Source organism: Oryza sativa, chromosome 7 (assembly GCF_034140825.1).
Source record: "Oryza sativa Japonica Group chromosome 7, ASM3414082v1".
Classification (NCBI taxonomy): Eukaryota; Viridiplantae; Streptophyta; class Magnoliopsida; order Poales; family Poaceae; genus Oryza; species Oryza sativa.
Window position 1 is genome coordinate 24,407,665 of NC_089041.1, and position 139,799 is coordinate 24,547,463.

The 139,799-nt window shown below is 44.3% G+C and overlaps 13 protein-coding genes, 4 long non-coding RNA genes, 2 other non-coding genes and 1 pseudogene across 23 annotated transcripts in view; 9 read left to right on the forward strand and 11 right to left on the reverse strand.

Moving 5' to 3' along the window:
- LOC107276974 (vesicle transport protein GOT1) overlaps positions 1-132 on the forward strand; it is a 2,579-nt gene extending 2,447 nt beyond the window's left edge. Inside the window, exon 7 of the mRNA XM_015790198.3 lies at positions 1-132. This exon is cut by the window's left edge and continues 358 nt beyond it. The gene's annotated coding sequence lies outside the window, so the exon portion shown is untranslated.
- A 23,445-nt stretch (positions 133-23,577) lies between these two features.
- Positions 23,578-29,666, forward strand: LOC9268029 (uncharacterized). 2 transcript variants are annotated; one of them, XM_066312233.1, is made up of 5 exons: positions 23,578-23,744; positions 28,477-28,508; positions 28,623-28,954; positions 29,041-29,122; positions 29,214-29,666. In XM_066312233.1, exons 1-5 carry the CDS (start codon positions 23,696-23,698, stop codon positions 29,250-29,252), a joined length of 534 nt encoding a protein of 177 aa, XP_066168330.1. In that variant the 5' UTR covers positions 23,578-23,695; the 3' UTR covers positions 29,253-29,666. The 2 variants fall into 2 exon arrangements, with proteins under 2 accessions (XP_066168330.1, XP_015646328.1); XM_015790842.3 differs by lacking the exon at positions 23,578-23,744 and adding an exon at positions 27,859-27,971.
- Positions 29,667-32,424: 2,758 nt separating this feature from the next.
- On the reverse strand, positions 32,425-35,134 carry LOC107281672 (uncharacterized; annotated as a pseudogene).
- Positions 35,135-40,526: 5,392 nt separating this feature from the next.
- Positions 40,527-41,238, reverse strand: LOC107281695 (uncharacterized). Its single transcript, XR_010742440.1, has 3 exons — positions 41,085-41,238; positions 40,841-40,930; positions 40,527-40,680 (listed from the first exon to the last, which is right to left on the reverse strand). It is a non-coding gene; the product is annotated as an uncharacterized protein (transcript).
- Positions 41,239-43,366: 2,128 nt separating this feature from the next.
- Positions 43,367-44,394, reverse strand: LOC107276935 (uncharacterized). Its single transcript, XR_010742343.1, has 3 exons — positions 44,187-44,394; positions 44,030-44,070; positions 43,367-43,938 (listed from the first exon to the last, which is right to left on the reverse strand). It is a non-coding gene; the product is annotated as an uncharacterized lncRNA (long non-coding RNA).
- A 70-nt stretch (positions 44,395-44,464) lies between these two features.
- Positions 44,465-46,925, forward strand: LOC107281641 (uncharacterized). Its single transcript, XM_066312711.1, has 4 exons — positions 44,465-44,476; positions 45,687-46,124; positions 46,237-46,334; positions 46,732-46,925. The coding sequence occupies exons 1-4, from the start codon at positions 44,465-44,467 to the stop codon at positions 46,799-46,801; spliced, it is 618 nt and encodes a 205-aa protein (XP_066168808.1). The 3' UTR covers positions 46,802-46,925.
- A 1,172-nt stretch (positions 46,926-48,097) lies between these two features.
- On the forward strand, positions 48,098-50,280 carry LOC136357219 (uncharacterized). Its single transcript, XR_010742411.1, has 3 exons — positions 48,098-48,215; positions 48,478-48,551; positions 49,940-50,280. It is a non-coding gene; the product is annotated as an uncharacterized lncRNA (long non-coding RNA).
- A 692-nt stretch (positions 50,281-50,972) lies between these two features.
- Positions 50,973-52,250, reverse strand: LOC107277972 (uncharacterized). The gene is made up of 4 exons (XM_015790859.3): positions 52,116-52,250; positions 51,993-52,030; positions 51,465-51,912; positions 50,973-51,366 (listed from the first exon to the last, which is right to left on the reverse strand). The coding sequence occupies exons 1-3, from the start codon at positions 52,117-52,119 to the stop codon at positions 51,643-51,645; spliced, it is 312 nt and encodes a 103-aa protein (XP_015646345.1). The 5' UTR covers positions 52,120-52,250; the 3' UTR covers positions 50,973-51,366; positions 51,465-51,642.
- A 5,197-nt stretch (positions 52,251-57,447) lies between these two features.
- On the reverse strand, positions 57,448-60,745 carry LOC112936031 (uncharacterized). Its single transcript, XM_015789462.3, has 2 exons — positions 59,202-60,745; positions 57,448-57,890 (listed from the first exon to the last, which is right to left on the reverse strand). Exons 1-2 carry the CDS (start codon positions 59,865-59,867, stop codon positions 57,804-57,806), a joined length of 753 nt encoding a protein of 250 aa, XP_015644948.1. The 5' UTR covers positions 59,868-60,745; the 3' UTR covers positions 57,448-57,803.
- Positions 60,549-60,745, reverse strand: LOC4343789 (U2 spliceosomal RNA). Its single transcript, XR_003243639.1, has one exon. It is a non-coding gene; the product is annotated as a U2 spliceosomal RNA (transcript).
- Positions 60,746-61,008: 263 nt separating this feature from the next.
- Positions 61,009-64,095, forward strand: LOC4343790 (uncharacterized). The gene is made up of 5 exons (XM_015789728.2): positions 61,009-61,302; positions 61,426-61,527; positions 62,116-62,223; positions 63,700-63,754; positions 63,848-64,095. Exons 1-5 carry the CDS (start codon positions 61,163-61,165, stop codon positions 63,890-63,892), a joined length of 450 nt encoding a protein of 149 aa, XP_015645214.1. The 5' UTR covers positions 61,009-61,162; the 3' UTR covers positions 63,893-64,095.
- A 2,569-nt stretch (positions 64,096-66,664) lies between these two features.
- On the forward strand, positions 66,665-68,376 carry LOC107278152 (uncharacterized). Its single transcript, XM_015790249.3, has one exon. It carries the CDS (start codon positions 66,964-66,966, stop codon positions 67,960-67,962), a length of 999 nt encoding a protein of 332 aa, XP_015645735.1. The 5' UTR covers positions 66,665-66,963; the 3' UTR covers positions 67,963-68,376.
- A 1,439-nt stretch (positions 68,377-69,815) lies between these two features.
- Positions 69,816-74,794, reverse strand: LOC9267772 (probable protein S-acyltransferase 22). Of its 2 annotated transcripts, none has more exons than XM_015789467.3 (9): positions 74,521-74,794; positions 74,301-74,414; positions 72,618-73,001; positions 72,458-72,526; positions 72,302-72,373; positions 71,927-72,055; positions 71,729-71,809; positions 71,274-71,456; positions 69,816-70,910 (listed from the first exon to the last, which is right to left on the reverse strand). In XM_015789467.3, the coding sequence occupies exons 1-9, from the start codon at positions 74,560-74,562 to the stop codon at positions 70,131-70,133; spliced, it is 1,854 nt and encodes a 617-aa protein (XP_015644953.1). In that variant the 5' UTR covers positions 74,563-74,794; the 3' UTR covers positions 69,816-70,130. The 2 variants fall into 2 exon arrangements, with proteins under 2 accessions (XP_015644953.1, XP_066168331.1); XM_066312234.1 differs by having other exon boundaries at positions 71,927-72,084.
- A 4,555-nt stretch (positions 74,795-79,349) lies between these two features.
- On the forward strand, positions 79,350-85,079 carry LOC136357244 (uncharacterized). Its single transcript, XR_010742442.1, has 2 exons — positions 79,350-79,846; positions 84,600-85,079. It is a non-coding gene; the product is annotated as an uncharacterized lncRNA (long non-coding RNA).
- LOC4343793 (formin-like protein 5) lies at positions 83,387-94,130 on the reverse strand. The gene is made up of 18 exons (NM_001422251.1): positions 93,656-94,130; positions 92,293-92,993; positions 92,001-92,219; positions 89,219-91,902; positions 88,829-88,955; positions 88,544-88,615; positions 88,366-88,464; positions 88,252-88,293; positions 87,047-87,178; positions 86,862-86,943; positions 86,032-86,126; positions 85,566-85,637; positions 85,350-85,466; positions 84,827-84,895; positions 84,670-84,736; positions 84,200-84,339; positions 83,861-84,114; positions 83,387-83,773 (listed from the first exon to the last, which is right to left on the reverse strand). Exons 1-17 carry the CDS (start codon positions 93,726-93,728, stop codon positions 84,022-84,024), a joined length of 4,884 nt encoding a protein of 1,627 aa, NP_001409180.1. The 5' UTR covers positions 93,729-94,130; the 3' UTR covers positions 83,387-83,773; positions 83,861-84,021.
- On the forward strand, positions 93,701-94,746 carry LOC136357243 (uncharacterized). Its single transcript, XR_010742441.1, has 2 exons — positions 93,701-94,140; positions 94,267-94,746. It is a non-coding gene; the product is annotated as an uncharacterized lncRNA (long non-coding RNA).
- A 14,960-nt stretch (positions 94,747-109,706) lies between these two features.
- Positions 109,707-115,774, reverse strand: LOC4343794 (protein IMPAIRED IN BABA-INDUCED STERILITY 1). 2 transcript variants are annotated; one of them, XM_015791674.3, is made up of 10 exons: positions 115,648-115,774; positions 114,825-115,382; positions 113,899-114,183; positions 113,478-113,795; positions 112,777-113,004; positions 112,118-112,215; positions 111,794-111,899; positions 111,128-111,670; positions 110,915-111,047; positions 109,707-110,267 (listed from the first exon to the last, which is right to left on the reverse strand). In XM_015791674.3, the coding sequence occupies exons 2-10, from the start codon at positions 115,224-115,226 to the stop codon at positions 110,257-110,259; spliced, it is 2,124 nt and encodes a 707-aa protein (XP_015647160.1). In that variant the 5' UTR covers positions 115,227-115,382; positions 115,648-115,774; the 3' UTR covers positions 109,707-110,256. The 2 variants fall into 2 exon arrangements, with proteins under 2 accessions (XP_015647160.1, XP_066168332.1); XM_066312235.1 differs by lacking the exon at positions 109,707-110,267 and having other exon boundaries at positions 110,751-111,047.
- A 9,433-nt stretch (positions 115,775-125,207) lies between these two features.
- On the forward strand, positions 125,208-125,852 carry LOC136357453 (uncharacterized). The gene has a single exon (XM_066312712.1). It carries the CDS (start codon positions 125,208-125,210, stop codon positions 125,850-125,852), a length of 645 nt encoding a protein of 214 aa, XP_066168809.1.
- Positions 125,853-128,954: 3,102 nt separating this feature from the next.
- Positions 128,955-132,384, reverse strand: LOC4343795 (probable WRKY transcription factor 3). Its single transcript, XM_015791464.3, has 4 exons — positions 132,030-132,384; positions 130,746-131,467; positions 130,513-130,635; positions 128,955-129,395 (listed from the first exon to the last, which is right to left on the reverse strand). The coding sequence occupies exons 1-4, from the start codon at positions 132,258-132,260 to the stop codon at positions 129,173-129,175; spliced, it is 1,299 nt and encodes a 432-aa protein (XP_015646950.3). The 5' UTR covers positions 132,261-132,384; the 3' UTR covers positions 128,955-129,172.
- Positions 132,385-134,725: 2,341 nt separating this feature from the next.
- LOC4343796 (eukaryotic translation initiation factor 5A) lies at positions 134,726-137,927 on the reverse strand. Of its 2 annotated transcripts, none has more exons than XM_015791466.3 (6): positions 137,848-137,927; positions 137,560-137,703; positions 136,449-136,571; positions 136,255-136,311; positions 136,088-136,162; positions 134,726-135,181 (listed from the first exon to the last, which is right to left on the reverse strand). In XM_015791466.3, the coding sequence occupies exons 2-6, from the start codon at positions 137,683-137,685 to the stop codon at positions 135,080-135,082; spliced, it is 483 nt and encodes a 160-aa protein (XP_015646952.1). In that variant the 5' UTR covers positions 137,686-137,703; positions 137,848-137,927; the 3' UTR covers positions 134,726-135,079. The 2 variants fall into 2 exon arrangements, with proteins under 2 accessions (XP_015646952.1, XP_066168333.1); XM_066312236.1 differs by having other exon boundaries at positions 137,817-137,927.
- Positions 137,928-139,799: the final 1,872 nt, after the last annotated feature.

Here is a 139,799-nt window from a genome sequence, read left to right on the forward strand (position 1 = left end):
ATATTACTGAGTAGCAAAAGCTTTCAGTTCCGGTGCTACGTATGACGTTCATGTTTTTACCTTATGACGTTCATATTTTTACTGTTCATGTTTTTACCAAATGACTTTTAGTAGAATCATATTTTTACCATATGACTTTCAGTAGAATCAATCTGACTTACCGTTCATTTTTTTACTGTATGACGTTCTAGAATCCTTCGAGTTTCTATTTTTCTACGCAAATAATTCGATCTTTTCTGCATGAATCTTTTGTCGCACAGAACAACTATAATAGTATAATTGAGAAACAATAGAGTGAAATATCACAAAATGAACAAGGTAAACTAAGAAATCAAAAATCAACTAATCCATCAGCACCACAACGTATATAGGATAATAGGATACTGACATCAGTGGAAAGCAGAATGTATCAGTTTCAGAAAGACCTGAGTTCCTACGTGTTCAGGCTTCTGAATGCTAAACCAATCTTCCTCGACCAGTTCCTTGGCCATACCGTGCTAAAAAATGATTCCCTTGGCCATACCAATTTGCTCCTTATTACACCAATATCAACTATAGTTGGTAAAGAAGAGTAAAATGCCACAAAATGAACAAGGTAAACTACGAAACCAAAGTCAGCTAAACCATCAGCGTCGCTGGGGAATTTGAATGACGCATACAGAATTGAGGAAAAAAAATATTAAAATATACCTTTCTCCTATGATTTTATAGGAATATACTTATTTTTGAAGGTGATTATTTTGCATCCTAATAGTAATATATAGAGAAAAACGTGCATTGCACGTATATGTACTAGTATACTCATGATTTTACAGCCTGACTTGAAAACCGTGCCATGAACCAAAAATAACTAGCAAACAACAGTGCAACACATGTTGACACGAGATAGATTATCACTTTCAACCACATATGACTCGTTCTTCCAGCACACGTCGCGCCTATGGCTTCTCCTGCAAACATAAAAGGAACATAGACGAGTAGGAAATACCACCACTCCTACAAACAGACAAAAAAAAATAATGTCATGAAGTTTGGCCACGCATAAATTAGATAACCTTTGTGTATTTGTAATTTGTAAATTAAAGATTCGGAAAATTTATTTTATTTATTTTGTAAAGGATGTGCAGTAATGGCGTTTATTATACTGTAAAGGTTCATAAATTTCATTTATTTATCGTATATTTTGTATAACAAGACCACAAATCGAAGTGATTAACTTTTCCATATTATTAGTTAGCAGAAGTGCTAAACAAAGATTAATTAGTGATTAATCTTTCATTAATTACTATCTCAACAACAATTTAAAGGACGTACCTTGGGCTTATAAAAGGACTTTTTAACGCAAGCAATCCTCGCCACCTTGAATTGCTGCTCATCGGCGAAGTAGGCCGCCGTGTCGACGTTGAACCAGAAGTTGTCCACTCTACCCTGTCTAGTTATCATGGACGGTGATGATGGCAGCTCAGCGAGGATATCGGCGCCGTTGATGCAGTGCCCCTTGATGACGACGACGAGAGGACAGGGGGCTCTGCACACGTGACAGCGCCTGTCCTCGCTGACGAAGCGGACCTGGACAATGCATCTCGCGCAAACACAGCGGTGGCCGCATGGCCCGATCGCCACCCACTCTAATGGCTCCACACACACCGCGCAGCAGTTGGTAGTAGTAGCAGCAGTGCCGCCGCGGGCTACGTCTTGGAGCTCGATGTCGACGACGACATGGCACACTGCCTTGGTGCTCATAGTATTGGGTGGTTGTTTCACGTGGTATATGTTGGATCGAACACAAGTAACCAAGTCTATGAGAGAGATGTTGAATGGTAGATTACATCAGCGGAAGTCAAATAATTGAATCTTAATAGATCAAAACACACCCCAACCTTAAAAACCAATGGAACACACGTAATCCAGTCTATCTGTGGAGATTATGGGTACCCCATACCCACACGGCATGGTTATCCGACTAGTTATAGGGGATAACTTATATATATGAAATATGTAACAGATCATGACTTGGGTATTACGTTTCCTTGTATATTACGGAACGGCCTAAAGTCCTGGTTTGATAAGATTGTAAAGTAGAGTTAGGAAACCGATACCGTATTGGATAAGGTTTCTATCTTGTAATCCTGCCCCCCATTCTATATAAGGTGGGCAGGAGGCCCTCTAGAGGGCATGAGACAACCTGATCGTCAGATCTATACTACACCCGGCGGATTCAAATCCCCAAACAGGAGTAGGGTATTACCTCTCATTGAGAGGGCCTGAACCTGTCTAAATCCTTTGTCTCTGCATCCATCCACTTTAGGTCTCGTACGCTACCCCCTTTTATTATTGCCGAATTCATGTTTCGACAGTTGGCGCGCCAGGTAGGGGTTGCGTCGAGTTTCCTATCAACGAGCGCGATGGAATCAATTTCATGAGTCGCCGACTTCGCTTTCGCTTTGGGAGTTTTCACTTCCTTTCCGTCGACCACTTCTTCAAGCTCCTCTTCTCTGACTTGATCCAAATCAGTCAGGGGGAAACTCAATCTGATTTTTATCATTATTTATCATATTGATTTTTAATCTCAGATTAATTTCTTGCTATTTTTTGTTGTTGTTCGCATATAACTACGCGGCACTATTGAGGCGATTGATGCTGGTCATGGACTCGAGGCGTCTCAGCTTTCCGGTCGATCGGCCGCGAGTCCACTCCGCCGGCTTGTCCTCGCCACCGCCATTGCTGATAGCAACAACGACTTCACCGCCGGCCTACCTCCGTCGCCGCCGACTGGTGTCATCGCCTATACGGTTGGTCGGTCACACCACCGTTCATGGGCGTCCATGTCTTCACCGACCGGCTGGCCTTCGCCGCCGCCGACTGGTGTTTCCGCCTGCACGGCTGGCCTATTATGCCGCCGCTGTTGGGCGTCTACGACTTCACCACCGGCCTGCCTCCGTCGCCGCCGACTGGTGTCCTCGCCTATACGGTCGGTTGGTCACACTACCGTTGATGGGCATCGTCATCTACACCGCCGGCCTGCCTCCGTCGCCGCCGACTGGTGTCCCCGCCTATACGGTCGGTTGGTCACACCACCGTTGATGGGCATCGTCATCTACACCGCCGGCCTGCCTCCGTCGCCGCCGAGTGGTGCCTCCGCCTACACAGCTGGCCTATTATGCCGCCGCTGTTGGGCGTCTACGACTTCACCGCCGGCCTGCCTCCATCGCCGCCGAGTGGTGCCTCCGCCTACACGGCTGGCCTATTATGCCGCCGCTGTTGGGCGTCTACGACTTCACCGCCGGCCTGCCTCCGTCGCCGCCGAGTGGTGCCTCCGCCTACACGGCTGGCCTATTATGCCGCCGCTGTTGGGCGTCTACGACTTCACCGCCGGCCTGCCTCCGTCGCCGCCGAGTGGTGCCTCCGCCTACACGGCTGGCCTATTATGCCGCCGTTGTTGGATGTCTACATCCTCACCGTTGGCTCACCTTCGCTGCCGTCGACTGGTGTTTCCGCTTACACGGCTGACCTATTATGCCGCCATTAGTGGGCATCTTCGCTTTCACCGTCGACCGCCTTCGTCGCCGCCGACTGGTGTCTTCATTGTTATTGATGGACGACTTTGTTCCCACATTGGCCACTTCCGCCATCACCAAGGGGAATATTACAAAGCTAAGTCATCATTTATTTTATTCTTTATATGATATTTTTCCTTTTCCTCTGCCTCACTACACCAATTGGTCTTCCATTGAGTAGTGAGTCGGGGGCTACAGATGTTATATCATATTTTTTATAATATTTATCTTGATTGCTTGCGACATAATCTGAGTACAAAAGTACCTATCGAGTTATGGAGTTCTATCTTCCTATGCTTTCCGTTTGGTTTGCCAATGGATGGTTGCCTTTGGGCCGATTCCTAGCACCCGGGGGCTCGTTGGATGGACCGAGTAACGCAAGGTGCTAAGTATTATTCGGAATAAATCAAAAGCATAGAGATGAGATAAATTTATTTTCTGCTCTTAATAATTGCAAAAGTACCCGAGTAGTAAACTCCGATCCGTGAAACTTTGTTCCATTAATGACGAACTCATGTCACTCATATGCATGTTTGGGAAGTGCTTAGGCCGACTCCCAGTGCTTGGTGGCTATGACTAGTTGGGCAGAGCGTTTAAACGTAATGAGTCAACTGCTCGGGGAAATCAAAATTGACAAGAGGAGAAATACATATTTATAAATATTTTAAAATACTTGATTTTTTCTCGAGTATTATATTTATATCAGATACTACTCATCCTATATGTTTGTTCTGCAGGATCCAGATCCAGATATGCATAAAAGGGATTCATGGCTTTAAGCTTATCTCTTACGCTCTAGGAATGGATCAGTCAGAACATCACCACCGGCCGCCTCGTCCGCCGCCGACTGGTGTTTTCGCCTGCACGGTTGGCCTATTATGCCGCCGTTGTTGGGCGTCTACGTCTTCACCGACCGGCCGCCTCGTCCGCCGCCGACTGGTGTTTTCGCCTGCACGGCTGGCCTTTATGCCGCTGTTGTTGGGCGTCTACGTCTTCACCGACCGGCTTGCCTTCGCCGCCGCCGACTGGTGTTTCCGCCTGCACGGCTGGCCTTTATGCCGCCGTTGTTGGGCGTCTACGTCTTCACCGACCGGCTTGCCTTCGCCGCCACCGACTGGTGTTTCCGCCTGCACGGCTGGCCTTTATGCCGCCGTTGTTGGGCGTCTACGTCTTCACCGACCGGCCGCCTCGTCCGCCGCCGACTGGTGTTTCCGCCTGCACGGCTGGCCTATTATGCCGCCGTTGTTGGGCGTCTACGTCTTCACCGACCGGCCGCCTCGTCCGCCGCCGACTGGTGTTTTCGCCTGCACGGCTGGCCTTTATGCCGCTGTTGTTGGGCGTCTACGTCTTCACCGACCGGCTTGCCTTTGCCGCCGCCGACTGGTGTTTCCGCCTGCACGGCTGGCCTTTATGACCGCTGTTGTTGGGCGTCCACGTCTTCACCGACCGGCTTGCCTTCGCCGCCGCCGACTGGTGTTTCCGCCAGCACGGCTGGCCTATTATGCCGCCGTTGTTGGGCGTCTACGTCTTCACCGACCGGCCGCCTCGTCCGCCGCCGACTGGTGTTTCCGCCTGCACGGCTGGCCTATTATGCCGCCGTTGTTGGGCGTCTACGTCTTCACCGACCGGCTTGCCTTCGCCGCCTCCGACTGGTGTTTCCGCCTGCACGGCTGGCCTATTATGCTGCCGTTGGTGGGCGTCTACGTCTTCACCGACCGGCCACCGCATCCGCCGCTGACTGGTGTCACCGCCTGCACGGCTGGCCTGTTATAACGCCAACTGATGCTATCTTCTTCACGGCTGGCTACATCGCTGTCACTACTAATAGGCATCAGTATCTTCAACACAAGCTGCCTACGTTTGCCATGGCTGCCGACTGGTTTCTTCACTTCCATGGCTACATGATTCTACCAGTGTTGATTAGCCTTATCTTCTTCACCGCCGGTCATCTCGTCTGCTGTTGACTAGTGCCCTCGCCTCTACGTCTGGTTTATACAGCTACCACTACTGATGGACATCATCGTTTTCTGCCGCCGACTCGTGTTATGCCGCCGTCGACTGGTGCTTTTATCTTCACAACTGCGTCTTCACTACCAGTTTGCTTCTGTTGCCGCCGACTCGTGTTCACTTCATCACGGCGATGCAACTTTGTCATCATGGTAGAGCGACTTCATATTTATTATCTTCGGCACCGGCAAACTCTATTGCTGCTACTTCGCAAGTTTTACTACTTCACCAACCACGACGTCTTTGTGAACCTCGACATCTCGGCATGCAATGCCATGTTATTTTACTACAACAAGTGGCTCTCCAATATTCAGGATTTCTACTTGGACATCTTCAACACATACCTTCAATCAAGTAATGACTATTCGACGACAAGAAGCTACAGTTCTCGACTCTATGTTCAGTTGTTTCCCAACTAATCAAAGAGTCGGGGGCTACACAAATACAAGGCTCAAAATTTGACAAATTTTATGTCAAGCTGAAGAAATCAATTCATCAACCAACGAGTCAACTCCAGGAGTCATTATCTTCATCTTTGCTTCGGAACAGACATTCTACTTCAACAACTTCAAATATTTCGGTTTAGACGAGTTGGGCAATAACATCAACTCTCCTCCAATTATTTGTCTTCACGGTTGGCCTACTACGCAACTGCCGATAGAGGATCTCATCGTTATCATCGGCTGCTACATCGCTATTGACTGGATCACCGACATCGTCATCTTCATCAACATCTTGTCAAGCCTCATCAACATAGCATACTCTGCTGCCGTTGATGGGAAACTTCGTCATCATAGTCGGCTATCTCTGTTGCCGCTAATCATCATTACCGTCGGATGCGTTTGTCGCCGCCGATTATTTTCTTCATCTTCATGATTGGTGGATTTCGCCATCACCGTTGATGCGCGTCTACGTCTTCATCGTCGGTTTGCTTTTGTCACCACCGACTGTTCTTTCGTTGTTGTTGGGCGCCTACATCTTCACTGCTAGCTGACCTGACTGTTGCCGACTGGTTTCTTCGCCTCCATGGTTATGCAACTTCATTACATTTGATTGGTGGCATCTTTACTACCACTGACATCTTCCGTTACTTCTGATGAGCAATTTCGTCTTCATGTTGGTCATTTCATCTCCATGCCGACTGCGTCAGCTATTGCCAATAGACAATTTTGACTATGACAGAAGGACAAGCTATATGCTCAGGGGCTCATCAACTCAAGCGTGAGGATTATATCTCCAATTTGGACTTGTTCCGGATACATTCCACATGGATTCATAGTCATGAGTCTATTTTCTATGCTCAAAGGCTGGACCAATTATTATTCCCCGTAAGGGCTATCAACCGAATACTTGCGCCAGTCGGGATTCAATTATTATATTTATTTTGGAGTATCCCATAAGGGATAATCATTCAGATCAGAAGCTATTCATATGAGCTACACTTGGTCTATATTACCCGGAAGATTTATTACTTGGGAGCATGTTACATGCGTCATCCTTTAAAGGGTGTCGAAGGCATATTTTTTGGCCTAGGCCTAATATGTCTGCAGCCCATATTTTCAGGTGTGGCCTGTCACGTTCTTTTAGGGACTTAGGCACTTTTTGCTTAGGCCAAAGTGCGCGTGATCAAGTGCCCAATACCTTAAAATCCTTTTATACCGCAGTTACTCAACTTTTTAGGAGTTGGTACAATGCATCTTAAAAGGTGTCAAACAGTAAAGCTTTATATAGCTGTCCCGCTGACTTTTTTATATAAGTCAAGGTGCTGTTTGGGTTTTTAAGCAATTGATTGGATACAATATCATTGCTTTTTGCCACGTAAGTGTGTATTTTTATTGACCAATATTATGGCTTAGGCTGATTATATATTATGGTCATTTTCCAGGCGGTTGGTAAATCCTTTATGAGTTTATTTACTCGGATTTTACACCACATATGCCATATATTTCCGGGTGTGGTGAAACCATGTGTCTTTTAGGGACTTAAGCACATCTGTTAAAGCAGTGTGCGCATGGCGTATGCCCAATACTTTGGAAATTTCTTTATTCACAGCATTCAAGCTTCTTTATAGTTGTTTTGCTATGTGAACTTTCAAAAATGTTGTCAACTTTAGGTTGTACGCATTATATTTTGCCAAGCAGTCGGTATATCACTTGGATCATATTATTCGGGGATTCACACCGCATATGCTATATGTTGATATCAAGTCACTTGGTTGATTACAATTATCAAAACCACTCGGTTGGTTAGATTATTTATTCCTTGACTATATGTTTGGTTGGTTCAATTAACCACATAGTCGGGGGCTACACCTATTAGGTGCATCTATTCGATGCACCTGACTTTATTTTTCAGCCCTCCACAGTCTTCAAATTTGGTAAAAGTACCCGGGAGACCATGGCGAAGATGATTGAAGCACTCGGCTTTGGAGTAATCTAGTTCGAGAGAAGATTATATTTTCGACTGTGAAGGTCTCAGGGGCTACTGTGGAGATTATGGGTACCCCATACCCACACGGCATGGTTATCCGACTAGTTATAGGGGATAACTTATATATATGAAATATGTAACAGATCATGACTTGGGTATTACGTTTCCTTGTATATTACGGAACGGCCTAAAGTCCTGGTTTGATAAGATTGTAAAGTAGAGTTAGGAAACCGATACCGTATTGGATAAGGTTTCTATCTTGTAATCCTGCCCCCCATTCTATATAAGGTGGGCAGGAGGCCCTCTAGAGGGCATGAGACAACCTGATCGTCAGATCTATACTACACCCGGCGGATTCAAATCCCCAAACAGGAGTAGGGTATTACCTCTCATTGAGAGGGCCTGAACCTGTCTAAATCCTTTGTCTCTGCATCCATCCACTTTAGGTCTCGTACGCTACCCCCTTTTATTATTGCCGAATTCATGTTTCGACACTATCCGACCTACTAGAGTCGTTCTGACCGAGCCTAGCCGGTCTGACTGCAGGTCACTCGGCAGTGACCGTTAGCCCTAAAAACAGCCTGATAATGCTTCTGTAAAAACTTGATTTCTCTTAAACCAACCGTTGGATCGAATTGCAAACTTGACAGAATAAACTAGACAAACCAAGGAACAATTCCACCGGAGGGATTTGCAAAGTAATAAACGGTTTAAGAGAAAACATCCTCGAAAGTCAGCTGTCTCGGAATTTTAGCAAATCTAAACTAAACCTAAAACTTAAACAAATTCAAATCTAACAAGAATCAATCACCAAAACTTTCCAAATCTGATCTATAAAGTATTAGAAAGATTTTGAATAGATTAACTTGAACAAAATCGTAGCAAAACGAACAATCACAAGCTAATGCCAAAACCAAACATAAACGTAAAACTTACAAAACTGGAATAGATCGTCTATGCCTTGATGATTAAATATGATATTTATTGTTCAAGTATATTGTTCACAAGGTGCAGCCACAACACCTCTTACAAGTTTCTCATGAAACCCTCTCTAATCTTTCAAACTTGGCTTACCCTCAAGGCATAGCCTCTCTCTCTATTTATACCGACAACATCCTACACAAAATAGGAATATAATTCCTAGTTCCACTTAGACTCTAACCTCAATTACCAAATCACCTAAAACCTGCGGCCACACCTGCCGCTATAGATGGCCATATGGCCCGAGGCCCACGGCCCGGCACGAAGCCCGCAATTTTGGCCCGGCCCAAGCACGGCTCGGCCCGACTAGGGTCGTGCCCGTGCCGGCCCGGCCCGACAGCCGGGCCGTGCCTGGGCTGCACCCTCGGCACGGTGGGCCGGCCCGGCACGGCCCGATCAAATAAAAAAAATATAGGGACAAAAAATAGACTTATATAATCGTATAAGGCATGGCCCAAGAAAATAGGTATACAAAATAGACTTATTTTCCAGCCATTTAAACACAACCCACAGAGTTGAGGGACCAAAAATAGACTTATTTCCAGCCATTTAAACACAGCCCACAGAGTTGAGGGATCAAAAATAGACTTATTTCCAGCCATTTAAACACAGCCCACAGAGTTGAGGGACCAAATATAAACTCTTTCTGTGAGGCAGCACAATAGCCCATCGTGCCTTCGGGCCGGCCCGGCACGGCCCGACTAGTATTGGGCCGTGCCTGGGCCGTGTATGCCGCCCGTGGGCTGGCACGGCACGGCCCGGTGCATCGGTCGGGCCGTGCCGGCCCGACAAGCCTCGGCCCAGGCACGGCCGGGCTTGGGCCGTGCCGTGCCGGGCGGCCCAGATGGCCATCTATACCTGCCGCAGAAAACCAGTCGGATTCCCACCAAATCTGACCTTGTCACGACATCAGTCTAGCCGAGCCTGCTTCACCTCGTCTACTGCCGCCGCTGCACATGTAGGCCATCCTCCTGACGACCTGCTCCTGAGCCGACTCGGCTTGCCACATCCACCGAGCCAACACACATGTATCAACAGACATGCATGAATACCACACGTATATGCAGACACACTACGCACACATGCCCATACTGCATGATACAGACATACAGTACCATCGCTACAGTACATCGAGTACTGTAGCACCATATCCTCCTCACCAATTTCTCAACCAATTTCCTTCGCGAACACCGCGCACACCTCGTGAAGCCCATTACGAAGATCTCTCCCACACGGTATCCATCCACCGTATGTCATCTCGTATCCAACTTCGTCACCCGGCATCCTTGACCGTCTGGATCTCAACTCCTCCCTGAGTCTAGTCCCGATCCCCACCGTTGACCGAATTTGACCTCCAAGAATCCTAACTCTAGTCACATTCTCACATGGTATCCCGACCACACTAGACCTCTACTCCTCCCCAAGCATAGTCCCTGTCCTCACCATGCATTGACCAAAGCTAACCTCAAGTCACCTGCACACAATCAGACAAAACAACCGTTCTTGAGTACATATATCACAACCTGACCCACATTAGTCAAATATACTCACACCAACATCTATATATCTTTTCAAAACCAATTCATCGAATAAATCATTTTTCAAAGCCAATTATTTATCACATAATATTAATAATATTAATCATGACAATGATTTTACAGCATAGCTAGAGATCGGTTGGATGACTGTGCTAGAGTAACAGATTAATCTAGAGGCAGTAAAGAGATGGAAAAAACCATTTGAGTTTGACTTAAAAGAACCATATTCATACACTCCGTAGTATATACAGAAGCAGTATATAGAGTACGGTTGTATTGTATGCCGTCAAGTTTCAAGAAAAGAGCATGGTTGCCTTACGTGTGCTGTGTACACATACGTACATCTCGGACGCCGGATTGAAGTCGTGAAGACGTGTCACGTGTCCGTGAACGCGCCGCCGCAGTGTCGTCCTGCTCGGCTGCTCCTCTCTTCATCACGGCCACGCGGACGACATCGACGGGCGCAATACCGTGAGATATTGAACTATATGCCACTTTTAGACGTGGCAATTAACTATTTGCCACTGAACCCACATGTCATAGACACATATGGACCCACATGTCATTGAGATAGGTGTGGCAAATAGTTAATTGTCAAATCTATAAGTAGCAAATAGTTAAAAGCCCCAATACCGTCAGAGGGCTTCGGAAGGACCGCCCGGCACCCGTCCGCCTCCTCTACCTCCTCTGGCTTTGGGCCACAGCCGTGGCGCAAATATTGTGGAAGTGGTCAACCGCAACCTCGATCGTCTACCCCTGTGTTAGAGCAGGTATAATAACTGGCGATAGGGGTTCCACTTAAAATTTTTCGGTGACGTGGAGTGGAGGAGAGAGTAGGGGGAGAGAGAGAACGAATTTGTCGCCCGGCTCTACGCATGACCCGAGGTCGTGGGCCTGCATACCCACTTCGCACGCGTCCGTCGGGACGGCGCCCTCGTCACCACGGTCGTTGCCTGCGTCCGCCACCATCGTCCTCTGGCGCCGCCGCCGTCACTTGCGGCCACCGCCGTCGTCCGCCTACGTCGACCAACTGCCCTCGTCCGGCTCGACTGGCATCGTCGCGTCGTCATCCTCATCCCCCTGTGGCTGCCGCCTGCCACCGTCGCCCTCATCCCCCTGTGGCCCTCGCCGTCGTGCCGTCGCTTGCATCCTCAGTCGTGGCTCTCGTCCACCGCAGTCGCAGCCATCATCGCCACCCACGTCCGCGCAGTTGTGGCTCTCGTCCACCCCGGCCATCCCCGTCGCCATTGCTTGCATCCTCGGCCGTGGCTCTCGTCCACCGCGGCCGCAGCCATCTCGTCGCCTGCAACCGCCGCAGCTGTGGCCGTTGTCCACCCCGGCCACTGCCGTTGCGCCGTCACCATCACTTGCGTCCACCTCGGTCATGGCCCTCGCCCCTGCGGCCGCCGTTGCCGTAGCTCTCGTCCCGCCGCCATCGACGTTGCTGCTGCTCTCATCCCGTCGCCGCCACTGCTCTCATCCCGCATCCGTCGCACAACCTAGCTGTCTTTGTCTCCCGCGTTATCTACAGGGTCATCAGCCCACCAGCTTCGTCCCGTTCCTCTCAGGCGTATCCTCACAGCCGCCGTCGTTCGGCCCAACTGTTGACGTCTCCCGTGTCCGCCGTATGGATGCCCTCGTTCTACACAGCCACTAGCGTCTCCTGTACGACCGTATGCCCATCTCCATCTCCCTCACCCGATGGGAAGACAAACACAGGAACGGACGGATGGGGTAGGAGGAAGAAGAGAATGAGATAAGAGAAGATGGTGGGTCCCCCGAAGATAGTAAAATAATTGTGTTACAGTGTTTCTATTGTAGATATTAGCTATACTACTTACTATAGATGACATGGTTATTTTTTTTGGAGCTGGCAGCGGGTTGTATTATAAACCTTGCTCTTAAGAGGCAATATATCCTATGCACACATGCTCTCACATGTACACACATGCACACCAACTAACAAATGTCACTAAAAAATCTAGAAAAATTCATACATGTATTTTCAATAGTATTATACTTAGGGTTAAAATCTTAACTTCAAATTCATTATATTTTATCCATAACGAAAAAAAAAATCTGACAGTTTTAAGGTTATAATTTTGTCAGAATTTTATTTTTTTGTTACTCTTTATGTAGAATGAATTTGAAGATGTGACTTTGCACATAGATGTAATACTATTAGAAGTACATGTATGAATTTTTTTAGATTTTTTTATGATAATTTTTAGTTGGTGTACACGGTGTGTACACGCAAAGGCCTGTGTGCATAGGATACGCTCCCGTGTTGGGATCCTGCAATGGGCCTGCCTAGCTAAGTGCATATGAGCTAGTTTAACCACTCTTCAAGCCCAGCCCAAGAAAGCACTCTTAGTTAATGTCAAGGAAGATTGGCCAACATCAATATATATACAGCTGTAGAGGATGAGGAGGACATCGAAGAAACATGCAACGGCGGCGGCTGGCCTCGGCGGCTAGACGAACGGTGGCGGTAGCTTGGTTCGGTCAAACCTCGTCGATCTCTCTATCCTTCCTCTTCTCCTCTATCATAGAAACTTCTAGTACTTGTCTCCTTAGCAGCTTCTTCTTCTTCTTCTTCTTCTTCTTCTTCTTCTTCTTCTTCTTCTTCTTCTTCAATTCCACCATCAAACACTGAGAGTTGAGTGAATATTGTTGTGATTCGAATTAGGGATTCGGGTTGCTAACAATCTGGTATCAGAGCTGTCGATTCGTGGGATTTCTAGCATGGAGTCGATGGGGGAGTATTGCAGCAACGCCCCATGCAAGTGGTTGCCAGATTTGGGCAAGGGTGGTGCTCATGGCACCAATGCCCACAACATGTTCGATGGAATGCCTAGCCAACCTGAGATGTCCAAGGAAGATCAGAGGATATCTGACCCTATTCCCATTAATTCCACCATGAACAAAGAGGAAAAATGGCTAGACGATGCTCTAGATTGGATATTGGAGAAGTTTGAATAAATGGAGGCCAAGTGCATGCAAGAGGAAAAGATCAATCAGATATTTCAAAAGTTGGAGGAGATCGAGGTTCGTAGGAGCAAGGCTTTCGAGGAAATGATTGTAGCTATCAGGGCAACCACCGCTATCATCAAGGGTGCATCATCTCCAACACCCATGGCACCACCTCCTCCAGCGCCCACCAACTGTTTGATGGAATGACCCAACAACAACATCAGTTGGGTGGCAACGAATTCAAGTCTCATTGGTGAGGTGCTTTATCTGACAGCTACCTGGGAGCTAGGAGACAGAAAGGACATGGACCAAGCTCCCTACATTGTCACCAAGGACCTCCCCAAGGTCACGCCCACCAAGTGTTCAACGCTATGTTCTAGCTCCGACATCAAGCCTGATCTTATCGTGGATGTGGTGCTTACGTGTGCCACCACTGCTGTAGCCTCCAGGGAGTTTGTATTGGCTGATGGTACCATCGATACCATCAACATTAGCACCCCAGTTGTTCCAAAGAGATGCACACCAAGTGTTCGACGTTGGGCCTTGACATCAAGGGAGACTCTAACCAAGTTGTGCTCGCGTTCCAGACCATGATGGGTATATCTAAGGTTGTTCCATCATCTGTTCAGCCAGTGGAGAATTTCTCATCAAGAACAGTCACCGACATAAAGCTGGATACACCAATGCTCAACACGTGTTCGTTGAAATGCCCCAGTAGTGATAAGAGGCCGCTGATAGAGCATACTGAGAGAAATCCATGGCCACCTCCTTGGTCAGCTGGAGTGACTAGAAGGTGGAGGTGTGGCATGTACCTTGGTCCGTATTCAATTTCTTTTGGAAAAGAGTATATTTTTTGAAAGAAATTTGAAAAGAGTATATTGGAAACCACCATGGCCTCCACCTAATAGGAATGATATTATGCACCTCCTGACTAATTCACACACATTTGTAAATTAGAGAAGGCAAATTTGGCTAAATTTAAAGCAAGGGAATGTGAAATATTATTAGTGACTGAGCTGTCTTAATCTGATGAGCCTATTCAAGTTGGGTGCTGGGAACATTTTGCATGCGCTGCAAATTTCAGTTGGCAAGGTACCAACTAACTACAATGCAAGGCAATTACATGATCTTGTCAGTTATCCTCTCAAGACAAGGTTTTCTGTAGTGACAAGAATTGAATGCCAAACACACTGCACATTGGGACTAGCAAATGGTAAGATTAAACATGAGTGTTTTTGTGATGATGAGAGATGGCTTCATATTTTGGTACTCCTACCATTGATTATGGCTACATGGAAGGTTGACAACAGTGCAATTCTAACTAGAAATGTTGTCCGGATGGCTTTTCCTTTTGTGCAACTCCAAACAAGGCAAGGAAAGATGGAGGATGATGTCAATATGGACATAAATTCTTCAACTCAAGCTGTCAATTCTCTGTTCTGTTGCAAATCATCTATTAGGAGTTCCTCAACTTGTTCTTCCATGGTACAAATTCATGCCAGTAAATTGAAACCCTGTGATACACTCACTACAAGGTTTTCGGGCTAATGCCACAAAATTTTGGGCAACAACGTGGTTTTCGTTGCAATACATAGGGGTTATTGCTACCGAAGTCTAATTTGGTTGCGATAGGGGGGCATATTACCACTAATTGCGTAGTGTTGCGATTGTAATTTGTTTTTGTTGCAATAAGTAGGAAGTATCGCAACGAATAAATTTGCGTTGTAAGTAGGGTGACAATATTGCCGCGCTTTTTGTTATCGTTGCAATAGTTATCCATGCCGCAACGAATTTGGAGCGTTGTTATTAGAGTCATGTATATAGCAACACGAAACTACATTTTGCAAATGAGTCAGTAGGTATTGCAACGTAAACCTGAATCGTTGCAAATTAGAATATAGGTATTGCAACGCAAACCTAAATCATTGCAATCATTCTTAGATATTGCAACAAACACCGGAAATCGTTGCAACTAACAAGGTTCTCTCGCAAAAATATTTTGTCATTGCTATAGTTTAACGAATCGTTGCAATAAGTGAGATTGGTGGTGCCACCTGCAGATTGTTCATGGGCCTTTGTATTGTTAAACTTTAAGTTGTTTACATCATTGTGGCTCGGGTCGGGGTCATGAATTACGTAATTAAGTCGACCCGGCCAACTAGATGGGTTGAATCGTGTAAAAAAACAGGTACGATTAACCCTACCCTTAGTAGTCGATAGATAGATAACCATGATCATAGACTAGCTGGCGCCGACGACCCTATTATATCTTACACAATCGCCGGCGACGCTGAAGCACTCGACGCTGGCGAGACCACACCCTGTCCCTATCTCCCAACTCGATATCTCGACGCCGTCCGAATCGATCCCTATATTTATATATATTCAGGTACCTCTTCGATCACGAGTGCAATGAAAACTGTTGATTCTTTATTTTCTATATATCTATGTAATTAAAATGAGTTAGCAAAGAATTTTTTTAGATTAATGGAAGAAGCTTGGAAAGAATTATACCCAGGGTGCAAGGAGGCTACCAAGGTATCTTTCATTGTCAGGCTATTTCAGATTAAGTGCATGTATAGTATCAGCAACAATGCCATGGAGCAAATACTTCACTTATTCTGTCTTTTGCTCCCTGAGGGACATTGTGTCCCAAATACTTTGGATAAAGTTCGTAAGGTACTCCAAGATCTTAGGTTGGACTACCAAAAGATTCATGCTTGTGTCAATGATTGTGTGTTACTTCGTGGAGAGTATGATAAGATGAACACATGTCCCACATGTGGGGAGAGTAGGTGGAAAAATATAGATTCAGGAGAACTCGGGGAAGGGAGTGGCATTGGAGGAGCAAAGAAAAAGGCCTTCGTCCTCGTAAAATACTTAGGTATTTTCCACTTATTCCTCGACTTCAAAGATTATATATGAATGAGACCACATCGACCTATATGCGTTGGCACAAGGAAGAATTGGTTGATGATGGGAAAGTGCGGCACCCAGCAAACTCATTGGCATGGAAGCACGTAGATGAAAAGTTCAGGGATCGGTTTGCATCTGATCCATGCAATGTTAGGCTTGGACTTGCATCAGACGGCTTCAATCCATTTGGGATGTTGAATGTGACTTACACTACATGGTCGGTGATCCTAATTCCTTATAATCTGCCTCCTTGGTTGTGCTTGAAACAATCTTATTGGATGATGTCGATGCTGGTACCTGGGCCTAGATCTCCAGGGATGAACATTGACGTATATTTGCAGCCGCTGATCGATGAGCTTAAACAGTTGTGGACTGAAGGAGTTGAAACATGGGATGCCAAGGTGAAAAAGAATTTTACGCTACGTGCAAATCTGCTCTAGACAATAAACGGTTTTCCTGTGTATGCCATGTTATCAGGTTGGAGCACAAAAGGCAAGTTTGCGTGTCCTTATTGTCACAATGATACTGAATACTTGTGGTTAAAATACGGCAAGAAGCACTCTATATAGGCCATCGCCGCTTTTTGGCTTCATACCACAGGTGGCGAAAGAACAAGGTTAGCTTCAATAACAAGGTTGAAATGAGGGGGCCTCCAGTGGCACTCAATGGTGACGAAGTATTGAAGCAGTACGAGAGTTTTGAGCAAGTCAAATTTGGCATGACGTCAAGGAAGAGGAAGCAACGAGATGAAGATACTAGATGGCACAACAGGAGGAAGAAGAGTATTTTTTTTTATCTTCCATACTGGGAATCATTGCTTATACGGCATAATCTAGATGTGATGCATACTGAGAAGAACATATGTGAGAGCTTGCTAGGTACTTTACTTGATTTAACAGGTAAATCTAAGGATAGTGAGAAGGCTCGACTTGATTTGCAAGAATTGGGTATTAGGAAGGATCAAAATTTATTGGTCCATATAGGAAAATACACTTTGCCGGCAGCCTTGTACACGTTAAGTCCAAGTCAAAAGGAAATTCTGTGCAGATTTCTACAACATGTCAAGATGCCAGATGGTTATGCCTCAAATATCAGGAGATGTGTTGATGAAAATGGTTGGAAGGTTAGTGGACTTAAAAGTCATGACTACCATGTTTTATTACAAAAATTTTTACCATTGGTGGTACGCCATATTTTGCCTGAAGATGTTGTGATCCCATTAATCGAGCTCAGCAGGTTTTTTAACGAACTATGTTCAAAGGAGCTTGAGGTGACTGAAATTGAAAAACTATGCAATTCGATTGGAGAGACCCTTTGTCGGCTTGAGATGATATTCCCTCCATCATTTTTTGATATTATGATGCACTTACCAGTTCATATTGCTTTGGAGGCTAGAATTGGAGGCCCTGTTTGTTATAGATGGATGTATCCCATTGAGAGGTACCTATGTACCCTTAAAGGCTATGTGAGGAACAAAGCGTGTCCAGAAGGATCAATAGCAAAGGGATATATATCGGAGGAGTGCCTTACTTTCTGTGCTCGGTTCTTCAAAGATGTTAGTACAAAGGTGAATAGGCCAGAACGTCAAGAAAATAGCCAAGTCAGTGCACCACCTGCTGGCCTAAGTATTTTTGGGAGCATGCAGTACAGTAAGAACAAATTTCATATCGAGACTGCATCTTATTCAGACTTGCATAGGATGAGGCACTACATAATATCCAAATGTGATGAGGCCATGCCATGGGTAAAGTAAGATATATTTATGTCTGTTATGAGTGCAGAGTGACTAAGGAACTCATCATTCTGCTAATATTTTCAATGTTGTTGCAGTGAGCATATGGAGAAATTGAAAAAAAACCCAACAGGGGTAATGTTGATAAAAGGCACAAGGAACAATTTGTATCATGGTTTGAGCATAAAGTGAGTGTTTTTTTATTAATTTCATCAAACTAATTGAAAATGTGACTGATCATATGATCGAAATTTTTCTGAGTGCAGATGAACATTCTTCATGCAGATGGAAAAACAGATGAAGATGTATATTCTCTATCTCGTGGTCCAGATCATCGAGTTCATGTAGCTAACAGGTGCTCCATCAATGGATTTCTCTTCCGCACAACCAATGTAGAGAAAAACCTAACCACACAGAACAGTGGTGTTGTTGTTCAGGGCGAAGGCATGGACTGGTACGGAGTGATTAAAAAAATCATCGCCCTTGATTTCCCCAACGACAAAGAAGTCTTGTTGTTTGAGTGCGACTGGTTTGATGTTCCGGGAGCAACCACGAACAAATCCAGAGGGTACAGTAAAGATCAATATGGGATTATTGATATTGACACCACTCGGTTTCGCTTTAAAGACGAGCCTTACATACTGGCGTCACAAGCTCAACAGGTGTGTTATGTGAAATGCGCAAAGAAAAATAATTGGTGCAGTGTTCTTAGAATGAAACCTCGGAACCTGTTTGCCATGCCTGAAAGGGAAGACGGTGATAATAATGTTGACCATGCTGATGTTGACTCACTTGTTGTAGGAGTGGAGCAGATGAATGTACAACACCGACATGACGATTTCACAAACTGGAGAAGGTCTGACATTGAAGGTGTTGGTGACATGGAGCCGGGGGTATCGTGACTAGAGGCTTGGGTAGCCGCGGTCACCCACGTGGCCTGACCCCCTCGGGGGGGTCGGGCCCGAGGGTGACGTGGCCACCCCTCCCTCTGTCTCCCCGAGGGGTCGGGCCGCTCCCGTTTCGGCCCCGAGGGCTGGGGCGCCCCGACCCCCTGTGGTTTTGGCGCCACGTGTGTGGGTTAGGTGAGCACAGTGGGGCTCACCTAACCGCATTTATAGCAGGTTGGACGAGCGCACCACGCCGCATTCAATGCGGCGCAGCGCACGCTTATCCGGTCCGTGACCAGTCGCGGTGTGTGACCGGTCACAGACCGGTTAGATCGCGGGTTAGGTGGCAACAGGCGGCCTGTCACACGCCTCGCCCCGTCCCGTCGGAATGATGAGAGCTTCCTGACTCTCGTCCCTAGCCGGAGCCGGCGTGCTAACTCCTGGAGTTGGTATGTCAGTCCCGGTCAGATCCATTCCAGGCTTCAGCGCAAGTATGGCAAGGAAGTCGCTGGCCATTAAATGAAGGTTGAAATGGGCGTCCACCGGAAAAGCAGGCGAGCGGGGCAGGAGGCGCGGGCTCTGCTTGTCAGAAGTCACTTCCGGCTGTAGACTAGCCCTCATTGTAAAAAGCATGTTTCCCTTCTTAGGCAGCTAGAGGCCCCTATGGTGACCCCTGACAGATAAAAAGGAGGCCCAGGCCTAAAAGGAGGAAAGAAAAAAGGGCTCTAGAGCCTGAACTCTCGCTCGCTCTCGAGCTCTCTGTATTCCCTCACGCACAGATCCACCAGAACACAGGAGTAGGGTGTTACGCTTCTCAGCGGCCCGAACCTGTCTACGTCGCCCGTGTCTTGTGCACTTCCTCTCTCGCAGACGTTCCTCAGATCGAGGGCGAAGAACCTCACTTAGCGCCTCCGGCCGAACCGGCAAAGGGGGGCCTACGCGGTCTCCCGGTGAGGAGCCCCACGCTCCGTCAGAAGGTATTAGTGGTGATGCTACTGTAATTGAGGAGGTGCGTGCTACATCCATGCCTGAACCTGATGACGATGACATACCTGACGAAGATGATGAATCGGACGACACCTACATTGCTGACGGACTCCAAGACACAATGTATGTATAACATGTGGGACCATATAGTAATAGTGTAGTATATATTTATAGATAATTATTGTATAAATTGGCTATTAAATCAACTATAGATAATTTGAAGCTAATAGTTGGCTATACTATATTAAACTTGCTCTCATGGCTTCACACATCGGCACGGCAGTCGTGGACGTCAAGAAAAAAGTTGGAGCTCGCACACGCGCAGCCGTTAATTTCATTAAATCTAATGGACAAGGATACTAGTTCTTACTATTAGGACTCTAGGAAGCGAGAGAGAATTATAATACCTTTGCCAAGGACAATGAGGGGAATCAATTGCATGCTACTTCATCTGTCTCATTTTAAGTGTAGTTGTAGACTTTAGTGTCCAACGTTTGACATTTAAAATTTTTCTGTTATTACTATTTTTGTTGTTTTTAGATGATAAACATAAGTAGTACTTTATGCATGATTTTTTAAAAAAACATTACACATTTTTTTCAAATAAGACAGATAGTCAAACATTTGACACTGAAACCCATAACAACACTTAAAATGGATGGAGGGAGTAGCAAGGAAAGTAAGGAAACAATCCTCATGGTTTCAATAATTCCTATAGTTCAACAAATATTTTAACTCATCACTCATTCAGTCATTATTTCATTCCTCATGGAGATCATCTCAAGAATAACTCGCTTAGGTCCAATGTTGGAGATCGGCCCCTCCAATCCTCTATCATTCCCCAGTCCAAATCCCCTCTCCAAATCATGCCTTTATCCACCAAACTCTATTCTCATCTGTCCCCTCAATGCCGCCTCTTCCTCGCCCCGTCGGCCTCCTCCCCACCCACTAGCCAGCCTGCCCAAAGAAGAGTGAGAGACAGGAGGGAGATAGGAGGGGAAAGAGAGAGTGATGACGTGGTCACCCTGACATGTGGAACCCATGTGGTTTCCATGCTGACTTAACTGCCACATTGAACAAAACCATCTAAGGACCTCCCATTTTTGTTAGTTGAAGGATGACATATATCCGTGGTTTCGGTATGATTTTGTAATCCGATGACAAGGTAAGGGACCTCATATATACTTTTTCTCTCGGTGCATCCTGCGCGGCTGCACCCACGTGCTACCTCTGCTTTCCGGCCTAGCCCGTAAACCTAAAGGGCCGCCTCTACTCCCATTGGATATAGGGCGGGCCAAGAGCGAGAGTGTACGAGTACGAGAAGTAGAGTTTTCCACTTCTCCTTTTCCCTTGTACTCCCTCCGTCCCAAAATAAGTGCAGTTTTACACTATCACATTCAACGTTTGACCATTCATCTTATTTAATTTTTTTTATGATTACTATTTTTATTGCTATTAGATGATAAAACGTGAATAGTACTTTATGTGTGACTAAATATTTTCAAAATTTTCATAAATTTTTTAAATAAGACGGACGATCAAACGTTGGGCACGAATATCTACGGCTGCACTTATTTTTGGGAAGGAGGTAGTACGAGAGGAAAGCAAAAGCACAGAACTGGGCAACATATACTACTACGGGACAAACTTGCAATTGACCAGTTCTCATTCACGAGGACAGACAAGAGATAGAGCGCGCGCGCGCAAAGAACATATAGATGCAGATTATTTTTCCCTTAGTTTTTAGTTAGCTAAATTTTTAAAGTGTTAAACAGTATGTTTCGTGTGTATATATATATATATATATATATATATAGTTTTAAAATAGTAAATAAATCAATTTCAAAATATGTAATAATTAAAACTTAATTAATTATACGTTAATGAATACGAACTGGCCATATCATAGTAGAGTGATAGCAACATATTCCAACATCCAGGTGTGAAAAAAAAATCCAATGTCGGCACCTAATACTACCAGTAAGCGAGTTTAAGTTAACTACTGGAGTACTTAGTACTAATCCTACATAGGACTATAGGAGTGCCTGTAATTATTACTAGGACGAGTATTGAGGAGAATATCAAGTGGTTTCTGTGTGTTTTGTTTTCAAAGGGGAATAAAGTTATTCTTCTTTTAAAGTTGATCTTGTACTTTCTAAAAGCTGAATCCAAAAGATAGTTGATGAGATCGAGTAGCAGCGAGCCAACCCTGACTAGTAACTCCGGAGAGGAAGGCCAAGAATCCAATCATGTGTCTCGTCTCGTCTCACTCTCGCCTCCAATCATGTTTGGTTATAAAACTGGCCCCAAAATCACATTGGAAACCAAACGCGGAAGAAAATACCATAGGAGATCCAAACACGATGACGACACCGAGGCACGATATTTAATAACGGAGTTCAGCCGAGGCCTACATCTCCGGGGCACTGATTACGGGCGCTCCTCCCCGATCCAGCATATACAGCGTATCAGAGTTACAACGACTCACGGCCGGTCGCCGCCGGCAGCCGCTACCTCTCGCTATGCTAAGTCGCCATGCGGTTACAACAGGCACGCCCCTCTATTTATGAGAGATCCTAGGACAGAGTCCGACTCTTACTCTAGTCCTATACCTAGTACAACTCCAAGTCCTAAACTGTAACCGACTACGTACACATATTCGACACAAACTCTAACAAACTCCACCTTGGCGAATATGCCACGCCAACATGAATCTGTTACTTGCTCGAACCTCCGTGCACCAGAACTTGAGTTGATCCTTTTTCGCCGCTCACGCCGAGCCGCCCCGACAAGTCTTCACCAGACTCACCGTAACAAGAGACTCCCACTATCCCTGTAATTTCTTCCTCTTGACTCCACCTGCAATAGTGCTCCACCTTCTCTCATATCACCACAGTCGTCTTGCCAAGCGAAATTGGATTTCTCCTAGCTGTCACGTCATAGATTTCCCGAAGACCATGTTCACCCCCATCTACCGTCTTAAATTTGACTTGATCTAATCCATAGCCAGATAACCGATATCATCACCAAATAGATAAATCAAACTCACCAGACTTGAAGAGAACCATTTCTTCCTTGTCGTCTTATGAACCAAGCTAATAAATCCAACATCCACGCTTTCCCGCATCCGTAGACTGAATTCCTGATAATCTGAGAAAATTCACTGTTGCCTTGAATCACCCGAAGAAAATTAGCACCATAGCGTTTGACGCAGATTCCATATATCCCCATCATGCAAACCCCGCAGATCCTGGATATATCCTGTACTGCCAGACAGCCCGTTGATGCTCTCAACGATTTTCACCCGTTGTTGCCCGGGACTTTTTGAATTACCCTATTCAAATCAGATTCAACCAATCGGAACACACTGTCAACATGAATCATGAACAGTGTCGAGCCATGAACAGTACCACCGTGAACAGTACCGGGTTGCAACCAAAACCGACCCAGACACTGCTTTCTTTGTCGGTGAAAACTCCAACTGCCACCACCGAGTACACCACGGCGACCACGCTGTCTCTGCTCACCGATAACGCCGTGTCGCCTCTCCTGCAAGCAGCTGCACCGCTGCATGTTCCAACAGAGTCACCGCTACCTCCGATCTGAACTAGCCGGTAACCGCCGCCTCCTCACCGGAGCCGGCCCGCATCGAACTCGCCGGCACCTGCACAACGACTACACCAAGTCATGCTCCTGCCACCCGACGTTCGTCGCCCCAAATCACTGCCGCCAAGAGGTCCCAGTCCGATCTCCTTTTGCTTTGATGATTTGGTTCGATTGGAATATCTGCAATCCCGTGGATTAATTCCTGTTGCTGAGTCCTGGGAATTTGTTGTCCGATTTTAAGTCCAAACCGAAACCCTCTTCCTTTTCCCTTTCGTGTGTGTCCAACTAGGCCTCCTCTCCTGGACTACTTGCCACAAACGCCGCCGTGAACGAACAGGATACAACTCCTGTCCGTGTTCAACTCCAACACTGTGGCTCCGTCCTGATTGGAGTCCTGTGCAACCATGACTCCTCCCGAGCCTGCTTCCTCTTGGCGTTGCTTCTATCAATGCCGCTAGCCTGGTCTCAACGTGCGGTGCACGCACACCATCGCGACATGGACTTCCAAGCCTTAACGTATCTCACGGCTTCTGCACCTTCGCTTCTGCACTTCCGGCCAACTCCGCTAATGACGCATGCCATCAGTTTGTAACCAATGCATACGATTGTGCAAAGCCTCTCGGTTGAACTGACATTTCCACGATACAGTCAGCCCAATTTGCCGATCTGGTCGTCCTCAGCCCGATCCGCACGTACGCCGCCCTCGAAGCAATTCTGTTGCACACCTTGTCGAAGACACATCCAAAACAGCCTCTAGCATCCACGCGTGGCATGCGCCACCGTTGCGGCTCCACCTCGAGCCCGCAACCCGCTCCGACCTCCGATTGACCACCTGTCAATATAGTCGCGAGCCGAAGCCGACAAATCACATGCCGTCTTCCCAGCCGCCGAACGACCCGAGCGCTACGTCTAGCCGTCTCCCTGTCGAACGCAACTCATCGAAAGACCCGGGACACCCGGCCCAGAGTGTTCGATTCCACCGATCGAGAACGCCGATCGCCTCCAGCTTCAATCAACCCGAGCGTGCGGCCGCACGTCTCCCTGTCGAGAGTAGCTCACCAGAAAGTTCGAGCCACCTGCCCGAAGTGTCTGACCCACCGATTGATTCGCCAATCGCTTCCGCCGCCACCAACCCGAGCACCACGTCTGGTCATCTCCCTATTGAAGTAGCCATCGAACGGTTTAGACCGCCGCCTGAAGTGTCCGATTCCACTGATCAAAATTCCGTTGATCGCCGCCGTGCTCCACTTTGCGTCCATGTCTGTCCCTGGACACCCTGTGTATTCGTCGCAGCGTGGAGCACCTCTCTCGTACCTCTACCATGGATCTCCCGCAGGCTTTGATACCACTTGTTATAAAACTGGCCCCGAAATCACATTGGAAACCAAACGCGGAAGAAAACGCCATAGGAGATCCAAACACGATGACGACACCGAGGCACGATATTTGATAACGGAGTTCAGCCGAGGCCTACATCTCCGGGGCACTGATTACGGGCGCTCCTCCCCGATTCAGCATATACAGCGTATCAGAGTTACAACGACTCACGGCCGGTCGCCGCCGGCAGCTGCTCCCTCTCGCTATGCTAAGTCGTCATGCGGTTACAACAGGCACGCCCCTCTATTTATGAGAGATCGTAGGACAGAGTCCGACTCTTACTCTAGTCCTATACCTAGTACAACTCCAAGTCCTAAACTGTAACCGACTACGTACACATATTCGACACAAACTCTAACATCTTCCACGTGGCGGCAGGAGGATCGATCACCCATGCACCCGCGCGGCGCGACACAAACGTACTCCAACATCACTAACATACTCCAACATCGACAGGGTCGCCCAACATCGTAACGCTGGCACGTCGTCGTCCCCTCCCACGGTGCACCACAGCCGCTGCCGCGCCGGACTCGACATGCTAAAATGCTTTTATGTGTTGGCGTCTAGAGTAGTGGTAGTGGTTAGGGGTAGATAGAAAGCTCGTGACTCGTTAGCTCTGCTTGGCTCGGCTCGGCTCGGCTCGTTTGAATTTTCTAACGAGCCGAGCTGACATTTTAGCTTGTCAGAGATAACGAGCCAGCTCGAGCTAGCTCGTGAGCCTTAATGAGCTAGGACTCCATCACAGCCCAAAAGCCCAATACAACAAAAAGGCCCAAGCCCAAGACACTGCAAACCCTAGTCCTCACTCAATTCCCCACTCTCCCCCAGCCACCGCCGCCGCCGGGAGATCGAGCGCCCGTCGCCGCCGGTATCTGCCTCTCCCCCGCCAGCTCCCGCCGCTGCCGGTCTCCTCCTCTCCCCCGCCAGCTCCCGTCGCCGACGGTCTCCTCCTCTCCCCCGCCAGTGCCCGCCGATGTTAGATCGGGCGCCCGCCGCCACCGGTCTCCGCCAATCCCCCCACGCCCGCCGCCGCCGGGAGATCGAGCGCCCACCGCTGCCGATCTCCGCCTCTCCCCCAGCGATCCAGCGCCCACTGCCGCTGGCGCCCGCCCCCAGCACCCGACGCTGCCGGCGAGCTCGAGCTCGTCCCCTCCAAGTGCTGGCGGAGCTGCGTAGAGTTCATCCCCTCCACTGTTGAGCTCCTTCCTATGGTCGCCGGCGAGCTAGAGCTCATTTCCTCCGCCGTTAAGCTCCTCCCCTCCTCCCCGTGCTCGCCGGCTACGTCTCTTGCCCTAGCTCGCGAGCTTAACGAGCTGGCTCGAGCTTGTTGACGAGCCGAGCCGAGCTAGTTTTCTAGCTCATTAAGATAACGAGCCGAGCCGAGCTAGCTCGTTATTCTAACGAGCCAGACCGAGCCGAGCCAGCTCGACATCCACCCTTAGCAGTGGTCCTATACGAGTATGCGACTCGTACTCCTAATTGTCTCCATATGGTAGTGGTCCCTAGTGGGCAGCCAAACGTCTCTCATTCTTTTGCAGCCTTACCACTGTTGCAGGTAGAGCGTCCTCCTTGACCAAGCATCTCTCTCGGCGTTTCTCACCCACCACAAAAATCGCTTCTTTCCTTCCTCCCTCATAGAGAAATTTTTATTTTTACTACTACTTAGTATATGCACAATAATTAGTACTACCAATAGTACTGTTTTAGTTGTTTTTTTATTGGAGAACATTAAGTGCTCTATATTCGTCATTATGGGCCGGCTGATAAAGTTTTTTTAAATAAAACGAAAACGATTTTGCTAAACATCTCCCGCGTGATTTTTTTCCACATTTGACGTACATTTGACGTTTTTTTGCCACATGATCTTTGCACAAGGCATAGAAGCCCACGAACAGCCCAGCAGCCCATCATCATGCCTAACCCTGATTGCTAACTCCAATCCCGGTCCACTCACTGCCCCACACGACCACGCCCGCACTCGTTCCCCGTTCACATCACATCGCACACACGCCACGCCGCTTGGATCCGGGTCCGTGGCCAGCACCCGCACCGCCGCAGCACGCGATGCATTTGATAAAAAAAAATATGTAAGTAAATATGTACTTATTATTTTCTTTAAAATATAAAATTACAGTTCTATATAACTAAATTTATATTTGTAAATTCAGTTGATTTGACATGTAAGTGCACTGTAATTTTGATAAAAATATTGTGTAAGTAAATATGTACTTATTATTTTCTTTAAAATATAAAATTACAGTCTTATATAACTAAAATTACATATGTAAATTTAGTTGATATGACATGTAAGTGCACTGTAATTTTGATAAAAATATTGTGTAAGTAAATTTGCATTAGTTATTTTATTTCAAATATAAAATTACAGTCCTATATAACTAAAATTACATATGTAAATTTAGTTGATATGACATGTAAGTGCACTGTAATTTTGATAAAAATATTGTGTAAGTAAATTTGTATTAGTTATTTTATTTTGTAGTCCGTTGGATGCAAATCCAAGAGAAGAAAAAAATCTGGGTGATTTTTTCTCAAAAATCACCCGAGTGATGAATAGGCGGTCCCAAAGGAAAAAAGGCGATATTCTTTTCATCTTTCACTGTAGAGGACTGCTTACGTGGGCTTGGGCCACGGGCCGACCCGTTGGACTGGAGGCAGCAAGCCTGGCTAACCCACTTTCCAGCGTTTGAAACGGTTTGAATTCTGCTTTTCTCTTGTGGCACAAATAGACAAAGTGGAATAACTCACTCACCCACCACCCTTAGATTGTATCGTTTCCCAATCGGACGATCAGCAACGCTTAAAACCAAAGCTAGAGACACTGGGGAGCCTATATAATATTCCCTCATCCTATCTAAAATACTACCTATCTCGCCATTGCTTACCTCTAGCCACACCACTCGTCTGCCCGGCCGAGCCATGGATCTTCCGCAGCAGCAGCAGCATCCCGAGATCAATCTCGGTATGCATGTCTCTCCTCCGGGTAGAGCTAGATGCACCTGCTTTGCTCGCGCTGTGGTTACATGTGCCACGTTTCTCGTGTTCTTGATCGCTTCTCTGATCTTTCTCTCGTGTTTTTTTTTCTCTCTTTTTTTTTCATTTCTCTTCGCGCGCGGAAACTGTTTCTTGTTACTCTTTTGATCCGGTCGCGTTTTTCTCTTTCACTTTTTATTTCTTTTCACCTCATGGCAGTGGCGTGTTCATCGCCTCATCATGCATCTTCTATATCTTTCTTGTTGGTTTCCTCGGAAACTGTTCCTTGTAACTCTGTTGATCCGGTCGCGTTTTTCTCTTTCACTTTTTGTTTCTCTTCACCTCATCCCAGTGGCGTGTTCATCGCCTCGTCGTCTTCTATATCTTTCTTGTTGGTTTCCTCTGTATTTTCGCTCGTGGGACTAATCTAGGTTTCATTCTTTAACAAGTTTCTCCTGTTACTAACTAATTCTTATTTTCTTTTCATGATTTAGACGAGAACCGGGGTGCAAGGGTGATGCTGATGGTTCGTTTTATTGGATCAATCGATCTATCATCTTTTGTCTTGTTGATTTTCGTTTTGCCCTTATTTCTTCGTTCCCTGATAATGGTTGTTTCTTGTTTCTTTTTTCCATTTTAGGAAAAGACCCTCCTGAATCCGATCTTCCTCGTGGCGCTTATGATGTACTCGCTTCTCATCGGGAACAGCCTTAGCGGCCGGACGGCTACCCCACATGGATATGGGGCTCCACCCCCATCTCCAGCTGGGCTCGCCACGTTCATGGGGGTCAGCTTCATGTGCCTCTCATTCGTGACGGTGGGCATGGTTCACCTTGTGCTTGTTCTTCATCTTACGATGGTGAGGGGAGTCGGCGGTTTTCCAAGGCTGACGATTCTCTTTCGTTGGTTCATGCCTGCTTGCCTCCTGGCGTCCACCTTTGTATACTTTGTCCAGTCCATGCACACAACGCGGTACCAACCTTTTGTTCTCGTTCCTAGCTATTTACTTCCTGTTTATCTCATACTCATCAATTTTTGTTGTATGTTTCGAAAATCAGTTATGGCATATGGAGGAGCGAGTGGATAACCTTCTGCATCGCGGGGGTCATCTTTGTCGTGATCAATCTCTCAATGATGCTGGTAATAAGTTCGGTTACGTGTCTTCTGAGATTGGTTTTTTTCTCGATCGTCTGAATCTCACATGTTATATACTATATGTTTCTTTTCTCAGAGGCCATTGAGGCAGGTTGGCTTGACTGCCTTCGAGTAGTAGGTCGTCTCTACGTCCGCGCGTTGCCGCCAAGAGGAGGAGCTCGAGGTTCTGTGGTTGGACAAGCGTCAAGAGGTGACGTGCGGTGCGGAGGGCCTACCATGTATCGTCCAGTTCTAGTGGTTCTTCAGTAGTTTCCTAGCTAACTTTCGGGTCCTTAGTTATCATCAGACATAGGTGTCTATCGTCTATCAGTATTTTAGTGTTCTAGCTTTATTATCCATGTAACTCTGGAGTGATGAGGGAACAGCATGTCGATCCTGGCATCTTCAGGTGTAGGTTCTCTAGTAGGTTCAGATCGAATCGGCTGGCGTTGCGTACCTTGCGTTCGTGCATCTATGCACCGGTGTATCCTTTTCAATCGTTGAACTACTGGATCGTTTGATGCAAGCGAATATTTTGCTACTACTCGTACTATTAATTGTTCCTGTGTCTTTCCTTGGTGTGCTAATTAATCTTCTTACAGATTACTGCTAATACTATGCTTGCCCTCTCTCTCGATTACTCTGCCCACTCCATCGTAGCCATGTTGGATCCTAGGTGGGATTACTATACTAGAATGGGTTCGCGCGCTACGCTGCGTGGCAAAAAAAAAACATTAGAGAGAACAATAAATATTACAGGAAAGATTAGAGAAATATAGCGCATACATAGATGCACTTTGATATGTCAATGATGATTTATCGATTACATGGTACATTATATTATTTCATAGAGCACCAATATACATAAAATAAGACACAGAGGGGGGAAAATAATTGTAGTAAGAACCCATTCATACAGTACTGACCCCACTATAAGTCCATGTGCAAGCTTCTTATCCCGTAAAATCTATTTGGAGAGGCCTCTCGATTTTACCTTAACTAGCGACGCCTAAATACGGAGAAATGTGGAGAAGTCCAGCTACTACATGGTACTACATGCATGCTTTTTTAATATACATGTACGTCATTTTCATCTTCAAACAACATGGTACTACATGCATGCTTTTTTAATATACGTGTACGTCTTTTTCCTCTTCAAACAAAGTTTTCTCTCAAATTACTTATTCGATTTACAATCCGATTACACCATTGTGTTCGTTACAATTAAATCTTCACAACAAGATCTTACATGATTATATTACGATGAAAAAATGTTTATATTTGTAAATTACTTTTATTATATATGTAATTTACTTTTATCATATATATATATATAAGTTACTTATAGAGTTGACTAAATTACTTCTTAGACATATAAATGTAAATTTAATAGTCTCTAAAAGTAATTTACATATATTATAAAAGTAACTTAAAATAAAACGGAAGTAATTTTGTCACGACATTATAAGTACATTCGTATAAAAATATGACTTTATCTAGAAATTAAATTTAATCAGCACAGATCAACACACATAAGTTTAACAATTTTTAAAAGTAACTTCAATGTTAATTGGAAGTAACTTTTGCATGGTTCAAAAGTAACTCTCTATAAATCTGTTTAATCATCGATTGTTTTTTCCTTTTGTTTTTGTTTTTCATGTAGAATGAGAAAAGAAGATACTATTATATTTTTCAAGTTGAAAGGAGATACTAGATGGAGTACAAACTAGCTACCACTACCGTGTAGTCACATCCAATTAAAAAAAACATTCATTAAAGTTACTTTCTTTTTGTTATAAGTTACTACTTTAGACTTCATTGAATTTACTTTTACATGTCTAAGAAGTAATTTAGTGAAATCTAAAAGTAATTTAGATATATTAAAAAGTAATTTATAATTTTTCATCAGAATATAATCATGTGAGATCTTGTTATAAAGATTTAATTGTTACAAACACAACGGTGCAATCGGATCGTAGATCGGATGAATAGTTTAAGAGAAAATTGTATTTGAAGTATAGGTGGATAATGTCTCTCATAGATGGAGTGGTAGATGGTTTACCACTAGCTGTGTAGTCATATCCTTCTTATCCTATTTCAATCCACAAAAGAAGCACAGTAGCATGAATGGCTGCTTGGTCGTGCAAACATGAAAGGGCTGTACCTACGTTGGAAAATATAACTCACATAATAATTTCTTTACAAAGCAGTCTTAATCGAACAGTCAGAACATCAAACCAAATAGAATGAATATAAAAGAAGAATATATGGAAATTTGTAAGAACAGGAATGATTATTGGTACGCATCACCATCGTTTTGCCATGCTCCTGTGACATACTAAACCCTAAAAAAAGTGTTTGTGCTCTAGAATAACATAAGACCAAGGCAGTTGTGATTTGTTAATGTTTTATAAAGAAATCATATTAGTTATTTAGTGGGCAACCAAGATTTATATCAAACCTTTGAAATTACACCATCATATGGGTATTGTTTAGCAATGATACATATAAATCACTATAAGTATACTATGTGAGCACACATCAAACCCTAGAGCAGGGTAAGGATGAGAAGTTCAATGTAACTCCTAGGAGTAGTATAAAAGAATTAGAACTTAGAAGAGAACGGTGCAAACAAGAATAAGAATCTCATGATGCTAAGTTTCTTCTTAGTATCTCACTTTTTCCTTTTCAAAGAAGTAAGAGCAACTCAGGTGTATTGAACAAGGTAACAAATCAAGTATAATCACCCTTTGTAGCGCACTCATGATCAACTTTTGGTTTGGGCACAGAATCAGCACGAAAAATTGCTAAATATTTTTGATGTGGCAGTCTAGCATCCTTTAGAATTTCAACTTCAAATTCAATGTTTCAGAAGAGGCAAACATAAATAGTGAAACGCCTGCCCAAGGATAAAACTTGATAGGAGGTAATAATCACGGACAAAAATTTGCATAAGCCTTTAGTCCCAAGCAAGCTGGGGTAGCTAAAGATCAAACCCAAGGCAAAACGCATGAACCAAAAGGGAACAAATAATGTACTACTCCCACCGTCCCATAATATAAGGGATTTCGAGTTTTTGCTTTCACTGTTTGACCACTCGTCTTATTCAAAAAATTTTGGAATTATTATTTTTTTTATGACTTACTTTATTATCCAAAGTACTTTAAGCACAATTTTTCCTTTTTTATATTTGCACAAAATTTTTGAATAAGACGAGTGGTCAAACAATACAAACAAAATCTCAAAATCCCTTATATTATGGGACGGAGAGAGTAATAAAGTAGGATAACACAACATATGAGCTGAGAATGGCTAACATCAACAAATAGGATTATTCAGTCATTTATCGGTTTGGACTCAAAAAGCAGCATTACCTGGGAATAATAGTTAAATTTATCAACCCATCTAATCGAACGTGCATGTGGTTACTTCATTGCGTGCTATGAATGCTGTTCCTGGTATATATTGCGTTGACACTTAGATATACAGATATACAGGTCTTAAAAAAAAGCACATAGGAACCAACTGACCTGGTGCGTCTAGGCCGCCTCAACTAAATGTGTTCCATACTCCTGAAGCATCTCATAGAGTAACAGGAAAACTTTCGACCGGTCTTTACGACTTGAGCAGTTTTCATCTGATTGGCTCGTTTCTCTGATGCCAAGGGATCTAGCCTCTTTCTGAGCCCACCTCTCTCTTTGTCATTGCAGTATTTGGTTTGTCTTGAGCAGGCAGAGCGGCGGACCTCCTCCTGGAGCATTGCTGAGCGGCATCATTCTCAGATGAGGGAAAGATGTCAAGTGATATTCTCAAGATGTACAAAGCCTGCTTCCTCACTAAAGAATCCTTGTCAACCTGGTGTGAAGAGGCTAAGCATGTCAGCACAATCAACAGGATGAGTATAAAGAGTAAAAGGCTAACAGAAACTTGAGTCGGGGCAGAAAGGCCCACCAGTCCCCTGCGAATTTCATCCCAAAATTCATTGGAATTCGTAAGATCATAGTCTTGGGGCTCGTCAGGTCCCGAGAAAACATATTTCAGTGTTGACAAGTAGAGAGAGAGAGAGAGAGTATGCTATAAGCATCCAGGCGCTCAGCAGACCTCAGTGCAAAGAGAGAATGGCACGAGGCCCATATGGACTCCAAGAAGCCAGACCTGCACGAGACAAACCATCGAAATTAACATGCACAGCATATATAGAAGATAGAAAGCTGATGAGGAGCAGGCCAACCTTGAGAGCTTAAGCTGATAAGGTGCACCTAACTCCAGGTCCATAAAGAGGATTGATGATACATGGCATGAGGTGAGTACCTTGTATGTGATCCAATGTACTTAAGGCTGAGAATTCGAGAGCTCTGGCTGTCCAAGGCACGACTAGCGGCAGGAATGTCCTGCACTGCAGAACTTCTGCACAGTACAGTGCGTATTTAGCATGCTTTCTTGCAACAATTCATCCACCATGCATTACTTTTCAGTAAACGGATTACACAAAAACAAAACTGGGAGCAAGGTCATCAGACCTGTTAATTATCACATAAGATCTCTTCAAATCTTGACTGAATCTGAAGTAAAATATGCAAGAAACAACTCTAATTAAGTACCAACAGGAAACCTAAACAAAAACCGTAGATCCATAAAGTCATAGAGAGGATTTGATGCTACATGACATGAAAATATGAGATGAGTACTTTCTATGCGATTCAGTGTACTCAAGGCTGGGAACGCCAGTCCAAGAATTTTTTTTTTTTAAAAATATGTTGGCTAGAAGGAGCTAGCCAACCGATGGAATTAAGATAGGAAGAGTCACATATTTTCAATCCTTCATTTGATCCAGACGAAAGGTGAAGAGTTTAGGTGCGTTGACAACTGAACGCATGTGCCAACTGCACCGTAAACACATCTCCTAGTCCAAGAATTTCCTAGGCAAGAGAGAGCTGAGCTGTGCATGTTCAGCATGCTGCCTTGCAAGTTGCAATCATTTATCCGCCATGCATTATTTTTCTCTTCACTAATTCTATGTCATGACAGGAAAACAAAAGTGGGAGAAAGCCTATCATACCTGCGAATCACCAAATAAGATCTATAATCTCTTTCAGTCCTGACGAGCACGGAGCACCTGGAACTATACCTGGAACAAGTTGAGTTTCTGAAACCAGCGAAGAGCTAATGCGGCATAGCTGCTTCTCTCCGCCCTCCCGCCGCCACCGCATCGTGCAGAGGATAGGGTAAAGGGTGTACGGACAAGTCGAGAGGGAGCACGAGCACCATCCCCGGCGCCAGAGCCCGGAGCAAGGGTAGCCAAATCCACCGGTGGGGAGGCCTAGACCATCAGCTTAGACAGCCCTCGAACCAGAGGAGACGCAGTGATGCACGTACCTGGCATACCAGCTGTTCTTTGGATGTATCGCCCTTGGCTCCCGTGGCTATGCGATGTCCATGGACTCGCGCGAGGCAGGGGAGGGCAGACGACAGTCCCGCGCCGGCGGCCGGTCCGACGCCGCCCTAAGGGGAGGGGCATCGGCGGCGGATGCGCGACGGGTTCCGCTGCCCCCGTAGGTCCCCCGTCACCGCCGCCACAGAGGGAAAGAGAATAAAGAGGGGAGCACCGGTGGTGGATTTGACATGCGCCTCACCCGCCCTCCCGCCGCCACCGCATCGTGCAGAGGATAGGGTTAGGGGTGCACGGAGAAGTCGAGGGAGCACGAGCACCATCCCCGATGCCGGAGCCCGAAGCAAGGGCAGCCAGATCCACCGGTGGGGAGGCCTAGACCATCAGCTCCAGCCGCCCTCGAACCAGATCGGGCACCAAGCGGAGTGGAGAGCGTGAAGGAGAGGGAAGCGGTGGGCGATTGGAGATGAAAGGGGGGAAGAGGGAAGCGACGGCCAGCACCACTCTTGTCCGGGTGGCTGGATCTTCCAGCGCAGCGAAGATGGCTAGAAGAGCGTGGAGCTGCGGCGACGGCGGCGATGACGGCACATGCGAGGAGAGGAGAAGGGCGAGGCGGTGCGCGCGAGGGAGGAGGTGAGGCGGCGCGGAATTAAATTTGAAAATATACTGTTTATTCAATTTTTTCTTATAAATATTTAGGATGTAAAATTTTTTGCGTAAATATAGCGTCGATCTCGCACAACCGTTGCGCGAGAATGACGGGGAATAACGTCGTGGACGGTATCGCGTGACGAAGGCGCGAGACCGCGCGGTCTCGCGGAATGGTACAGCGAGACAGAACGGTCTCGCGCAAGCACTGAGCGAGACCGGTGCCATGCTGATTCAATTAGGGACTAATTATCTTGATAGCAATTAATTAATTATTAATTAGGATAATTAGTTGATAATTATTATTAGTTAATTGCTAATTAAGTAATTAAGCACTAATTAAATGGAGCCGGTGGACAGTTTCGCTGTCTGATTCCGCGAGACCGAACGGTCTCGCTCTTCCATTGCGCGAAACCGCGCGCTCTCGTGCCTTCGCCGCGCGATACCGCCCATGGCGTCACACCCACCTCGGTTTCACGCAACGGTTGTGCGAGATCGACGGTATATTTACACAAAAAGTTTTGTATCCCGGATATTTATGGGAAAAAAATTGAATGAACAGTATATTTTTAAATTTAATTCAGGCGGCGCGTGTGTGCGAGTGCGATTGCGCGAGACGGCGAGAGAGGAGGAATGGGCGACGTGGGAGGCTCAGCGGCCACCAAATCGACGCCTCGGCAAGGACGACCAACAGGGAGGCACGGACGGATGGATGAAGCCCAGACGCAGAATCGGACGGCCCGCAAGACGCCCAGCCAACAGCAACGTGTCGCAAGGCGGTTGGTCAACAGTAGCCAAATCGCTGGGAGGCCGGTTAATCTAGCACCTTTAAGATATCTAGTATTCCAATCCAAGAGATTCGGTTTTGCAAATATTTCTCTTTGCTCGACCGAGTTTTTACTGTTCATGAGATTTTGTTGGGTTGCCAGTATGGGATTGCCTCTAATTTGCTTCGATCGATTCTGGTGTGAATTGACTGCAACAAGATAAAATGCTGTTGCACCTTATCTGGATACATTTTTAGCAGTGATCCAGGATCTACTATTCTCTCTGTTGTTTGGTTGGGGTTAGTTAATTAATTAACTCAATTCTCTGTTTTTGCCTGCTACGTTTCGTGCTGTTAATCTTCTTAATTATATGGAACTTCGGTGAAACGTTGAAGTATATGCCGGGAAAAAAGTGGATGGAATCTCTAAAAGAATGTTGCATACATTTTACTTGAGAACTTTTTCTTCTCACTTTCATCTGTATATAAGCTCAAGCCCCTCAAGAGCTACGAGTCTAGCAATTTCTTTCTTGTTTTCCTCCGCCTTCCTGCGGGTGGGTCTAGCCCACGAATGTTCGCGACAAGACAATCTCACGAACCGATAAGTTTCCATCGTTCTCCATGCCTAATACGTCTAATTACGCCCCTAATCATGATTAGCGTTGATCTTCTGTTAAAAAACCAAATCTACACGTACTTTCTCCTTTTTCGGTTACGAGGTTTGCTTTGATAATAAGGTTCTGTTTTTTTCCAAAAATATCCAGCGTTGATTAACATATTTTTTTTTTATTTTCATTGAAATTTATAAACCAAACTTTCTAGTTGCATATATAAATTCTATATAAAGTTCATATGCAGAATTGTTTAAAAAATTATTTCCGTGAAAACTTTCTACATATAGATTTTATATATATGAACTTTCTAGATATAAATCTTTTATATATAAAGTTTTAACTCCATATAAAGATTTTTTTATATAAAAAGTCTATATATTGAACTTTTATATACGTAAAGTTTATATGTGGAAAGTTTCCACGTGAATAATTGATATAGAAAAGTTTCCGTTAATAAAACTATAGAAAGGACTAGGGAAAAAAAAGGAAATCTAAAAAGAAGGAAATATTACCCGGAAAATCGGGTAAATAAAAGGAAAATTAGAAAGGAAGAACGGATATCGCTCCATCACACGTCCTCTAATCCTCCTTTCCGAGTGATTCGCGAGATTATAAGTTGGCGAACGTTCGCCCGGTAGCCATTTCGCCTTCCTGCGCATAATATCTCCCTCTTCCGTAGTACAAGTGTATGTCTCTTTAGAGTGCTGCTAGGTCACGGCCGCCGTTCGTCCAGCTGCCTTGAGGCCAGCCGCCGCCGTTGCCTGTTCTGTTCTGTTCGATAGTCCTCACGTGCTCTGCTGTTGATATGTGATGCATCATGAGCTGACTTGGGCCCTGATTGGAAACATAGCAACCCAGCCCATTTACAGCCCAACCAATTCTTAACACCCCCACACGCTGACCTTCATCACCGACGTCGTCTGCTCCGTCTGCAAGATGCCCGATGTCGCCGAGAAGGTGATCAAGCAGGCCGAGCACCGGTACGGGCGTACGGCGTGTCGCGGACCGGGAGGTGCTGCGAGCTGCTGGTCGTAGGATACTGCCGCGTGGAGATGTTCTCTGACGCTTGCAGGCCTGCAGGGTATGGAACGGGATGGAGAGGCGCGGGCTCGAGCCGGCCGCCACGGCATACAAGGAGATCGTGGTGACGTTGTTCAAGAATAACCTTGTCGCGGACGCCATGAAGGTGTTCGACGGAATGCGGTTGAGGGGCCCGGGCAGTGGTGTCATGGCTGTGCAAGGAAGAGAGAATGTGGGGCGCGCAGATGGTGTTCGCTGAAATGGTGAAGATAGGTGTGGAGGTGGACGGAGAGGTGATGGGGGATTTGGTGTATGGACTAGCTGCATGAAACTTGCAACCAAGCAGAGAAAACATATAATTTGGGGCCAAATCATTGTTTCCATTGCAAACAAGAGATAGATGGAGCAGTTCAAAGTCACTGAATGACTGCAAATAAACGATCAAGCAACTCAAAACTCTGTTCCTTGTTGGACAGGATGCACGGACTCAAGATAAAACTATTCGATCTGAATCTACCACAGACACCATCAAGATACAGGAACCTACAACGACGACTACAGCTATTATTCTATCAAAATGCGCCAATATGACTCAGGCCTCAGGCAGCGCCGACCTCCTGCTTCTATGCTTTAGCTGTTCACCTTCGTCTTGCTCTTCTTCACCTTCGCCTTCTCTTCCTCTTCTTCGCCTTCCTCTTCATCGTCTTCCTCTTTATTTGCCTCTGCATCTTTGTTTTCTTTATCTCCACCTTCATTGCCTTCGCGTTGCTTCTTCTTGCGGTGCAAAAGGTCCTTTTGCTTCGGTGAGCCCTGTGAATGAAAAAGGAAAAGGAAAAAAAAGAGTCAGATAGAGATTACAAAATGGATCAAAAACAAAGAATGTGAAGAAGAAGAAGAAGAAGAAGAAGAAGAAGAAGAATCCTCACCCAGATGAGGATGAAGGTGAAAAAGACCACCACGACAGCCGCCATGGCAAAAGCAACCCGCTCCTTGACAAATACTCCATCCGTTTCGAAATGTTTGACGCCGTTGACTTTTTTAAATATGTTTGACCGTTCGTCTTATTTAAAAAATTTAAGTAATTATTACATCTTTTCTTATCATTTGATTTATTGTTAAATATATTTTTATGTAGGCATATAATTTTACATATTTTACAAAAGTTTTTAAATAAGACGAACGGTCAAACATGTGCTAAAAAGTCAACGGTGTCAAACATTTCAAAACGGAGGGAGTATTTTATACCTCGAGAGGCACAAGAACTGCAAGAAGTAGGAAAGGGTGCATAGAGCGAAACCGGTCGGAACGAAGCAAGAGGCCACCTTGGTAAGTTGAAACACATCACGGGGACGCTTGAGGCAGAGATGGCCAATGATCGCGATGTGAAAGAAGATGACGGGGGTGAACTGAAGCCAGGTGGATGCGTAGTCGGGGTCATCTCCGGTCTCCCAGCGGTCGGGACCGTGGAAGTTGGTTGGGGTGCCGGCGACGTGGTCAGGCCTTGGCCTGATCAGCGACATCTTCGCTGCACGCCCGCTGAGGCTGTAGGCGATGGCGACGGAGTAGCCGAGGGTGGAAGTGACGAAAGTAGATGCGAACACAAATTTGGTCTGCCAAGAACAAAAAAACAACAAGTAGCTTGAATCAGAAAACGCCGAGACTGCCTGGATGGGTTATAGCAGCAAGAAAGAAGAATAACTCGCCTTGGTCATGATGTGACCTTCCATGGCGTGATCTTGCTCTGCATGAAGAGAACTCTATAGTTGTGATTGGTTGAGAGGAGAGTGTAGGTAGAGAAATAGCTTCATTTTAGGATAAGTTACTGTGCTAGAAATAGCTACATTTTTGGATAGGGGTAGTAGCTGGTATATATGCATATTTTCTGCTTTCATTTGTTTACAGAACACCTGCTTAGTTCGTTATTGGTTCATAGAGCTGTTAAAACAGTTCCGTGCGCATTTGTAATGATTCAGGGTGATAGCAGGAGGACCGGAGGAGGCTTGTGCATGTATTATCAACTATTAGGATGAATCTGAGATATGTTTTCCAAGCTTCAAAATGATAATATAGCGACATTAGTTAAGCTGATCTTTAGCAATGTATGAGTCTATCTGAAGGCAGCATAATTCAGTTTTATGTATGGTAGGAGTTTTAGAATCCATTTCAGTGTGATAATTCTCTCCTGTACCTTTCTTTTAAGCACATATTCAGATTATTTGTAATATGATGTGCACTAACGTGAATATTAAGTATTGGTGTCAATGTTCAATGGGGAACCAATCTTTCATGTAATATATTCACTCGCGCATGGCAAAGCCACGCGTGTTTTCTAGTGTTTTCTAAATGTTAACTGCAGTTAAAAAAAAAACTCTATTCTTATAGTTCATCTAATGGAAGAATACCTTAGCCAGGGAAACTGGATCCTTGCTCACAAATGCACAAGGTAGAAATACTGGATTAGGTGGTACTGATTTACTGTACTCCAGAAGTTCTTGCAGCTGCGATGAATTCTATGGAAAGTAAATTAAAAACATGTAAGAATCAAATCCCTGAATAAGGCGTTCAGATTTTTTTGAGCACAAGGTGCCATTGCCAGCAAAAGCAATAACTACAAAAGATGTACCAAAAGCAAGTAAGCAAATTCCTATATTGCTAGTTAGCATGAGCAAGCAGATGCCCAAAAAATAGCTCACCAACACTAATTTTTCGTGCTGAACGAGTAGAGCTTTTGTTATGAAGTTTATGGCTATAGAGTTTAATGACCTCTGAGAATAACTTAGTTTCCATGTCTTGGCATGACTAGATTTAGTGCCCATATTTTGACATGACTAATTGATGTCAAACTTAATCAATTAATTAATCGAAGTTAGTTTTTTTTTGTCCAAAAACAAAATCAAAGACAGATTCCTCTGCATTGAGTACAAAGAAAAGAAATAACAAAATGCAAGTTCTGAGCTAGGTACTGACCTTTGGCACCATATGCTTGCTGATCAAATACTTTATTTAAGTCAACCTGACAGCGTACAGACTGCACCACTGTAACAAGAGCGTTGACTTCAAGAATCTGCCTTTCCAAATCCTCAAGATTGTCTTCTACTAAGTCAACTTTATTCAATATCACAACATCCTGTTAAGGAAAGTTTGACGCTTTCTGTTATTATGGTTGTTTGCATTTTGGAATTCATCAGCAGGACAAATTTCAGCACAGCAGAATCAACACAAAGGATTCCAAATTTTGTAGCAAAGACAAAATGGTACAAATATGATAACACCAAGGACCAAGTTACCGAAAATGCAATTTGATGAAATGCTTCAGGGAATGATGATGACTTTTTGTGCTCATCAATTTGCAGCCTGAAGGCTTTTGCATCAATAACCTGATCAGTAAAAAATAAATATAAGAAAAATGTCCAATATACAGTCCTTCAAACTTTTATCCAAAGAGTAACAGTAAGGAGCAAAGAAGCAGGCACATTTTCCGAACTTGTGATACAGCCAGACTAACAAATAAGAACATAAGGTTGAACTAACCATAACGATAGAGTAAAATTTAATTGATGACTCCAACTGGTCGTCTAGCCACAGAATAGGGACAAGAGGTGACAAGAGGTGCAGGATCAGCCAATCCTATTGTCTCTAGTAATATGTAATCCATTCTGCAGCACATAGAATGATTCCTAACAAATTAGGATAATAATCTTCAATCCGTACCGTCGTAATTTACAAGGCACTATAGTATAATAAACTAGTAATATTATTAAAAAAAACCAATATTTTTTTAATGAAAGATCAAAGTAAGAGCATGATCCACTTTATTGCATCAGTGCATAGCGTACACAGGTAAGTGCATCAAAGTTTTGAATCAAATTTTTAGTATTTCCAGAAGAACTAGAACAAACAAGCAATCACATCAACTAACGAAAAAATGCCACAGGGTAAACATAGTTTTAGAGCTAAAACCAGAATGTCGGTAGCAAATCAGAACATGCCACTAAGGCTTTGTACAGAAAATATGAGGGAAGAAAACATAATAGTAGGACCATATGTTGTATGCTACATATCCATGCAAAACAGCAATATTCGTACTTACCTTTCCTTTGTCTGCACAAGCTGCTCAAGTGCTTGAACCAGGCTGTGTTTCACCGTGCAACAAACATATCCATTTGCCAGCTCTACCCACTCTTCAACAAGCGCGCCACCTTGCCCCTTATTGATCATTGCTCTTTCAAGTCCAATTTCCTCTCTGAACTCATTCAATACCACTGCAATTCTCTTCCCATGTTGCGCACTCAGAATGTAGTTGACTAACTGAAAAGTGATGCGCGGGAGATAAGCTATCCCATAACATACCAATTAATTGAACTTACAAACTGAAATTTCACAGAACACTTGGTTAATAAGTACAGGTGCTGCTAGGAAAATGGTAAGGTGAGACATAGTAGAAGCAATGTCAACATAAGCTAAATAGTAAATGACCAACTGACAGAAGGACTAATGGTCTGATGTTAGAATTTTTTTTGAACGTAATCTGATGTTAGAATTTCAAATCAAGATACGGACCAAGATAGATCAAACAAGGAATTCTGTTGTGAGATAAGAAATATCCTAAAAATATGGCTTCATTCTGCTAAAAAGCACAGGATAAAATTGTAAACACATGTATAAATCCTAAATATATCATCAACTGTGTAAAAGGTTATCCATGACCATGAGTACCTCAGTAACGTTAAGTTTTTTTGTTCAAGAAACTAGTAACTCAACAGTTGGGGATATAACATTCAACTACAGGTCAAAATTGATAGCTAACTAGCTCGGTCGACGAATCATTTCTTATACTACTACAACTACAAATAAATTGAAAATGAGCTCCTATGAGAAACAGAGCCCTCGAAACGAAAGTTCTACTCACAAGACCGCTCTTAAATAGATACGGGGACTGCTCCAACCAACACAGCATGAGGCAAACTACCTAAACTTAAGAAAAAAAAAACAGCAAGAGCTATGGCGACAGGAAACCCGATCGGATCAAACTTCCAGTCACAAGTGCCCCCAGGCTCCAGTCCTCCAGGAATCTTCCATTGAGCAATCTCGTGAGTCGTATCCTACTTAGCGCCAGCAATCTTTCGGCCTCAATTCTCCGAGCAGAGTGTTTTCCAGAAGTGGCAGTGGGTGCGGAAGCGGTAAAGGCGTAGCCTACGGAGAAAACCTCACCGTGGACTTGCCGGCGCCGAGGTAGACGGTGATGAGTGATGACGGTGACCCCTATAGGCGATGACGCGGAGGGACCGGGCGGCGGAGGACTGTGCAGCGTCTCCGGCGAGGGGAGGGCACTCGTCGTCGTTCTCCATGGCCGCCGCCGCCGCCGCCGAGAGAGTTCGAGAACTACGGAAGGGTTGGTGTTTTGAGGCCGTATAGAAAAGGAAAAAGTGCACTGGAGGTCCCTCAACTTGTCATCGGGACAATGAAACGTCTTCGAACCATAAAACTAGATATGTGAGGTCCCCTTAACTGTATAAAACCGGTCACCCGAAATCAAGACCGTAAAACTAGATATGTGAGGTCCCCTTAACTGTATAAAACCAGTCACCCGAGATCCTTCAGTGGTTTTGACCCCGATTTTAGTCTACATGGCAGCTGAGCCAGCATGGGACCCACATGAGCCCCACATGTCAGCGGGCCACGTCAACTCTCTTTCCCCTTTCTTTTTTCTCTTCTTTTTCTTACTTATTCACAGCAACCTAGTTCGGAATAATTAATTATTTGCCACTCTTACGTGCTAAATGATTTACCACTAGATCCATATGTCATAAACACATGCGGGCCCACGTATCATAATGTGGCAAATAATTAATTACCACATTTTTAAAGTGGCCAAAAGTTAAATGTCCCTAGGTAGTTCGCTCACCGACGTTCATGCGCCGGCAGCCTAGGCTCGGCGACGGCGACGAGCGGCACCTTCCGGCGTGTGGACAGCCCGACCAGCTCCTCCATGCTCACGTCCTCCGCCGCCACGCGAACCCCTGCAGCAAGCTCGCCACGCCCAGCGCCACCATCTTCTTCGCCAGGTTGGTCGCCGGATAAATCTGCCGCCCTGACTCGAACGGCAGCAGCTCGAAGTGCTGCCCGTGCACGTCCACTACGTCGTCGCAGCTGCCGGCGCCGGGGAGGAAGCGCTCCGGCAGGAACGCGTCGGGGCGGTCGAGCCACGACGCCGGGTCGCGTGCGATGGCCCACAAGTTCACCAGCACGCGCGTGCCGGCGGGGACGTCGTAGCCAGCGACCACCGTGTTCTCCCTGGCGTGGTGCGGGACGAGCAGCGGGGCGCGGTCGAGCTCGTCGGTTACGCCTGTTCATGACGATGAACTGGAACCTCGGCTGAGTATTCCTACTAGACAAAACCACCCCCGAAGCAATCAGATCCCTAAATCACAGGCTCACACGGTATCAAAACCCCAACCAAAACCCTAAACAATCACCTCTTCACAACGAAGAGCAATCCCTCCACATCCTTCCGCCTCTGAAACATAAAAAAGAAAAAGAAAAAACACAGCGCATGAGTGAGCTCACAGGATCACCAACCAAGCAAACAACCGAATCGGATCCGCGAGGAGGGAGGGAGGAGGGATTGCTCACTCATTGGTTGAGGTCGATGTTAGGATGTCCTTGACGGCGGGGTCGAGGCGCTGCAGCACGGTGAGGTTGAGCAGCCGCGTGCCCTCGGCGTCCATCGTCAGGTTTGGGGTCACCTCCCCCCAAACCTCAATTGGATGAACTCCATCATCATCGTCGTCGTCGTTGGCTGCGGCTGCGGAGGCGGCGACATGCCGGCATCCCGCGTAGGCTTGGGCGGTGGCAGGCGCTGGATCTGAGGGAGCGCAGCAATCAAGTTGGGAATCGCGGCAAAGAGAGAGATGACGTGGACAGTATGACATGAGGGCCCACGTGGGTCCCACGTAGGCTTAAAACCATTGAAGGATTTCGGGTGACCAGTTTTGTATAGTTAAGGGACCCCGCATATCTAGTTTTGTGATTTAAGGACGTTTTTTTATCTCGACAACAAGTGGAGGGACCTTCGGTGTACTTTTTCCTATAGAAAACCGTATGAGAAACCCAGTTGTCCGATCTACATCTGACGGCTCAAAAAAGCCCAATCTGATGGCCCAAAATGCCTCCTCGTTAACACTTGGCCCATATCATTTGAATCCCAGTATGAAGATTTCTGTCTTCTCAGACTCAGTTTAGGCCACACACTGACAAATCTGAAGTCTTTCAGGACAATCATTTTTTTTTCCTTTTGAGAATCAAGAGCTTAATATGAATTAATCAAGTTACATTTGAAATTCAGTCCCTAATTCTTCTGGGATAAACTACTTCCTCTAAGTTTCTGTTAAATTCAATCATATGTTCGAAATGGAGCCTCAGATAAGATAAGAGAAGTAAATTTGTATGTTACAAAAATTAGCATTTTGATGTGTTTGCTGAAAGCATGCCCAAAATAAACCTAAAAAAATATTTCTAAAATTCTGCCCCAGCTACCGCACATCGTAGGACAATCGCTCTCCCATGCACGAACTTTTTGGGATCAACGAAATGGGAGCCCATGGTCCTCCTAACTTGTGGAGAGGGAGAAACATGGGATTGGGGTTTCTTTTCTAAAGAAATTTTAAAAAATCTGGATTGATGGCCTACTGGATCCATTTTTCCCTAAAAAGTCTAATATCGTAGGATTTATATTATTCTTCTTCTACCTTATAGTTCACCAACTATAGTTCTATACAAACCTCATTCATCATCTATCTATCCTATACATCACCAACTGCAGTACTACAAACCTCATTCATCATCTATCTTATATACCTATAGTTCACCAACTGTAGTCGTACAAACATCAAATCTAACAGCCTATCTACGTTGCCTATTTGGCACAGCTCCAGCTCCAACACCACGGCCACCTCTCTTAGAGCTAGAGTCTAGCTAAACAGTTTCAGCTTCATCAGAAATGGGAGTGGAGTTGGGTGGAACACTCTCACAAAATAAACTAGAGAGATGTAGTTGGGTTTAGACTACTTCATAACTTCACTCCAGACCTAACTGCTGGAGCAGAATTTAGGAGTTAAAAGTTCTGCCAAACAGACGAATAATGAAAGAGGTGGAGCTGTTGGAGCTCTACAAAATGATGCGTTCTCCCAAGTCCCGGCCGCCCCACACCGCCGCCATCCACTCCTCCTCCTCTCTGCGCCGCCTCCCACATCCACGTTTGAGAGCGCAGGTTCTCCGGGGTCCGCGGCGGCCAAGCATTGTCTCCCACGGGCGGCCGGGCCAGCGCACAAATCCGGCGGCCGAAGCAGCAGCAGAAGGTCGCGGCAAAACCTCCGCGTCGCGTCCCCGCAACGAGGGAGCACGCGACCGCGGGACGAGCAGCAGCCGATCAGCCCGCCGCCGCAGAAGGTTGCCAACTTGCCAAGACGGCAGCCGGCGAGGCCTCCCGCTCCACCATCCTGTCCGGGTCGGCGGACCGCGGACAGGCCGTGCTGCACGTTCTTCGCTTCGCCGGCCAAGGCGGCCAAGCAGGTATTCCTCCTCTATTTCTTCCGCCTTACTCTTCTTTATCTGAATCACCACCCAGTTCTTTATTTCTGTCGACAATTCTTGCGCATCTCATGCTCCGATTTAGTCGCAGCAGGAATCCAAGAATTCTTCCAGCGAGGCATCCCGCTCCGGGGCTACACCACCGGCGAGGCCGTCCTCCTCAGTGGAGATGGGTAGAAGACGATCACGCCGGTAAAGCCTCCTCTCCCCAGTCCATTTTCGTCCTTAGCATAATATGAAATCGAAAGAAAGAAGAACGAATTCACATGCTCTGCTTGCACATTTTGACGCACCAAAATACCTGCATTGTTTACACCCAAATTTTAGCAAAATTTGTTTCATATGAACCACAAATTCACATTCAGCATCTGAATCACATCTCTGTGATTGCCTGGACACCTCTGTTACTGGCGATTGATGTTTTATTCAGCTTCTCTGCATGTCATTGTCATTTGGCAATCTGCCATTCTGAAACCTGAACATTTTTGTGTTCATTCAAAAAAAACCTGAACATTTTGTACCTTTCAGGAGCTAGAGGTTGAGTATCGAGTGAGGAGAGAGAGATACCCAGGCCGAGTTTGCTTGCCAGCGGCGAGCTGGTGGTGCGCACCTGCAAGTGTGGTGTCCACAAGGAGTTCAGCTTCCACCATTCCCACTGAGATTGACAAGGTCATTGCTATCTGAAATACTCCTGTACTCGAAGCTCTGAGATTGAGAAGGTCATTGCTGTCTGAACTACTTCTTTAGTTGCCTGCTTTGTTTAACTTGGCTACATAGTTGAGGTACACTGCAAATAAAATGCTTTATATCCAATAATTTGTAGGATAAGAAACACATTCCAGATTCACATAATAATAAGGATATAGACCCTCCATGCATTTGTTGATTCTTTTTAAACCCAAGAAGTAGCAAGAAGTGACCTGATAGGGCAGCCGTACGGCATAAATATATAGTTCTGTTTGTGGTTTTGAATTATCAACATTTATAACTGATAATTATCATGCAAACTAAAAATTTGAGAAAAATATGCGCATGCTGAATTTCTTAATGAGATCACAGTAATCTTCCTTTGAAAGAAAAAACTATTTTGAAACATGCATATTGCCCGCACTTGCTTTTAATTACTGTGAGTTTCAGGTACAAAAGGTCCTAACCTTCACAATATATATTGCCCACACCCTTGTTTTTCTTAAATGAACAGTATGTGTTGTTTGTTAATTTTATCTGATCAGTATGTATTGTTTGTCACGTGATACACTGAGTTAAGAAAGTCATTGCTAGCGGTGCTGCTTTTTGGTAGCTATATTTTTCTGACTTCTAAGTACAACCATATTTTTTTCAGGGCTGCAAGCCTGCAACAATGATGGATTTTTTTTTCCATTCAGACCCATATCTTAGCATTCGGCTGGTGTTTGTGGGTAGAAATTATTGCTGAACAGTTCTTTACCAGCATTCTCTAACAGCTATTTACATGCATAGTTAAACCATTTGTATCAAGGAAGTTTTGCTAAATTTTAGTAATTGTTCAGTTAGCCTTTTGCTTACCATAATTCCTTCCAAGAAAGGCCTCTGGGTGTATTCATAATTCATCCTAAAAAAATGAGAGTTCCTTATTTAAGTCTCAATGTAGAAGTAAAGCTACGCCTTATTCAGCTGGCTGGCTTACTTTTCGCTACAGAAATTGAGATTAAGATGATGCAATTGCATTCTATTACCGTCTCAATAGGTTTCCAATAGACCATCCAATTCTATCAGTTAAAGCCTATTGTTATGCCTATGGTGTTATACTGTGCATTTGTTATGATTGTGCCATTTTTAATGTTCTTAACATGTGGTCCTGCAAGGGAGTTGTGGCCATGCCAAATCCTAGGAGACATAGAGCCTAGCTGCAGCGGCATAGTGGTAGTGACACAATAAATTTATGAACTGTTTTCATGCTCTCCCACAGGATTACTAACATCCAAAATGATGCTTCTTTCATATTTGGACATATAGCAATGGTTAGAAAGCTATCTGGCTTCGGTTATTTGCGCAACTTAGGAGTTTACTGCTACTTCAGCTCAGAATTGTTGGGTAAGATCTCATAAGATAGAAGTTCCCCTATCATTTTCATGTACCATTGCCACCGAATATAAGCAGCCTCTTCTCAATCATGGTGGACTAAATGCCTAAAGCAAATATTATCTACATGAAGTCTCTCGGTAGATTTTCTGAACTGCACAACACGACAGCATGCTTGCTTACGCCCCATTGTGTTTTAATAATTATATTTTATATCTGACATTCCCTTTTTTTCGTCAGGCTTTAACATCAAATGCTTTGTTGTTGCTTCCAGCGTGAAATTTCAGCTAATCAAAGGAAATTGTCAGCGAGTTCCTTCTGGTGGCTACGGGTCCGAATACTCAGCATGTAAGCCAATTTTCCTATTCTCTCGAAATTTCCCTTTGCTTTATGAAACAGATGCCATGTTCTGTAAAATGTTTCATTCTAACCAGATAGAAGCACTATGAATTGTGTAATTGTGTGGAGAACATGACCTAAAATGTTAAAATGGTGTAAATATGGTATAAACATTTGTCCTACTGCTGCTAATATGATGTACACATGATCTAATAAAGCACTACACCATGTGCAGCAATTAGGCAATTGTACTCAAACTTTATAGCACATGGTATATGCAATTCAGATGTCTCTATAGGCAGGACCATCTCCTCTTACGACTTTCAGAAGAAATAATACCTATATACTCACCCTGCACTCCTCTCAAAACACAAGCAACAGCTATTGACACTGGCCATTTCTAGAGGGTAGGGAAGGAAGAAACGAGTAGTGATCACAAGCAACTGCTATTGACACTAGATCACTGGCATCATTTCTTTTGATGGGAAAATCATCAAAAGATGCCTTAGAACAGAACAGAAACAAAAGATTCCAGTTATTTTATCCATCTTTTCACCTATTCTTGTCTTTGCCTCAGTCCTTTTTTCTGGTACTGAAAGATCTCTGGTGCCATATTCTTTTAATATGTAAAATCATTAGATGCCTCATTCAAATCTGAAGATCATTCACATCTTAATCATATTGCAGAGGATATGATCAAGAAATTTGTGAATGGCTTGTCTTCCTTTATCCATTTTCCATTTATTGCACATTGCATCATCGCATCCTCTTTTTTGTGTACGGTCATGTTGTAGTTGATTTTGCTGCCTATTATGCTGATTGGTTTCTCTACAGGTTTTTGCCATTTCACCTGGTGGATAAAGACACAGGGCTATTTATCTTTGACAAATAGCTATCATAGACTAGCAGTTGCTCAAAAAAAAATTTCTAAGGTTGTACATTCTGTTGCTGGTTGAAAACTCAATATCAGAATGGTTGAACCATGGCATTCTGACCATTCTTTTTCTTTGGGCTTATTTTTTATTTTGACTTGCTGCATTGTGGAGAGTCTTGAAAATTATTTTTAAGGGCTGGAGGGTCTTGAATTGAACTAAAGAAAGCTTGAATCTTTCGCTGCACACACCAGTGAGTTTTTTATTGGAAAGACATAATTAGATATAGTTTTGCATTACATGTTTTATTGCTTGAATTGCACTGCTGTGATCACTGCATTTATAATAATGATAACTGCATATGTTTTCTTCAGTCACCCATTTGTTTGCCATTATTCTTTCTTTTTGCGCGAATCCTAAATAGATCATAATTTTTATGTGTACTACAATAAATTTTGGATGGACAATACAAGTTTGTTGTTCTTTTGCACAACCACATTGAGTTTGTGTATATTTTTCCCATAGGAACACATGGGCTCCCAACTAGTATGCAGAAGAGGGCTTCCAAAAGGTGATTATGGCCTCGGATTGTCTATCCTATCATCCAGAGAATTTGGTCGGGAACACGGGATTGATCCATGGCGGGAGCGGGGAGCCCTTGTTGCTGACATGAAGAAGCGTGCAACCTACCTTCCTGGAGTGCTCCTTTTCACATGTTAATCGACTGTCTAATGTAGCATCACACAATTTGGCTTGCTGTCCGGAGCTTTTAATGTCTTTGGTTCTATAACCCTAGAATGTATCCGGGAAGTGCCCCGTTCTAATGCTAGCTAATCAATAGCTGCGATTATCCTTTTTTTAAAAAAAAAAAAAGCATATACATGATCATTCGGCAATCTTTGATATTACAGACTTTGAAGTTGATCTAGCCATGTAAATGTACGGACGCCACGAGTTCACACAATTCGGCAGGATTGAATTAATTTTGCTCAAGAAGTAGAGCACTTTCTCCCTTCATTTTTATTTACTCACAGTGCTCATCTTGAGCGGAATCTCGATGGACATCTAGAGAGCTGGGAAGACCTGGATTTAGCTAGGATATAACTATAATATAAAGATTAAGACTCATCGTACTCTATCATCTAAGATGAAAACAGTTGTGAACTTATGCAACCTAAATCCACAGGGACACGGTGAAACAGTTCAAATAGCGAGTGCCTGACTACCTTCACACATACAGGGAATTTGATTATTTAAGCAAGCAGCAGAACAAACATACTGAGAGATCAGTCCATGCATCTCTGAAACAAAATGCAGTATCTAATGTAGCTCACATCCTAATCCAAGCGAAGAGGTATCCCAAAACCTGCAGCTCATGAAAAAATGACGAACAAGGGAAATATGGCCGATCGAGTGGAGCACAGAGAATTGAGAAATGCTGCAAATCTTGGGCTGTTGCCCAACCAAAATGAACAACATGCGAACAAGTTCAGAGAGAAACCAAAACAATAATCGTCTAGCTGCATGAAACTTGCAACTAAGCAGAAAAAACAGATAATTTGGGGCACAAAATATAGATCTCATTGCAAGCAGGCGATAGATGGAGCAGTTCAAAGTTACTGAATGACTGCAAATAAACGATCCAGCTGTTCAAAACTCTGTTTCTTGTTGGACAGGATGCACGGACTGAAGATAAAACTACCTGATCTGAATCTACCACAGACACCATCAAGATACAGGAACCTACGAACGAGAACGACAACTACAGCTATTATTCCATCAAAAAGCGCCTCAGGCGGATGACCTCCTTCCCATACTCGGCGGCGGAATGTGAACTCTGGTTCATCAACGTCCTCCTACGGTTCTTGGACGCGGTTGTTTCCATCTCCACCTCCATTGCCGCCGCGTTGCCTCATCTCGCGGTGCATAAGGTCCTTTTGCTTCGGTGGGCCCTGTGAATGAAAAAGGAAAGGGGAAAAAATAGTTAGATAGATAGAGATTACAAAATGGATCAAAAACAAGGAAGGTGAAGAAGGAGGAGGATCCTCACCCAGATGAGGATGAAGGTGAAAAGGACCACCATGACGGTCGCTATGGCAAAAGCAACCCACACCTTGACAAGTATCTTATACCTCGAGAGGCACAAGAACTGCAAGAAGTAGGAAACGGTGCACAGAGCGAAACCGGTCGGGACGAAGCAAGAGGCCACCTTGGTGAGCTGAAACACATCACGGGGACGCTTGAGGCAGAGATGGCCGATGATCGCAATGTGAAAGAAGATGACGGTGGCGAACTGAAGGCAGGTGGATGCGTAGTCGGGGGTCATCTCCCGTCTCCCAGCGGTCGGGACCGCGGAAGTTGGTTGGTGTGCCGGCGACGTGGTCAGCCCTCGGCCTGATCAGCGACATCTTCGCTGCACGCCCGCTGAGGCTGTAGGCGATGGCGACGGAGTAGCCGAGGGTGGATGCGGCGAAGGTAGAGGCGAACACAAATTTGGTCTGCCAAGAACAACAAAAAAAACAAGTAGCTTGAATCAGAAGAACGCGAGACTGGCTGGATGGGTTATAGTGTAACTTACCCTGGCCATAATGTGATTTTCCATGGCGTGATCTTGCTCTGCAGGAAGAGAACACCATAAGATTAACAGTGGTGATGCAGGAAAGCGAAACGACATCGAGATGAAAAAAAGAAAACTTTTTACCCATCGCGCGCGCGTCCGGACCCCGGAGGGAGGTGGAGCACGACGCCGGCGACGAGGAGCAGCAGCAGCGACGAGCCCAACCCTTGGACGACCCGCGCGTCGCGGCGGAAAGGACGAGAGGGAGTGGGGGTGGAGGAGGAGGCGGAGAGGGTGGAGGCGGATGAATATAAAGAGCAGCGGGTGTTTTGCTTTTTTTTGAATGAAACCTGAGAAAGTGTTTTGGCTTTCGCGGTTTCTTTCGCCCTCTGCACGACGACCACCTGGTCTCTCCCTACGACTACCCTACGACTACGAGACAGGTTAGGCTGACGAGCGGGACCCACAGCGAAGCGCAGGTTGCGTGGGAGGGACGCACCTCCCACTGACGAGCGGGACCCACACGGAGCTCTGTACCCACCCTGTCTCTGTTCGGGTGGAATACACCATACCCATGTTACTCTATACTTTTTTGCTTTTTTGAACCCTTCCTTGCGCATTATGACGGTTCCATTTGTTCACTTGATGGTCCGATTTAACCACGTCGACGCGAACGGTCAGTTGTTCTGATCGAGGCAAAGAGGAACAACTTAAGAGGTGGCAACGGGTTGGGTCGGGTAGAGCGAATCCATACCTGACTTGAGACCACATGCCCGCAAGGTCTATGGGAAAAAAAATCTCATGCTCGTGCCCATACCCGTCGAGCGTAGGTACCCCATCGGGCTTGCCTGCTATTTGATAAAAACAAAACAACGAACACACAGAAAATAGGGAAACCCTGTATTTTATTAATCACGATTCATTAACATGAATGTTTACAAATATATGAGGGCTCCCGCAGGAGTTCGTCTTTTGCCTTCGCGAGGAATACTTAATAGAAAGGTATGCTGACTAGAGATTGCGTGTAGTCTGCTGATTCCCGGCGCCTAGCAATGAGGCGGCCGGTTAATTACATCTACAGGAGAGAGCCTATGGAACACCTCCAATTAAGCTGCGCTTGTGATCGTCGTCTTCAAAATTGATTGCTCGCCGAAGGTTGAAGTTGGTGCAGAGATTTAATGATAACTGTGATATAGGTGGCTTTGTTTCGCCGAAACCTGGTCACAATATATTATCACCATGTCCATACATGAGTCAGGTATCATAACAAAGGGGATGACTTTTGCCTCGTCGGTGCCCATTTATATATGCCAGCCTTTATTAGATGTGGATATATCGTTACTTTTGCCTCATTGGAACCTAGTAACATGTATCCGTTCCTATCTGTTTGGACATGTTAATAATATCATGACACCGGCCTCATAAATACTCGGCCATAATTTTTAACTTACAAAGATCACGAATAGCTCCCATGTGTGTGCATGGTATCAAAATATATTTTGTAAAACATCGGTTAGATTGTCCAATCACCAATGAAAGTTGGACATATCCAGCGCCGTTGTTATCGGTATCATAGTAACAAATAGATGATCCAATCTCCAATGAGGGCCGGACATCTAGTTTTGAGCATAGAAAATATATCAAATAGTGTTCAGATAATCCGATCGCCAATGAGGACCAAACCAGCCTTATACCATCGATTGTATAAATGGAGTTTGATGATAACCGTGCTTCGGCTCTCATTGATCTGGCTTTAATCATCGAGATCAAGATAGATTAAAAACATGCAGATGTTGCGATCGCCAATAAGGACCGAACATCTATTGTGTTTAATCTAGAAAATTAATATTTATTCAATGTGCTCACCATCCAGCGCAAATATCCTGAATGGCGGTATGTTGTCGATAAATGACTCGACTTGATGAAGGACGCCGGCTGCGGTGTTTAATTCTCTCCGTAGCGGCGCCGGTTTGCTATCACCGGGCGACTTCAATCTCCTCTCCTGATTTTCCTAATCTACTAAGAAGAATGGGATGAATGAAAATGGGCAGATGGGTGTCTCCTGTGGCGTCCTCGGCGTCCCCCGCTCTAGATAGGTTCTGCTTCTTATATAGGCAGCGGCGACGGAAACGGCCTCCGAATTTCCAGCGCCCCGTGCTAATCTTCGTGATAAGCCGACGCAGAGACGAGCCAATCCGTCGACGTGTACTGCAGTCTGGAGATAATTATGTGATTAACATGTCTAATGACAGTGGGCCCCATATGTTTAATCGCCACAGCCAATGACCATGCATGCTCACGTAATAACGATAGCACTTGCTTATTTCTTTTGTTTTAATAGTTCCAATCTTTTGAATCGTATATCGGATTTAAAATCCATTTGAACCATCACTTTCTATTCAAATTATACAACAAAACGAGTCCAATATCGAATATATTCGGACACCGTGACATTTAAAATTTCTGGACCCACATGTCATATAGATACGTCTCGTATATATTCAGTAAAATTATGCTATAAATAATATTCTCATATAAAATTAAATGCCCAATAATTTATTATTTCTTCTATGAATTTTTAGCACAAAAATTCATCAAACACCTGCGCCACCACCGCCATCGTACACTGCCGCATGCGCCCTTGGCCCCGTGCGTCGCTGTGTCACCACCCGCCGCCTGCTCATGTGCGCCGTCGCGTCGCCATCCACCGCTGTGCCGCCAGTCACCGTCTGCGCCCGTCCGCTGCCAGCTGCCGTGCGCAGTGGCGCCGCGAGCCTCCGCCAGCCGCTGCCTGCGTCCTTGTGGCCAGGCACTACCACGTCGCGCCGGCACCGCCGCTGCGCCGTGGGGATTGGGGTACAAGAGGGGAGTGGGGAATTAGGTTAGGATTTTATTAGCTGACTATATATGTTGTGTCTCTAGTTAGTGGGCCAAATGGTTTAAGAGAAAAGGGTACGAGGAACAAGAGATGAGCTAAAATTAGCTAATACATATGTATCGAATCAGGCATGGGTTACACTTGAGCAAAAAACAATACCCGGTTGCTGTCTGTCACGTTCTCGGGTATGCCCACGGGCAAAATATAACACCCATGCCCATGCTCATCAGGCCGGGTAAATTGCCATCCATAGGTTCCTTATCTTGTCACCGAATTACAAAATCATCTCTTAACCAAAAAACGGGGTACATGTGATCCCTCAACTTATAAAACTAGGTCACTCTGGGTCCTTATTGGTATTGACCTCAGTTTTGTCCGATGTGGTGGCTGAATGAACGTGGGAACCCACGTGTCAGGGTGACCATGTCATCACCCCCCCTCTCTCTACCTTTCTTCTCTCCCTTGCTCCACTCTCTCGCTTTTCTCCTTGTTTCGGCGGGCCAGCCAGCGGTGCGAGGCGGGAAAGAAGAAGGTCCGGCAGCCGACAACGACGACGGTGACGCAAGAGAAGAGGAGCCGAGGCAGGGAAGCACAACCTGGAGCTCTAGGTCGACGTGCTTCTTGGCGTTGAGCATCGCCGATAGGAGCTGCTCGAACCGGTCCAGGAACACCGCCCACTCCTCACGCGCTCAACACCTTGAACGACATGCTTTTTCGCACGACACCACATCCGGCGGCACCTTGATCCGCCATAGAGAAGCTCACACTCTTGGCGATGCCATTGCCGCGGAGGAGGAGGAGGTGCGATGGGAGCCTAGCAGTGGTGACGGGGACGTCGCCCATGCTGAACTGGGTACTCTCGTCGTCGGAGTCATTGTAGTGGTGATTCTTGCGAGGGGATGTGCCGGCGGCGGTGGTGGAAGAGGACTCGTAGGCGTTCTTGTAGAGGGACTCGAGCGCCCTGAGCCCCTCCTCCATCGCCAAGAACTCGTGGGTCATCATGTCACTGATGTCGGCGATGGCTGCTCCGAGCATAGCAACGTGGCATCCCGAAACGGGTCGAGCGCCACCGACGTACTGCAGCTCGACGCCAGAGAATGGCAACGACGACTGCAGGCCGTGCAGCCGACGTGCTACCTCCGCACCTCGTGCCGGCCTGCTCCGCGCCTGCGCTCACCGCCAAGAAGCGCGTCGGCCTGAAGCCCACCAGGCCATGCTCTCCTATCTCGGCTCCTCTTCTCCCACGTCATCGTCGCTGCCGCTGGACCTCCTTCTCTACCGCCTTTTCCCGCCAGCCCGCCGGCCCAGACGAGGAGAAAAATGAGAGAGTGGAGGAAGGGAGAGGAGAGGGTAGAGATAAAGGGGGTGATGACTTGGTCATCCTGACATGTGGAGCGCCTATGTATGTCCCACACTGATTCAGGCACCACGTCAGATAAAACCGGGGTCAATACCATCTAAGGATCTAGAGTGACCCGGTTTATAAATTGAGGATGCTATATATCTGATTTTTCAGTCGAGAGATGATTTTGTAATTCGGTGACAAGATGAGAGACCTATTATGTACATTTTCTAGACAAAGATCCTTCTCTCCCTCCACTTCTCTTTCCCTCTGGGCCAACCCGAGCCCATCCCTTGCGCTCGGCCCAGATCCCAGCCAGGCCGACGCCCTCCCCCTTCTCTCTTCCCTTTCTAGCTGCGCCAGCCCAATTAAGAGCACGTTGCCCGACCGGGACGCTGCTGGTATGCGAATCTTGTGTCTCTGCTACCAGTGCCCTGCCTCAAGACCTCGTTACTACGCTCGCCAGTTGCCCAGTTCGTAGAAACTAGAAAGACTTTCTTGCTTGTTAATGGGTAGAGAGGGTAGTCATCGTACATATGGCTATGTTCACTGCATGATTGGTTGATTGCTAGTAATTGATTTGTAGGTCAGTCCTATGGGAATATCACTGAGTACTGAGGGTGTGTTTAGTTCACGTTAAAATTGGAAGTTTTGTTGAAATTGGAATGATATAACGGAAAAGTTGAAAGTTTATGTGTGTGTTTTGATGTGATGGAAAAGTTGAAAGTTTGAAGAAATAGTTTGGAACTAAACATGGCCTGAGTAGCAAAAGCTCATATTTGTACCATATGACTTTCAGTAGAATCAATCTGACTTATCGTTCATGTTTTTACTGTATGACGTTCTAGGATCCTTCGAGTTTCTATTTTTCTACGCAAATAATTTGATCTTTTCTGCATGAATCTGTTGTCGCACAGAACAACTATAATAGTATAATTGAGATACAATAGAGTGAAATATCACAAAATGAACAAGGTAAACTAAGAAATCAAAAATCAACTAATCCATCAGCATCGCAAAGTATATAGGATAATAGGATACTGACATCAGTGGAAAGCAGAATGTATCAGTTTCAGAAAGACCTGAGTTCCTCCGTGTTCAGGCTTCTGAATGCTAAACCAATCTTCCTTGGCCATACCGTGCTAAAAAATGATTCACTTGGCCATACCAATTTGCGCCGTATTACACCAATATCAAGTTATCAACTATAGTTGTGGTAAAGAAGAGTAAAATGTCACAAAATGAACAAGGTAAACTACGAAACCAAAGTCAGCTAATCCATCAGCGTCGCTGGGGAATTTGAATGACGCATGCAGAATTGAGTCCACCAGTCTAGAGTAACCGACATAAACAACACTTTGGATGTATTCATAGTTTAATAAATTATCTACGAACTATATACATAACATACATATTGAACCCTTAAGGTCAGTTTGTCTAGTAGGAGGTTTTGCTGTCTAACCGTGTAAACATCAGGCCTATGCGATGCAGCTAAACTATTATCAAGCTACAAGTGATGATCCTCCAGACTTAAAAGTGTACACTGTTCTGTAACTACATGACACATTTGGTACGACAATGCAACGAAACCTCTTCTGCAGTGAAAAAATAATCACGGGGTCCTGATAATTTTAATTGCTTCCCCTCCACTTCTCATGTCACTCATTAAAGCAATTTGATGCAGAAGTTGGGCAATCCTCTGCAAAAGGCAAAACAAGGATCTAATGAGAGAACATCAATGCATAAACTGTCTTGTGAATATTTACTGTTGCTCAATGCACGCCTGAACATAATACTACGTAGCTTACATGACACAAGACTAACATCTATATATATGAGTACAAAGATATACTACTTTTCTCCAATTTAGACAAGATTTTTTGTGTTTTGAACATAATTTCCCCATGTAAAAACATTGCCTCATAAGACGATGACTAAAAAATTGTTGAGAACTAATGCATATTGTAATAATTAGAAATGCAAAACACTAAAGGGCAAAGACAAATTAGAGCAAGAAACTATCCAATTTATATTTTTAGAATTCAAGTACAATGTGCAGCATCCAATTTCTTTCACTCAACCTAATGCATGAAAAGTATAACAAATTGATGGATTTTCAATTCAAGGCTACTTGACAATGGTACACCATCAGTACCTACACTAACAAAGAGTAGCCAATTAACATTCTCCAACCTCAAGAAACAGTATCAGTATGTGAAAAGAACATCAAGAGGATACAACATGTTATGGCGAAACTATCAAAAGACACTAATTTAAAGAACATCAAGAGGATACGACAAGTGAAAAGAACATCATTGATGGGTTTCCTAACACTCTAATGGTGAAACTATCAAAAGACACTGCTGGTACTACTGCTACAGCATGACAGCAGTAAAACAAAACATTTCCATAATATCTCAAATCTTCTCTATGATCACCACAAAGAGTTATAACTCATTCACTGAACTGTATACTGAAATTCCAGTGATACATGTAACTAAACAGAATAGCAAGTAGCAACTGTACAAATGTTGCCAATTACTGATCGTATTCCCTAAAAAGTTGAAACCTTAACTATAGGAAAACCAAATATTTAACCCTGTTCTCATTCTGTATGTTCCGAATCAACCTCTGCGATGATAGAACATGATACTCGCTTACTGAACCGTATACCCAAATTCCAGTGATACAACATGTAACTGTACAAATTTTGCCAATTACAGATCGTATTCCCTAAAAAATGATCATCTTAACTTCAGAAAAAAAAATCAATTTCTTGATGACCACAGTAACAAGCTCGAATTATCACATCGTTGTTTAACTTCTAAAGTTCCGATAGATATTGCGCACGGATCATACTTGGAAGATGTAGTTGAATATCTACAAGACATCTAAAACCCACATGTTCCTCGCCTCATCACCCAATTCTCTAGCGTAATTGTTCATGATACCAGAATACCGACGATGAAATTAAACCAGAAAACCTATAGAATTATATAGAGATTCAAACCTTATCCTTCTCCTGCGAGAGCAGCACGAGCAGGTCCCTCTCCCTCCTGTCCCGCCGGCGCGCGTAGAGCAGCGCTCCCACCACAACGGCCGCGCCCGCCGCCGACCACACGGCGGGCCTCACCGCGGGGCACCCGCACGTCCCGTGCACCATCAGCCCCTCCCGCACGGCCCCGACCCCGGCCGCCCACGCTCGCCTCGCCGCCGCGCGGCACCTCCCCCACCCCCACAGCCACTCCCCATCACCAAATTCATCATCATCATCATCATCATCCTCCTCGCCGTCGTCTTCCTCCCCTTCCTTCGCCGCAGCCTCCTCCGCCTCCCCCTCGACGCCGAGCCCCTCGTGGAGGCGCGGGGGGAAGACGTCGCAGTCGTCGAGGCCGCCGTCGTCCACGGCGGCAGCGCCCACGGCGACGACGGTGGCGGTGGGCGTCACGAGCTCCCAGGCGTCGGTGACGGCGGGGCCAGGCGGGGAGGAAGACGGCATCGAGCCGAGGGATGACGAGGAGAGCGAGAGGGTCAGCGTCTTGGGCTTGAGGAGGAGGTGCGGGTTAGGGGAGGGGAGGAGCAGCGGGTGGAGCGCCGAGTACGGCGATGCCGGCGCGGAGAACGGCGGGGACTGCGGCGCCGACGGCGGCGGCGGCAGCGCTGGCCTCTCGTCCATGGCTGCGGTTGCCGCGGCTCACCGGCGGATTCCGCTTCGATTTGCAGATGGTTTGTTTGGATCTGGATGATCTTTCATGTGGCGCTCGAGATCGATGACGACTGCTGCTGGTTTTCACTCCACCTGTACTGAATGGTCCGAGTTGAAAGGACAGCGATGTGTTTAATCCCAATTCAATTGAAATCTCTAGCATGCATTCAAATCTTATACATATTTCACACGAATTGCAGATTATTAAGAAAGAATTTGATAATTTTTTGAATAAGACGAGTGATCAAACGTTGTAAGAAAAACTTAAAATCCCTTATATTATGGGACGGAGGGAGTATTAATTTGGAATTTCAGATTAATTTGGTTTGTGTTTACATTTAGTCGCGACTAAAATCTTTTTTTTAAGCGTGTTTTCTCGATATCGATATTTTGAGTCTGTTTGACACAGCTCTAGCTCCACCCCTTCTGGAGTTTCCACCTCCACAGCTCAACCAAAACTGGATGGAAGTGGAGCTGGGTAGAGGAAGTGGACCCTGGATGAACTGGATGGAAGTGGACCCTGGGGTACCAAACAAGCCCTTTATTTCAACAAATCTACTAGTAGTACAACTTTCAGGTTAAAGTTTGAATCTAATTTAGTTGAGGTGGGCCATCAATTTTGCTTATAATCAAAATTTAAACTTGATTTGGTTGGGGTGCGCCAGGCCCGGGCGGTAGTGCAACGCCTGGGCGACACGCGAGGGCCCCAGTGGCAAGCCACTGTGGTGGACCCTCCCCCACAAAAAATAAATTTAATATCGAAGTGAACACATGGCCCACATATCAGATATTAAACTGATAAGAACAGATACTACACTTGATCTTAGCCAAAAGGCCGAGAAAGGTATGCTTTGTGACGGAGCCCTGCGACTCATTTTATAGCTCGCGCGACCGCCTCATCGAGCTGAACAAGCGAGGTGGTACTAAACCATCGGGAGGAGCAAAGCAAACGTGGCAACAACGCTCGTACTGTAAGCAGTTTCCCACCAATTGGGCCTCGAAAGTTTCCGTGTGGCCCATCGTCCCCGGCGCGGCCGCGGCCCAACTCCTTCGCGTGGAGGCGGCGACCGCTTCAGCCTCAAAGTCTCGAACCCCTCCGCCGCCGCCGCCTGGCTGCTCGGCCGCTCCTCCGCTTGCTCTCCCTTGCTTCCGAGGGCTCCGCCGCACGGGGTCGTCGCGGCTAGAGGGTGGGCTCGCCGTCGAGGAAGGCGGGGGTGTCTGGCTCATCGAGAACAGTGCCGAGGGGAATCCGGGTTGCGGGGGCGATGGCCATGGCCGCGGCGGAGGCGCGGGTGCGGCAGGAGAAGGTGAAGAAGTTCGAGGACTTCGTCGACCGGAGACTGAAGCCGGACCTTGTGAACACCATCGCGCAGCGGGACAAGGTGTTCCAGCAGCAGAAGACCTTGTAAGATTCGCTTCCCGTAGAATCTTGTATGTAAAACCTCAATGATTATTGTGATTCCGGGTTACCGTGTTGATGCGATGCTGATTATTATGGCCGTTGATTTCGGTTTTTGGATGGTCTCAGCTTGGACTTGAAAAGGAACATCGAAAATTTGGAGAAGAATGGAGTCACCAGTATGCGATCCATGGTCAATCTTGGCTCTGAGGTGTACGCCCAGGCAGAAGTGTAAACCCTCGTCCTCCCTTTACATCTTCAGTTCTGGATAAGACTCAACGAGTTTTGATATAACTTCACTGATGAATTGAGTCACCATGTGTTAACAATATACACTGACGCGGTATATCGGAACAGCTGGATACTACATTATTCAAGTTAAATTTTCTGGAAGTGCACATGCAGTTGATAGACCATTGGCAATGGGATAATGTGGTGTTTCTACATGACTGTGTCGTTTCCATCTAAATAGTGGAAATAGGGTGACAATCCTGGTTGGAAAAATAGTATTAGCATATGGAACATAGTATAACAAACTTATTGATTTTTATTTTTACTGGTTATTCTGATAAAAAAAATATTCTTGGTTATTGACACACTACATAACAAGTAGACTTGGAGTTTGTTCATGTTGATATTTCAAGGTCTTTAGCCTAGCTCTGGAGAGTTTGGATAGTTACAGAAAATCAGTATGAAGTGCAGAAAAACTTACCCTTCTGTAACATGAGTGATATATCCGTGATATATCCTCTTTATTGTTCTTGATCTTTCCAGATTTACCTTTGGTTCCTTACTGTGTACCTGTGGTGACTTCTGCAGGCCAGATACAAGACACATTTTTGTGGATATTGGTCTAGGTTTCCATGTGGAATTTACTTGGCAGGAAGCTTTGCAGTTTATATCTGTAAGAGAATCAAGGTTGGCAAGGTAACTCAATTCTTAGAATTGGCTATGAAGATCATGTTTTTTTTTGTGTCAAAGAAGTTGAGGAATAGGAATCTTGATGGTTGAGGGAAGTTTTGATGTGCTTTATGCTTCTTTTAACACAGTATCCACAATTAGCATATATTTCATATGTCCTGTTTTGTTATTGTTGAAAAGGTGGTTTGAGTTTTTTTTCCCCTCATAATGTTATTTATAGTTGAAAATGTGGGTTTTGTTTTTTCTTCTTCTCAAGAGAGGACATATAAACTCAGGAACATATTATATTCTTGAGTAGGTTTTTTATAAAACCCTGGGTATCTATATGTATCCTTTTGGAGGTTGACGTTTACCCAGGCATCAAGGACGAAAGGAATGTATTTATTTGACATTTTAGTGTGCTGATCCTGGGTGCTATTGGTGTGCATCAGATATTCTGCGCGCACTCTCCAAGTCTCCATTGATAAGTTCAGAAAATTTTACTAAAATGACCTATTTTCACTGTATCATTTCTTAGCATTCTAAACTGCTACTCTTCACACTTCACTGATTCAGCCAATAGATACCTACTCTGTATTTTCTTAGATGTGTCAATTCTCAGATGAGTTTGTTCCTACTGCTGTTTCAATGATGTTATGCTAACTTGGATCCAATTATGCTACTCTGGAAGCCTTCCTTGTCAATTGCTGATTTTGCAGTATACTATGTTTGACCGTAGATATATAGGCCTCTTGTGTGTGTGTGTGTGTGCCTGTGTGGGTATATAGGTAGACAGGCTGGGTCTTGCTCATGTATAGTGGCAACCACTGTTGATGTTGCATGCTCCCTCCGTCCCCAAAAAATCCAACTTCTGCCTATGTCTAGGTTCGTAGCTAGAAGTTGTTGTTTTTTTGACGGAGGTGTAGGATATAGTTGACTCAGTCTGCGCTGGATACTTGGATCTAATAATACTGAAGCATCAACATCAATATGATATGTATTCAAAGATCATAGTCATAGTGTGTACTGTATAGTGGCAAACTTTTTTTGTTGCCTTTATATCATCTAATATACCGAACCCCATATTTTCCGGGACAAAAACTATTACAGTTGAAGATTAGCAGACCTTAGCAATTAATCATATTGCTTTGTGCCTTGCTGCTTTGATGTGTCAACTTCCCGTTCATAAAACACAGGTTTTCAATTTGACAGATACTATGTTACAGGTTTTCAATTTGACAGATACTATGTTTTGTTTAGGATCGACTGCGATATTGTCACTGCAGCATATTGTCGTTAGTCCCGATTTCTTTTGAATGTGATCTGGGCTTCTTTCCTATTTCTCTAATTTTCCTTTTTGGGTTTCCTGTGGCTACATTTGTTTGTATGTCAATATGTTGGTGCTGTAATTTTCCCTTTTATATTTACGCTTTTGTTTTATTTGATGCCTGACTCCCTGTAGTAAAATTCACATACTAATCCTGTATATTTCCATGTTTGCAGACAGATAGATGAGTACACTCATCTCATCGCAAGCATAAAAGCGCAGATCAAGTTGGTATGTAAAAAAACTAAACTAGTTGCTCACTATATAGGTGATACTTGGCAGTACTCTGGATTATAGCTAACCTATATGCAATTACCCGTGCAGGTATGTGAAGGTATCCGCGAACTACTCGAGCTACCAGCAGAGTAAAGGTGAAAGTTGGCAATGCAATCGTATGGGGGTGCTTGGTAGAATGACTTGTGCTTTTGCTTTTCTCACGAAGGCATGGTCGCCCATCTTCGAACATGAAAGATTTTACATGTACTGTTGTGCAAAAGATGGTTTCATACACTCATCCCTGTAATAACATTCATCTAATCAGATTAACTACAGTAGAATTTCGCTATGTGAAATCAACGCAAACACTGTGAAAACTTGTTGGTTGATGCAACTTCTGATCTTCCCTAGATTCCCAAGTCATAGTGTACATGGCATGCCTTGGAAGCTCATGGCATGTTCCATTTTGTCATTAGATTAGAACAATGAAAGGAAGTTAGGAACATGCCATTTTGCATATAGATGTGTCAGTCAAGACAGCAGAGCAAGGAAAGTATATATTGGGCTATTGGCACTTCATCTGGTAAGGCATAAAGCTTTTGCCTTTGCCGCGAAGCTGCCTTATTGTCTTTTCCACTTTCCACTTGGGCCTTTCAAGGAATCAAACAAAACTTGCCACCTTAGCTTTTGTTCCCTTGGCTCCATCATACTTAATTTTGCTCTCTTACATTATCAAGTGATTAGGCCCGAAGGTTTCGAAGCTTTTGTTCCTTCCTGCTCGGCCTTGTTTGACCCTCTTTTCTCTGTATTGATGCAACTCAATATACCTGGGTTACTGTAGTTGTTGTATACCTCTTCCATCCTAAAATAAACAAACCTCATACGTGATGTGACACATACTAATATTACGAATCTGGACATGTGTATGTCTAGATTCGTAGTAATAGAATGTATTACATCACGTATAATGTTGGTTTATTTTGGGACGGAGAGAGTACAGGGAACACATAGCAACAAGGTTTCAGAGTTTTTTGTGGAGCAAAACACCGATTGAGATCCTATGCTCAAAGTCAAATCACTTTGAGTCACTGAACATGTCAGTGACTCTAAAAACACATTACTTAAGTTAGAGGATAATTCGTGAAACACGTACTATCGTAATAATTTGATCTGAGCCTTGATCATGACTCGGACGATTACGACATAATGTGTCCTAATGCACCTTATTGGTATCCTCCTCTACAGTACAGTTTATACGCTTAGGGCATGTATAAAGGTAGAGCTTAGAATGGTCTCTTTGTTAATACATATCACTTAGAGACTATTCTCCTACAATAGTTAAGATAACAAAAACTCTTAACCATTAATGCACCAAAATATTTTTTTTAGTACCATTCTTTCCTTTTCTCCACCTCCATGCAACAAAATTTCCTTTAATAAACGTTAAGAGTCGACTCTGACCCGTTGTCATGCGTAGCAACCATGTTTCCCTTTACTCCACTCTCTCTCTTCCACGTCATCAATTTTACTTACATGGAAACGAAGAGAGACCGTTATTACACACCGTTGTACATGCCCTTAGGGTGAGTTTGAGGAGAAGGTGATTGAGGAGAATACAGTTTATGCACTTAGGGTGAGTTTGAGGAAAAGGTGATTGAGGAGATTGGGAAGTTTATGCACTTAGGGTGAGTTTGAGGAGAAGGTGATCGAGGAGATTGGGAAGATACGCAAAACGAGGTGAGCCATTAGCTCATGATTAATTGAGTATTAATTATTTTAAATTTTAAAAATAGATTAATATGATTTTTTAAAGCAAATTTTCTATAGGAAATTTTTGTAAAAAACACACCGTTTAGTAGTTTGGAAAGCGTGCGCGCGGAAAATGAGTTGTTATCTCCCTCAATGTTACCCGAACGAACGTAGCCTTAGGGTGTGTTTGAGGAGAAGGGGATTGGGGAGATTGGGAAGATACGTAAAACGAGATGAGTCATTAGCATATGATTAATTGAGTATTAACTATTTTAAACTTCAAAAATGGATTAATATGATTTTTTAAAGCAACTTTTTTATAGAAATTTTTTTTTGTAAAAAACACACCGTTTATTAGTTTGAGAAGCGTGCGTGCAGAAAACGAGATGCTTTTCTCCCTCAATCCCCCAGATCGCCCAGGAACGAACGAAGCCTTAGAGTCGCTGACATATATGCTCATGAGTTTCCCATGAGAAAGTGGATCCTACATGTTAGGCGTGATAGTATGTCACTGCGAAGGATCTCGTTTCAACAAAATTGAGTTTCGCTTGTCCTCCTATAATTTGCATTCGAAAATGGTCTTAATGGTGATGGATAGTATTTGTTTCTTCCTACTTTGTCAACCAATAAACCAAATGGCAATAGTACAAACATGAATCACAATCTCACATTGTCATTAGTAGGTTGACAAAACGAACATATAACTCATTGTCAATGCACTATTATCAACTTCAAATCTTCAATGGAACCAACGACAAGAGGAATTTGCAGAAGCACAACCCAAGAAAAATCATATGCAAGCGTGCCCGTGGAAGCTTCACTGTGAGTTCCCAACTCCCCCATCTCATTTTCCGCGCGCACGCTTTTCAAACGGCTAAACGGTGTGTTTTTTTTGTAAAAAGTTTATATACGAAAGTTGCTTAAAAAAATTATATTGATCCATTTTTGAAAAAAAAATTAGCAAATAATTAATTAATCACGTGCTAATGGACTGCTTCGTTTTCCGTACCGGAGGGATGGGTTTCCAGGGGGCCCCACATGTCATCCTAACTGACATAAACTACCTCCACTTGGTGGGACCCGCATGTCATCCTAACAAACCTAAACTACCTCAACTTGGTGGGCCCCAAATGTCAGTACCACATGTGAACTGTCGGTAGTCAGACCCTCCCCCTCGCCTCGCGAGCTCGCGGCGTCGCCGTCTCCCTTCACAAAAAACCCACCTCGATCTCTGCTCCAAGAAACTTCTCTTCCTCCTCGACCTCCTCCTCCTCCCACGCCATTGCCGCTCTCCAAGATCTCGCCTCTGCTCACTGGAACCAACTCGGAGGGCGGCCACGGGAGCCTCGCATTGGGCGACGGGGTTTGGTGGAGCTCGAGCCGTTGCGTTGGATCTGACCGGGGAGGAACGTCGCGTTTGGCGGCGGAGGCGGCGAGTCCAAGAAGTGAGAGAGGGTGGTGTGGCGGCGGCGAGGATGGCGCGGGGGGGAGGAGGGGGAGGAGGGGTGGTGCGGTTGCCGCCGATGAACGCGCTGGAGATCCTGCGGGAGACGGTGCGGGTGCTGCGGGCGGACCCGCACGCGTTCACGTCGGTGCTCTTCTTCCTGCTCTGCCCGGCGTCGGGGTGCCTCCTGCTGTCCGCCGCCGCGCTGGAGGGCGCCGCCGTGCTCCCGCTCGCGCGGAGGCTGCTCGCCGCTGCGGCGGCGTCGGGGCTCCCGCTCACGCATTTCGTCAGGCAGCTGGCGCACCACCTCGCCGCCACCCTCGTCGCGTCCGTCGTGTCGTTCCCGGCGACGTTCACGCTCCTCCTCGCCGCCCGCGCCGCCGCCGCGTACGCGGTCGCGGCCGTCTACGCGGGCAAGCCGCTCCTCGCCGGCGCGGAGCTCTCCCTCCTCGCGCGCCGCGCGTGGCCGCGCCTCGCCGCCACGTACGCGCTCGCGTGCGCCGCCGTCATCGCCTGCCTCTCCTCCTTCCTCGCTCTCCTCGTCACCGCGTGTTCCACGCTCAAGTTCATGCTCTACCCGCCCGACATCGTCGTCTGCGCCGGCCTCCTCACCGTTCTTGCCTTCTCCGTGGCGTACGCGCACACCATCATAGTGTGCAACCTCGGCGGTGTCATCGCCGTTCTTGAGGACATCGCCGGAGTCAGCGCGCTGCGCCGGTCAGTGCAGCTGATGCGCGGGCAGACGCATGTCGGCTTGCTCATCTTTCTTGGATCCACCATTGGCCTCGCCTTCGTGGAGGGGCTGTTTGAGCACAGGGTGAAGACACTGAGCTATGGTGATGGCTCATCAAGGCTCTGGGAGGGGCCATTGCTTGTCCTCATGTACTCCTTCGTGATGCTCATCGACTCGATGATGAGTGTCGTGTTCTACTTCACTTGCCGATCATCGAGCATGGAGATCTTGGATGATGAGGGCGGCTCGATTGAGGAGCTTGAGATGATGGTGGGTAGCAATTCAGTCATCAGGTGATGAAGAATTTCTCAGAGTCATAGGTATATCTGCTCATACTGGGGAATAAGTGAGGTGGGCAGTGTCCGCTTTCGGCGAAGAATGACTGGTGGTGGATCGCACGCCATGACTATACAATGCATTGTGTTTGAATGGTTGATTTTGATGGTGAAAGAACTTTGCAAGCATTTGGATTCCCCACTCCTCATGCTATGGCGGATTCACGAGAGAAGACGGGAAGGAGAATAGGAGATCCATGATGGGTTGTGTTCTTAACCAATCCCAAGTTTTTGGCAGTGATTGGAGGCTGGTAACTTGTGTAGCATTCATTTGAAATGATGTAACTAGTATACCAATTCAATTCTTGTGGAATTTTGTACTACTCTTCAACAGCCTTTTGGTTATACTGAATGAAGCATTGTGTCACTCTGGAAATACTAAAGATTCTAACAGATGATTCTTGATGTGTCATTAAATCCAAATTCATCTTCCAATTACTTCAAAATTATGTTCTGGATGATGTTCGTTGGCAATCTCATCAGAAGGTACTGTCAACCCCATCATATTATATTTGCAATTTGAGTGTCAAACTAATTTACTTGCATTCACTTTACTTCAGAAGTTTGGTAGATCTGCATTTCAGATCACTGCTATATTCAAATCACCTACTCACAAGAAAAAGTATTTACAATGGTGATATCTATATGATGCATGGTGCATGGATGGTTTCCTTTTCCTTTCACTGCAGCAGACAATAATTGTCCATTGACAAGCAATCTATTGATAATAGACCATAGTAATCTTTGTTGATTCTGGACTACTCTTTCCATGAATTATTAGTGTTGCTTGTGCTGGGAAAATACTGTCTCAATTCTAAAGCTTAGAGTTTTGCATATGAAGCATCATTTGGATTATTAGAATTTTGCATATGGATTCTTTAAGCAGGATGCTTTATCGATGCAGAACTTGAATCTGATAACCCTTGCTTTTTATATGACAAATGAATACTATTCCTACCTTAGATCATATGAGCAGGTATGTTGACTTCCATTTAGTGTTGGCCTTGCATCAACCCCAAGATGTAGCTTGTAATATTCAATGAACCACCCGAGTATTTGCCTTCTCAAGTTTCAGCAAAGAACCGGCTGAAGCAAAAGATTTGAAGTCGTTTTGTGTCTGGCACCGACAGTTACACTGCCTTCCTTTTTTTTCTAAGGGAAAAATTTTAACAGAATACTAGCTAACAAAAGATCCACAAGAAGATAATTGAATTTATTTCACTGAAAATGAAAAGGCAATATTCATTATTCATGTCAAAACATTTTTGTTCTGTTTTCCTTAAAAAAAATGGGTACTTAATTTGAGCAACCATTACACCGAGAGCGTGTCAGGTAGTAAGACACACACAATTTAACCATTGCAGAAGCTGGAGAACAGCAGAACCGAATCAACTTATAGCCTTTTATCATGTACAGAGGGACGTTCTACAATAATACATGTTAGATATTTAGTCTCAGATCTGGTTGTGACACATTTGACTTACTGTGTATGTACGGCTTAATCAAAGTACTTAGGGAGGCTATTAGATGCTCTGTCCATCGGATAATATAAGGGATTTTGGGTAGATGTGACACATTCTAGGAGTCACAAGTCACATCTACCCAAAATCCCTTCATATTATCGGACGTAAGGATTACTACTAACAAAACGTTGCTAAATGTGTTTCAGATAGCGTTTTCAGTTGTCTACTGCGGTATATGGCAAGGATGTGTTTCAGATTTCCTTCTGAATCTTTTAGTTGTCAACTGCAGTATGAATGCCAATGATGCCATTGTTTTCTTCATAAATACAGTAACACGGTAAGAGCTGACAACTACCAAAGGCAAGTAGGCATTAACCCAGGAGGCTGAAGATATATCAACCTCTGATTGATTCCATTGTCATCTGAGAGCAAAATTACAACCATTTTGGATGCACCACGAATGAATCAACTCTCTTTCCCTACCTAACAATTCAGAGTTCACCAAAAACATCCAACCAATTCAGAATTCACGCAGCATCCAACCATCTCTGAGACAAGATTTGAAACTATGGAGGACCAGAAACCGATGGAAAACGAGACAATCTACACGGACCATTTACAATTTTTCATTCATCTGAAAGAAGCTGAGGATGGAATTGATTTGGAGTCAAGACAACCTGTTCTTCGGCACGAGGATGCCAGATGAAGCCACACTTTGATCAGAACTGAGGATGATGCTTGCCCAGTTCGAAGATCGATGAACTATCCGCGATGGGATGCGATCACTGTCTTCGCCTCCTGATGCTTCATACCCGTCGCTGGTGGATCTTGACAGCTCAATCCCTTGCTGTGGAGTGCTTCCTGGGGCTGTAAGAGTTGTCAGCTGCAGGTCTTCAGCTGCAGATGAGGAGACAGCCGAGACTCGGTACAGATGAAGATCAGGGGAGTCCAAGCTGCTGTCTGGTGATGAACCACCACCATTAGCAGAGGATGCAGCTCTACTTGGATGAAAAGCGCTTCGCGCCTCAAGCTGCAATGGTGCTAAACTGGATAATGTTTCAGGAACCAACTCACTGCCATGACTATCAAGAGCATCTGCGGAAATCTTGGCAACAGGTTTAAGAGAGAAATCATTGTGAGGTCTTGCTCTTCTGCTTGTTCTCCTCTTGTTATCAGGGCCTAGATCAATCCTACTGCTGCTTGTGCCTCCATAGCTACTGTCCGTTTCATGGCCAACTGCATACTCATCTTTTCTGATGGGCAGTAGAACTTTGGACTTCTTTCGTGCCTCTGCAGCAACTCTTGAAACTTCCTCCGCGTTAAGACGAGCGAGTGCCCATGGGCTAATTTTTATACCACCTGAACCCTTCTTCCTCCTTACTTCATCTTCTTTCCTCTTGGAAGTAGAATTATGCGATGAACCAGCCTCTGACGGAATAACATCGAACTGAAAAGAAGTTGAGTAGCACAAGATCAGCTAGTGGCAAATGCCAAATCGAAAAAAAAAAAGCCATACAGTAGTATCTTTTATGATCATGTATACGACTCATGATGAAACATAAATATGCATTTGTTGTAATATAGGACTGCAATTTTACAAACATAAGAGGAAGTTCCAAAGACGACAAGTCTAATATAGACTAAAAATTAGCAAGGCTAGCTAAACAATCAAATCACTTAACTTCAATTCGCATCAGCACATCGCACAGCTACAAAGGCTAGCAGTAAGATTTTTCTGTACAGACATACCGTCACTTCGAAAGGTATGCAGCCATTTATCATTTATCATAAGATTCTTCAAGGTTGTTACCTGATCTTCAAGAAATAATCTTGGAGGAGTACACCATGAACCACGACGTCGTCCACCAAAGGAACTTGTACTGCTAAGTCCAGTGTAGGAGCTTACACGAGACATCTGTGGACTCTGCTGCCCACCAACCTCTTCTTGTTCTTGCTCTCTTATGGCGATGATGTAGTCATATGTACTAATTCCCTGTATGAAGTTGAGAACATGATGGTTAGATTCAACATCGCATCACCTCAGAATGCAACAATATGACACACACTGGAAAGTTAACATTTCATTGTGGATGTCCTTTTAATAAATTTTTTCTAATTCAATACATAAATATTTTTTAAGTGTTCAAAGGGTATGACTGTATGAGAATCTGGTGTACAAGCTGCTCTAAAAAATTATCAGGAATAGCAACGTAGTACCTAATCAATCCGTGGCATTACATAAAACGGGAATGGGTTAGGAGTTACCTTCTTGATTAGAAGAATGTGAAAAAAGAGAAGTTGCGCAATTGGCAGCAAAGCAACTATGGCTAGAATGGTACAAGATGCCTGTATGAACAAAGATCAACATTTTGAGCGTTCAAGAAAAAATGTGAACAGAGTCAACTGGTTCTCCAAAGGAAAGGTGAAATAGCTAGAATTTGAAAGTAGAACAGCCAAACGCACCACCACAATAACATAAGGCACCACAGAGAAGCTGCTTCCAAGCTTTGACACAATTTGAATGGAGAATTCCTTTCGCTCAACAAAGCAGAACACTAGCACCAATACTCCAACTGCTGATTGTAGGATAAGCTGGCCCAAAGTGCACAAATCATGTAGACCTGTCAATGGTCAACTAGGATGAAAAGGACCAGGAATAAAATGCTCTATGCGGTAACCATGACCAAATTTATATGCATGCAAAAGACTTTAAGTGTAGCTGATGCTGGGACTATGGTAAACATTATAGACTAATGACAACAAGATTAGAGCACTATGCAGCACTCCTATCCATACAATCTTATAAGAGTAATTGTAGCTGATTGAACATGAGCTTACCAAGAATAGGGAAGAAGTCATCAGAATAAAAAACCTCATATAGTTTCTTTTTCCAATGCAATTGTTGAGCCACTGTTGAGATTGAGGAGAAAAGGAGAGTTACTAAATACTCGCTAATGGATGAATAAGAAATGATCTGTTTCAGGATAACCTTACCCTGCAGTGATGATCAAAACCATCAACACATTTGTCACAAACTCTGCAGTGCTTACTGTACTTCAATACCTATAAAAAATTAGCAGCATATTAAAGAGTTGAGTTGACAGAAGAAAAGCATAACTCAAGTACTCAACAGCTAGAAATACAAGAAGCATACCTCAACTTCACAGAGGCTGCAGAAAAACATTCCTTCCTCACTGGCTTGCTGCTCAGACCATTCCCGTGGTTGGCAGCAGGAAAAAACAAGATAGAGAGGGTAGAAAATAATGAGAAAAACAGAGGAAGTTGAACTGCAGCAAGATGGGTTATTGTCTTTGTAGCGAGTTGTTGACTTTTCACTAGCAGCTGCAAACTCATGTTCTTGCTTTTCTCCAGTTCCCTCTACTTGCAACCCTGAATCTGAAATGCCATGTCTGAATTCCTTCGGATGCTTGTGTTTGCCGCTTCCATACAATCTTAGGTACTTCTTTGATTTCAAGACACCTGGGTCAGCTGGGTCTGTTGCAGCACACCAGATGTACATGAAGAAGACAAATGAAACCTGAAAGGAGCCAAAATACACATTTCTATCATAAAGGTGTTAAGTAAATGCATACATTGACCATAATGGAATAAAGTAAATTCATGCAGGGTTTTGCACTTTTGCTAAGTGTCATTATTTTCTTTTAAAAGGGCATACGTGCTCAAGCTCGCCATTTGGCCACAACAGAGTGCCTGTCACAAGCTTGGATTCAGATCAGAAAAACACTGTGTTCAGGTAATGTTTGAAAAAATAACAGCACATGTTAATCCATGATGTAGTATGTTCCATTGTCACAATAAATTTATAGTTTTGTGAACTCAACTGTTTGTGATGTTCAGTAGCAGATCATATTTGAATTACAAAATTTTACAATGTATTATAACCCTTGTTTATTGGGGTCTGATGCTGTTTCATTTCATACCTATGGAGTTCAGGAAATGTGTTAGCAAAAACATCAGCTACTCATCACAAAATAAATACAACAATTTTCTTAAAAGCAATGAAAACTCCCAAAGGATTTAGGAGTGGTCATTAAAATAATCTGTGATAACCCATTTGTAGCAGACAATATCATAATAAAGTTATATGACTGATCCCAAGGAATTGCCTGTACCATCTTGGAACGATGAGGATAGCACAAAAACGAGGGCATGGTATCAGAAGGATTTGGACCAGTAAGAAACAACAAATATTAGCAATAAATACAACTTATGCCCATGCCATCTCCATCAAACAGAGGTACAAAATCCTACCAAACATGTACAAAATCTGTACAACCACAAAGCACTACTAATCAACCGGATTGACTCCAAGAAGCACCTGAGAGTTCAATGCATACAATGCCTGCTTTCTCCGATTCAGTGTTTCTACATGTGCCATATCGCTATTACATACACAAAAATATGCCTATACTGTTCTTAAACCTCGTAATGCAAGCAAAATTCTACCAACCACAAAGCTGAATTAGAGCTGTTGAACAAACTGGCAGTGACTGAAGGAGTTAGGCATGTCACATGATAGCACCAGAATTTCCCAGATTAGACTGAATTCTTGGTAGCTTGTACTACCAACCTCCAACAAACGAGAAGGTACACAAACACTGGAACCACTATCTACACTACACATGCAGGAGTGTGCTAAAACACCACATTTGCAGGTAATGCCTGCTTAATTTGGCATCTTCCACAAGTTCCAGCAACCACTGACGGGCCCCATCAGACATCACCAAGATGGGGATCCAAAGACCAAAGGTGCCAAACCACAAGGCAGCGAAACTCAACAGAGGACAGCAGTGGAGGCAAAAGCAAGAATCTTTACCAGAGGCGTGTAGAGCCCCACGGCCACGTCCTGGAACACCTTCTTCCCGACGAACGGGGCGAAGAACACGTAGAACGCGAACGCCAGCGCCAAGAACACGGACACGGCCACCACCTGCAGCAACAACTAAATTCTTCAGCAACCAAGAACAGCAAAAGATCAACTCCTCTCCCCGCCCAGGAAGAGGAGGAGGAGCAGAATTCCGTCACCAAGAACTCACCTGGAGAGGGTGATAGGGAAGCTGCCACCCATGCCGCCTCATGGCGACGCGTCGCCAAGAACCAAACCCCCACAATCCCAAACAGAACGAAGAAACCAAGAAAAGAACAACTTTTCTCGCGATCAATGCGAGGAGGAGCACGGGGTGATTCTCCCAAGAATCAAGAACTCGCGGGTTTCATCTGCCCTCCATCCCCTGCTACCCGCAACCGCATCCGTCGTGGGCTACGAGAGGAGGGGAAGAGAAAAAAAAAAGGGAAGGAAGAAGAGAAGAGGAGAGACCAAAGGAGGAGGGGGGCATTAAATGCAGCTCTGCTCAGATTTACTGGAGAGAAGCCAGTAGCCAGTAGCCAGCCAGCGAGGGAAGGAAGCAAGCAAAGCGAGGGGGGATTTCGCTTCACGTGAAGCTCTACTCCTCCTCCACACTGCGAGGCTGCGAGGAGAGAAGAGGAGTGGAGTGGAGGAGAGGACAGTGACTGTGACTGTGCAGTGTTGCTGCTGGACCTGCAGCCTGTCACGGTGGGGGCTCATGTGGTGGCGCGACCCGGTTTTAACCTCTTTGTCATCCATGGACTCCTCTCTATACACAAGAGAGTTTACAGCTTTAAACATAACCCAACAGCCGGTCGGAAAAACCTCTTCCAGTCTCACGAATTAACATGTCTTGGTGGGAATTAAACCCCTAAATTCCCTATCCCAAACCCCTCGAATTCCAAGTCTTCCAACCAAACTACAGACTTAAACTCCCAAGTATCGTAAACTCCCATTCCCCATCACCAACTCCTTCCAACCAAACAGGTCGTTCAAGTTTTTACGTAAACCGTTTGGATACGGCTGATTACTGGTGAAAATTTAACAAATTTTGACAAACAGTTCAAATTTAGTCCAAGTACATGTAAATTCAGTCCTAAGCCCTACTACATGAGGGAAAAAAAATTCATGGAGTTAGTTTCTAACACTTTATACATGTGGTCGACTATCTCAATATGGCATAAGCCACTTTTTTTTAACCGTATGTTGAGAGTCATACCATTGTATTTTTTAAAAAATATATATATAATTGTATATGAAAGTGTTGCACTTATTTCGTAGGAGTTAAATCTTCGACATAAAAAAAAAAACATAGAGGCCAGTTGGAAAATAAATGTGCAATAATAGCATTGGTTTGAATAGACTACAAAACATTTTGTATTAAGTATCCTTACTTTAGTGTCCTCATCATAAGGTGATGTATAGTTTGTATGTAGCGATATAATGTGGTGCTTGCGTACAAAAGTGAGGAAACGATAAATTGCAATAAGCCACCAAACCAAATAAAGAAAGGCTACTGTACATAATAATAGCTCCAAATTCAGTTTCATGAGTTATAACTCTATCACTATCAATGCTCAACCATATGAAGAAATACTCAAACTATGATAGCAAGGAAGACACATGCAATCTGCAAAGTGTACTAAGATACAAATCTTCATAAAGTGTGCAAGTCAATGCAACTACTTAATCTCCAATGTACCCTGCAAAATGTGGCAAAGAAAGGCACCATGCAATAGCCAAAATTAGCACTCACTTTCTCCCTATTTTTGATCTGAGCGGTCAGTTTGAGACAGATAATTGAGCGGGTTGTTGCTGTGAATTATTTAATAAATTATAGAAACAAATTAAATAATTTAATAAATAAACTTACGAAATAACTTAAAATAAATTGTTTAAGAAATATAGTAGATATATTTTAAAAAATAAAATCTATTTTATAAAGTGTGGAGCAAATAATTCGTTTCACTAATCCGGTAAATAATCTGAAAAAACTAATACTTGGCTACTGGCTACTTCAAATGACTCCATGATGCACAAATCAATATGTAACATGATTTTGCTTTCCCGTAAATTGCTATGCGGAATTTCATCTTTATTTTTTTTTACTCTCAAGAAGGTGCCAAATTATAGCGGAATTTCATCTTTGTTTTTTCACTCCCAAGAAGATGCTGAATTATCTTTTCCAACATATCAAAATTCAACAGAGTGTGACATCCGTACACGGCAGTTAGCGACCTCGTTTAAAGAAAACTAAGCTGATATGATCACGCTGTTGATTCCACTTTATCCTAGATTTTTTATACGATCTGTATGCTATATGTCTTGACCCTAGAGACTGATGTCTGTACAACTAAACTAAAGTTAAGCCATTGTTTCTTGGGTTAGAAAAACAAGATTAGTTGTTAGTACTGGGCTGGTGTGCTTCTTTGTCCTTTGCTGTTGGTGTCCTCCTTGGAGCTACTTGCAACCCTTCCATAGGCTCACAGAGATCTACAAATATAAGTATAAACAAACAGATTAATTAGCTGCAAATTAGTGAACACAGTGTATAGTGGTATGATATCTCAGAGGATATGGTATCTTGTGGGGGCAATCTGAGCTTGTGAATTGTGATAAAAGGAATGCTCCTGCAAAATGTCAAGATTACATGATTAGAACCATAATGAACCAAAATGATCACAAGGACAGAGGAAAAACAGTGCTAATCAACTCTGAATTTACAAAGGAAAACTTTGGAAAAGCTGCGCGTGACATTACATATGGATCGCCTCATTTCAGCTACTCATTTTGCCTGCCCTTTTAGCCAGGATGCAAATAGCCCCATGATGAAGTCACCATAACCAGTTGAATGATCCTTAAGCAAAGAATCATCCTCGCTATGATTGCTCATACAATGTACTCCAGATTTATAGTATTAGAATATGTTAAATCCCACCAAAATCTCTTATATTACATGACAGAGGGAGTAGTAGTATAACTTTTTGTGTACCTCGTGAATCGTGCATCCTCAATCAACAACATACTACTAGTACTTTGTTGTGCACACAAAGCATTAAGCATCCACGCATGTGAAGTTGTGGACCTGACCATGAACTGCACGAGCACGAGATACAATTGCATTGCTTCAAGAAATTGATGAACAGCTTTTGCTTCAGGGGACACAATCAACCGTGCAGAAATGGTGAGGATCAGAAATGGCAAGAAGGAAAAATAGAAAATGCAATGCAAGCATACTGATCTTAGCTAAGCCAAACAGGTTGGAAACATATACAGCAAGCAGGGCCTACTTGATTGTGAAAGGAAAAGGTAAATTAGTTATTGATAAATACTATTGCAAAGGGCCCTTGCCGTTAATCAATTGGGAATCTTGTGTCATGTGGCAATTTAATATCAACCTACTCCTCTCAATCATTTGAGGAGGAAGAGAAAAAAATGTGAAGTGCCTCACATATCCTATCCACAAAAGTGCTACTGTTGTAGTGTCCTGATAAACTGAAGCAAAATGCCACATTCCCACTAGTAGGCTGGGCATCAACCTAACCATATTAATTAACTGGAAATAGTGTATCATGGCCACATGTATTATCAACATCTAGTCTCTGTTCTTTACTGCCCCCCTGGTATCTTCAGTTCTTTACCTGTCTTTAGGGCTTGGCATTTGGTAAGATAGTACCAAACCTTTGTGATGTGATCACTTGTGTTGTGAGACAGCCACTGTGTGACATCCATCCAAAGAGCTTAAAAAAAAAGTTGGCTCGTGACTTTTTATGGCGAGCAACTTCTTTGGTTTGGTTTACTTTTGTTTGGATGGATTTCAGATTTTCAATGGAGAGTTGAGCACATGTGGTTGGACTTTGATTTGGCAATTGGGAACAATGTAATAACTGATACTACATTGCTGATTGTTGCTGGCGATACAAGACAATGGAGTGTACTCACCTGTGACCTACCTGCCTCTGCAAGTCTGCATGACGGGTTCACCTAAATCCATTGTCCTCTTGCGGCTTGTTTCAGTGGAGGGGGAGATGAGCAGCAATGCAGATGCCGCCATGGACCCGTTCTGACACCGGCCGTTCGTCTCATCTCCCGAGGACGCCTTTCTACCGCTTCCGCTAATCCGCGCTTTGTTTGGGGATTTAAGAGAATGGAATCTAGATTAGGTTTAACGCAAGCAGTTCATCGAATCATCAGCGATCGGTAATTCAGTAGTACTAGTAGTATACACTAGCCCTAGCCCGATCTGGGGAATCGTAAAATGCGGGTGGAATTACCTGGAGGTGGGTGGCGTGGGTCGTCGCCGATGCGGCGGCGCATGCGGGCGAGGTCGGCGCGGCTCACCGGAATGCTCCGTCGCCGCCGCAGCGGGTGGCTATGGTGGCCGCATGGCCGGGGAGGACGCCGGAGAATCCCGAAAAATATATTTAGGTTTATATACATGTGTGAAAAAGATTGGCATAACTACCTCCACCCTATAACGGGGGCGCGGGACCACACTTCCATTCCGCGGGACCAGCGGTCACGCAGGATGGACGTGCGGCACCGCCTCGCTCTTACAGCCCAGAGAGCGGCACCGAGGTGGCACGTGGGCCGAAACAGTCCCAAGGCGGTCCCATATACCCCTGTTATGTGGTGGAGGTATATTTGTGTAAATCTTTTTCTGTATAAACGTAAAATATTAAAAAAAAAAGTATATTTCCAAATTTTTCTACTTCTAACTTTTTACGAAAAGGCCCTCCTACTATATCTTATTGTCGTTCGTGTGCAGCTCAGTACCTGGTTCCCACCTCGGTTGTCAGCAACTCAGCACCCTGATCAGTGGATCACGCATAGGCGGCTCAGATGGAGCAATGAGAACATGGTGCACATTTCTGAAAGAACCCTTTTATTAACGAGAAAATTGCATATCTACCATCGCATAAGAGGGGATTCGCTCAAATACCATCACTTAGATGAGCTTCGCTAGAATACCACCCCTAACCAGGATATCTTTGCCAAAATAGCATTCCGGACAAAAATGCCCCAATTTCTTCTTCCTCCTTCGTTCCGTGCTTGAAGAATTTGCCGGCGGCCATCGCCGGTTTCACCGGCGCGCCAGCGGAGGTGAGGAATCGGGGCGAGATCATCGTCGGCAGTGAGTCGGGGTGGGCTGGCGGTCGAGATGACGCAAGCGACGTCAACGCGAGACGGATCCTGGGTGCTACCCCCTCTCCCGACGCGAGCTACCGGCGACCGAGACGACGTGAGCGACGACGGCCATGGACGGCGTGGGCAGGCATAGACACGACCACCGTCGCCGCGCGGAGCGAGCGGATGGCGGGGATCGTGGTAGGACGAGCTTGCTGGAGATGGGAGGTGGTGCGGATGTCCTCGTCGCCCTGGGACCACGCTGACGAGTGCCTGCACCTTCACTTCATCCTCCCCCGCGTGCTCACGTGGCGGCGCTGCCGGAGCTGCTCGCCGCGCCTTGACGCCGCCGCCGCCGTTTTCTTGTTCCGGAGTTGGAAGAGGTAGAGGTAAGGGTATTTCTATCCATGATGGTATTTTGGCTAAGGTGAATTAGTTGACGATGGTATTCTAGCGAAGCGCAATTAAACGATGGTATTTGAGCGAATCCCCTCTTATGCCATGGTAGATATGCCATTTTCTCTTTATTAATAAAGTGCCTATTCATTTTGTTGCCGCTTACAACCCTAACAAACTGAACATATATTTTACCAACCCTACCAAAATTTGATGATTTTAAAAGTTTTCACACTTAAAAAATCTACCAAAATTTAGTAAGGCTTCAAACCAGACATATACAATGCTACCAACCCTAAAATGTGTCAAAATTTGGCATTACCAAATTTTAATAGGGTTAAAAGTGGCTACAAAATAAGTACTTAAGACGGACCTTGTACGATCGCTAGAAGTGGTGGCGAGCCGACCTACCGATAAAGTTTTCAGTAATAGGATCATCAAGTTATTCTGATTGCAGGCATCGTCCTCCCATTGCTGCAGCCTGTCCAGGTTTCCCAAACCGCCGGGGCCGGGGTTACCGCGCCCCGGCGGTAAGCACGGTTACCGTGCAGTAACCGTGGTAACCGCGAAAAACCGTATAAAACCATGTAAAATTTATCAAAAATTTAAATTATTTTTAAATTTATTTGAATTTAAGGAGGTTACCGCGGTATTTATATTACCGTACCCCGCGATAAGCCCGGTAACCGCGCCGTAAGGTAAACCCTCACCAGTGGCGAAGAAGGTCAGCACGAGATACATATACTCTGCAGTACGGCTGATGCAGTAGCAGTGGCTGATATATAGGTCCCGGCTACACGTCAATGTCTGCTACTGCATCAGTAATACTGTAGACAATCCACACTGGTCAGCATGAGCTCCCCTGCTTCTCTCACGCCACTTCTTGTTGTACTAATGCGTATTGTTCATTTCTACATGGTTGTTTGTCTGACAGTTTAATGCACCATTACCATTGCTCTGTTTGTAAATACTACCTATGTCCGAGAATATTAAGGATTTTGCCTATATAATTACATGAGCAAAATCTCTTGTATTTTGGAAGGCGGTAGTAATTATTATTTAGAGTTCCTTTCGAACTCAGAATTCTCAAAACACACAAATAGGAAATACGCATGATTCAAATGTTATCACACCTCGAATCCTAAGAAATGAAAACACAAGAAACTGTTTGGATGGAGCACAAAGAAAACATATGATTTAGAAGTAAGATAGACACAAAGGAAAATTTCCAAGAGCTTGAAGATCATGTTAAGAATCTGTCGAGGGAAGATCCTCAATAGCGGGGAATCGTGAGACCCCCCATTTGTGAGTTCGGCCGGGGGCGGAGGCTCGTCTCTCGGAAATCACTCGCTCGTCCCTAAGATTACCGGCAAGCTTGCACGCAGTCGGATTATACAGGTTCGAGCCGCTATGGAGCGTAACACCCTACTCCTGTATTTGGGATTATGGATGAGTTTTACAAAGGTTTCTTCACTCTAGAAAGCGCGCTCGCTTCCTCTCTTCTGGAGTTCAGGTTTTCTGGGCGTCGTCCCCTTGTCTCAGTGGGCAGGGTCCTCCTTTTATAGCTCAAGGGGATACCACATGCGCCGCCTCTACCTACCCTCTCTCGGAGGGGGATCCTACTCCACTTTTCCTGGGCTTTAAACCGTGCCTTCTCCCGGAAGCTAAGCAACAACCGGTTCTCGAGTGGAACCCGACGCCGCCCCCCGCCTGACACGGGGGACAGCCCTGTCATTCCCTCATAAATGAACGATGACTTGCGACAGCCCTTCCTCGAGTGACGCTCGGACGTGACGGGTCATACCCACCCCCACTCCACCGGGAACAAGGGGGACGTGAGGACATGGTTGCCCTATCCATCGGATGTGACGGTGACAGGCCGGTCACAGACCGGTCACATCCGTTGGACAGAGGTTAGCTAGGCGCGCCGCACGTCTGCCCTTACCGCATTAAATGCGGTGAGAGACAGTTGGGGCGTCGCACATTTATGGCTGTTCAGCCTGTGCTCCCCTCTCGCTCTCTCCCTCCGCCGCGTGGCAGCCGGGTGAGGGCCTCGGGGCGAAGCCGCGGGATAGCCCGAGGGGGTGACGCCATGCCCCGAGGCCCTCCCTCCCCCCCTCCCCCCGCCGCTTCCATGACTCACGTGAAGCGTGAATGGGGCTAACTTGCAGAGTCACGTGGCCGGAGGGAAAGTAATTCCCCTCTACTTCACATACCCCCGAGTCCATATCTCCGACAGTAGCCCCCGGCGCTATATCGGATATCGATTTCCTGAGATCGTTCTGACATGGCGCCTCACGACTTCTCGAGCTGGGGTTGTGGGCCCGGCAGGGAATCCAAAAGGATATGGCCGCGTGGCCAGGTTGGCGTGCCAACCATAACAACGGTTTGACCGCCACTGACCGCGCTCATGATGAAGATGCTTGAGGCGCGATAACCGGGGGGGGTCAGTCAGACCACGCCTCGATTCTCTCGCTCGCTACTCCTGCGGCGGTAGTGGTGACGGTTTGCTCAACCTGCGCTCATGGCCATTGCGCACTCCACCTCGAGTGTGCCACTAACAGACGCACTAAAGGCGGGAGCGGATACAACAGGCGATGTGATGAGTGGGCGCAGGATGCGAAGAGACAAATGCGGGCGTGAGAATCGTGGGGGCAAGTATGGGAGCGCGAAACGAGGAGGCGAGCGCGGATGAGGCGAGGATAAAAGGGGGCGGAGGCGGAGACTCTGCCCCCTTCCCTTCGCCAACCGCCCACTCGTCCTTTCGCTTCTCGAACCCTAACATTCTCGCCACCCCATTCCGTCTCGCGCCCCATGCTCTCCGCCACCTCTCCGCCGGTTGCCATGGCCCAAGACACCGGTGACGCAGTGCTCCCTTCCTCCCGCATCACAACAGACAGGCACCTTAGCCTTCCCCGCAAGATCATGTCGGACGGTGCCGTCATGCGGGCGGGAGAGTCGCGGCCGCGGCCGTGATATCCGGAGCGATCCGTGCACCTCTTGTCCTTCGCCATGACGGGCTTGATTCCACCGTTCTCCAGATTTTTCCATGAGGTTCTGGATTTCTACGAAATTCATGCCTTGCATCTCGCACCCAATGCCGTGATGACGCTGGCCATCTTCGCGCATTTGTGCGAGATGTTCATTAGGGTGCGACCGACGATGCGGTTGTTCCAGGCCTTCTTCATCCCGCAGCTGCTGCAAGGCGCGGTGGTGGGGGGATGCTACTTCCAGCCTAAACCCAGCTGTAGAGCTGCCTAAATATAACTGGAGTTGAGTCTGGAATGGAGTTGTAGAGCTGCCTAAACCTAGCTCCACAACTCTAATACATTTTGTAAGAAAGCTCCACCCAACTCCACTCTTAGTTTTGGTGGAGCTGAAACTGTTTAGCTGAGCTCTATGAGGGGTGGAGCTAGAGCTGTGCCAAACAAGCCCACAGTAATTAGGGAAGCTAATGCAGCACAGATGAGGTGACTGCGCCAGCAAGGGTGAAATTTAGCTCATCGAGTCACAACTCAACGACACAAGGCTATGATCATGGAAAAGCTGCTGCATTCACTAATTATGAAAACCTTGGTACATTCACTACAAAAAAAAATATTCGTGAAGCACACGCATGTTTACATCTCGTATAGATCCCAGCTACAATTTCTCCGCCCCACATGGTTTCCCTACCCTTTCCCTGTTCCTATTTGTACAATTTCTACCTACCTACTACGATACTACGAGGCTCTACTCCTGAAGCATTGGCTGCACTTGGCCACTGGGGTTAGAAAGAATGGACAAGTAACATAAAAAACAAAGGAAAAAACGAATGATGTTAGCTTTGCTGTTAGTGTTAGTTCTTTACAGCAGTCAGAAGTTGCCACTGGGCGGCCCTGCTGGCCGAAGAGAAAAAAACCGGCCATCGCTAGTGCGAACTGCAATAAGAAAAAAAAAAACTTGTCAGAAAATTATACGATTCATTTATCAATGTATTGTTAAGCAACAGACACATGTGGCATTACCGTAAAGGGCGTCATGTACAGTTGCTATGGTGCAGCCATGCTGTTTCCATTGATGGCTGCATCATTTACACAACTTTTCTTGCCCTCCCCGTGCATCGAGCAGGTCATGCATTCGCCCAGCATGCAGATCATAAGCGCAACAACAGAGTTGGTCGTGGAGATCAACCTACATCTTTTCCTCGTCTGCTTGCAGCTCTTGTTTTAGTATCTGGCGTTTGTTTCACTTGCCGGCTTGGATTTGATGGTTTAGAGTCCTGTGAGCAGATTTTGAATTTTATAAATACGATGGATATAAGAGGTTGGCTGAAGTTGCCAAAGATACAGGTCAAGGATCAATACATTTTTACTAGCCAACTGTGCTTTAGACTTTTCTGCTTCTGCCTCTTTTTCAGCCCTTTTCTTATCGAGCTCAGCTTGCTTGCGGTTCTCTTCATGTGCTTTCCGAAACATTGTTACAAATGTTAAGAGGGTGGAGATAACTGCAACATCATGATCAACATAAGAGTTAAGCAACATACCAAAACAAGCAAACACATATGTTGATGATAAAAAATGCAGAAATAAGATATGCTCAATCAGCTGCAAACTACAGAAAATGATTTATCCTAAATTGTTTCTTTGCAAGGTATTACATATTTATGGGTTGAAATATTTTAAATAAGAATGATTTTCATGATAATGTGTTTGTGCTTATAGTGGGGGGTGCTCACACGACTGACAGTATCTTGATCCTTGACAGGTACTCGGAAAAAGAAAATGCTGAATGCACAACCTTAGAAATAAGTCACATTGATCATAAAAATTCTTACCTTGCTCAAAAGGGCAGCGTACAGGATCTTCGCCGAAATATTTAATCAGTGCATCAGCCTTTTTTCCCTGACAAAATAATGCAACAAATAATCAAGGCCAGAAGGAATGTGGGTTAATAGCATGCATTCCTCTTCATATAAGAAAACAAAAACATACCACTTCAGAAAATAATGAAGACAAAGATTGCACATCAGCTCCAGCATTGTCAGTGAATTCTTTCAGTTTCTGAACAGTGCAAACAATACCGATTTAGAACTAACGGGATTTTTACTCTTCAGCTTTACACAAATAGAAAGTAACTTTTAAATCAGGTTCACATGTCAGATTGATTGAAACAACGGGTTTATCAGTAACCCATGTATATATATCAGACGTGTACATCTGTCTTGAGTAACAGGTGTATCACCAATAGAGGCTCTTTTACTATTGTATATTAGATTCTCATTTGGGCATGTCCCAGTAAAATTGATGTAATGCTGTCTGAGAAGCACATCCAGATGACAATCATAAAACAAGCACATGAAAAAACTGTTAACAAGCCTGGATAACGTTTTTGTAGAATTTCTGGGGAAGAAATTACTAATTTTAGTCCACATAGCAGGTAGTGTAATCCACTAAAAGGAACCAACTTAATATTTAAATACGTCAGAAATAAGTCAAAATGGGGTAGATCCTTGACCTCACGAAAAATCTCTGATACTGGACCATCACTTTCTGAAGCATTATACTCGAGCTGAACCTTTTCCAGCCCTTTACTAACCGCTTGCATTTCTTCTGCCAGCATTTTTAGTTGTATCTGTTCAGGAAAACACCGATTAGAACAGCATATACATATCGAAAGTAAATAAATTATATATGCTACAAGATTGATAGAATAGTAAAAGAAAACTCAAACCTTTGATGTAGCTTCTAAACTAACAAGATCCATGTAGAAGTCCAGAAGCTGTGATGATTTTGCAGCAAGTACCTGATATTACATTTTCTTTTGTTAGGGTGTACGCAAGATAGATACTGATGTAAAATCATTTCAACTCAAGCAAATGTGAACTTAACCAGGACTATAAAGAAGTTATGGCCAGATACTCAAACTATAAGTCATCGTAGAATATAGTAATATAACCTTGTTACAGAATAAATTAAGTGGAAGTGCATCATTGTATATATATTTGCTTACAACATGACATGCAAATCATGAACTCACAGTTTCCACCATCAAATAAATTGACTTCAGGGTCCTGATTTGAATAAAATTATTTGATGCAGTCCAAACTTGATTTACAGTTAAGCAGGTAAACTATTGGTGAAAAGCTACCATGTTCACTTTCGACAACCTAGCGGAACAGGAATTGTTTAAGGCGTACCTTGCAGAGGTAGTGCATAAGTGTCATTTTATTATTTGTTGCTCGGGTATCTGTTAGTTTTAGAAGACTGTCCAACCGGAAGCCAACTGCAGCACCTGTAAGCAAACCAACAAATGTGAAACTATCCAAGAACAGTACTAATAGTCTAATATATAACCAATTAACTAAAGAAAATCAAAAGGATGCCCCAGTGTAAAGAAACAACTGAACTAACAAACAATTTGAATGTTACCAAATGTGTAACCTATCATTATGAACTCTAGAAGAACGAGAAAAGCCATCAGTAGCCCTACATACTCCTGTATTTGTGGTGGTGATAATTGATTTAAATTAGAAACATCGGTCGCATTACTATGGGTTTTTCAGAAACTAGGATGTTGCCTATACTCCAAAAGAAAGGGAGGAATTATCAGCCTAAATTGATTATTCATTCTTCCTAGGATGCACAATCTTTTTGTTCCAACAAAAACACCGTGCCTATTTTTTTTTCTCAAATATGCAGGAGAACTGCATATCATTGCATTAAGGAGAGAATATTTACAAGACTCAACACACATGCCCCCACTTCCTCACAATGATTTTAAAAATACACCACAAACAAACAACAAAAGAAAAAGAAAAAAGAACTTGTGGGAAAGATTCCTATTTTAGAGATTAAACATGTTGCAGGAAAACTTCAATGTCAATCTCTTCATTTCTGCCTAGCAAGAAGCCAGTAAAATTGCAGAGCTGGTAGACATAAATGCAGCTGCATTTCATATGCCAACGAATAACTAAAGATAATGTGACCAACTAAATTGAGTGTAACAGAGAAAATGCAGTTGTTGTACCTCTAGCAGTACCCTGGTTCAATGTATTCCCAAGGAGGAGAATTTTCTTCATGATTTCTTTTAACTTGAGAGAACTTCGAATCTGATGATGCAGATATTTTTTAGAAAACAGGAATTCGACTTAGTATAAATTACATAAGAAGCAATATTGATTGCTAAAAAACTAATCCCGATTATAAATGAACCTCATCACATGAAGAGTCTATGGTGTTCAAACTTTTTCGAAGATCTGCGACTTGCGAACCAAACTGGATCTTGAAGGAGAACACCCGCAGTTTTGACTCCATTCGTGGCACTTTCATCAATTCTAGGAAGAACTGCAGCAGGAAAATAATTGTTTAATGCATACGGATCTACCAAGCTGGCATAAACGTATAACACCTGAGACCATTTTGCTTTAAAAACTCAAAATGTAAAAGGTAATGTCTTTAGTGAATGTGGACTGACCAGGCCATCAAATACTTGCAAGGCCAAGCAACGAAAATAAACAAATAACTAATTGGTTGATTGGTACTCCCTCCGTTTCATATTATAAGTCGATTTGACTTTAGTTTGACTAAGTTTATAGAAAAATATAGCAACATCTTCAACACAAAAAAAATATTATCAAAATATATTCAATGTTACATTTAATGAAACTAATTTGGTGTTAGAGATGTTGCTAAATTTTTCTATAAACTTGATCAAACCTAAAGAAGTTTGACTAGGAAAAAAGTCAAAGCGACTTATAATATGAAACGGAGAGAGTAGAAGTTATTTAGTTGTCGTCTTATCCAAAGCACTATTTCTTAGGCTTATCTATTTAAGAGGTAGGAGATTCGTTCATGAATTTAGCCTCTGCTCCTTCCATCTATCTCTGTAGATGTTCCATTCTTCTATTGTGCACCTTTATACTCTCGTGCCAGTTATCCTTAAACCATGCCCATTCATTTTAGAAGTAAGAGCTAAACAAAGTTTCCCCCCACCCTATTTCCTACACTCTTAACAAAAATTTAGCCTCTGCTCACTATGCCATCTATATCTGCTGTGTTCAGCTTTTCTCTAGCTATAGTGCCATTTTTCTCCTATGCCAAATTGCCAGTTTATTATCGAGCCATATCATACGGCCTCTTCTACACAGTATCCACCCTGTTTTGAGTTGATGTTAAAAACAGGGATATTAGTTATCAAGCAGAGGAACCAGAAGACTGTTTTATGTACATTTAAACTCTGACCATTGTGTTTCATTCTAAAATTGCCAAAATCTCCAATTAAGACCCAAAAAATGTGTTTTTATGTGTGCTGACAGGACTAATATATAATAAAGCACAATGGGCAAATATTCTAATTCCAGTAACAATGGGCAAATATTCTAATTCCACTAGATGACTAGATGGCAAATAACCATTACCTGTTCGCATTTACCCAGATTTTCCTTATCTCCAGTGTAATTCTGGAAAAAAACGAGACAGTAAGCCAACATAGTTTTCAGATGAGATCACAACAAGGCCAAACATTGTATTACCTTGAGAAGTTCCATTTCTTCTTTTGTAGGACAGAACTTTATGAGATTCTCCACTTGATCAACATCCAAGGTAGATTGGTCCAGTGCCAAAGCCGCACTCTAGAGAAAATTTAAGCCATTAAGATATAAAAAATCAATCATGTTACCATTATCTTTGCTTGTTTTATAAGATAATTACCACCAAATCTGGCAGTGGCATCTTCACTTTTGTCAGCATGATCTCTGTGTTGTTTGCCCTCCTCAACTCAATCTAATCACATAAAAGTGTTAAGACTATTGTAACATGGTCATTTACAAAGTCTAATAAATACAGGTTCTTGAGACTGTTTGCATAGTTTTGTGATATGATAATGAGATCATGTAACACATTTGTCATAACTTAAATGTCCAACAAATCTAGTGTCTTTCTGACCTTGATCACTGATACAAATTAGAAAGGAAATTAAAATTAGCATGTACTTACTAGGTGAACTTTTTCTGGCTTTGAACCAAGCGATTTTCTACGTGAATCAGATTTAGAGCTGTCATTCGGTTTTGGAACAGCTGCTGGAAAAAGGCTTTCCAGCTCTGACAAATCAAACTCCGAAACACTGCAGAAAAGAAATTGACAAACATTAAGGCAAAACCTAGTAAAAAAGCATCACAAATATTGAGCCAGTCTTTGTGGAGTAGATTGTACGAGATTATTAGCAACTGAATTGTAGAAAATTCAATGCTACAATCATGACACCAAATTATTTACAAATCCTGGATGAAGCCTTACAGCAATCAGCCAATCACATCATTGAAATTTATGTGCATATATCAATAAGCATGGTCAAATGGAGGAAGAATTTTAATCAAAAGGATATACCTCTGTGAGTCATCATTTCGCTGTAATTCTTCCCATAGACTTCCTTGCAAAGCTCTAGTCACCTTGATCCAATGTAATGGCTTTAAAGTTGATTTACGTGCAGCTGCAGCCCCAAAACCTGATCCTGAAGCACGTACCACCCCACGCCCTCTACCTATTAAACTACTAGGATTGCCTCCTGGAGGTGGTGGTGCTCCTGGTCCTCTAGGAGGAGGTGGTGCACGTCCACCAGGAGGTGGAGGTGGGGGAGGACCACCGAGCCTTCCCCCAGGGGCAGGCGGTGGTGGAGGTGCTCGCCCACCAGCTCCAGGTGGTGGCGGGGGAGGTGGAGCTCCAAGACGTGTGCTTGGAGGGGGTGGAGGAGGTGGAGCACTTGCACGGCCACCTGGAGGAGGAAGAGGTGGAGCACTTGGACGACCACCTGGAGGGGGTGGAGGTGGTGGAGGACCTGGGCGAGCACCTGGAGGTGGTGGAGGAGGTGGAGGACCTGGACGTGCACCTGGAGGTGGTGGTGGAGGTGGAGGGCTAGGGGGTGGAGGTGGGGAAGGTGGTGCTCCTGAACGTGTGATAGGCGGTGGTGGCGGTGGAGGAGGGGCATTAAAATGTGTTGTTGGAGGTGGTGGGGGCGGTGGCGGAGCATTAAAGCGTGCAGCTGGAAGTGGAGGTGGTGGTGGAGCATTAGAGTGTGAGATTGGCGGTGGTGGAGGAGGAGGTGGAACGGATCGTAACAAGGGCGGTGGTGGTGGCGGTGGAGGAGCACTTGAAAATGCTCGAGAGGATGGGGCTGAGGGAGGGGGAGGTGGCGGTGGCGGTGGAGGTGGGGGTGGGCATGGAGCACCAGAACTTGGTTTCAGTGGTGGAGGAGGTGGTGGCGGAGGTGGAGAAATAGCAGGAACAGTTGACCTTAGAGGCGGGGGAGGAGGTGCAGGTGGAGTATTCCCACCAACACCTGACCTAGGAGGTGGAGGAGGGGGTGGAGGAGGAGGGACAAAAGTTCGTGTTTGTGCTCCAAAAGACATAAGTGGAGGTGGAGGGGGAGGAGGAGGAATGCTTGACAAGCCTGATGAAGCTGGAGGAGGTGGCGGTGGCGGCAGTGGTGGTGGTGGTGGCGGCGGCGGTGGCTGCTGCTTTGTAGCTGATCCCATGTGCATTGATAAGGAACTTGAAGAAGCATAGGGTGGAGGTGGTGGAGGTGGAGGTGGAGGTGCAGCTTGAATTTTTGGCACAGCTTGTGCACCTGATGATACAAGAGGTGCATCTTTGCCAACATTGAATTTGTTATTTGTATGCATGGAATGGATAGCTAGTGCAGCTGGAGAACTATCATATCTAGATGGAGGATGAGATGGCCTATGCACAGAGGTAGTTTCAGATTCTTTATTGGGTGAAATCCATCTGCGTACTGTCTTAGGTTTGACTGCCTTTGGTTGTTCTTGCGATTGGTCACTATTGCCTAGCTTTTCTTCCAATAAAACTGCCTCAGGTGCATGGTCTACTGGCATCTTCTTTGAGGGCACAACTTTATCAGGTATTTGCCTTCTGTCACTGCTTATCCGTGGGCTCTTAGCCCTAGCTTCTATTTTACTTTGAGGAAGAGATATGCCAACATCCCGTCTGCCACCAGACTCTTCTCTCTTGGTTTTGATTTTTGTTGCTATTTCAGTGGCTGGTAGGACAACAATGCTACCCTGCACAGTGGTTTTCTTTAGAGATATGGCATCTTCAAGCCCAGATTTCAATTTAGTTTGCTCCATTTTGCTATCAGTTGTATCAGCAGCTTTAGCGACCTCCATCTTGTGATTTTTGTTATCTTGTGAGTCCACACTCTCGATAACAGATCTATCTAATTTAGGTGTAGTGCTCTCTTCATTGACAACATTTTTCACTTCCTGCGTTAGGTTTCCATTATCAACTATAGTTTTCTCTTCATAGATCACCAGCTCATTGTCCACGATTACTGTACTCTCGGTAATAATCTTGACATCAGCATTCTGCAGTGCTACATTTGGTATAGTTCCTAAGCGGGTATCCTCATCCACACTGGATAAAGTTCTAGGAGAGCTGAATCCAGTATAGTCCAAATTAGGGTATTTCAATATTTTTGCAGATTCGTCTGGTTGGCACTGAACTTCATCACTGCAACTTGGATCTATTGCGGTGACTAAAGTTTGTGCAATTACACCTTTCATGTCCTCCTTCTGACAGATGGATCCAAATTTGTGCCCCTCTGAATCTACAGAGGCAGCAACCACTTGTATGTCCTGCACAGCATTGTCGTCCTGGTCACTTCTGTTGCTTAATTTGGGCATCTCCTCATTCTCACACGCCTGCTGCAAACCTCCAGGGTTTCCCAAAATTTCTGCAGGTGCACTTACTGGTCTATCACTCATGCAACCTAAATTCTGGGAGATAACTATCTTCACATCCTCATCAGCCCTGTGCTTCTCTAGGCTTCCACTGTCTTCTCTTGATACTCCACCATCCAGTTCTGCATCACCTATTGATGTTCTGCCATCAGTCGACTGTGTTTCTGGATCTCTTCTAGCATCATGCCAATCCTCCTCTGCTTCATAAAACTCCTCTCCTGTATCTACTGAAGCAACATCAGTCTCATCTCCATCATCGTCTACCTCCTCCACGGTAGCAGCGGCAGGCTTGAAAGAACCAGGGTCTGAAAAGACTACCTGGTGCAGAAAAGGAATTCATTTTAGATTCATTGTCCATAGGAGACACTAAAGAAACTAAGTAAAAAGAGTAGCGTACAGGCAGCTGAATTTATTACCTCAGCTCGGAAGTCCCTTGGGAACTGATTATTAGAATTCCATGACACATCAATATCGTCACGATTCAGGCCAAGGATGTTGGATTGAATGAACGCAGTGTTGAACATGACCCTGAACATTATCTCCTCATGGTCAAGGTTATCACCAATATGAATGCACTCAAGAACAACATCTCCTTGAACACGGCAAAAAGCACCAACTTTTACTGGGACTTCCGCCTGCATTGCAACTATTCATCAGAGATGGTTCAGAATAAGGTAAATTATTTCATAACTTAGGAGTTAGCATTACCTGCCCATAACGCTGGAGATGTTTCTTGGTCTTTGGCATCTCATAAAGTACTTTGGCGCTCTTGTTACTAGAACTTGAATCTTGCCCATGTACACGCAAATATGGCCTACAGCCCCCTTCGGCATCAAACCTCGGAACAACGTGGAGAACTATTGAATCCAAGATGAGGGGTCGGCTAATAGGAGGCTTTTCTGGACCACTTCCTTGTCTTGTTATATAGTGCAAATATCTCATATGTGAAGACTGAGGATTCAAAGGAAAGAATTGTTGTATAAAGTCCCTACGGGCCTGTTTATAAACCATCTCTAGAGTTTTCTGCTCGCCAGTGTATGTTTTCCTATATAGCAGCAGTCCAGCCAACATGAATGCAAGCACGGGCCACCCCCCTCTTTCACAGTGCATCAAAAGCATGTTGTGCTGCCCTTCCACTGATAACCAATTTTCACAGGATTTCAAGAAATGATGGATCATCTCAAGCTGAAGCAGTGGGCATCCTTCATACTGCTGCGGGTAGTCCATGACAGTCATGTCATACTCAGACAGGATATCTGAAATCCGGCTCCTCTTGTCCCCAGACCAGAAATTGGACACCATGAAAGATGCATCCGGAAAGTAGTCCTGCAGCTGCGCAACAATGCCGCTCAAGTAATCCCTGTACTCATCCTCACCCATGGAATCAGTTGAGAAGCAGCAGTCGAACACTGAAACATGTGTTAATAGAAATTAGCCAGAACTGGTATAAGCAACTTTTCATCTTTCGACTAGAATTAAAGAAAAGGAAAGCACATCTAGCACTAAAAGGCTACCAGCATCCTGATTTTTCACACTGCAAGTGTGCTAAAATTCATATTTCCAGTTGAATTCAAGTATTTGATCCAAGTGGTTTCAATATAAAAGTACACCATTATAACCAAACATTAGATTCGCAGCAAGCAGAAATTAACCATATGAACATGCAAGCAGGATATGGTGGGTCTACGGCCGATTTAAGCCAAATGCAGCTGAGCCCAAAGCTTCCCGCAGAGCAAAACTCCACAATCACACAAGATTCATAGAAGGAAACAAATAAAGAAAAAATTAAGCCAAAATGCAGCTAAATCTAAGGCTTATTAAACACATGCAAACCCAGTATCAGACCAAATGCATGACCCAAAATCTAACTCAGAAATTACTAAATATAGCGCTTACGCCCTGCGCATGCCCTAAATTCCCGCTTAAATCAACACCCCAGTAAGCAAAACCTTCCCAAAATTCGAGCCCCCCAAGCACTCCAAAGCCACAAATCCCCCTCGGAACAAAAGGCTCCCCCGCAAATCTCACACCCCCACGGTCCCAATTCCACCCAGAGGCGAGGGCATTATACCATAGACGCGCTCGGAGATCTCGAGCAGCCGATCCGGCGTCTTCTTCAGGAAGAATTTGCGGAAGAGCGCCATCCTTCCCCTCCTCCTCCTCCCCCTTCTCCTCCGCCGCCGCCGCCGCCTCCGCCTCTCCTGCGCCCCCCTCGCCGGGCGAGCTGCTCTGACGCCTCACGCGGCCACCGATCGGCTCCGATCGGGGCGCCAAAGGCATGGGGGGCCCCACCCGCCCGCCGCCCGCCGGCGAGCTCAGCGGAGGAGGGCCCGCACCCACCTCCCCACCCGGGGATCTCGGGATCGACGCCCTCCCGCCGCCTAGGGTTCCCCCCGCGTCGGGGGCGCGCGCTCCCCGGCGGCAGCAGCAGCAGCGAGCGAGGGCGCGGTGGTGGTGGTGGTGGGCGTGGAGAGAGAGGGCACCGTGGGATTGGGACTTCGTTTCCTCTCTACTGCCTCCTCCTCCTCCTGCTCGCTTCGTTTGAACTCCACTTTAGTAAAATCTTTTTTTCCCCTTTCTTTCAGCTCCCCCCAAGTTTTTACTGCTTTTTTTTTCTTTTTCTAATCTGCTTCTCAATTTTTTTTCGCTGCCGCGGTGAATGTTTTTTCCCCCGGATAACAGTGACAGCGGTGAAGCCGCCGCGACGACGGATACTCTTGTGCCACTGCCATGCGGGGCCACTTAAAGTGGGGCCCAGCGTCAGTCACGTGGGGTAGGGGTGGGTTCGTTGCGAGGGTAGAGGAAGGCTGGACCTCGGCGGCTGTGTCGGTACGTGCGTGTCCGGGTTTTCATTTTCTTTTCTTTCTCTTTCGTTTTTTTTTTACTTGAGGGAGACGGGATCTCATCTGGTGAGATAGATTCTTTTACCGCCACCCCCCTAAGTTCGCGGGAAATGCGACTATTTTTGGGATTATCACGTGTTGCTGGTCATTTTCTTTACCGTTAATTTGTACTGGGAAGGAATTTAAGCGCAGCGCATGTTTGTCCATGCCAGTGATTAGCATTGACAGATGTTTTCTAGTAATAGATGATTTGTGAAATTGTTGGCATTATGTTATTTTCAGTAGGAAAAAATGATGATGGTGACAGCTGTGTCCTGGATGAACTGGGCTTTATTCATTGTGCTCTCATAAACGAGTGGAAGTGGAATTTTTATGAATTCAAGTGATCTGCTGTCTATAAGGAGAAAAAAAATAGCATGCGCAAAATGCACTCGGACTAATTGCTGTTATATTTGAAGTAATCATTAATACCCTCTCCTATCTAAAATACATAATAATCTTGTCCTGGATCACACACAAGGTAGTATAAACTTAGCTAGAGTGTTTTTTTTCCTTTTACACGAACTAGCTAGAGTGTTGCTACTTGATCTGCTTGTATGTCAAAAAAAACAAAAACAAAATAAAGAAAAAAATTAATGTAGCAGCATGCGAAGGAACCAAGAGGACGAAAATGTACATTGGATCCTATCCAACACAAAGAACCCATTCCAAAATGGGCCGTACATCCGTTGCCCTTGGCGTGGTTTGTGCCGTTTGTTCGCCTCACGAGTGACCTCAATTCATTTATGAATCCCATTGCCAAATCAAACACAACCCCGGCCACACTCCCTTCTCTAACAATTTCGTGGACATCATCGAGCATGTGAGCGGCCGCCATCACAAACGTGCACCCAAATTAAACCAATTAACAAACAAACTTAAGGACCCATACAAAGAACTCCTTCACCGAAAAAAAAAAAAGAAGAAGAAGAGAGAGCTGCGTAATCCAAACCGACGACCACGATCACCATCCAGCAAAAAACGGACGGCTCTCGTAGCGGAGGCCTTGCCGAGCGCTTGGGGACAAGCCGTGGTGGAGGCCCCCGAAAGTGACCGCGCGGCGGTCGCGAAAAGGGCGCAGCGGCAGCGGATCAGCACGGTGCACGAGACCGTTGCCGAGGCGCGCGCGGCAGAAAACAGTAAAAGCGCACCCGTGTTTTCTTCGCCTTCGCTTCGCTTCACCGCGCGCGCGCGAGGCGACGTGGGTGGGTGGTTGACTGGTTGCGCCGCGCGCGCGCGGGTGTGGGCTCGAGTCGAGCGAGCTCGACCGCTCGAGGCGACGTGCAGCGACGGGCGCGCGGCTTGGACGGGAGCTGTGCGTGGCGACGGCAACGGCCGCGGGGGCCTGTGTCTGTCTGCCCGAGCGTGTTGGACGCGTCCGTCCGGGCCGGGCCGGGACGGCGACGGCGACGGCGACGGGTTGGTTCGACCGGTCTCCGTGGATATTGTTGTTGCTGGTCTTTTGTTTTGCTTTTCTCCTATCCAAAATGTTTGGCGCCGTTGATTTTTTAAAAAATATTTGACCATTCGTTTTATTAAAAAAATTTAATTATTAATTCTTTTTCTATCATTTGATTTATTGTTAAATATACTTTTATGTATATATATAGTTTTACACATTTCACAAAAATTTTTGAATAAGACGAACGATCAAACATGTTTAAAAAAATTAACGGTGTCAAATATTTAGGGAATGAGAGAGTATAAATTAAACATGCGACGCTAGCTGTGGATAGCGAGAAATGTGGCGTGTGGCGTGCATTTCATCAGGGAAACAACTGGGATATTTTCTATTTTTTTCACTTTTACGGAAAAGGATGCGCCTGGAGTGCAATGTTGTTGGAGTTTTCCTCCGGGAAAAGAAAAGATATTGTTCATGGTAGCCAGCTAGTTCGACTATAAGGAGATCCAACGGTTAGATATTTCTAACTGGCTACTCCTTCTGAGTTTGTTCTTTTCTGTAGAATTTTCACTCGCGAAGAATACTCGTGTAAGGTTCCCATTGTTTGCTCCATATAGTATCTATCGTTGCTAAAATTTGAATTTTCAAACTCAATTTTAAAGTTTTTTCATTGTAATTTATTTTCCAGCATTAACATTTAAATCACTAAAAACACATATAAGAAAATTTTATATATAAATTGTTATTATTTTGCTAATACGCTGAATAACGTAATATTGTATTTAGCCTAATGCTGGGAGCCTAGAGTATCTGCATGGACGGATATATCCACTTGGCAGCCGCCCACCATCGTACTATCCCGTATGTTCGGTGGCACGGCGTCGCGACCCACTTGGCAATAAAAAGCGCGGAAAATACACGCACACGCCGCTCGGCCCATCGCATCGCGTATTTCGCGATTTCGCCGTCCCATAAAAGCAGCGTCACGTATGCAATGAATCAGCAACGCCGTGATGTGAGCCTAGCGCAGTAACGCTCGCAGTTAACGGCGTTCAATTGTGAATTATCCGCGGCAGTAAAAAAATGAAGTAGTAAAAAACTCTGGACTTGTACCGCTCGTACTCTGCTTCTGCTGCCTGCGTCGTTTCAACGGTGCGGTTAATGATCGCGATAAAAAAAAGGGGGGGCTTAATTATTCGCTCATCAGCACAGCACCTGGACTAGCTAGAACGTGCAATAATAACGACGTTATTACTAATTTTTACGTCAATTAGTAGTAGTACCACTGATTGATTTATCGATCGCGACCGTTAGAAAAGGTGAACAGTGAAGAGTCTAATCTGATCTAATCTAATGCATGGCCCTGAAACTTCCCTTTCTCTCTCTTTCTCTCTCTCCTATCAAATATCAACAGTACAATGGTTATTTCAGTTCTCCATCATGGGATCGTACTCTGTTTAGCATGGGATTAAGCTAGCGTACGTACGTGCATCCGTGCGATGGACACAACTACTACAGCTGCAAGACAGTCGGCGAAGGCCAGCGATACGTGACCGTATTATTAATTCGAGCCCAATTTATGATTGATTTATACTAGTATTCGTGCGTATAGGAAACAGTAGCAGAGTTTGATAAGGGGAGTGTCCCACGTTGCTTTTTTTGTGTGCAATCCGGAGTGTCGGAGGTCGACAGCGATCATTGCTGGACCCGTCGTCTTCCCGGGCGTCGCTCGCTGCAATTCATACAGCAGCTGAGTAGTCGCGTGTTCACTACTTCACTCATTCACTCGCAAGTCGCAACCCTTTTTATTTCTCTTTGAGCTACATTGCTATGGATTATACACGCTCCGTGGCTTTTTTGTTTCCGTCCGATACCAGCATCATTGTAATCATTTTCAGTCGCGAGAAAAAAAACCTGAATTTATCTCTAAATTAATCCAATACTATTCGACAATACGTAAGACAAACAGTACGGTCCGTTTCTAAATATCACTCGGATTGGTCGATGGCTATCGGAGCCACTTTCACCCAGGATTTATAATCCCAATAGCTACGAATGACTCGAAATATATCCAGATTTATTGGATCAAGTTCAAGATACCAACCACCCCGTTTTTCGGTTTTTGTCAAGTTCAAAAGAACCCAAACTGAAATTTAGTTTTTTCTTTGTCAAGATTTGTTATAATTTTATCGGTTTATGGGCGGTTTTTGATCTGGTATCAGAAGTGTGAACCCCTACGCATGGGCAGACAAACGGGGTGGAGCGCTACGAATTGCCGTCGAGTAAAACCATCGTCTCTCGTACCGTGCGCGACGACGGAGATCAGGGCGGACGGCAGCTGCCTTGCAATGCGGATCGATCGGAAAGTGGGTGCTGCTGGCTGCTGCGTGGATGCAATGATAGAGGGAAGAGCGTCAGCGTCCCAGCTTTTCGGTCGCAGTCGCAGGCTCGCAGCAGCGGCAGCCGGGCAGGTCGCGAGGCGAGAGAGAGCACATGCGTGCGCCCGTGCCGGTGGCGTCGTCCTCCTCGCCGCGCTACCTTTTTTCTTCGCGGAGATGGGAGGGGAGGGATAGCTAGCTAGGCGACAGGCGGAATATTAGCCCACTGTTCGTGCGCCTCTCGCGCACTCGCGGACCAGCGAGCGGGGGCACACATGCGTCCGTGGCCGAGAGAGATTGAGATCAGTGGCAGCAGATCACTGTTGTTAAATTAAACGCCATGCAAGATGCAACAGTGAGAGTGTGACACAATCATCGCCATCGGTTTATTTGGTTGGAGTTTACTAGTAAAAGCATATCGGTTTTGTTAGGTTTGTTAGGTTCTGATCGGGAGGGAAAGGCCCGTTTATTCGATCGATCTGAAGTCCACATCTACTAGTAGCAGTACTAGTAATAATTTCCCATAAAAAAAGTACTAGTAGTAATTTGCCATTTTTTGTTTTAAATAAAAGTACGTAATTTGCCATTTTAGTATTTTCGTTGCTCGTGCTGTCATGGGCGGAGCCATTTGGACTAGCCATCCAATCTGGGCCTCTAGGTTACACGGCCCAATTGCTCGGCCCGTGCGCGAGGCGACCGCAATGCACACACGTTACACGTTTCACGACTTCACCCCGGCGTCCGGGATGCACGTACGTACCTGTACACAGCACACGTAAAGCAAACCGTACTCTTTCTTGAAATTAAACACGACGGCATACAACCGTACTCTATTATAGTAGTATATATCGTTTCTATATATATATGTTCTAGTTCTTTTTAAGTCAAACTTAAAAGGTTTTTTTCATCTCTCTACTGCCTCTACATTATTAATATGTTAATCCCGCGCAGCCATCCAACCGATATCTAGATATACCACATGAAACAAATTAACCACCCAATCCCATGAGCCTGTGTTTCCGCTAGTCTCTGCCAGGGAAGGTCTTTAGGAAAATCAAGGTGCTTTTGCTAGGACACTGCTCCTTCAAGGGTGTTGCGCCGGTCTGGCTTTTTTTTCTTTTGTTTTTGTTGTTGAACTCTTTGTACTCATCGTATCGTTTCTAGTAATGGAAATGTGGGCTCTCACAGGCTCACAGCCCTAGTTAAAAAAAAAAAATCCCATGAGCACCGAGGCCGTCTGCCATGCCGTCATCGACAACGAGCTCCAAGGCGTAGCCCGAAGCTGCGCTGCTACTGCGCGGTGTGCACGGAGCCATTAGAGTGGGTGGCGATCGGCCCGTGCGGCCACCGCAGCGTTTGCGCGAGGTGCATCGTTGACATCCGCTTCGTCAGCAAGGACAGGCGCTGCCGCCTGTGCAGAGCCCCCTGTCCCTTCCTCGTCGTCGTCAGGGGAGACTCACTGTAGAGAAATCATCTTTGTGTGGAGATTATGGGTACCCCATACCCACACGGCATGGTTATCCGACTAGTTATAGGGGATAACTTATATATATATATATGAAATATGTAACAGATCATGACTTGGGTATTACGTTTCCCTGTATATTATGGAACGGCCTAAAGTCCTGGTTTGATAAGATTGTAAAGTAGATTTAGGAAACCGATACCGTATTGGTTAAGGTTTCTATCTTGTAACCCTGCCCCCCAACCTATATAAGGAGGGCAGGGAGCCCCTCTAGGGGCATGATGAGACAACCTGATCGTCAGATCAATACACACTCGGCGGATTCAAATCCCCAAACAGGAGTAGGGTATTACCTCTCATTGAGAGGGCCTGAACCTGTCTAAATCCTTTGTCTCCGCATCCATCCACTTTTAGGTCTCGTGCGCTACCCCGTTTTATTATTGCCGAAATCAAGTTTCGACAGTTGGCGCGCCAGGTAGGGGTAAACGCCGAGTTTCCTGACGACGAGTGCGATGGAATCAACTTTATGAGTTGCCGGCTTCGTCTTCGCTTTGGGAGCTCCTTGATTCCTCGCCGCCGACGACTTCAACAAGACGAATCGTCGCTGCTATTCTCTGCCTGATCTTGTTCGCATCAGCACGACGGCAACGACGGGGCAACGACAGTTCGACGGATTTGATGGTCGTCCTCGTCCACCACCAAGCCTACTGGTCCAATCTACCCAACGAGGATGCCATGGTGTTGCAAGATGGATCTACAAACACGAAGCATGCCAAAACCGATCTAATCGGATGCATAGGAGACGGCTGCAGCCACGCCGATGCCTTCCTGCCGTCCTGCGTCGTGCTGATGGACACCAACGCCGCCCGCGACTGCGACCTCCGCCTCCTCCGCTCCGTCTCAGAATTAATCTCTCTTGGTATTTTCTGCTGTTTGCATGTAACGCCGCGGCACTACTCTTGCCGACTGGTGTTTCCGTCTGCATGGCTGGCCTATTAAGCCGCCGCTGTTGGGCGTCTACGACTTCACCACCGGCCTGCCTCCGTCGCCGCCGACTGGTGTCCCCGCCTATACGGTCGGTTGGTCACACCACCGTTGATGGGCATCGTCATCTTCACCGCCGGCCTGCCTCCGTCGCCGCCGAGTGGTGCCTCCGCCTACACGGCTGGCCTATTATGCCGCCGCTGTTGGGCGTCTACGACTTCACCGCCGGCCTGCCTCCGTCGCCGCCGAGTGGTGCCTCCGCCTACACGGCTGGTCTATTATGCCGCCGCTGTTGGGCGTCTACGACTTCACCGCCGGCCTGCCTCCGTCGCCGCCGATTGGTGCCTCCGCCTACACGGCTGGCCTATTATGCCGCCGCTGTTGGGCGTCTACGACTTCACCGCCGGCCTGCCTCCGTCGCCGCCGAGTGGTGTCTCCGCCTACACGGCTGGCCTATTATGCCGCCGCTGTTGGGCGTCTACGACTTCACCGCCGGCCTGCCTCCGTCGCCGCCGAGTGGTGCCTCCGCCTACACGGCTGGCCTATTATGCCGCCGCTGTTGGGCGTCTACGTCTTCACCGACCGGCCGCCTCGACCGCCGCCGACTGGTGTCTCTGCCTACACGGCTGGTCTATTATGCTGCCGCTGTTGGGCGTCTACGACTTCACCGCCAGCTGGCCTTCGCCGCCGCCGACTGGTGTCTCTGCCTACACGGCTGGTCTATTATGCCGCCGCTGTTGGGCGTCTACGACTTCACCGCCAGCCTGCCTCCGTCGCCGCCGAGTGGTGCCTCCGCCTACACGGCTGGTCTATTATGCTGCCGCTGTTGGGCGTCTACGACTTCACCGCCGGCCTGCCTCCGTCGCCGCCGACTGGTGTCTTCATTGTTATTGATGGACGACTTTGTTCCCACATTGGCCACTTCTGCCATCACCAAGGGGAATATTACAAAGCTAAGTCATCATTTATTTTATTCTTTATATGATATTTTTCCTTTTCCTCTGCCTCACTACACCAATTGGTCTTCTATTGAGTAGTGAGTCGGGGGCTACAGATGTTATATCATATTTTTTATAATATTTATCTTGATTGCTTGCGACATAATCTGAGTACAAAAGTACCTATCGAGTTATGGAGTTCTATCTTCCTATGCTTTCCGTTTGGTTTGCCAATGGATGGTTGCCTTTGGGCCGATTCCTAGCACCCGGGGGCTCGTTGGATGGACCGAGTAACGCAAGGTGCTAAGTATTATTCGGAATAAATCAAAAGCATAGAGATGAGATAAATTTATTTTCTGCTCTTAATAATTGCAAAAGTACCTAAGTAGTAAATTCTGATCCGTGAAACTTTGTTCCATTAATGACGAACTCATGTCACTCATATGCATGTTTGGGAAATGCCTAGGCCGACTCCCGATGCTTGGGGGCTATGACTAGTCGGACAGAGTGTTTAAACGTACAGAGTCATCTGCTCGGGGAAATCAAAATTGACAAGAGGAGAAATACATATTTATCAATATTTTAAAATACTTGATTTTTTCTCGAGTATTATATTTATATCAGATACTACTCATCCTATATGTTTGTTCTGCAGGATCCAGATCCAGATATGCATAAAAGGGATTCATGGCTTTAAGCTTATCTCTTACGCTCCAGGAATGGATCAGTCAGAACATCACCAACCGGTCGCCTCGTCTGCCGCCGACTGGTGCTTCCGCCTGCACGGCTGACTTATTATGCCGCCGTTGTTGGGCGTCTACGTCTTCACCGACCGGCTTGCCTTCGCCGCCGCCGATTGGTGTTTCCGCCTGCACGGCTGGCCTTTAATGCCGCCGTTGTTGGGCGTCTACGTCTTCACCGACTGGCTTGCCTTCGCCGCCGCCGACTGGTGTTTCCGCCTGCACGGCTGGCCTTTATGCCGCCGTTGTTGGGCGTCTACGTCTTTACCGACCGGCTTGCCTTCGCCGCTGCCGACTGGTGTTTCCGCCTGCACGGCTGGCCTTTAATGCCGCCGTTGTTGGGCGTCTACGTCTTCACCGACTGGCTTGCCTTCGCCGCCGCCGACTGGTGTTTCCGCCTGCACGGCTGGCCTTTATGCCGCCGTTGTTGGGCGTCTACGTCTTTACCGACCGGCTTGCCTTCGCCGCTGCCGACTGGTGTTTCCGCCTGCACGGCTGGCCTATTATGCTGCCGTTGTTGGGCGTCTACGTCTTCACCGACCGGCCGCCTCGTCCGCCGCCGACTGGTGCTTCCGCCTGCACGGCTGGCCTTTATGCCGCCGTTGTTGGGCGTCTACGTCTTCACCGACCGGCCGCCTCGACCGCCGCCGACTGGTGTTTCCGCCTGCACGGCTGGCCTATTATGCTGCCGTTGTTGGGCGTCTACGTCTTCACCGACCGGCCGCCTCGTCCGCCGCCGACTGGTGCTTCCGCCTGCACGGCTGGCCTTTATGCCGCCGTTGTTGGGCGTCTACGTCTTCACCGACCGGCCGCCTCGACCGCCGCCGACTGGTGTTTCCGCCTGCACGGCTGGCCTTTATGCCGCCGTTGTTGGGCGTCTACGTCTTCATCGACCGGCCGCCTCGACCGCCGCCGACTGGTGTTTCCGCCTGCACGGCTGGCCTTTATGCTGCCGTTGTTGGGCGTCTACGCTTTCACCGACCGGCCGCCGCATCCGCCGCTGACTGGTGTCACCGCCTGCACGGCTGGCCTGTTATAACGCCAACTGATGCTATCTTCTTCACGGCTGGCTACATCACCGTCACTACTAATAGGCATCGTGTTGATTGGCCTTACCATCTTCATCGCCGGTCGTCTCGTCTGCTGCTGACTAGTGCCCTCGCCTCTACATCTGGTTTATACAGCTACCACTACTGATGGACATCATCGTCTTCCGCCGCCGACTTGTGTTATGCCGCCGCCGACTGGTGCTTTTATCTTCACAACTGCGCGTTTTCATTACCGGTTCACTTCATCACGGCAACACAACTTTGTCATCATGGTGGAGCGACTTCATCTTTATTATCTTCGGCACCGGCAAACTCTATTGGTGTTACTTCGCAAGTTTTGCTACTTCACCAACCACGACGTCTTTGTAAACCTCGACATCTCGGCATGCGATGCCGTGTTATTTTACTACAACAAGTGGCTCTTCAATATTCAGGATTTCTACTTGGACATCTTCAACACATATCTTCAATCAAGCAATGACTATTCGACAACAAGAAGCTACAGTCTCGACTCTATGTTCAGTTGTTTCCCAACTAATCAAAGAGTCGGGGGCTACACAAATACAAGGCTCAAAATTTGACAAATTTTATGTCAAGCTGAAGAAATCAATTCATCAACCCACGAGTCAACTCCAGGAGTCATTATCTTCATCTTTGCTTCGGAGCAGACATTCTACTTCAACAACATCAAATATTTTGGTTTAGACGAGTTGGACAACAGCATCAACTCTCCTCCAAGTGAAGCATCTACAACAGCTATAACATTAATTTGATGGATTATTGTCACTGACATCATCACCAGCACCTTTGCTTCATCGGCCCTGACATCTCCGCTGTTGCTAATGGATGATTATGTCTTCACCGACTTATTATTTCACCTTCACGGTTGACCTACTATGCAAATGCTGATGAGCGTCTTTGTCATTATCATTGGTTGTTACACTGCTATTGACTGGATCACCGACATCGTTATCTTCATCATTTGATCTGTCTGTCGCTGACTGGTTTCTTCGCTTCCATGGTTATGCGACTTCAGTACTTTTGATTGGTATCACTATCTTCACTACCATCAATATTTTTGCCACCTCTGGTGGGCAATATTCTCTCTATATTGGTTGTCTTGTCTCTATGCCAACTGCGTCAGCTACCATCAATGAACAATTGTGACTACGTGCTCAGGGGCTTACTAGCTCAAATACAAGTATTATATCTTCAATTTGGACTTGCTCCGGATACATGCAACATGAATTCATGATCATGGGTCTATTTTATATGCTCAAAGACTGGACTATTTATTATTCCCCGTAAGGGTTATCAATTGAATACTTGCGCCAGTCGGGATTCAATTATTATATTTATTTTGGAGTATCCCATAAGGGATAATCATTCAGATCAGAAGCTATTCATATGAGCTACACTTGGTCTATATTACCCAGAAGATTTGTTACTCGGGAGCATGTCACATGCGTCATCCTTTAAAGGGTGTCGAAGGCATATTTTTTGGCCTAGGCCTAATATGTCTGCAGCCCATATTTTCAGGTGTGGCCTGTCACGTTCTTTTAGGGACTTAGGCACTTTTTGCTTAGGCCAAAGTGCGCGTGATCAAGTGCCCAATATCTTAAAATCCTTTTATACCGCAGTTACTTAACTTTTTAGGAGTTGGTACAATGCATCTTAAAAGGTGTCAAACAGTAAAGCTTTATATAGCTGTCCCGCTGACTTTTTTATATATAAGTCAAGGTGCTGTTTGGGTTTTTAAGCAATTGATTGGATACAATATCATTGCTTTTCGCCACGTAAGTGTGCATTTTTATTGACCAATATTATGGCTTAGGCTGATTATATATTGTGGTCATTTTCTAGGCGGTTGGTAAATCCTTTATGAGTTTATTTACTCGGATTTTACACCACATATGCCATATATTTCCAGGTGTGGTGAAACCATGTGTCTTCTAGGGACTTAAGCACATCTGTTAAAGCAGTGTGCGCATGGCGTATGCCCAATACTTTGGAAAATTTCTTTATTCACAATATACAAGCTTCTTTATAGCTATTTTGCTATATCACTCATCATATTTTACAAAGCAGTTGGTATATCACTCGGATCATTTTATTTGGAGGATTCACACCGCATATGCTATATATTGATATCAAGTCACTTGGTTGATTACGATTATCAAAACCACTCGGTTGGTTGGATTATTTATTCCTTGACTATATGCTTGGTTTGTTCAATTAACCACATTGTCGGGGGCTACACCTATTAGGTGCATCTAGTCGGTGCACCTGACTTTATTTTCCAGCCCTCCACAGTCTTCAGATTTGGTAAAAGTACTCGGGAGACCATGACAAAGATGATTGAAGCACTCGGCTTTGGAGTAATCTGGTTCGAGAGAAGATTATCTTTTCGACTGTGAAGGTCTCAGGGGCTACTGTGGAGATTATGGGTACCCCATACCCACACGGCATGGTTATCCGACTAGTTATAGGGGATAACTTATATATATATATATATGAAATATGTAACAGATCATGACTTGGGTATTACGTTTCCCTGTATATTATGGAACGGCCTAAAGTCCTGGTTTGATAAGATTGTAAAGTAGATTTAGGAAACCGATACCGTATTGGTTAAGGTTTCTATCTTGTAACCCTGCCCCCCAACCTATATAAGGAGGGCAGGGAGCCCCTCTAGGGGCATGATGAGACAACCTGATCGTCAGATCAATACACACTCGGCGGATTCAAATCCCCAAACAGGAGTAGGGTATTACCTCTCATTGAGAGGGCCTGAACCTGTCTAAATCCTTTGTCTCCGCATCCATCCACTTTTAGGTCTCGTGCGCTACCCCGTTTTATTATTGCCGAAATCAAGTTTCGACACTTTGGTTGGTCGACCCAAATCCATAATAGTCCCGGTTACATTAAAAACCGGGACTAAAAAATTTTTAGTCTCAGTTAATAAGAGGAAGATCTTTAGTCCCGGTTATTGTTACTAACCGAGACTAAAAATCATCTTTAGTCCCGGTTGGTAACTCCAACCGGAACTAAAGTTCATTTTTAGTCCCGATTGATTCCATGTCAGGCCGTGTCAGGGCCCTAGGATCTGACTAAAAACTTATTTTTAGTCCCGGTTAGTGTTACTAACCGGGAATAAAAATCAAAACACACTATATAATCCCTAGTACCGATCCTCTTTTCCCGTCCACACAACAAACTCCTCCCTCTATCTCTTTTTTTTCCTCTCTAACTTCTTATCTCTTTCCTTATCTCTAACTCCCCTCCTCTCCTTCCTTTTTTCCTTCACCCACAGTGCAGTAGCGTGCAGGCGGCCGGCGCCGCGGCGGCGGCGGCCAGCCGGCGCGGGGGGCCGCGCGGCGGCTGCGGTGGGCGGCCGGCGCGGCGGCGCGGGGGGCCGCGCGGCGGCGACCGGCGCGGAGGGGAGGAGGGGAGGCGGCAGTAGCCGCCGGCCGGATTTTTTTTCTTTTTTTAAGATGTGAATATGTGATTGACGGAGCGTGGGGCTCCTCACCGGGAGACCACGCAGGCCCCCCTTTGCCGGTTCGGCCGGGGGCGCTAAGTGAGGTTCTTCGCCCTCGATCTGAGGAACGTCAGCGGGAGAGGAAGTGCACAAGACACGGGCGACGTAGACAGGTTCGGGCCGCTGAGAAGCGTAACACCCTACTCCTGTGTTCTGGTGGATCTGTGTGTGAAGGAATACAAAGAACCGGAGAGCGAGAGTGAGTCCAGGCTCTAGAACCCCTTCCCCAGAGTCCCCAAAAAAACCCCCTTTCTCCTAGGCCTGGGCCTCCTTTTTATCTGGTCAGGGGTCAACACATGGGCCTCTAGCTGCCTAAGAAGGGAAACACGCTTTTTACAATGAGGGCTAGTCTACAGTCGGAAATGACCTCTGACAAGCAGAGCACACGCCTCCTGCCCCGCTCGCCCGCTTTTCCGGTGGACGCCCATTTCAACCTTCATTTAATGGCCATCGACTTCCTTGCCATACTTGCGCTGAAGCCTGGAATGGATCTGACCGGGACTGACATACCAACTCCAGGAGTTAGCACGCCGGCTCCGGCTAGGGACGAGAGCCAGGAAGCTCTCATCATTCCGACGGGACGGGGCGAGGCGTGTGACAGGCCGCCTGTTGCCACCTAACCCGCGATCTGACCGGTCTGTGACCGGTCACACACCGCGACCGGTCACGGACCGGATAAGCGTGCGCTGCGCCGCATTAAATGCGGCGTGGCGCGCTCGTCCAACCTGCTATAAATGCGGTTAGGTGAGCCCCGCTGTGCTCACCTAACCCACACACGTGGCGCCAAAACCACAGGGGGTCGGGGCGCCTCAGCCCTCGGGGCCGAAACGGGGGCGCCCCAGCCCTCGGGGCCGAAACGGGAGCGGCCCGACCCCTCGGGAAGACAGAGGGAGGGGTGGCCACGTCACCCTCGGGCCCGACCCCCTCGAGGGGGTCAGGCCACGTGGGTGACCGCTGCTACCCAAGCCTCTAATCACGATACCCCCGGCCCCATGTCACCGACAGTGATGTATTTTTGTGTGAGATGTGAATCTGTGATGAATTTTTTAGAACCCTGTGATGTAATTTTTTTAAGAGTTTGTGATGTATTTGGAGATGATTTGTTTGAGGATTTGAGGATTTGGAGATGTTCTGAGATATGTGATGATTTGGATATGGGAGGGGATGGTGTGAAATCAATATTCAATATTAAAAACATAAAAAAAAGAAAAAATATCTTTAGTCCCGGTTGATGTCTAAAGATCGATTTTTAGTCCCTGTTATTTGAACCGGGACTAAATATAGCGATCTTTAGTTCCGGATTCGTAGTCCCGGTTAGAAAACCGGGACTACAGGGGGTTACGAACCGGGATAAAAAGCACTTCTCCACCAGTGACTGCATACGGTGCCGACGTCCTCACTGAGCTGTCGTCGTCGTCGTCGATGATAAACAGATAGGGCAGAGTGGACAACTTCTGGTTTAACGTCGACACGGCGGCCTACTTCGCCGATGAGCAGCAATTCAAGGTGGCGAGGATTGCTTGCGTTAAAAAAAATCCTTTTATAAGCCCAAGGTATATCCTTTAAATTGCTGTTGAGTTAATAATAACATTAATTAATCTTTGTTTAGTACTTCTAGTAACTATTATAAGCCGCTTTAACATTTTTTTTAAAGTCAAACTCTTTTAACTTTAACCAAATTTATAGAAAAATATAGTAACTTTTTCAACACGAAACAAACATACTATCAAAATATATTAAATATTAGTTTTACTTACACTAATTTGATCTTATAAATATTGTTAAATTGTTCTATGAACATTGTTAAATTGTTCTATGAACATAGTCAAACTTAAATAAGTATGATTAGAAAAAAGTCAAAGTGCCTTATAATATGGAACGGGGGTGGTCTTGTTATACAAAATTTATGTACCTTTGCAGTACAATAAACGTCATTACTGCACATCCTTTACAAGATAAATAAAATAAAATTTCTGAACCTTTAATTTACAATTTACAAATACGCAAAGGTAATCTAATTTATATATGCGTGGCCAAACTTCCTTTCTATGTTTGTAGGAGTGGTGGTATTTCCTACTCGTCTATGTTCATTTTATGCTTGCGGGAGAAGCCATAGGCGCGACGTGTGCAGGAAGCACGAGTCATACGTGGCTGAAAGTGATAATCAATCTCGTGTCAACAAGTGTTGCACTGTTGCTTGCTAGTTATATTTGGTTTATGGCACGATGTTCAATTGAAGATGTAAAATCATGAGTATATCTAGCTGGAAAAAAATATTTTACTATTGACAATATTGTTAGAAATTAGTTTCGCACACGTTATAGGGTTGTCCATGCAGGAGGAAACGAGTCATATATGGAGGTCGTGAGAAGGTGAAGGAACAAGAACAACTCCGGTGCGTGTTTTGATCAGTTGTGTCTTTCTGTTTGCAAATTTGCAGCCTGAATTTTCTCTCATACAACAATCAGATTTTCACTAATAATGACAGAAAAAAATGTAGAGATTTTGATCATGAATGATTATATGGCAATGATGTGCGTCATATACATACTTGGCATGACAAAATTGGATGCGTATGTTCGTTTCAAAAGATAAGAACATGAATTAGATCTTTTACATGGTTGCTTGTGTTCCTACAAGCTAGGCAGGGCATGGCTTGCAATAGACCAATAGACAATAGTTGATTCAGGTTTAAGACTTGCAATTTCAGTGGTAACTGAAGGTTGTTGAATCCCATCAGAAGTACAAAAATATAATACGTTTTCTTTGTATCTTTTCCATTAACTGGTTGGATCATTAGTTCATCACCAGCAAGGGATACATCGATGGGATAATACGTTTTCTGTTCTACTTTTTACAGAGGTTAGCTTTACAAGAACTGCACCATTCTGTGGTGGTTATTGGTTCAGCTACACAAATAATAACTGATTGGTTCAACACAATGATCACTCGAATTAACCACTCTCGTCAGCTGTTATTCCTAGGCACAAGGTGGAGAGGAGAAAAAAAAAAACACCATTCCATTCTATGGTGTGACACAGGAGTCTTTGGGGAATCTACAACAAGCGACAAGTTATTATCTAGTAGAAGCAGCGAGGCACAGTTTTGATTTTACTATGATATGAGAATCATATAATGTTTTCAGTTGGGTCTTAATCTTATCAACAATGTTACCACCAAAGGCGAGTTTCCGGTTGACAGAAGACACCAGAAACTGACATATCCCCTTCACTGCTATATACCTAGATGCCGCTTCTCCAACGCAAAAATGGCCAGTCTTTTCCTCACTTGTATTATTTTTTTCCTGTTATCATAATAAGCAATCATCAAATGCAATTCATACATTTTTTCAGAGCAACAAATAGAACCAACAACGGGAAATGTCTTCACTTTGTCATCCTAGAACTAGAATGGTTCCAAAACGGTTGATAGGTACTCCCTCCGTTTCACAATGTAAGTCATTCTAGCATTTCCCACATTCATATTAATGTTAATGAATCTAGACATATATATCTATCTAGATTCATTAACATCGATATGAATGTGAGAAATGCTAGAATGACTTACATTGTGAAACGGAGGAAGTAGTTGTCTTATCTTTCCTCAAATTCATCTGTTATTGTAGTGCAGCTCAAATAAATTGTCAAACAATCATGAAAACATTTGTACAACTTCATATTCACATAATTCCTGATGTGGTTAAGGCTAGTAAAATGGCTAAGTAGAATTGCTTTCCAGCATACTCTAAATTGCAACACATAAAAATTCATAATATGAATTTGCATTTGAGTAAACAGACTCCTGTAGCCGACATTCCAAAAAATGCCAAATTCAAGAGAATCGGAAAAAAAAAAGGAAAGAAGAGGAAGGGAATAAAGTAGATTTTCTAAGGTACGCCAAAAGTCAAACATCAATGCAGAAAAGTATGTACTGAATATGAATCAAAATTACCTCTACTGAACCATGATTTCCGAACTACTTGCCGGATGTGGCGCTCATGTTTCTCTAATAGTTCATCAACCTTGTGTGACTGAGATAACAAAGGGCCAGAATATTCAACCCTCTCTCCTTGATCATGATCACCCTAAAGGTTTAAACAACACACTGTTTACAACTTTGCTAACACCAATGAAGCAGAAACTATCAAATATGTAAATGCTTCACCTTGATGCTGTTTTTTGACGAGAGGGTATCCCCAAGATACATTGCATTAGAAAAATTCTGAGAGTGGTAAGTGTCGTAAGAATCAAAGGAATCTGGACGTCCTAACTGTGACCATTTCTTCAGAACGGCACGCTTTGCTGCATCATGAGGCTCTCGAACTTTGGAGTTGGCACGTGCTATATGCATGTCTCTGTTAGGTTGTTCCTTCAAGCCGAGGTTCTGGTTCTCTTTAGCTGGCATCTTATTGTCCTGATCTAACTCAGCAGTAAATTGGCCCCTTGAACTAGATTTGGTCCGAGATCTAGCGAATGAACGATCTTCTGGTGGTTTTTTAGCCCAAGCAAAGCCACTAGATGATGAAACAATCAATGGTCCAGAGAAAGGGATCTCTTCTCGTGAATCATTCTTAACATGGCGAGACCTTTCTTTGACTTGGGCCACTGAAACTGGCTGTATGTCTGAAAATAACCTAGCATCACCATTTACCTTTGTACGATCCAATATTGAGTTGTCCTTGGTTCCATTTGCTTTAGTTTTGGACTCCTGAACCAAGAAAGGAAGCCAGAAGAGATTTAATGAATAATAATGGCAGCAATTAAAAATCTTCAACCAGACTGCCAAGTTGGCGCATGCCCCTGGTTGGCTCATACAAGAAAAAAAATCTACCTCTTTGCCATCAGTTTGCTTATTAACTGTAGTTGTTTCTCTTGCAGCTCTGCTGAGCCTTGATTTCCTTGATGCTTCTGGCCCATGACCTCTGCTAGCCTTTCGTCTGGAACATAAAAGCAAAAAATAAGATTATTATGCAGTGCACAAACAAGCAGTGAACTTCCGGCTATCATTTGTATTGATACCAACTTAATTATACACTGTTGGGAGCTCCTCTCTACAAAACATTTTCAAGTTATGAAAATAATACTTGAACTAAGTGATTCTAAGTTTCTAATTCCTTTCCATATTAAACAATGATTCCACATTTAACACACCCACCTGTGTGAATCTTCTCGTAATTTTGCATCCATCTCCTTGTTGGGTGCATACTTCGGCAGGCTTGAGGGATCACATGCGTAAGGCTTTGTCTTGAAAAACTGTTTCAGTACACAACAAGGTCATGCATTTTTTAGCAGTTTGATTCAATATGATCATTTAAACTTTCACAATACATACAAAAATGATTAATGACCATGTTTCATTACACATGTTATGTGTACTGTGTAGTAGTCAATTGGAAGTTTGAAAGAGTTACCATGAACATGCCAGGCCTCTGCACCTGAGTTCTTTGCTAATTCTTAGTGGTGAGACAATGGACAACAGTACAACACATTGGTACTATATGTCAGGGACAAGAGCACTTACTATAGCCCACACTAAAATGAGAACTTATAGCCAAACTAAATGCTAGTTATACTGACAATAACTTAGTAATGCTACAATAGCTTGAACATCTTCTCTACACTTGCAATTTCATAGAAGTAGGGAGTGTAGAATAGTATTACATGGTGATGCATAGCAAAATAAACTGGCAGGATATAGTTTCAGCAATAAATTTACAACGAACCAACAATAGAAAGACTGACTTCCAAATATATGACCTTTTTATCCTTAAATAATACAATACTTATATAGGATACCAGATGGTCCAATCTTACCTCAGATGTAAGAGCAGCAGATGCAGTACCACGTTTGTAGGGCTCCACTGATAGAAGAGTTTCTAGTAATCTCAATGCATTTGCTGGCATTTCTTTAAAAACATCTTGAAGGGTACTTTGATAAGGACAATGTGGTTTGAATATTGTCGCATGAGGCAACTTTGACTTCTTCCAGTACTCATCAGCAGGGGAACCACATAGCTTAAAAATCTTATGCAGTTGCTCCACCTGTAAAAACCAAGAGATGTGAGACTATATGCAGCATGATATTACTCAGGGATTTTGATAACTAGGTTATATAGGGTTGCATAACTAAAGCATAAAACAAGCTGCACTAACAGAAAATAGCCCATTGAAATTATAGCCAGAAACACTTTTATAGCATCTATGAATGCCAGCAGTTGTCAATACATTCCCCTATTTCTCATCCTCATGTTGAACATACCAGTCAAAAGATGTCCAGTACAGAATATTACGTTAATTTATAATCTCAATATCCAGTATTTAGCACTTGACATAATCATGATGCTCAAACAAGGCATCAACGGTGCCCTAACAGGCTGAAAAGTCAGCTGCTTGCAAAGAAATCAATTCATACATAAAATATACGGGAGCATGAAGTTTAAATCTCAATGGCCTTTATAGCATAATACATTTTGTTACCTATGGACTCTAGAAGTTAATACAACTCAAATAATTACCTCAGTTCTTCCCTGCAGGATAGGTTTCCCACGGAACATTTCAGCAAATACACACCCAGCACTCCACAAATCAACAGCTGCATCATAGTGAGTTGAACCTAGTAGCAGTTCAGGTGGTCGATACCACAGAGTAACGACACGGCTGGTCAGCGGATGGTTTTTGTTGGGGTCAAAGTAATTAGCAAGGCCAAAATCAGCTATTTTTAGAACCCCTTCATTATTCACAAGGAGATTGGCACCCTTGATGTCGCGATGTACAATACGACGTGAATGGCAATGCTCCAGTCCTGACAGTAACTGGTTCATGTAGCACTTGACCTGCAATAGGAGACAACCAGAGAAAAAGTCAGGTCAGCACAATGAATGCCAATCTGTTATGAAGGGATTCTCAGTAAGCACAGTTTAGTCAACAAGGACATACCTGTGCTTCACTAAACTTGATGTCAGGGGAGGAAGAAAGTCCAGCAAGATCATGCTCCATGTATTCAAATACTAGATAGAGACTGCATGATAGCCGAGAAGTAATCAAACCTTCTAGCTTCATAACATTTGGATGATCGAGCCTTCTCAATATTTGTATCTCCCTTGCCATGAATCTAACACTTTCTGGCTCAAAATTGTCAAACCGCACCTTCTTCAAGGCGACAATCTTTCCAGTATCAAGTTCCCGTGCCCTAAATACACTGCTATAGGTGCCTTGCCCAACCTACACATACAGTGCAAGAAAGAGTATTGTCAGACCCTAAGGAGAGCATACAGCTAAAGAAATTGAACTTGCATAACTAGAAAGGGAAAAAAAACTCAAACACAAAGTGTGCATAACAAGACATACAATATTTTTTTGGCAAATTCATAGCTGCATACAAGGGTGAATGGTTAGTTTACAAATTATGCATGTATCCCACTCATTCAGTGGCCATGTAAACATAAACTGGTACAATAGCAATCCTGTTCTTCTCCCAGTTAGAATTGCCCATGATGATGATCAGATAGACGAAATGATACAGCAAGATTTAATTTCCAACCAGGAAACCGTATGAACAACAGAGAAAACTAAAATTTGTGCTGCTTCAAAGGAGGAGGCACCAAACCCCCCAAATTCTCCCCTTTATCCTCTTGATAATTGCATATTAGTACTAGTTTATTCGGCATGTCATAATCCATCACCAAACAAAGTACTTCCAACTAATACGCTGCAGTATGAGATTCTTGCAAGATGCCAACCAATCCACAGAAATTTAACAAGCTTAACAGCCATCCTCCATCTAAAAATTGACACGCCTGAAAAAAATTAAAAGAATTGCAACGGAAAATGACCGACGAGCTATTGGAATTGAATCCAAGTACCTTCTCCAGCTTCTCGAAGGAGTCAGCCTTGAGAGGGATCCACCCCTGGATGGCCTCCCCGGCGACGGCGCTGAGCCACGGCGGCCACCCGGCGGCCACCTGCTCCCCCTCCAGGCTCCGGCGGAGGCTCCGCAGCCGGAAGCTCCGGGACGCGGTCGCCGCCGCGATGACGGCCTTCTCCGACGGCTCCTCCCCCGCCGCCGCCACCGCCGCCTCGTCCCTCTTCTTCTCCGACCTCCTACCCGCCGCCGCAGCCGAGGAGCAGCGCAGGGAGGACGCGGTGACGGACACCACCGTCGCCGCGGCCTCCGGCGCCCGCGGCAGGCTCCTCTCCCGCAGCGCCCCCGACGAGTCGGCCGCCGGCGTCACCGACACCGCGTTCTTCGACGCGACGCAGCCCATCGCGGCGGCGCACCACCACCACCACCACCAAAGCTCTCACTCCGCCATTGGACTCAGGTCTCCGTCTCCGTCTCCGTCTCCCTCTCCTTCGTCGTCACGGGGCAAGCCGAGCACGGCGGAGGTCAAGCACGAGCAGCAGCAGTCGACGAGATTGACCTGAAGACCAAAAATAAATGGCGCGATTTAGACGCGAGACGCCATCAGCGAAGCCGTGAAGAACACGACGCGACCACCACCACCACCACCACCGCCACCACCGGCGTCGGCAGATCGAGACGGCGACACTCTCCTCCTCCTCGTCGTCGCCAGCGAGCGCACGCGGCGGAGCCGTGATCGCGAGACACCCGTGGTGGTGGTGGTGGTGACAGCAATCGAAAAAGAAAAAAAAAACCAAAAAAAAAAGAGAGACAAAACCCACGACCTTTCAGCACGCCGGAGCGGCGGGGAGAGATGAAGAGAGCGCCACCGAATTCGGCCGGAGCGGCGGCGGCGGCGCCGGGAAGCGGGAGCTCGTCTCGTCGGAGCGTGGCCGGAGGATTTTCGCAGGTGAGAATCGCGTTATCGCGCGGCGCTTTAAAATGGTCCACTCCAAACGCGATTTTTTTTTTCGCGAACCCCCGCCTTTTTTTTATTCTTTTTTTTATCTCCTTTTCTCCTCTTTTTTTTTCGTTTGCTCGCGGCGGCGGCTCAAGCTAGCGCGGTGCGGTTCTTGTATAGCGAGCGGGATTAGCGGGGGGTGGGGTGGGGCCCACGGGTCAGGGTGGGGACAGCGACTTTTTTTTAAGTTTTGTGCTTTATTACTTCTTTTTTTCACTTTTAACCTCGGATTAGTCCGTTATTTGCTTTATTACGACTTTCGTATATGGATTATGTAGTAGGTACTCCGGTCCGTACTTGCTTTTGATAGTAGTACTACCTGACTTTTTGGTGGATTTTTCACCTCTAGCAAAAGAGAGTTTTGAAAAATACTACTGAATCTCAATCCTTAGTGGATCTGTTTTTTCAATCTTTAGTGGATTTTTTTTCTTGTGGGAATGACAATGGAAAATATAAGATACTCCCTCCGTCCTAAAATAAGTGCAGTTATAGCACTGTTCATATCTAACGTTTGACCGTTCGTCTTATTTGGAAAAAAAATATGATTAGTATTTTTATTGCTTTACATGATAAAACATGAGTAGTACTTTATGTGTGACTAATTTTTTTTAATTTTTTCATAAATTTTTTAAATAAGACGGACGGTCAAAACGCTAAACGCGGATATCTATGCTGCATTTATTTTGAGACGGAGGTAGTATTTTTCTTTGTAAAAACATGGACCATAAATTCTAGAAATATCTTTTTTTCAAAAGTTCAGGGAAGAATTGACTTAGAAACGGAAGAGAAGCTGAATCCGACCATCCCAATTCAGGAAGAAGGATGAACAAGTGTTGAGAAAAGAAGTTATGAATGAAACTGTTTTTTAACGATTTATTTGAGGGTACATATGAATGAGTTAGGTTGATAGGTTAAATTTAAAAAGGTTTATAAAAATGCTAATGAAAAACTTTTTGTAAGAATAAAAAATATGTTTTGAGGGTTATATTTTGTAAAATATGGACCATCGAGCGAAACGAGCGTAGCTCAACTGGTTATATTCTTTGAGATAAAACCAGTTCACTTGGGTTGAATTTCTAGATTTAACACATGTGTTTGCATTAACGATTAATTATTTTTTCGTTGGTAGGCAACGTACCCATCGACAGTTAAGGTGAGTGTATGCGTATTCTATATCAGTTAGAGTGAGTGTACGCGTATTCTGCATTTGTAGTGTGTTTAATAAAAATGGACTATCGATTCTAGACTACAAAAATATCATTTTTTTTTTGGAAAGTTCTGAAAGAATTGACCTTTGATACTGTGAAAGAAAGGCTGAATGAAAGTTCAGAACGCGATATCTCCGACATCGAATCGCTGAAATTCGTTTGAAATTCATGAATCTTGTTCGACCGTCGAATTCTACCAAAACATACCTAATCCGAGTGAATTTGACGAAATCAAGCCAGATCGAAAACCACGAATTTTGATCGGCTCTCGTCGTATTAATTTTTCAAACCCTGGTGTACCCTAATGGAACAGTTAAAAAGAAAGTATTATCTCTTTACCAACTTCACCTCACCAAACTTTCCTTTCTCCCCGACGCAGAAAGGAGACGACGACGCCGACGAGAGCAACGTGTGAAAGGGACACGATATCGTGGAGCCACCTCTCGTGAAACGGCAGTCGGTTAGTCAAACCATGCGTACTTGCACACACTGCAGCGTTTGCAGTGGACAAAACGGCAACGAAATTTTCAGTTCTTGACGACTCGGTTCGATTCGATTCGGTTCGGCCCGACAAATAATTTTTAGGCAGAAGAAATTTCTCGCCATCTATCTTGTCTGAATGTGCTCGCTGTGCTTGCTCTGCATTGTTTGACTCCTGTTCCTCCATATTTTTGTTGCCTTCTTACTAGTATCTCCGTAGAAAAAAAAAGATTAAGTATAGCCTACTAAAATGAGACAAGTTATTAGCGTATGATTTATTAAGTTAAAAAAATATATTTAATATTTTAGAGTGATTTTTATATAGAAAATTTTTATACGGAACACACTGTTCAGCAGTTTGAAAAACGTGATAATAAAAATCGAAGTAAAATCTACATCTTAATTAAAAACGAACGGAGCCATCCATAAAAATGAAACTTATGAGGAGGAATTTGAGAATTACACAGTACAAAGCAGACACTCACAACGTACGCGCACTCATTCCTATGTACACAAACCCTATCCTTATGAGCATCTTCGAAGACTAGGCCCCCAGATTGACGAAGTCACCACAGGCGCCTCGCTCATTCCTATGTACACAAACAAACCCTATCCTTATGAGCATCTTCGAAGACTAGGCCCCAGATTGACGAAGTCACCACAGGCGCCTCGCTGTCGACGGGTACGTCGCCTACCATTGAAAGCACAACGTCGTTAAAACCAGGAAAATTCGATCCTATGGGGAGTCGAACCCAGGACCTCAGATGCTACTGAGGCTCTTGTAACCACTAGGTTACATACCCTTTCGCTATGAGGAAGAATTTGAAAAGTACTTGTTTAATTCATCTTCAGAAAATTGTTTCTTTTTTAACTAGGATGCACTAGGGAATATGAATATGCATAGCTAACCTTTTAAGAAAGATTGATGGTTTCGAGCTCCCTCATATAGAGATTCCTTCTCCCTGATTACTGTTAATCATTGCCAGTTTCGTCTGAAATTGGGGCTTGATTGGATTGTTCTCGCATAAATATTCTCTCGAATCTCTTGCCATCCGGAACAAGCTTTGGAACTCTGGAGCTTGTTCATACCTGGGCGCTGTGCAGCTGTGCTTAATCTGCGTCCTCTCAGGTTAAGATAATACTAATACCAACTTGGCGCTAAATTACACAGGTTTTATGGGGGGACCCAATTTGTAATCTTGATTGGTTTATGTGTGTCAATGTGTCATCGGCTTCAGTAAAGACAGACATGTTCTCTTCAAATCCTTTTGTCTTTTGCAGGGTAATGTCATGGTCTTAGTACTAGTGTTTGGCCTTTAAAGGTTTAATCTGTTATAAACATAAAGAGATTGATTGTTCATTTTCTTCCCGTGACCGTCTACTGTAGGCTGAAGTAAACATGATCAACTAGACGTCCAGAAAACACGACACCTGCTTGATACAGATTATCGAGGGAAATATCGTCACGGATTATCTACTTGGTTATATAAATAAATTATAAATATTTTATAAGAAATAAGTTTAACAAATAGCTTGTGTAAGTAATATAGTAGAAAAACATTATTTCCGAGAAAACATATTTTTTAAACATGGAACAAATAACCCGTTTCAATAACTCAGTGAATAAACTAAAGAGAACAGGGCCACTCACTACTGTTCTTCAGTCTTCAGGGCTGCTACTAATTTCAGCACATCTTTTTAACGGATGATTAATTTCTGCGTATCTTTTTCAGAGGAGTTGATGAAATACTGCACAAATTAATAGTGCATGACTAACATTTTGGCAGCCTATGGTAAGCTACTATATGGCCTATTGGTGCATTTCCAACTGCCCTGTCCAAACAATGAATGAATCCTGACTTGGAACTGTCCCACTGATATCTCTATCTATATTCTGGTCAACACAAGATTTGGGAAAAATAATAGGCTAGCTATAGTCAGACTTAGTCAGCTAATGAAGATTAGGTTGAAGACTACTACTTGACACCCTCACTCTAGAAAAAAAATAAGGTTAATTACCCTAACTGCTCCTAATCAGTTAACATATTTGTATATTGTCGCAGTTGTGCTGTGACTTTCCTGCGTCTACCTTACTGAAAGATGCAGGTGAACACTGAACACAGCTAGTGTACTCTGGAAGAAAATTATTTAAGGTTTTAAAATCTGATTCGACCAATCACTCCATTTGTGACAATTCAAACTTGACACTCGTAGCCATTTGCCAAATATATCAAATTATCAATCAGAAGCAATGCTATTATCAAAGTTTGGTATGCCAAAAGCTGTAGCATGTTTTTGTCAGTATTTTCTCTGTTTGCTAGTAGTAGTTTGCTGCTCAGAGAAGTCAAATTAGGTCATGCAGAGACAGACATTTGCATTGTCTTTTCTTCCCTCCTTTTTCTAGGTGTAGGTGTTTTGTTTAATTAATTGTTGTCAAAACTGTGTACAGTATCGAGAGACTCGAGTAGAGTAATATTAGAATGAGCAACCTGGCAAGAATTTTTAATAAAAAAAATTTGCAAAATTTTTAAACAAAAAAGTGGATTTTGGCTGGCCTAATAGTCTGCAATTAAGAATTCCGTAGGACGTGTGCGCATGTGATGAGCCGTCACAAAGTGGATTCGTTGTTGACAAGGAATGGTTGGGCAGCAAAATCCATTGCGTGTGTGATAAACTAAAGCAAGAGAATTATTAATCTAGTACAATTTTTTTGGAGAAAAATCTAGTGCAATTAAAGGTTAACAGTATTCCCATATCATTTGGTATGCTAAACAGATCAGGGGGAATAACAGTGTTTGATTAAAAACTGATGGAATCTGACCTTGGAACTATTCCTTGATAATGCTTGGAACAAGTCTAAATTCTGATAACAAATACTACTAGCTATTTATGTATCTTTGATGTAAACCCAGCAATAGTATTTCATATAAATCCAACAACAGACAGTTATGAAATACTATTTATGTGATAAGATGATAGATTATTTGATTTCGTGATAATATTTCGATGGTACAATCGAATAATTTAACTATTACGAAGCTGGTTCATTGTTTCAAAATACTGTTCTATATATAAAAAAAATCTTAGTAGGTTAGTAAACGTGTCTGTTGTAATAATCTATAATAGTATGTGATAAAGAAAAGAACAGGTCGAAATATATGCCACATGCAATGGATATGTCTGAATTGATATTTTCCAAGCACTATATGCTAAATGCCCAATGTCTGGTGAGAAAATTTCAGGAGAAAACTATATGGTCCAATACTCATATTGAACGTGACGAAAGTGAGACATTGCTATATTGGTGGATCAGGCGGACATCTCAAGGAGGAAAAATAAAACTAAAACGCTTAAATCAGTTCACATGCTGGTGACTTGGGAAATATGGTGCGAACGAAACATAAGAGTGTTTCGGAATCAAGAAATAGACATGGCACAACTGTTGGCCAAGAATGACGAGATCAAGTTGTGGAGTATACATGGGGAAAAAAACATTGCGAGAATATCTTCTTTTCTACTTTTCCTTTCTTCTTCTTCTTCTTCTTCTTCTTCTTTCACCGCTTCAATGGAATTGTAAATTATTCTCCCCAGCTTAATATAACATCAGCTTAGCTAACATCGGTTTCAAAAAAAAAAAAGACTCATATAGGAAGAGTTCAGTAGCACTACACTACTGCTCATAAGAAACAAACGAGTTCAGTACTTTTGCACTGCATTGATCTGGTGTTGAACTTCAGGGAGTGTAGGGGACACAGAGAAATGGAAGTTTTGGGGCAAAAGAAAAAAAAAACTAGGGTGTCCACTGTCCACTGTCCAGATTGGGTTTGGAAACGGATGTCACGGAGTGAGTGCAAGCGCAGCAAGAGGTCCATCTCCAAGTCTCCACGCACGCGCAACGCGGTATTTGCTTTGGACTCGTTGTCAAACCACGAGCCCCACGCTCACACACGCAAAGGCCAAACCCCACTTGTGCCTGCCGCCCTAGCGCCTCCTCTCATTGGACCTGGAACTTTATATAGGCTGTGTTTAGCTCCTGAAAAAAGTTAGAAGTTTATATGCTGTTATGCTTAGTTCACGCTGAAGTTTGAAAGTTTGGTTGAAATTGGTACGATGTGATAGAAAAGTTGTGTGTATGAAAGGTTTGATGTGATGGAAAGTTGAAAATTTGGAAAAAAAAACTTTAGAACTAAATAGGGCGAAAGTTTTGGATGTGATATGATGTGATAGAAAGTTGAAAGTTTGGAGTAGTTGGGGGTGAACTAAACACGGCCATAGTACTGCTGCTCTAAATCATCTATAGTCAATTTAGGTTGTGTTTAGTTCAGCGCAAAGTTTGGATTTTGGTTAAAATTGGAGATGATGTGACTGAAAAGTTGTGTATGTATGACAAGTTGATGTGATGGAAAAGGACTGAAGTTTGGATCTAAACTTTGGATCTAAACACAGCCTTAATAGCCAATTCATACAATGGTACTTATAAACATATGCTATATAATTAATATATGGTTCCACCTTTTATACACACATGTATATTAGAATCCGTGCTGCAGGCTACAAATTTGTAGCCCGCTGATTTTCTCTCTTCTCTTTTATTTTCTCGAAATATATTTATAGCTAGCTTATAGTCTACTATTGTACCTGCTCTTACATACATACATACATACATACATACATACATACATACATACATACATACATACATACATACATACATACATACATACATACATACATACATACATACATACATACATACATACATACATACATACATACATATATATATATATATATATATATATATATATATATATATATATATATATATATATATATATATATATATATATATATATATATATATATATATATATATATATATATATATATATATATATATATATATATATATATATATAGTAGCAGTGGATGACATGTGGACTCGAAGCTACTACCTCCATCCCATTTTAAGTGTTGCTATAATTTTTCATGCTAAACTTTGATTGTACGTCTTATTTAAAAAGGTTTTTAGAAAAAATTAAAAACACAAGTCACGCATAAAGTATTATTTATGTTTTATCATCTAATAATGATAAAAATACTAATTATAAATTTTTTAAATAAACAAATAATTAAAATTGGATACGGAAACTTATGGCTGCACTTAAAAATTTTAAACGGAGGGAGTATATGTCACACTAAGATAATGTCGGTCACTTCTTTCGCCGGAGTGAATTAACGGCCGAGTAACAATCTCTTCTTCTCTTTCGGTGACAGTGCAGCGAAGGCGTAAAAGTTTTGCTTCCATTCGAGGTAGTGTTGTGGAACTTTGAACGTTCGTGAAAAAAATATATCTAAAAACCAAATTAACCCCTAAACCTTTTGAACTCAGCTCGATTTTTGGAGTGCTTTTTATGGATGTGGCAATATTTTCTAAGCTCGGATTATCACTTTTTATGGTATCATTTAAATATCTTTTTTAAGTCACTTACTAATTTTTACATACAAAATTTAGCCTGACAACACATTGTCATATAAGCACTACATTATGTAAAACCATCATAAAGTCAGACCAAAGTTGGATAGAACATGCATTTCAATTTAAGGTTGAGTACCTTTTTAATCTTGTTTTCAAGACTAAGATCATGTTATTTCTGATTAAGATACAAATTTTATCATGATTTTCGTTAACACACTTTTTAAACTACTAAACGGTGCATTTCGTGCAAAAACTGGCTGTATAAAAATTGCTTTAAAATATTAGATAAATTTATTTTCAAGTTTATAATAATTAAAACTCAATTATTTATGTGCTAATAGCTTTTTTTTTGTTTTTTTAGCCTAACTTCATCTTCATCTAGAAACGAACACGACCAAATTTCAAAGTGCAAAATACCTTTCCCATATATAAAAGATCACACTACATTTTAACATGGCTATATTTATAGATATTTGCTCTGATCTAACAAAAAGTATCTCGAGGTAATGATACCACATGGTATCAAATCATTTCCGATCGTTGGATCTAACAATACCCATTCTGTCTAACTAGATCCAACGAATAAAAACGATTTAGTATTATGATCGAGGTACTGACCTTGAAGTACTTTTTATTAGACTGGAGCAAAATCATAGCTATGTCTTATAAAAAGTACTAGTACGATTTATACCCCCTTAAGTTGTGTTCAAGCTCCTGTACTGAATCGTATATTGTTATATATTACTGTAACTTCAAACCATTCATTTGAGCCGTACGTTTTTGTAGTGCTGGTCCTTTGAATTAACTGTGTGCTTCTGATAGTTTTGCACAACATACTGTACGATAACAGTAACGGTGGTACGGCCGATTAACCAGTTGGTTGGTGTCATTACTCGTAACTATATTTTCTGTTTATCCAACCTAACGTATACCATATAATTGACTGCTTCCCTATAAACCAAATTCAGAACAGCTAGTTAGTAGCTAGCTAGCATCTCGTACCATCAGCTCCATTACTACTCTGATTGCAAAATTTGCTTAGAAAACACTCGTATACTCGTCACAATCAATTCCTTAATTTCGCACAACGAAGTTAGCAAAAAAAGAAAATCACTATCTAGCTAAGATTCAGTGATCCATAGAGTTGGGGACTCGATAAAACTAATTCCTACGTTCCAAAAGAAACCGTAAGAGGCTACGTCTGCATTCTAAAGAGCCTTAGGGATGGGCTCTTTTCTTGTTTAATATAAGCACGCTTTCTAAACTATTAAATGGTGTGTTCAGTAAAAAAACTTTTTATTTTTTTTTGAAACAATAGACGGCAGGAGATCTACCGGATATATTAGAAGAAGAGATTTGACTCTATTTATAAGGAAAACCGGGTCCAAAAACCACACAACTGCATAGTTTGCTAAAGGTAAACCAACAAAAACCTTACACAGAAGACACGAAAAGCCAGCGACAAAACTACGAACCATAGAAGTGACCGAAGGAAGAGCAAGACCTTTAAGACGAAGCCTCCAAGGAGGTGAACAACGACAAAAGCCGCTGCCGATGCCCACCCAAAGAATTGGCCTAGGTTTTCACCCGAAAGGGGAGAGAGTCTACAAGGCAACACCTCCAAGGAGGAAACGACGCTCGCAGGCGTCGATGTCGCCAATTCTGGAAGACCAAACAAGGCTTTCGCCTAAGACTCTCTCAAAGGTGTAGAACCTCTTAGAAACCAGAGCCAGAGTGTTAAGTGTTATCGTTGCCCGGCTCATCGGCTGACCCAATTCAGCAGCTCCGACTCCACCTTAACACAAAAACTCTAGCATCATAGAGGGCAAGCACACTGCTCAGATCTCGGCACTACGACAGGTTCACACAGACACAGGACACATGAAGCACCGGTGAGACCCAAGAGCCCTGACAACAGATTGACTGGACCACAAACACGGACGAACACTTCTCCTCCACCACTAAAAGGCTCCACAGCCGGCTCAAGAGACGACCAAAAGAAGGGAGGAGCCCCAAGGAGTGAAGGAGGCGTGGCCGGCATGAGGAGGAACTGAGAGCTGAAGTCAAGGGCAACAAGGACCACATTGTCTTCCATGATTCCAGCGAGGAACTCCGGTCATCGCGGGACATTCCATATGACTGCAGTAACCACCACCAACTTTACCATCAGCACAAAGAGGGGCACACTGGGGTGAGCAGAAGAGCAACTAGGGAGCGATGGCGAGAGGAAGGGAGGAAGGGATATGGGGAGGGGGGAGGGAGGGAATGGGGGGGCCTCAGCAGCTGTCGGCGAAGGGTGGCCGGAGGAAGAGAGATAGCACACAGAGGAAGAGAGAAAGGAGGAAGGCACCAAGGAAGAAGAAATGGGTGGTTGCAGGGGCGACCTCCGCAGGTGCCGGTGACGGGGGAGGTGGCCAGAGGCCAGACTCGCCGACCCCCAGTGAGAGCCCCAGAAGACCGCCCAAAGCCGACTGGCGCCGCTACGGCGCCACGCGGACGCCGGCAATCCGCCGCCCACGCACCGGCGCCCGCATCGCCGCGCCCGCCGCCTTGCACGGCAGAGCGAGCCACCTCGTCGCGATGACCCCGCCACCTCACAAGCCACCAGACGCCGCAGCGGTCGCCTCCAGCCACGACTCCTCCGCTTTGTGCTGCCCCAAGACACCGCCGCCGGCGCACCGTCCAGATCCGGCGACGGCGGTGCCGCATCTGCCGCCGCTTGGCCGGGATCCATCGCCGTCGCCACTCCCCACCGCCGGCGAGAACTCCACCTCCCCCACGCCTGAGAGGGAGCACCACCGTGGAGAAAGCCCCGCCGACGCCTTCCTAGCTCGCCGGCCGGCTTTGCCGGCGGCGAGGTAGGGGGAGGAGACGAGGGGGGTCGGCGCCAGCGGTGGGGTTCGCCCCCCGTGTCGCCTGCGTGTGGGCGACGCAGGGGTCTTTCCTCTTTCTCGACGCGGATTTTTTAAAGAAATCAAATAAATTCATTTTCAAGCTTGCAATGATTAATACTAAAATAACAATGTACTAATAGCTCGTCTCGTCTCGCATGCCCCTGAAAATTTCAGGAACTCAGCCTAGTACCGCAATACACAGCTATGCGAGGAGCTACTCCATTGTGACAATGGTGATGATAGCTTTCCATGTTAGGGTTTGTACGAGATTTTGGACCGGAGGTTGGTGACGATTGGAGGGGTCTCTCATTGAGTGAGGACTGTGTGTAGGAGGCCATGTTGAGTCACTTGAGAATGTACAATGAGATGCAACTGTGTTCAGCTCGTTTCTGCCCCTCTGGATTCCCCATCATGAACAGTTATCAGCTGCCTAGCGAGCTAGCTCTTCATCACTTGCTTTGCCTGATCTGGTCCCCTGATCCATGGACTGATCGACTGTTGATCCATATGGGGCACCATTAGCTGTAATTGATGTCAATGTCGATTAATTGCACATTGATCATGAAGAATTGGGCATCGAGGACACATCAAATTAATTCCGCGTTCTTGTTTATATTCGCACGTTTGGGTTTCAGAGAGGTATAGTTGGTAACTCCGTATTGATCCTATCTTTTTCAGGAATAGGCAAAAGACATTGTTGCATTAAGCAGAGAAAGATCCATGCGGTCCGGTCCGACCGAGCATAGAAAAAGAAAGAAAAGAGGAAATGTGGTAGTCTACATTTCGTGATTATATTGATCATGTACATCCTTAATGAGATTTGCTCCAGTCCAGTAAAAAGTCCTCGAGGTACCGGTACCTCATGGTACCAAATCGTTTCTTATCGTTGGATCTAGCTGGGCAGGATGGATATTGTTAGATCCAACGATCAGAAATGATTTGGTACCGTGAGGTACCGGTACCTCGAGGTACTTTTTACTGGACCGAAGCAAATCTCATTATTAAAAAATCTCACGATTACATTGTACGACTGGAAATGCGAAGTCTTCTACAACCTGAACGATTACATTGTACGACTGGAAATGCGAAACCTTTTACATTCAACCTGAACTGAGCCAATGTGTGTTCTGGAAGCTTGGACTATGGCCCAATACGATTTTTTTACCTTTTTATTCACTTAGATGGTTCTTCTCCTACCTTTCACTCTGTTATATATTCTTAAAATGCCTCTAGAATATACGTACGAATCTCAAAGCACATCCGATGATGCACAGGGTGGAGATCAACCGAGGTGCGGAATTTCCCCTCCCTTTTTCTGTTGCCCCACAATTTCTTTTTGTTGAAGACTCCAATAATAATCTTTTTATTGGGACTATGGCCCCTTCAATCATTCATCAACTTTTTTATCGTTGTCAACAGAAATTTCTGCTCACATTAGGTGCATCCAAATGGTGGTGCTGCTATAATGCTATATACCCGGTGCTCACTGCACTCATGGCTCATCATTTCTGCAGCTATGGTATGGTATAGTATGGTTCATCATGCCACCAGCAGCAGCCGTATCGAGGTCGTCAACCACCGGTTGATATTCAGTACAGATTCAGACCGATTTTCACTTGTCTCTAGCACAAAATGCAGGACAAGGCTTGTACCAATTTTCTGTCCGTAGAGTAGAGAGATGATGAATCTTGGTGATCCTACCAATAACTCAAAACTGTGTTAGTCGATCAGTGAGTTGCAACTTGCATTTGCCAATTGGCACCAAAAGCTTAAGAATCTCGTACAGAAAGGCTGCAGCTGCATGCATGCGATGCAACCTACTAGCACGTACGTTCAAGACTCAACTTTTAATTTCAGAAGCAAGACAACAGAGGAAGGTACAGAATGTGCAGGTGCTTTCTTTCCTTTCCTACCTGTTATTGTGGTCATACACTACTTGTACAGGACATCTCTCGCCTCATCGTTTGCTCTACAAAGAATCAGCCGTTGACAAAATTTTAATTTTGAAACTTAATTTTGAAGTTGATTTTAGGATATTTGTAACGTAGTTTCCGTTTTAGCATTAATTTTTAAGTCGCTATAAATACACATACATGGAAGTTTTAGCCAAGTGCGGAGTTTGCAAAAATGCTCGTAGGATTTCTTGGTATTTTTGCTCTTGTTCTTCTCATCGTTTCCTTTGTGTTTGTCTGCAATGTTCCTATTGAATTAAACTCGGATGTCTCTAAAAGCAGGAACAGGAACTGCGCAATTTATGTTCTTTCAGTAGGAAGAAGAAGAAATGAGGCTGGCAAGTGGTGCAGAGAATGGTCCATCCAAAACCAAGAAAAATCAGAGTTCTCACATGGTTGTTAATAACTGAAAACTCTGGAGAAGTGGGGGATGAGGTCCAGCAGTGTGTTATGCTTGCCTTCAAGGTCAGGTAAAGCAGACTTTCTTTTTCCTTCCCCTTCATAATTATATAGATAGTACATGACTTGCATCTTAGTGGTACTACATGATTATGGGATGATTATTTTTTATATAGCTATGAATCCTCTCAAATGATGCAAATTCCAGTGTTGAAGGAACAACTATGATAAATTGACAGTGACCAAAGCAGAGTCTGAAGACCCATGAACATGCAGAGATGACAAGACTTATCATGGTCACGAAGATGTTGATAGGGCCAGATGACAAGATTCCCCCACAAAAGAGGCATCATGTGCTATCACTCTAGTACAGCTTAATTCCGAGTCAAAACGAATGGAAGTACTCCAGTAGGAGTATCACTCTACTGATTCATTATTCCTCTTTTGCATGCCGGTGACGTACGGGAACAAAAATGAGTTAGTACTATGACAGCAGACAAGTGCAACAAAGGTCTGACTTTAGTCATTTCTGAAAGCACTGTCAGTTACCTGTTATGTGTGCTAAACAGGCCATCATTACTTTTCTGTTCTTCAGTGGAAACAATGATGGGAGTTTAACAGGTACTAGTATGTGCTTTACTGAAAAGCAATCATGTTGATATGTACTAGTACAACAGCATCACACATTAAAAGGTCTGACCAAGAGTGAAGCTCCATCAGGTTCAGAAATCACAACTTCTGCATATCCCATTGAAATAGCACTTGCAGAAATCAATATTACAATTCGGATGTTCCCAAATAGGAGAACGTATGCTTGCAGCAGGAAAAATACATGGCACAATGGTGCCAAAAATCGCCTCGTTAGTGGGTACGGCCGATAAAATACACAGCTTCAGAAATGCTACATATGAGCAATCAGACGGATGTATGGCAGAATCTAGCAAGTGATCGTTGTGTAGGATTGCTCTGTGCAGTAGGTATTCGACTTTGTGTTCTGCAATAGAGAGGCATTGGCTACGACATGGCTTTTGTTCCTTGCAGCAGGCACATCATGGATATGCTTCCCCTCGTATGTAGTTATCACAGCATTTGGTTCCTCAACAGATCTCTCAACTTGCTTCTTTACATCACAGCCTAGGTAGGTGCATTTGTAATAACTCCTGCATTATGCAGACAATGTACGGGAGTACAGGACTAATGCTCAAAAGATTTAAAGTCTCGAAAAAGTCAGATGAAATTTCAGTTGAAATAAATTGTGCATAACAGGAAAAAATTTATAACAATAATAAGGAGGACACCATCAATGAACAATGTAGAAGCATGAAAATTACTTGCAATCTCGTGGCAGCAGTAACTATTGCAAAAGGAACTACTCACCTAACGATTTCAACAATGTTCCCTCACCATTACACGTTCAGAGTTACCGAAGAAATAAAATTGTTGCATGGGTAACTGTGTGTACTATGTAGTATGGGGGAAATCATGTGTTGTCATGTTAACAACTTCACAAAGATTCTCACATATACATGTATATTCAGACGCAATTTAGTCTTATATGACATAACATGTACCGTCTTGTGAAATTCAACTCCAAATTAAATTCAGCCCACATGTTGAGAAACAAATTCCAACCACTTTCATGGAAACATGACCAACTTTGTTCATTTTGAGGATCAGTAGTATGGTGCTAACACAGGATATTCTCCTTGTGCAGTAGTCACGTGAAAACTAATTATAGCAAACCAGACCAGAAACCTTCTCTTAGATATTCATGCCGGATACTATTATTTTGTATCAACTAAATATTTTTCATATAAACAAGGTTTTAAATTCAGTGCCAAACTGTATCAAAACTGATTCGCTCCTATATGTAGATATTTGGTGCCAGTAAGAAGCAATATCAGTCTAGCACGCTGGTTATGCTTGTTCGGTATATATTTGCTGTCAAATGGAAAGGGGAAGTGTTCTTTTTTTTTTGTATTATGGCAAGATGGTATTTTTGGGAGTATTGCTGCATCCAATTGTCCATGTCTACACAAGTGTATGGGAGCTATGTGGAACTGTGGAGAAAACAACAAATTGATGATACCAAACTGCACTGATGCTGACATTCACTAATAAGTAGTTGAGGCAGTTCTTGTATCTCAAATTGTTTAATAAATAGCTTGAAAGTTTCAATGATCCTACGGTTAGTGTGGAGTTATTTACTTATTTGCAAGGATGTTATGATCTAATGCATCGTTCCAAAAGGAAATGGAGAACTGACTGGAGGATTACCTTGGGTAAGGATTTCCTTTCACCACTTTCTGTCCATATTTTCGCCACCTATAACCATCATCCAAAAGATCGATCTCACTGGTTGTACTCACTATAATCTTTTGACCTGGGGCTGGCACATTCCTGCCCAACAGAAAATAATGATAATAAGTCAAAACATGCTAAAATAGGAACTTTGGCGAATTTACAAACCTTTAAAACGGAGGAAATTTATGTTTGGTTGCAGTAAATACCTTTCATTTGCACTGGCATCACCGGAAGCTCCATCAGAAGTCCTCACCTCATCATCATGCTCATCCTGGTTATCACTTGATCCAGACAATTGGTCATCACCATCTTCAATCTTTTTCACTAAAGGAGCAACCATGGTGCCACTTGGAATGATAGGCTTTCTGCAGTAATCATCGTAATCAGGCTGTGATCTGACTGAAGTGCCCGTGGTGCCACTGAAATCGTCTAAATCATCTGATATACCACCACAATCTTTAAACCTCCTTTTTGAGGGCCGTTCATGAGTGTGTTGTCCTCTGTAAATTATCTGAACGATTCGTCCATCTGCAGAGTGCTCCACATTTTTCCTGACCAAACAGTTCAGATGGGTGCATTTGTAGTAGCTCTTTGGATATTCCCCACCCTTCACTGCCTTCTGACCATACTTTCGCCAGTTGTATCCATCATCAGTAGGTCTATCCAGAACGATGGATGAAGCTGGGAGCCCTTGTAACACCCCAATAGATTCAGTGTTGACATTGCTTATTTGCGACGGCGAAGTCAGAATTTCTTGCAACGGTGTCACATTTACAGAAGAAGAACCAGTATGTTGGGAGACCAGCGCTGAAGTCGCCAAAGGGATAAAAGGCAGGTTCTCTGCTCGACCGAATGTAATGCACTTAGAATGAACCTCTTGTGCTGTTAAAGGTACCAAGTCCTGTTGAGGGAAAGTTTCAAAGTTGCCCTGTACCGAAAACAAACGCGTACCATTATCAGCGAAATGTGGTGCGATGTTAGCTGAATCCATGAACCACATTGATCCCAGACCAACCCAATTGTCCCAAGAACACTCGGATAGGGGAAAGAAAGAACACTCAGCACAGCACCTGCACCAGTCTGCAACACAAAGGCGCATGCCCGACCGGATTGGGCGCCATGGACACAGGCAGGATACAGCGCATTCGCAGGTCTAAACTCCAAAGCCATCATCATTCGGAGGAGGAAAACGTCCCGCGAGCAACAGTGCGCATGCTCTCCCAGCCGCAAAGTGACACGCACGAATCAACTGGTACATAGTTTACAGTACGCACAGTAGCGAAATCCTAGCACGAGATGGGACCATAATATGGCCAAATCCCCCCCCCCCCCCCCCCCCTATCCGCATTTGCTCGAACACCAAACGACCCAAAAATGGCTTCCGCCCCAACATGCCCCAATTCGGCAACAGACATGGGAGAACCTCCTCCACTGCATTCCAGAGACGACCAGAGCAACGACAAGAAGGCGATAGCAGCAGATGTCCACACCTGGGGGTACCCGATGAGGACGGCGGTGCCGGAGAGCGGCGGCGGCGGCGGCGGCCAGCCGCCGCCACCGCCACCGGAGGAGGAAGAGAAGGGGGCGTCGAGGAGGCCCTCCACTGGGGCGGCGGCCGCGGCGGGGAGCTGGGGGATGCCCCCTCCGGTCGACGGCGGCGGCTGAGGCGGGCCCCACAGGCTGCCACCGCCGCCGCCCGCCACCCGCCGCGCGGCCGCCATGAGGGGGGTGGGGGCGGCGCGGTGGCGAGGATCTCGTCGTCGGCGATGGCGAGTGAGAAATCGCGGGGACGCGAGGCGAGGCGATCGAGCGATAGGAGTAGAAGGGTAACTAAGACGCAACGACACGTGGTCCACCCCGGCCACACCATACATGCATCCCCAGGGAAAAAGTGAGCAGGGCACCCGATTTAGCAAAATCTTGGAATTTGTTCTATTTCTAAAATACAGCAACGTACGGACCGGAGACGAATGTGACATTTTTAGTACAATGAATAAATCTAGAGAGAAACTTGTTTAGATTTACTGTACTACTAGAAAATATCAAGTCCGTACTTAGATTTATTCTTTTAGAATGGAGAGAGTGAATATATTATAGGATGTGATGGATCATATATTTATAGCATTATGAATTTAGATGGGACTTGTGTTAAGTCGTATGTAGCATGTTTACTATCAAATTTATAAAAGAACGTACTATAACATTAAATTAGTTAATTAAATCCATAATTGAATATTGAATATTGAATATCTGTTTTGTGGTGAAAATGCTGCTACAATTTTTTTATAAACTTGATAAGAAAAACTAGCACACCTTAAAATAATATGAAACACACGAAGTAATAGAACTTCTACCTGACTTCCTGCTCGGGGATTTTATGGCAGAAAGTGCGGTATATGATTAAGAGACAAATTTCGGGTTTAAAAGGGGATTGCTGGGCAGAAATTCTACAAAGACTATCGAATAGCGATCAAATCTTGTGTGATCTAATCAGGGACAGTTTTACCATGCGAGCATCAGGGGCACGAGCTTTCACTACTGCCGTGAGAATAGTATGAGTCCTTACGAAACCCTACTATAATTTGCAATATATATAGGTGAAAAGAGGAGAGTAATTTTTTTAGTTTGTTCAAACCCTCTGCTATTACTTTCTAACTAGATCTAATTGTAAAAAGATCGATGTACCGAAATGGAAACCAAACTTTTTTTAAAGGAGTGATAAGCAGCACATATAACAAAGCGGCTGAAGGGAAATAAATTAAACAATAGTGTGAGTGGGATTGAAGTGTGTGCAACGGAGAAAGCAACATGGATTTGAAATGCAAGAAGCTAACCAAAAGGACAGGAATTAATCCACCCAAACAAAAGGACAGGAGTTAATCCAGTACTCGAATCCACCCAAATTTGCAGATGGAACAATTGCTTGCCGGTGTGCATCGGCTATCTTTTTTTAGCATGGATGGTGTATCTCATAATGATATAATGATGTACTCACTCCGTCCAAAAAAAACTATTCCCACCGTCCCACGATATAAGGGATTTTGAATTTTTACTTACAACATTTGACCACTAGTTTTATTTAAATTTTTTTTGCAAATATAAAAAACGAAAAGTTGTGCTTAAATTACTGTAGATAATAAAGTAAGTCACAAATAAAATAAATAATAATTTTAAATTTTTTTGAATAAGACGAGTGGTAAAACATTGCAAAGTAAAAACTCAAAATCGGAGGGAGTAGTATATATGTAGTATACTGACATGTTTAGCTATTGCATGTTCATTCTATTCGTAGGCACATGTGCTCCCTTTTTCTTTTGTCATGAATGATTGAATAAATAGATTAATGATATATAATAATTGTTTGAAGGTATACAAGAATAAATTAAATATATAAAGTTAAAAAAATAGATTTTAAATAGTTTTAAAGGATTAACATATAGAAAGTTTATGCAAAAATCATAATGTACTATTTAGGAACTCGGGAAGCATACGTATTCCTCCACCATTTCCTAAAATGAACATGGTTACAAATATTTTGTCGTCCGCGATAATCTTTATTTGCTTTGCTGTCAGGATACATACCCTGTTCCTGAAGAAGAAGAACGGGGTATATATCCTGCACCACTCAAGTTCATGATCAATGGCTCGGATTGACCTGGTACAGTAATAAAAGCAGTAGTTTGGCTTTGCTGTTTGGGTGTTTTTGGCCTCATCGTATGATGATCAATGCCCATGTGCTTTCGACAAATGTGACAGCCTGACAAGGTTTTCAAGGTTGGAGGGTACGGATTTCAGAAAAACTTAAATAAGCAATGTTAATGCTGAACCGAGAATGCATTAGCCAATGAGAATGTACGCGCATGATTTTGAAATTTTGGACATAAAAAATTGAAGAGATCGATAACAGGGAACAAGAGCATATATGATACTCCTACCATGAGGGGTGTTTTTACCAAAATCAACCTTATAAATCTTTGCAAGGGAAAAAATGTCAATGCAGTGTTTGATTTGAAGCCTTGCTAAATCTTGATGTATAGTTTTTCAATGTTAACAAAATTTGATGTATAAGTTTTCCAATGTAAGCGCGACGCAACAGGGATTCAGGGCCACGACACAACACAACAAATTGGTTGCAGACTAAACAGTGACTAGGGAAATTTTCAGAGAAAAATCCATAGGCACGAAATGACCCAATGATAATCTTCAGCTTCAGTATATGGTTTCCACCGTTCCAAATCAATTATTGATACCAAACAGAGGGCACAAATAAAACCATGGAAAATACAGGATCCCAAATGTCATGATGGGGTAGCGGTAATCAGATAATGCCACACCCAGCAATCACTGCACTTGTTACTGCGGCTTCAAGCTGGGTGGATGTCTTTTGTAGCATTCCTTCTCAATACATGTCTTTGTTTTTTAGTTTAGGTTTGATACATAAGGATCCCTCTGTTCTGCCTTCCACTTGAGGGAGTTACCCCTCTGTTCTGCCTTCCACTTGAGGGAGTTGCCCCTCTGTTCTGCCTTCCACTTGAGGGAGTTACTTGGGGCCAATGTCCTTCAGCGCACAGATCTGCTCCTCCCCCATGGCGGACATGACAGTCACAACAAGATCCTTGCCTTCACCAAATCCAGTCTTGATCTGAAAAACCATAAAGATTTAAATCTGGCAGTAGCACAGAACAAAAGAACTCAAGGCAACTCAAGACAGATATTTGGGAACATAAGAACTCAACGCAACTCAAGGCAGATATTTGGCAAGTTAACTGGTTCAGGAATGCACAAATGATGAAGCAAAAGTAAACATGACAGCACGATATAGGTGGAAAGAGAACCGAATCGATACTTCCGAATTCCAATCAAGCAAACTTTTCATGCATCCACTTCCTATTGACACAGTCCATTCCACTATAAACCAAGCATATCAACTGAAATTTTAGTGCAGGGCAACCTTCGGTGCAAAAGGATTGAGAAAAGCCCTATGCCATCCCACTATAAACCAAGCTTATATCAACTGGAATTTTAGTATACTACTAATGTTCTATGTACAGAATATATATACTACAATACCCATGCAGAATAACCAGGTTAATGATCCCACAACCAAAAAGAAAAGAGAGGCACGCTGATGGAAGAATACAGAACATACAAAATGTAGTTAAAGTAACCAGTTGGCTTCCCTCTAGTTTTTTATGCCAATTATTCAGAAGCACGTACTGCGAGTTTGTGCTATTCATATGAACATCAAAATCAAAAGAACAGGAGGAAACAGTGACAATAATAGACTGAAATATACAAGACAACCACCACAAAGATGGCTTAATGTTGACGTTCTGTGCAAGAAAAAATAATGTTATAAAATGAAGGTCTAAGCTCGTAAATTTCTACACCAGTTGCAATCCTAGAGGGTATAGAAAGAACTAATCAAACACATGATGGAATAATTCATACAGACCCAACATATAACCTAATAAATGAATAAGGAAGCAGCATTATCATCCACATATACAAATAGAAACAAAGTTGTAAAAAGATTTCTCTAACAAACCTGACCCAGGAGACTGTCATCAGTTGGGAGTCTAAGATCATCCTTAGTGTTACCACTCTCAGTAAGAAGGCTCACCTGAAAGAAATAACATAATAATAAGTAACGAGATTAAGATTTATTTACATTGAGAAATATTTTGGCTCATTATTTGGAAGTTTGGAACGTACGAATCCATCCTCTGATATGTCAATCAGCTGGTACTCTGTGCGGTTCACATGTGGAACCTGGAAACAAAAAAATGCTGACTTAGTTACAACAAACAAAAAAATGTTGACTTAGTTACAACAAATGCTGACTTAGTTACAACAAACAAAAAAAATGCTGACTTAGTTACAAACTACTTACAAAAAAATATACTTACATCACAGTTGTGGGACGAAGGAACAATATCCTCAAGCTTTTTACCATTGAATATATCTATGGCAACAAAGTGACACTTGGCATGACCGTGCTTACCAGTCTTCGAGGTAGAAACCTCCACCACCTGTAATATGTTTTATTCATTTCAAATTTTCAACCAGATCAGGAAAAGAAAGTTATACTTAATGAGCACAAATAAACACCACATAGCTTCAGACTTCAAGATAAGAACTGTTTTACTGACACCATTGAAAAAAGCCACACTTTTTTTTTCCAAAAAGATGTAAAGAAACGAAGGAGATAGATATAAAAGTAAACTGAGCACAACTGTGAACTTATGTGATAACTGATAACTCTCACATGGTGCACAACAGAATATGAATCTTAACACAAAGTAAATGTTATGTGTGTGTTTTTTATTGTATTGCCAGAGAACAGCTTTGTTTTTGTACAAAGCATTGTTACCTACAAATATGAATCTTAACGTACCAATCACACTCTCATTACACTATTACAGTCAACCGAAAATGAGATCATCTCATGTCCAAAACATGCTACACAAACTAAGCAGAGAACTATTTTAGAGCAGCAAGATAATCTTTCTTACCTTGCCAAATCCCTAGAAAAACATTGTCTAAAATTAGCAAAGAATTTCCACCTTTTCAACCAGCTTAGTTACAGAAATAATGAATGCATTCTGAACTATTTTGGAGTAGCAAGGTTGTTTACAGAAAAAAGGCTAGAAACATAGTACAACACAACGGTGTTGGCTTGGATCGAACGCTGAAATCATCCCCAAAAACTAAAAAAACGTTTGACTGAGGGGAAAAAAAACACTGGCTCTTCTACGGACAACCCTTCTACAAGGCAAATAATTAGTTCAACCTACGGCAAACGAGCAAGCTTCACATTTGCGTTACGTATATAAACGACATAATTCCCACTACCCTGCACTCCAAACCAGCAATAATTTATCATCTAGATACACAACAACAATCACCAGTCAACCATATATTACACCATATATTACACAGATAACAACTAAAAGTAACCAGAAGTAATTACAAGAATTGCATCTAACCACCGAATCGAATCGAGATCTAAGCAGATACCTTGCAGGGGCGGTTCTTGATAACAATATACCCATTCTTGCGGATGGTTCCGGCCTGCTGGGGATAGGTCTTGGACGCCCCAGCGTCGGCCTTCGACTCGAAATGGTGCTCCTCAGAGTCCGACATGCCGATCTTAGCGAGCCCCTGATAACAAAATCAAATCCCAAACATCAAATCAAACAAGATTGCACAAAAAAACGAAATTCCCAAACCAAGAAACCGAGCAAGTGTGGTACGGAAGCAATTGGACTACGAACCAAATCCGAATGGATTTCCACCCCAAATTACCTTGTTTGGATAGATCGCGAGGAGAAGGAGGCGGTGAGCGAGAGAGAGGGAGGCGCCGATTGATGATAAGTGATAAGCTCGCGTTGGAATCCTAGGGTTTGGTTACATTTATACGCTGCTAACAACGTTTCCGCCTCACCCTCTCACCCGCGGAGACACCACCTGTGACACTGACGGTGGGTCCCGGAACGACCCGTCCCCACCTGTCTGTGAGCGAGGCGGTGGTGGCGTGTTACGAGAGTCGCAGCCGTCGATTCGGTCTGGGGATCGGGACACGTGTACGGCTGCGGAGGGAGGGCATCACCTCGCGTTCGAACCACGCCATGGGCGGCTTGGAAGAATCTTTCTTCCTTTTTTATTTTTTATCTTTCCTTTTCTTATCTTGAAGTTTTTATATTTTTCTTCATTGCTTTTCGCCGTCTCTTTTCTGCTGATCGGTGATAAGTCAATAATCTCTCTTGTGATTCCGATCGGGTGGGGATTCCCTCAGGAGACGTCATAGCCGCATTGTTATGAGATGATCAAAGAGGAGGAGGGCCTAGTTGGATGTGACATGGTGTTCTTTTTAGATAGTGTTAAAGAGAGACACTCTTCTTTCCAAAAGAAGCTACTAGTACACTCAATATCTATATATATATATTTTTAGAGAAGTTTCTCTTAAAATACTTATCTAATTTATAATCTGTATATACCGTTATGATCGTTACAATTAAATCTTTACAACAAGATCTTACATGATTATATTCTGATAATATATATATATATATATATATATATATATATATATATATATATATATATATATATATATATATATATATATATATATATATATATATATATATATATATATATATATATATATATATATATATATATATATATATATATATATATATATATATATATATATATATATATATATATATATATATATATATATGACGGAGCGTGGGGCTCCTCACCGGGAGACCGCACAGGCCCCCCTTTGCCGGTTCGGCCGGGGGCTCAGGGTGAGATCCCAAGCTCTCTCTGTACGTGGAAAGATCGCGACCTATCGAAAGAGCATGAGACACAAGCGATGTATACAGGTTCGGGCCGCTGAGAAGCGTAATACCCTACTCCTGTGTTTTTGGTGGATCTGTGTATCAAGGAGCTACAAAGTGTGAGCCAACCTCCCCCTTTGTTCTAGGTTCCGAATCAGGAAAGAATCCAAAAAATCCCCCTTCTCCATGGGCGAGGTCCTCCTTTTATATTTCAAGGGGATACCACATGCACCCTCCCTTTCCAAACTGGACTTTTCTTCTCTTCATAAATGGACGGAGATTTGCACGGTTGCCCTCCGAACGTCCTTCTGACGGGACGGCACATACCTACCTCCACTTCTGCCGGGGGCAGGCGCGTCGTGGGAACGTGGCTGTCTGCCGACGACATGATCAGTGTCAGACCGGTCACAAATCGGTCATTCTTGTCCACCACGCGTCAGCTTAGCAACGTGCATGTTTGCCCTTCTTCACACAACATCTTGCTTGTAATGGTTAGGATGAAGCCTGGCATATATCCGACCGGGGCTAACGTGCCATCTCTGGGAGGTAACACGCTAGCTCCAGCTGGGGACGAGTGCCTAGAAGCTCTCGTCTTGACGGGATGGGGCGAAGCGTGCGTCAGACCGCCTGTCGCCTCCTAACCCGCGATCTGACCGGTCTGTGACTGGTCACAGACCGGATAAACGAGTGCACTGCACTGTATTTCGTGCGGCGTGACACGTTTAGCCGAGCCGCAATAAATGCGGTTAGGTGAGCCCCGCTGTGCTCACCTAACCCATACACGCGGAGTAGAACCCGCGAGGGGTCGGGGCGCCTCGGCCCTCGGGGGCGAGGCAGGAGTGGTCCGACCCCCCCTCGGGGAGACCAAGAGGTGGGCGCACACATCACCCTCGGGCCCGACGTCCC

What these genes read in the sequence shown, in the direction of transcription:
- LOC4343793 (NM_001422251.1), bottom strand. Translation starts at nt 93,728, where the DNA reads ATGGCGCTCTTCCGCAAATTCTTCCTGAAGAAGACGCCGGATCGGCTG. An exon ending in AAGAAATGGAACTTCTCAAG is followed by an intron (nt 88,294 to 88,365) that starts GTAATACAATGT and finishes GTTTTTTTCCAG; the next exon opens with AATTACACTGGAGATAAGGA. An exon ending in GAACCAGGGTACTGCTAGAG is followed by an intron (nt 86,127 to 86,861) that starts GTACAACAACTG and finishes GTTTGCTTACAG; the next exon opens with GTGCTGCAGTTGGCTTCCGG.
- LOC136357453 (XM_066312712.1), top strand. Translation starts at nt 125,208, where the DNA reads ATGGCGAGAGGAAGGGAGGAAGGGATATGGGGAGGGGGGAGGGAGGGA.
- LOC4343795 (XM_015791464.3), bottom strand. Translation starts at nt 132,260, where the DNA reads ATGGCGGCCGCGCGGCGGGTGGCGGGCGGCGGCGGTGGCAGCCTGTGG. An exon ending in GATGCCAGTGCAAATGAAAG is followed by an intron (nt 130,636 to 130,745) that starts GTATTTACTGCA and finishes TCTGTTGGGCAG; the next exon opens with GAATGTGCCAGCCCCAGGTC. An exon ending in AAAGGAAATCCTTACCCAAG is followed by an intron (nt 129,396 to 130,512) that starts GTAATCCTCCAG and finishes TGCATAATGCAG; the next exon opens with GAGTTATTACAAATGCACCT.
- LOC112936031 (XM_015789462.3), bottom strand. Translation starts at nt 59,867, where the DNA reads ATGGACGAGAGGCCAGCGCTGCCGCCGCCGCCGTCGGCGCCGCAGTCC. An exon ending in TCTCGCAGGAGAAGGATAAG is followed by an intron (nt 57,891 to 59,201) that starts GTTTGAATCTCT and finishes TGCCTTTTGCAG; the next exon opens with AGGATTGCCCAACTTCTGCA.
- LOC4343790 (XM_015789728.2), top strand. Translation starts at nt 61,163, where the DNA reads ATGGCCATGGCCGCGGCGGAGGCGCGGGTGCGGCAGGAGAAGGTGAAG. An exon ending in TTCCAGCAGCAGAAGACCTT is followed by an intron (nt 61,303 to 61,425) that starts GTAAGATTCGCT and finishes GGATGGTCTCAG; the next exon opens with CTTGGACTTGAAAAGGAACA. An exon ending in AGAGAATCAAGGTTGGCAAG is followed by an intron (nt 62,224 to 63,699) that starts GTAACTCAATTC and finishes CCATGTTTGCAG; the next exon opens with ACAGATAGATGAGTACACTC.
- LOC107277972 (XM_015790859.3), bottom strand. An exon ending in AAAATCACATTATGGCCAGG is followed by an intron (nt 51,913 to 51,992) that starts GTAAGTTACACT and finishes TGTTCTTGGCAG; the next exon opens with ACCAAATTTGTGTTCGCCTC.
- LOC107281641 (XM_066312711.1), top strand. An exon ending in CGGCCAAGGCGGCCAAGCAG is followed by an intron (nt 46,125 to 46,236) that starts GTATTCCTCCTC and finishes TAGTCGCAGCAG; the next exon opens with GAATCCAAGAATTCTTCCAG. An exon ending in GGTAGAAGACGATCACGCCG is followed by an intron (nt 46,335 to 46,731) that starts GTAAAGCCTCCT and finishes TTTGCTTGCCAG; the next exon opens with CGGCGAGCTGGTGGTGCGCA.
- LOC4343794 (XM_066312235.1), bottom strand. Translation starts at nt 115,226, where the DNA reads ATGGGCTGCGTCGCGTCGAAGAACGCGGTGTCGGTGACGCCGGCGGCC. An exon ending in CCTTCGAGAAGCTGGAGAAG is followed by an intron (nt 114,184 to 114,824) that starts GTACTTGGATTC and finishes CTGTATGTGTAG; the next exon opens with GTTGGGCAAGGCACCTATAG. An exon ending in CTGCTGCTCTTACATCTGAG is followed by an intron (nt 112,216 to 112,776) that starts GTAAGATTGGAC and finishes GTACTGAAACAG; the next exon opens with TTTTTCAAGACAAAGCCTTA.
- LOC9267772 (XM_015789467.3), bottom strand. Translation starts at nt 74,562, where the DNA reads ATGAGGCGGCATGGGTGGCAGCTTCCCTATCACCCTCTCCAG. An exon ending in TTCCCTATCACCCTCTCCAG is followed by an intron (nt 74,415 to 74,520) that starts GTGAGTTCTTGG and finishes TTGTTGCTGCAG; the next exon opens with GTGGTGGCCGTGTCCGTGTT. An exon ending in TGCCTTATGTTATTGTGGTG is followed by an intron (nt 71,810 to 71,926) that starts GTGCGTTTGGCT and finishes TTGTTCATACAG; the next exon opens with GCATCTTGTACCATTCTAGC.
- LOC9268029 (XM_066312233.1), top strand. Translation starts at nt 23,696, where the DNA reads ATGCTCCTGCCACCCGACGTTCGTCGCCCCAAATCACTGCCGCCAAGA. An exon ending in CAAATCACTGCCGCCAAGAG is followed by an intron (nt 23,745 to 28,476) that starts GTCCCAGTCCGA and finishes TTCATGATTTAG; the next exon opens with ACGAGAACCGGGGTGCAAGG. An exon ending in TCAATCTCTCAATGATGCTG is followed by an intron (nt 29,123 to 29,213) that starts GTAATAAGTTCG and finishes TTCTTTTCTCAG; the next exon opens with AGGCCATTGAGGCAGGTTGG.
- LOC107278152 (XM_015790249.3), top strand. Translation starts at nt 66,964, where the DNA reads ATGGCGCGGGGGGGAGGAGGGGGAGGAGGGGTGGTGCGGTTGCCGCCG.
- LOC4343796 (XM_015791466.3), bottom strand. Translation starts at nt 137,685, where the DNA reads ATGTCGGACTCTGAGGAGCACCATTTCGAGTCGAAGGCCGACGCTGGG. An exon ending in TCAAGAACCGCCCCTGCAAG is followed by an intron (nt 136,572 to 137,559) that starts GTATCTGCTTAG and finishes AACATATTACAG; the next exon opens with GTGGTGGAGGTTTCTACCTC. An exon ending in ATGACAGTCTCCTGGGTCAG is followed by an intron (nt 135,182 to 136,087) that starts GTTTGTTAGAGA and finishes ATGGTTTTTCAG; the next exon opens with ATCAAGACTGGATTTGGTGA.